This window comes from Solenopsis invicta, chromosome 13 (assembly GCF_016802725.1).
Source record: "Solenopsis invicta isolate M01_SB chromosome 13, UNIL_Sinv_3.0, whole genome shotgun sequence".
Taxonomy (NCBI): Eukaryota; Metazoa; Arthropoda; class Insecta; order Hymenoptera; family Formicidae; genus Solenopsis; species Solenopsis invicta.
Window position 1 is genome coordinate 13,646,641 of NC_052676.1, and position 113,569 is coordinate 13,760,209.

A 113,569-nucleotide genomic window follows, 5' to 3' on the forward strand; every position below is an offset into this window, starting at 1 on the left:
GAAAGTCTGCGAAAAGATAGATCAACCGGAAGACGGCAATTTTCCAAAGAAAGTTTCGTCGTTGCACACTTTCTCTCCCGCGCTGGCTCTCTCAACATTATTATTCGTTTTATTATAAAGAAACGTCAAATTTGGGTCGCACACTTTTTACTTTCTATTTATATAAAATTAACAATGAAATTATAACAATAGATAAAGAAACAAATTATTAAAAAAAATATATGTTATATATGAATTTTCGGTTTTGTCATTTCAGGACACATCACGAAATCCATACAACGTCGTATAATTATGTCTATTAAGCTAGCACAGTCATTGTTTTTAATGAAACGACTGGAGCAACAAAATCGACAATAGATTCATTAATTAATATAAATAGCACTATAAAAATACATATTTGAATTTTGTTTTATTCTTTATAACTGACTTTAATTTTAAACTCACACAGCCATTTTTTTAGTGAATCGCTTGAAACAAAAAAATAACAATTAATTTTTAAATTAAAGGGAATAATTAAAGGGCAAAGACGCAAGCAGGATTTTAGAGCTATCAAATATTTATTTTAATGAATTAATATCGATATAATCTTCCCAATGATGAGATTGCAAGTTATATTAATAGTGTCATATTAAGTACAATTTAAGTTACAATGTTTATTTCAAGATAGAGTCGCATTTCTTGCCTTTGTCTATTTTGTTTTCAAGTCGCATAATCTAGGCCGGTCAGATTTTTTTGTCGAGAACGATGAAAATCCATATAGTTTAATTATTCTCTTTGATTTTTAATTTTGTAATCACAAATCTTTTGTATTGAATTAATTTTTAAATCACATTTAATTGTGCTGAAATGGCTATGTCAACTTGATAGACCATAAAATATCGTGATAACGTCCACATAACGTGATATGATAAGGTGTACTATGTAATCTTAAATTTTACCATTCTTATAACAATCAGTGTTGCATCAGGTTATTATAAATATTTATAAAAAAATATAATAACAAATTAGTGTATTGTAAATTAATTTTTTAGTATTTAAAAAAATTTTTAAGACTCTTGTCATTGTCAAATCTGACAATAATATTTCAAAATTAATTTGAAATATTATTTCTAGATATTACTTCAGTTTATGATTATATTTTGAGTCCGACAATTATGTCATTTATAGAATTAAAAAATATATTAAGTACAAAGATTCACTTCAATCGAAAAATGATATTTCTTATTTCTTATCTTATTCATAAATCGATCTAATGCCTGACTTATTATAAATCAATCCCTTAAAAAAATACTATAAATCTTTATATTTTATTCCCCTGAAAGTTGCCCTAAATTTTTTACCTTTCCCTCGTGATAATAGAGGAAATACGAGGGTCGTGAGATAACAGGTGTGGGATGGTGAAATACCATAATATCTCGTATAATTCGCGTTGAATTCTAAGTGCAACCATTAAAATGACTTCATTACAATCTATTTAGACATTGTAGAATATACGGGTACTGGTCATTAGTGTTCATTGCGCTTTTATAAAAGCTAAATTTCAGTTTTGCAGTTAGCAGCGATTTTTACAAGTGTATATATTCTCTATGTAATTTTGAAAAGTATATGTTAGATATTAATTTTTTAACTTTAATCTAGCTTGAAGGCTTTGAATGTGACTTTCAAATAATGTAATTGAGTTTAATATGTTCCGTAATATATGTGTGAATTCGGTACAAAAAGTTACATATCATACGTTGCATAATGCTTACTAGCAGCAAATTATGTTAAAAAGTTATTTTTTAATCCAAAAAAATTATTAAAAAAAAAATTATATTTTTTTATATAAAACATATTTTATCAAATTTTCATAAAAACTTGTTTATGGCATTTATTAGTGTGTAAATCTAAGAAGGATCATTAATTTGTGATTTCTTTTTATAATTAAAAGTACCTTTTATTATTACATAAGTTACGTAAGTATCTTTTATTATTACATAAATTACATATTCCACGACTCCTCTGCTATCTTACAAACGCAACTTTTTTCCTTTTTCAATAAATTTTAGATTACGTTTATTCTGTATCTGATGATCTATAGGGTGATTGGTAGAATGCTATGGCTAACAAACTAGTGTTGATAAGAATTGTGTTGCATAAATATACAATTGAATTATTTTAAAGAAATAAAATGGTATTCTACCACCGCCTTCCTTGCTCTAATAAAATTCAAATTTAGGAGCAAATCTAGCAATTTTAATAGCAATAAAAAAATAACAATAAAATAATTTACACAAGAAATATCAACACGAAGATCCAGCCATGACCAAATAAGGCTATTCTTGTGTTTTCACGTATCAATATTTATATACTTCCCTAGTACTACTATTCCAAAATTCCACGACACAAGATATTCCAAGACACAAGATAATCAACTGAGATACTGACAATAAAATAGTTGTTTTTAAGTTCATTAAATTGTGTCACTTCAGAAAAGTCATAGATTCTATTATATCAGAATACTATAATAATAAAATTTTAAAGCACAAGATGCTATACATATTGCTTTCAACATACTTTTATTTATTAATTTTGTCATTTTAGTTAGAATAGGTATCTCAAAAGTTAAAATCCAATCATGCTTGTGATTGTTCAAAATGAAGAAGCGCTTCTAAGAATTTGTTCCCGCTTTATCTTTGAATATTCTTGAAACTGGTTCCATGGTATCTACGTATAGAACACACGTTACAGAAAAGGACGGTAAAGGACAAGAGGAGGACAGTCCGATACCGGTACCGGTACCAAAGATCATCTAATTTATTCCGATGTCGGTTCGCGCGAGTCGCGGTGATGCCAGCTATAGGATGTATACACAGAAAGATCTTGCACAACCTCCACGTCATCCTTGTAACTTCATTTTCGTCCCATCCTCTTTTGTCTCTCCATTAAATACATAACTTCACTCGATTCTTATTTGCCCGCTTAATATTATTCTCTTTTTCAATATACAATATACTTTTTCAATATAGAAAACTGAAGTTATATCTACGAATATTACCAAAGTATATTAAATTATATTAATAAAATTAAATTAATAAAATAAATAAATTTACTAAATTTACTAAATCATTATATTATTAATTAACCATTAAGTTTAAAATGTGACGACTCTTATATCTGCTGAAAAATTATCTGCCTGCCGCATCACTGTAAAAATTTAAAAATTTCTAATTTTAAAAAGAAATATATATTTTACACGCATGTATTGGTAAGAATCTAACAATTCCGTGTATGTACGACGTAAGTATACGGTCAGGTTTTCATACCTCTTACTTATCAAAACCGAGTTAACTTCTTTATTTGTCTTATTAAATAGTTATCTAAAATAGTTCAATCATCAAATTATTGGAGGAAGAAATTAAAATGGAAATCAAAAAACAAATTAATCAAAGATTATCCTATCTCTTGATATCGGATTTTTTTTTACAAACTTTTTTTCTAAACGTTTTGTTTCATTTATTGCAAACCGACTAAAATGAAGTAAAATCACTGCACGAGTTTTAAGTCGGTAACGTTTTAACTAATTGTAATTCAACAAACAAAATGTCAGAAACCAGAATTATTGTCATCGCCGACTCATTTTTCTTGCGGTCTGACCGCAGAAAGGAGATCGGAATACAAGAGGAATCATCCGTTTAATTTCTTTTCGTGGGAAGTCAATCTCACATTGTAGAAACTCTATTTAAACAGCAAATATTAAATTTTATTACAGTCGTAGATCCGCATTAAATTTTACAAGAACATTATCTCAAAATATAAATACTTCTTGATAAATATCTCAGTGTGTAATTTAGGTCCTTTTTTGTATATATGACAAACCAAAAAAATTAGATTATAACTATAAGATACCCAATATGGCCTACCTAAGTATTGTAATTTTTTCTAATTTTTTGCTGAGCCAAAATAAAAAATTGATGGCCAAATTCAAAATAGAAAACATTTCTAAACATTAAATTAATTTAAAATATAGGACGATTTGAAATATTTACGTGAATGTAGTAAAGATTTTTAGGAAAAGTTATACCATTTAGATCGTATTAGATACATATTATATAATATGTACTCAATATGAGTACTAATTATGTTGTTTCCCCCTTTTTTATAAAAAGTATTAGAAAATGGATAATAAAGTAATCTAATGTTACATTTATAAATTTATTAATATATTGACATATTTATTGACACATTAATATATAAAAATAAACAAAGAACCATTTTTATCAATAATTCATTGAGTAAACAATTGATTTATCTTAACTTTTCCCTGTTAAAACCATGACTTACAAATCGGAGTTTACTAAGTGAATTAAAATTTATGATCTGAAGTAATAAAAATACTGCAAAAATAATCGATGTGTGTATATTCATTATTGATCTAGACCACATTAGTTCTACAAGGAATCTTCTTTCTCTGGTTATAAGCGTTAAAATAGAAATTAAATACAGTATTGTAAAGTATAAATATAAACCTACAATAATATGCGGAGATTAATAACCATCATTTCATATAATAATTATAGAGAATAGCAACTTTTCTACGAATATTAAATCATGAAAAACATAATCAAGAAAATTTTACTTTTGACCTCCTGTCAACAACAGAATATACAAACTAAGCAGTCAACTGTTGCAAACAAGTCACATTGACAGTCTGTATGAAATATTATTTGTTCAATGAACCATGTAACTATTTTAAAACAGTCTTAGAAATAGTTAACACACTTAAGTCTGCTCGAGTACCACACGATTGTCACGTCACTAATTAGCTGTTCGAAGAAACAAATTGCTCTGTGAGTGGCTCAGTCAACTTGCCACAGGATGTACACAATTTTGCTGAGCATAGCTTTACTTTTCTCTACCCTATCTCGCCCCTTCTCATTTAATATAAATATCATTAATTTTCTAAACAATGTTTACAAAAATAGAAAATAATATTATCTTATAGCTCATTAAATTTTATCTCAGAAACACGCATTTACAAGTGAACTATAATTTAATGCTTATGTCACAAGTGAAAAAATGAGATAAAGTCATAAGAAAATCAAAGAAAAAAAATATATATATACAATGTAAATAAATCATAGTCTAACTCAATAACGCAGTTGCCTACTTCGTTGGCTCGTGGGTTTCAATGACCAAGGAGACACATCTAAGACGTATGTCCGATTGTGATTTCTGTATTTGATTCGCGCGATACACTGGATACACAAGTACTCCGTCTTACCCCACCTTCCCATATTTGAAATGTTACATATAAAAGACCAGTGTAACGGTCTCATTCTACAGAATGATACTGAACTCCTCGACCCAGATTACTATGTTTTACATGACATTTGCTATGTCATGAGAGCCGGAAGTTGATCATACGGCAAAACCGAAAATGAAAAGGTAATAGTCTCTCATGAAACTTTAAAATAACGAAACTTATATATTGTGCAACAATGTACACAGATTTTCTTGTAAGTTATAAAATAGTAAATATAAAATAAATGCTTTTTTTAAACATTACAATAATATTTTCAATTATGAATCAGCTTTTATATATATATATATATATATATATATATATATATATAATTCTTTAATGATAATTCAATGATAAACATAATTTTATACTTTTGGAAATAAACACATTTTGTTTTAGATTGTGTCATAAACGTAATAATCGTGAAATATCCGTAAAAAATTAATTATTGCCTATATTAACATGTATTTTGTTCATATATCCAGAAGTTAATTTCTTTTATTAAAGAAAATTTATGTAATCACAGAAAACGATTAACATACAAATATTTGAATCCATCTAAATCCAGTCCTATTCTTGTACATGGATAGAAAATTCAATTTAATTCCTTTTTATCCTATTCATATACATGGATCAAGAATTTGAATTCAAATAAATTAAAGAGGACTACAAATTTTTAATCCATTTTAATTCATTTTCGTTTGCTGGGCTAGTAAACGCGCGCGCGCGCGCGGAAATAGATTTCAATGGATTAAAAATTTGTAATCCATTTTAATTCATTTAAATACATTTTGGATTAAAGAATAGCAATTATGTTATTTCAATCCTATAGATTGAAGTCCTCATAGATTAAAATGGATTACGTGATCTGCAAAAACTTCTTTCGGGTTAAAAGAATAGGAATCACTTCGTTTTAATCTTGTTATGGATTAAACTGGATTGAATGATCCACATAACTTTTTTTCAATTAAAAGTAGTCCCGTGGTTTCAATCCCATTTCATTAAAATAGATTAAAATAAATTCAAAGAATTCTTAAATTTTAATTAAATTGAAATAAATTTATTTAAAAAATCAAAAATTTGGATTTGCAATGACCACACGAATTCAATTTCTATCCGTTTTAATCCATTTCCATTTGCTGGGATTTTATGGATTCCTTCTGGATATCCATATACATATAGGTGTAAATTAAGTAAATGAATAAATAACAAAAATAATATAGTTTCGAAAAGTAAATGTCAAGATAAATGAATAAAAAGTGTTAACATATTATGAATGTTAATTTTACTGAATAAATATGCTTTCCTAATTTGTTATCAAATTATGTTAAAGTATCATATTTTTCGTGTTAATCCTTTACATAATATTTGTGTCGTTTTCTAACATATCTTGTGTTAAATTAACATAAAAATTTAGGTAGACCGTTTGAGACATGTGAAATGTGTTTTAATACAAAATGTTTTGTTCGTTTGTTAAATGTGTAGTTTTTATTTATGTCTCTATTAATTATTTTTAGCTTTTGTTTAAGAAATTCATTTGAAAGCAAAATAATTTTATAATATTAGTAACCTTCTTCTATTTAGCAATTACTATTTAGAAAATTGATAAAAGAATTCCCTATTTACCTTACGAATGAAAAATTTGAGATTAAGAGAGAGAGAGAGAGAGAGAGAGAGAGAGAGAGTGTCAGAATTATTCATCGATATCCGTTGTTCCGGAAGGAATGCCTCCGCTTATGTACACGTCGCGTTGCTGCACTCATCTTCACCGCATACAAGGCGTGGTACGGGATTCAACCGGATTCGACATACTTCCAACCGAGCAGACTGGCGCGGGCCAAGTTTCGAGTGATTAATGCGAGCCCGATTAGCGGCTGTGTCCACTTTGCCATGCTCTCTCGCACGATTGCGTGAAAGGCCCGAACACGTCAAGTATTCCAACCCGGAAATGCGCCTTGGAGAGCGCGCATTCGAGAGCGCGCGTTCACCAAACACGATTATTCGACCGCGTTCCTTCTTCATCTCGGATAAACGAACCTCCCGTAAGGTAAAAGTACCAATGACTGGCCCATTACCTGATCATTGACGGGAACTTTAGTTTTCATTGAGCTATATACATGAAGAAAAATACTTTTACTGATTTATATTATTTATAGTTATTCAACTCCCATATTAAAAATGTCACTAAAATTTTTGTTTAAAATATCAAAAAAATTATTTGAATATTAGACGAGAAGAGGGTATTATGGCTATTGTCGACAATATGGTTACCCCTATTATCTCCGTTATTAGGTGACGTATTCTAACAACTGCTTATGGGGTTATTAGTTTAATAGTCCGTCGTTTTTTAGTGATGCTAATACAACAATACATACAATAATAACTGACAATTGTTATAAAACATTTTTACTTTTGAACACTTCTAAACTTTTTCAATGTATACTTTTAATCTTTAATTACACATACTTCCTCATAATTCTTAAACTTGAGTGTATTATCACACAAATGTACGTACACTTGAGTGTTTTTTGGTTATTTATCTTTTTATTCGGTTATACACATTTCGAGTTATACAAAGTTAAAACGCGATAACACATGGAATTTCATTAATATGATTTTTTAAGCGAAATTTTTATATCGAAATATTTCTTCGATAAATCGATTGTTATTATAAAGAGCAGTGTCTAGAAACATTACAGTCATCATTTTACGCTTGTTGTTTAACGTTAAACAAGGATAAAATAATATTTCTAATGAAATTTTTAATGATATTTCTAAAGCTTCTGAACGCAGGAAAATTCTAAACAATGGAAAATTTAAAATATATAATTTTTTAACAAAATACTGTGTTTTTTTCAAACTAAACTAGTTTTTTAAAATTATTTTTATATATAGCCATATTACAACCACTTTTCTTCCACCAATTATGCAATGCATCAGATTTTTATAAATCACGTCCTAAATAATAAATATTTCATTACTTTGAGCTTAAAATCTATCAAACAATACTTTAACGAATGTAATCGTTCAGGTTGTAATAGAAATATTAATTATAAACAAAATTATTATAATAAAATGAAAATGAGTGCCATATTACCCTTTTCTCTTCTATTGTAGTTAAATGCACTTTACAGATTATTTTTTAAAATATGGCTAAGGAAAGTGTACTGGTTAAGATGATAATAATTATAATAATTAAATAACAAATATAAAACAAACTCGTTACATGCAAAGCAATAAATAATGAAATAAACAGCACAATTAACTAAAGAGCACAAGATGTTTATTTGTATAAATTATTTTATTATCAATTTAAATTAAAGTAAACATGTTTCGGCTTTACTTTTAGCTCTTTCCAATCTAGAGTAGACAACAATTAAAAGATTATGTCAGAAATCATACGTTAACTGATTGCGAATTTAAATTATATCTAGGGCTTTTTAAGGACGCTTTCTATTTAGTGACATAAATCAACATAGTCTCTTTGTTTTTGTTACTTATTAAATACCAAAAAAAGATAGAATAATATTTGAGCTGACTTGTGTTATTAAATGGAAAGCACTCTAAATTAAGTTGATGGGGTGGTTTTTTTTCTCTGTGTCAAAAAACAAACCTTTTTATTCATAATATTAAATTTTTCTGTATAAATAAAGTAGCTACAAAACCTTAAGAATATTTATAGTAAATAGAAAAAACAAATAAAATAATTGCACTTTTGAATTATATTTTAAACAAAAATTTACGTCGCTAAGAATCGGTACATGATAATCTTGCCAATAACTAATCGGCCAACCAGTTATCATGCAAATTGTCATCTAAAGTACTTATTCGTTTGTCTGATTACCTAGCTGCGATACATGCTCGAGTTTTTGTACTTCTTTTCTACATAAAACTTATAAATAAGTATATTATAAACACTACTTATAGTGATATTGTAGATTACATATTTTTTCAGTTTTATGCGTTCTTTCGTTCATTTACATTGACATGTAGTATAAATAACCGTAGAGTTTTTAATTACATTTGATCTTATTTTTTACATTACTTGTAGCAATATTTTATTAAATTAAATATTTTTTTAGTACTATAAATTTTTTGTTCATTTTTATTGATACATGTATCTGTATAATATACACATATCAGGGTTTATCGATGTCGACCTAACCTAATAAAACTCGGTTTTAGATTAGACCCTTTTAAATTTGTTTATCTATTTAAAAAATTCACCTACAAAAACTCATTCAAAAAATCCAATTAAAGTTTAATAATAATATGAATAAAACATTTAATATACATTATTATAATTAAATATAATTTAATATTATAAATAAAATAAATAGTATAATGGTGGTGTTTCTAAACGTAACATTGACAAAACATTCGAAATAAAAAAAAGTTAAAATTTTTGTGCAAAGATCGAAGATCGAGTTTTTTAAAGAAATTTTCAAACATTTCAATTTTTTCAAAACTGAAAAATTTCCAATATAATTTTGGTTCTATAAATAATAAATAATAAAGTAAATAAACAAAAACTACAATTTTCGTCAAATACATTTTTATATAAAATTATTAAAAATTATTTGAGATTTTTCCTTTAATTATTTATTAAATTAGAATGTACAGAAAATTCATAATTTCTCAAATACGCAATTTTCTTTAAAAAATTTACAAAAAATCAACTATGAGTAATAAATGTTTGAGACTTTATATACGACAAAATCATTTTTGATTTGTAGAGAATTTTAAAAAATGTTCAATTTTTAATTAATTTTTGTTTCAATTTTTATCTTTTTCAAATATTAATTAAAAGCAAATTTTAATTAATTATTTTTTAAAGCAAATTTATAAATCAAATCTACTAAAGGAAAAAAGGCTAATATAGCACCCATTTTTATTTTATTGAATAACTTTGTTTATAATTAATATTTTCTAATGAAACTTGAACAATTACATTCGTCAAAGTGTTGTTTGATAAGTTCTGGACTCAAAGTCTAGAAATGAAATATTTATTATTTAGGACGTGATTTATAAAAATATCTAATGCACTGCATAATCGGTAGAAGAAAAAAAGTGATTGTAATATGGCTATAAATAAAAATAATTTTAAAAAATTAGTTTAGTTTAAAAGAAATATAGTACCTTATTACAAAATTATATATTTTTAATTTTCCATTATTTGATTTAGAATTTTCCTGCGTTCAGAAGCTTTAAAAATACCATTAGAAATTTCATTAAAAATATTTTATCCCTGTTTAACATTAAACAACAAGCATAAAATGATGTCTCTAATGTTTCTAAACATCGCTCTTTAGAATAACAATCGATTTATCGAAAAAATATTTCGATATAAAACTTTCGCTTAAAAAACCATATTAACAAAATTCCATGTTATTTGTTTAACTTTGTATAATTTGAAATGTAAACGGCCGAATAAAAAATTAAATGACAAAAAAACACTCGAGTGTACGTACCGTCGTGTGATAATACACTCAAGTTTAAGAATAATGAGGAAGTGTATGTAATTAAAGGTTAACAATGTACCTTGAAAAAGTTTAGAAGTGTTCAAAAGTAAAAATACCTTATAACAATTGTCAGTCATTATGTATTGGCATATTAACATCACTAAAAAACGGCGGGATACTAAACGAATAACTCCATTAGCAATTGTTAGAATACGTCATCTAATAACAGAAATAATAGGGGTAGTCGTATTGTTGACAGTAACCATAACACCCTCTTCTCCTCTATACATAATGAACATTTTAAAACCTCATACACACACATGATAGAATCATTTTTTGTAAAAAAATAATTTCAATAAAAAGTGATCAAATCCGAAGATTCGATTTAGTATGAAATGCCCCTTATATAGATATGTATATACACATCTATTATATTAATGAATAAATTAAATGAATAAATAACTAAATTAAATGTAAATTCAATTAAAATTATTTCATAACAGAATTATCAATTAAATAGCAAATTTTGTTAATCATTGGTAGAATATAAGAAATAAAAACGCAAAGAACAAAAAAAAATCTGAAAAATTCCAATAAAAGCCGAAAACCCTCACTGGGTTAAAATATATTTTTTTTAAATCCGGGTTTTTCAAACCCTGATATATATAATCAAATTTTAAGTTATTTGTTACCTTTTCTTTAATTTCTTATTTATACAAGAGAAAAAAAAATAAAGAAAGCAAAAAGAAGTAGAAGATAGAAATAAGCGTAAATTAAAGGCAAAGAAAAGAAAAAACGGATGCTAAAAAGGTTATAGCTAAAAAAAAACTACCGAAACACATTTCCAAAAATAGTCTTAAAGGTCATAAGACGTGTTTTAGATGTTTTAAAAACGTCTTATAATTCAATTTTTATAGACGTTGTCTAGATGGACAAAAAGGTTAAGTCCTAAAATAACCTAATATTAAGGAGAAGTGTATCAACACATTTAAAAAATTCTTTACAGTTTTCAGGATAAGAAGAGGATACTAAAAATACTTGTAAGCATCAAAATTATTAAATTGATTAGTAATTTAATTTTCATATTATATTTCTGAATTTTTCTTAAAAAGCTCTGTTTTATGTCCAGCAAATATACAGCATGCAATTTAGAAAATCTTGTAAATATTTGTAAATTTACCTAGAAAATTATTGAGCATAAAGATTTGCTTTCGACCGGTATAGCCTTTCTCGTTATTTAATCCTCAGGTGACACATTATATTAAATTCGATATTTTGCCACATGGGTGTACCTCACGGACCATTTTCAATTGCGTATGTCTCGGTATCTGATGCATAAAATTTAAGCAATTTTTTTTAATCGATACGCCAAAAGGTTAAAAAAAAGAATGAATAGGTGCGAGAATAGAGCAATCGAATATATTTGAAATATTCAGGAGAGATGGAAACGTACTCGCCAAAAAAATTTTTTTTTAATTCGTAGTTTCGAAAGAAAAACTATTAAAGAGATTTTTTCAACAGATTTTGAAATTTTTAAAAAAAACATATTTTAAGAAAAAGCAAAGTAAAGTTAGGTGATTTTTTAGCGTAAAACAAGATAAGTTGATTGAATGAATCATTAGTTTTCGATTATAAAACTTGAAAAAACGTAAAATATATACAATATAATATATTTTATTATTATTTATTACATGGAACATTTGCAACAAATTTTTGCTGTATAATGCTTGCACATCGGTTTGTCACATTTTAAACATTTATACATTGTTTTTCGATCAAGAGTAGACGGACATAATAAACATCTTTTTGGCTTGGCCATTTTATTGTCTGCCAACAAATTGCAAGGATCTTGATCTTCAGGAATGTCTGTGTAGTCTATAAAACTTTCGATTTGTGTACGCAATACCGTTCGCAACGTTGAAAAAATGAGACAATGCGTCAGAAATGGCTTGATGAGAGCTATAGTTAGCTCTCGTATGTAATCTTAACATTTTTCTGGGTTATCTTTTAATAAATTATAAATTATAAATGAATTAACGCTAGCTTGGTCTAACATTCCATAAAAATATCACATAGGCCATCTACGCATTTTTCTAGCTGTGGTAAAATCATGACATTTTTTATTAAAACGCAGAAACGAACCAGTCTCTGCGTTGATCAAAGTATAAAAAGAAAGAAAGTGAAATATTATAGAAAATGTTGTTAATTAACTTATTTTCACTTGTTAAAGATATAAATTTAATTTTTTTTTTACAATACATACGTTTCTGACACACTGGGTGTAGTGTACCCGTAACTTGAAAAAACAACCCAGCAAACACAGAAAATAATAGTTATATAATTTGTGTGTGTCACGTTATATAACAAATTTTTACATTCTAGCAATATTACAGTTATGTAAAATTAAATTCTTGATATTACAACATCATAACTTATAACAGTCATATAACTGCCATTTATTAGGTTTATATAACAAACATTTTATTTTAATAATAAAACTGTTATAAAACTAAATTATTAATATGACTCCTGTATAACAAATATGATACAACTGTTATGTAACTGTTATTTTTCTTATGAGTGGGGAAATTACAACTAACATGGACATTATATGTAACGCGCATGTTATATTGCGTGTTACTTCCGATTTTATTCTATTAACATTGCTGTTATGCAACTGTGTTTGCTGGGAGGACTCTATAAAATTTTCATTCAATTCTCGAAGATTGCTATCATGGGGAATCAGTAGAAGAGATATTGATAGAAATATTCCCCCGACTCCTGTCCCTTCGACCCTTACGGTTTATAAATGTCAAGCATTTTCGTAAATAGCTCGGGTGTATCAGACCCAGTGTGTCAGTTGAGGGTTAAATATGTTAAAAAATTTGATTTAATTTGTAATGTTATTTTCTCATTTTTGCAAATAAGTACTGTAAAACGCGATTTTAACGCCACATAAGAATCATGAGCAAATAAAAAATTAAATAACTTTTAAACCAATAAGAGAATTATACTCAAATTTTGCACAGATAAACATAATAATAAAATAAAATAATTGGTAAAATGTTTTATCTTTGATAAACCTTTGAAGTATGACACATGCATCCTTAATTGTAATTAAATTTTTTATAATTATAAATTCTAAACTAGCAAATTTGGAAATTTGAAGTCTACGTAAAAATAGCTGGAGAATAGAACATTCGTTATCAAATTTCTTCCTAAACTTTGCTAAGAGCTCTTTCTATCGGCATTCCAACTATTGTATCTTTATATCTTTGAAAAACTTGATATCAAATTGGCCAGGGAATTGCAATTCAAGAGACTGATTCAATACCATTTTGAAAAACACTTTAAATTCAAATTTATATTTAAATTGGAAATTTGGCAAGGCACAAGCTCAAGATAAAGCTATGCGGTAGCGCCGTCTCGACAATGCCAATGTCGTAGTCATAAAATATTGACTCAACATTTTTATACATATACTTTTATACATATACATACTTGACGTCGCGACGCTACCGCATCGCTTGATATGTCATTGTGACTTCAAATAATCTTTAAACATCAATTCCCTTATTATTTACCGTACACAATTAATTTATATAAGAATTCCATGCGCGATGATTTCCATAAGGAAAATTAAAAGTCTGCTCCTTGTCGCTCGGTTTATCAGCGATATCGGGCAGCCAATTAGCGGCCGAATGAACCGACTCGATGTAAACCGGACAGCTAATCACGAGGATAATTATAGTCACGTTGAACGTCAGCCTGATTACAGCGTGTAACATCACGCCACGAGATGGGCGATAACGCGATAGCTCGCGCGTGTGTCGAAATTTGGCATCGTATCCGGAATAGAGAGTGAAATATAGATCCGCTTTTGTGTACACACATAAATACTTCTCAAGTTAGCTACCTTTCCGAACTTTTTATAGTGTAACATATGAAATATCAGAATGCAACTAACTCTAAATAGATAGGCATTTATGTTCCCATGTGTACAATAGAGAAAGAGTCAATCAGTAACGAGCTATTAAAAGCAAACAGAACTACAGCACTTCTATATTATTCTGTTTTTTTTTCGCGATTACCTTACAATAATAACTAAATTAATTTCATATAGCAAAGAAACTTATAACAACATTGCATATTGTAGTGCAATGTTGCAAAGACATTGCAAAGACTTTTTTGCAATATTACTTTAGTGATGTTGCAGCAACATTTCAAAAATAGTATAAGAAATAATGTCTTATGCTTAGCAATAAAATATTATAATTAGATATTATATATATTTTCTTAGAGAAAATAAAGGACAAACATTTTAGGATTTTATCCCTAAGTTACTTATCCTAAGTAATCTTTAAGTCGGAGTAAGTAAAATCTTACTGATTTGCTATAACTATAATCGTCAGTGACTGTTCACTGTCTTTTAATAATTTTAATAAAGAGAAGAGTACTTCCAATGATGGGAATTAGTATATGTTAGCACATTAAGACAATATATAAACTGACTAATTTGTCAGTTATTTATGTGAACAATTCGTTCGATTAATTCGACGTTAGACATTGGAACGCTAATTAGAAAAGAATTTCCAGTAATATTGTTAAAATCAGGATTGTATAGTATACAATTAAAAAATTGAAAAAGTTAAATAATAAAGTTAAAAATTTAATAACTTCTAACTTACAATTAGATAAAATGAGTTAATTTTTAATTTCAACTGTAGTTATTTTTAAAACATACACAATTTAACTCTTTTATATAATAACTTATTAACTTCTTTTCTTAAATTAAAAATTTACCTTTACTTTTATGTAAAAGAAAAAAATTAGAAAATAAAAAATGCATTTCCATATAGAGGAGAAAAGGACATTATAGTTACTATGGACATTATAACTATCCCCCATTATCTCTGTTATTAGGTGACAAATTCTAATAATTGTTTATGGAATTATTCAATTAATAGCCCGCCATTTTTTAGTGGCGCTAATGTGCTAATACACACCTAACAATTGTAATAAGGCAATTTTACTTTTAAGCATTTCTAAATTTTTTCAAACATTTTAGCACTAAAATTACATATACTTCCTCATTGTTTTTAAACTTGGGCGTATTATCATCTGAATGTATATACATATACTCAAGTGTTTTTTTATTTAACTTTTTATTCAGCTGTACATACTTCGAGTTATGCAAAATTAAACAATAACATGGGATTTTGTTAATATGGTTTTTTTTAAATTTTTATATCAAAATATTTCTTCAATAAATCGATTGTTATTCTAAAGGACGGTGTTCAGAAGCATTAGAGATCTCATTTTATGTTTGTTGTTTAATGTTAAACAGAGATAAAATAATATTTCTAATGTATCTCTAAGTCGCTGAACGCAAAAAAATTCTAAACGATAAAAAATTAAAAATTATATTTTTGTAACAAAATACTATGTTTTTTTAAACTAAACAAATTTTAAAAAAATTTTTGCGCTAGCCATACCACCACTTTTTTTCCACTGATTATGTAATACGTCACATTTTTATAAACCACGTCCTAAGTAATATTTTATTACTTTGAGTCTAGAATCAATTAAATGACACTTTGACGAATATAATCATTCAAGTTTCAACACAAAATATTGATTATAAATAAAGTTATTCAATAAAATGAAATGCGTGCTGTACTCTGTTCTCTACAAATAAAATATTGAATTTTTTATAATCTGTATTGTAATTGTTTTATTACACAAGAGTAATCTAATTTTTAAAAATTAAAATATTCTAATATATATATATATATATATATATATATATATATATATATATATATATATGTATACATATGGTACTTTTCAAAATTAACTTTTAATTTATTTAACACAACTTTCAACGTAACTAAATTAATTTTTTGAGCTTTTAACTTTAATTTAGTTTAAAAAAAAACATTAACATACTCAACCCCTCTATCAATGCCTGAATACCTTTTTCAACTTTATTGTTGATGAAACCCATCAAAATAAAAAGTCGCAATCTTTGGCAACCTGCTTGTGAGTGTATATCGGTTACATTTAAAAATAGCTTAGGAAGGAACACTCAAAGTTAAAAAAACCATTACTTAAATTTTTATTACGAAGTGTATAAAACCGTACAGCTGGTACTCAGATACCGATGCATTGACAAAACGATAAAAATTTATGCAAGGGAGTGGAGGATTAAAATAAAGAATAAGAAATTGAGTTGAATAAAATAAAAACTAAATATAGAGGAGAAGAGGGTAATATGGCACCCATTTTCATTTTATTGAATCATTTTGTTTATAATTAATATTTTCTATTGAAACTTGAACGATTACATTCGTCAAAATGTTGTTTGACAGATTCTAGGCTCAAAATAATGAGATATTTATTATTTAGGACGTGATTTATAAAAATCTAATGCTCTGCATAATCGGTGGCAGAAAAAAAGTGGTTGTAATATGGCTATCTATAAGAATAATTTAAAAAAGTTAGTTTAGTTTAAAAGAAACACAGTATCTTGTTACAAAATTATGTATTTTTAATTTTCCATTGTTTAGAATTTTTCTAATATAGAATTTTCTTGCGTTCAGTAATTTTAAAAATACCATTAGAAATTTAGTTAGAAATGTCATTTTATCCCTGTTTAACATTAAACAACAAGCATAAAATAATGTTTTTAATGTTTCTAAACACCGCTCTCTAGAATGACGATCGATTTATTGAAGAAATATTTCAATATAAAAATTTTGCTTAAAAAGCCATATTAATAAAATTCCATGTTATTGTTTTAACTTTGTATAACTCAAAATGTGTATAGCTGAATAAAAAGGTAAATAATAAAAAAAACACTCAAGTGTATGTATATTCGTGTGATAATACACTCAAGTTTAAGAATAATGAGAAAGTATGAGTAATTAAAGGTTAAAGGTGAACCTTGAAAAAGTTTAGAAGTGCTCAAAAGTAAAAATGCCTTATAACAATTGTCACTTATTATGTATTGTCATATTAATATCACTAAAAAACGGCAGGCTACTAAATGAATAACTCCATAAGCAATTGTTAGAATACGTCATCTAATAACGGAGATAATAGGGGTAACCATATTGTCGACAGTAGCCATAATACCCTCTTCTCCTCTATTAAAAAAAAACAACTACTCGAAATAAAGGACTAACTTTTGTAACGAAAGACATATGACGTATCTTCACCCGCCAGCAGTACGTACCACCGTCACCAGATGGACGTGACGTTCTGCTTCTCATAATTAAAAAATCACACAAATATAAACAGCGCAGTATTATGAATTTTTTATCCATATTCTAACAAAATAATTTCTTGAAGGGGGCAAGTTTCCAAGAGTGAGTTTAAATATAAAAGCAAATAAAATATATTTTTGCAGTAAAATTTTTAGTTTTTTGTATAAAAATTAATTTAGGGACACATAATACACTTGTTAAAAGTTATGTACCAAAATGTGTTAAGATAATGTAAAATATCAAAAATATCGAAACGTATATATTGGCTCTGTAATCAGAACGCGTTTATGAAGATGTAGCGTGCTTTTTTGTCATTCTATTATTCTTTGGACTTAAACAAAGATAGAATAACAAAAGTGCATTAACATTTTTACAAGCACATTCTGAATTATAATTATAATTATAATATTTGCATTATGTTATATGGTAGTACTATATTATATTGTATTATGTTACATTGTATTATATGTCTACAATATTACATTGTAATATTTCTATGTTATTAGTACTATATCATGTATGAATGTGTAACGTACTATGTAGTAAAAAAGGAGAACATTCAAATAATAAGCGTAGTCTAACAAGTAGAGTAGCAGGGCATTCTCACGGAAACTCGCATTTCTGATCCGGCATTTGTAGTTTTCGAAAATATGGCGCGACTTCGAATTCAAAGCGGATGTGGGAATGTAGTTATGTGTTGATAAGCTATAAAGGAAGTATCTCTAATACCGATAATGTTCATAAACGATATTAAATGTAAAATATCGAACGATCAAAAGGTTGAAAGTACTTGGTGTATGCAATTCTAAAAACATTGAACAACGAAAAAAGTTTTTTTCTATCAAAAGAGTTTTCTTTGAAGAAAAAAATAATCTCGAACATGATCAAGTCTGAATATACCCAAGCAGAACAAGTCAAAATGACATCAAAGTGATTCACAATTGTGTCAAAATGACATCAAAATGAATCGTAATTGATTGAAAAATGACTTTTAATGATTATTTTGCAATCACTTTGACATCATTTTGACGTCGCGATGACTCCGTTCTGCTTGGGTACGAACGCGTCTCGTGATTCAATGATCTAAAATGATCTCGACATGTTGCCCAGAAGCGTACGTGCGAATCTCGCGATGATTCCCAATTGATAGATCAGATCCGGCAGGTTTACCTTTCCAGCGACCGTCATCTCGTCCGTGGATCGCGGAGCGTAGATCCTTCTCACGTAACGAGAATTGCACTCTCGAACGGGAGCAGCGGTGGCGGAACAGCTTTTCAATAGCCGGTCGAGCGAAGGCGACACATTGCACGCGGATCACCACGCACTAACGCACTGACCGCTAAATCACGTATCACCGAATCCCTGGAAATATCCCGCGCCGTACATGTATCTCTCTCTCTCTCTCTCTTTCCGATCGCGTTGCGCTAATCGACGAAGCGCAACTACGCGAACGCGGGCGCGGCGAGTCACGAGATACATCCGATCGCACTAGCGACCGACGGGTGAATGGAGTGGCGCGCGCGACCAACTCCCACCATTGCTGCGACTGCTGCCCTGCTGCTGCCTGCTGCCGCCGCGCTACTGCCGTAGTGCGCTGTGCATCGTGCATCGAGATGGCGCTGCCGCTCTCCTTAGTCTCCCTTCCCCATGCGTGACCCGCAAAATAGGACTTCGGTCAGTCATGATGATTGTCACAATGGCCACGTGATTTTCACCTGTCAGGGCTGTGTATGGAAGAAAGGTAATTTTTGTAGGTTTTTGTATTAAAAAAAAAAATTGGTCGAAAAGAGAATTCGAGCAAATGAAAATGAATTAAAACGGATAGAAATTAATTCACTTTGACGTTTTCGAATTTCCACTTCAGATTTTTCTAATCCATTTAAATCCAGAAATAATATAATGAATTCAACATGAATATATAGCGATTATTTCGTATTTCAAATCATTTGAATAAAAAAAAATAATATAATAGGGATATGAAATCTATCCGAATTCAAAACAGTGAATAGCGTGTATTTCGTATTTGTGTCCGTTAAAGTAAAAAAATATTCGGAGATTCTAAAACCTGTTCTACAATAGCACAAGACCGTAAGGTTGTAAGGCGTGGTTTTAAGTTTTAAGAGCTCATAAGCGAATGAAAAATTTTCATTTCTTACTTTACAACCTTACGTCTTGTGCTTACTGCTATTTTAGAACAGGCTTAAAGCGCAAACTCGGATAAATTAAAATAAATCGCAATTTTCAATTTAAATTTATTAGCTTCGTTTATTGGGGATACAATAAAGTTCAAATAAACGAAGTCTGAAAAAATTGAGGTGTAATATTTCAGATCAAATTCCTATAAATGCCCACCAAACACAACGTTACATGTAACGTAAATGTTAGTTGTAATTTCCCACTCAACAATGTAACTGTTATATAACGAGTGTGTTATATAACAGTTACATTGTTGAGTAGAAAATTACAACTAACATTTACGTTACATATAATGTGGTGTTTGCTGGGTGCTTTCTCTTTCTTAAAGCAATATTTATAATAGAATCTTAATTCAAAACCGTCTTAAATAATGTCTAAGATCTCAGCAAACAAAAATAAATTAAAATGGATAGAAATAAATTCATTTCAAAATTTTCGAATTCAGATTTTTCGAATCCATTTGAATCCAAAAATAATATGAATAGAATCCGAACATTCTGAATGAATAGAATTCAACATGATAAATAGCTTATTATTTTATCTTTCAATTTATTTGAAATCAAAAATAATATAATAGAGATATGAATCCATCCAAATTCAAAATAATAAATAGTTTATTTCGTATTTTAATTCATTTCAATTCATTAGAATCCAAAAATAATATAACAAAAACCTGAATCCATCCAAATTCAAAATAATGATAAACACATTTCGTATTTCAATCCGTTTGAGTCTATTTGAATCCAAAAATACTGTGGGACTCTATAAAGTGCGAACTCCAATAAATTAAAATAAATTACAATTTTCAATTCATTTGAATTTATTTGTTGGGACGTTCAATCGTTTGTTGGGACAATTCTCAGAATAAGTATATATAAAACGTGCGTTGAGTATGCTGCGACTTTGTTATATAGTTAGATTTTTTATTATTAAAAATAAATTTTTTAAACTCCTCGATTATGGATTTGAATTTCTTCGCAATAAATTCCTAGCAAATGAAAATAAATTGAATTGAAAATTACATTTTATTATTTTAATTACCTTAGTTTGCGCTTTAGAGTTACAGAGTACTTTTGAATTTAAATGGTTTAAATGGATTAAAATACGAAATACACTATTCATCATATTGAATTCAGATGTAATTCATACCTATATTATTTTTGGATTTAAGTGGATTCAAAAAATTTGAAGCACGTATTTAAAAATGACGAAATAAATTCATTTTTCATTTTAATTTATTTTTGTTTGTTCGGTTTATTTGATTCTCCTATTATATTACAATATCAGAGTGCAAGAGTAATTTAAAATTATTAAATTATTTGTTAAACTTTTGTTTCCATTTGTCATTCCATTATTTCTCTATTCTGCTTAAATTGCGACAGTACACACGTGTAACTTCATATGAGAAGGCATTTGTGTGTCATCTTGTATATTTTTTTATTCGATATAAAGTCCATATATTTATAATATTAATATTATTGCTTTATCCATATATGTCAACAAATAAAATATCGATATTAATTATAAAACATTGTGTAAAGTTTTCATTCCTATAATATGAAATATAATATAAAAATTTAATATGATAATTTTCTAATTTTTTATGCAAAATACTTAAAATTTTAATGAATAAACTTTAAAATTATATAAAAATATTTAAAAAAGATGAGATAAAACTTTTTGCTGTTGCGTAAAGTCACAATCATTTTTGTCCGAACTTTGAACAAATTTTTTCTTATTTCTCTTGGCTATCTTTATATTTTTTCAAAGTTTATTTATTAAATTTTCATCTAACAAATGCATTACATCGTAATATTAATTAATGTAATCTTACATTATAATATTTCTTAGATTGGATATTTCAACGTTGCCGCAAGCTTATAGAAACTTTTCGCAGTTTCCATGCAGTATTAAAATGTAAAATATTTTTATGCAATGTTTTTGCAAGCTTTCGGCGCTGTATGGAAAGCTTTACACTATATATTTATTTATTCATTTATTTGTCAAAACTTAAAATATAATAGTGTAATTCTCAATAAACGATCTATCGATAGCTAAACTTTTAAAAAATATAACAAGTTTATAGAGGAGAAGAGGATAATATAGCACTTATTTTCATTTTATTGAATAACTTTGTTTATAATTAATATTTTCTATTGAAAGTTGAACGATTACATTCGTCAGAGTGTTGTTTGACAGATTCTAAGCTCAAAGTAATAAAATATTTATTATTTAGGATGTGATTTATAAAAATCTAATGCACTGCATAATCGGTGGAAAAAAAGTGGTTGTAATATGGCTATCTATAAAAATAATGTTTAAAAATTATTTTGGTTTAAAAGAAACACAGTACCTTGTTACAAAATTATATATTTTTAACTGTTCATTGTTTAGAATTTTTCTGATTTAAAATTTTCCTGCGTTTCAGAAGCTTTAGAAATACCATTACAAATTTCATTAAAAATATCATTTTATCTCTGTTTAACATTAAATAACAAGCATAAAATGATGTCTCTAATGTTTCAAAACACCGCTCTTTAGAACGACAATTGATTTATCGAAGAAATGTTTCGATATAAAAATTTCGCTTAAAAAACCATATTAACAAAATTTCATACTATTGTTTTAACTTTGTATAACTCAAAATGTAAACGTCCGAATAAAAAGTTAAATAACAAAAAAACACTCGAGTGTATATACCTTCGTATAATAATTCACTCAAGTTAAAGAATAATGAAGAAGTGTATGTAATTAAAGGTTAAAAGTGTACTTTGAAAAAATTTAGAAGTGCTTAAAAGTAAAAATGCCTTATAACAATTGTCAGTTATTATTATGTATTGGCATGTTAGCATCACTAAAAAACGGTAGGCTATTAAACGAATAACTCCATAAGCAATTGTTAGAATACATTACCTAATAACGGAAATAATAGGGGTAGCCATATTGTCGACAGTAGCCATAATACCTTCTTCTCCTCTATATTAAGATTTTTTTCTTTACAAATTAAAATAAATTTTTTTTCTTTTTTAAGTATGTATATTTATTCCTTTCAAAACATACTATTATCCTTTTCCCAATTTTTAGCCTTCCTTTAATAAAATTTGTTTAATTCCATTTTTTATTATTAAAAATAAACTCTTTAAATTACTCGAATTATGGATTTAAATTTCTTCATAATAAACTTATTTGTCTCTCTCATCATTGTATATTTTGCAATGTCAGTGTGTAGAAATAATTTAAAATTAATGATTATTTGTTGAACGGTACTTTGCTTCCATTCGTCATTCTTATTTCTCAATCCTGCTTGAATTGCGATAGTTCATTAGAATTCAAGACTTCTCGCATACTTTCTATATTTATTCCGCCATTTTCCCAGCTCTCCCCCCTTTCACGATCTCTTCGAAATATCGCTCGTTACGATTTTTACAAAGTACAAACAATTGCAATTTACGAATATCGATCTAGATACAATATATATTCTAATTTAAAAAAAAAGTTTCTTTAGGATGAACAGAACCTTCGCAACAACAAATGTATGTGTGATATATGTCAATCAGTTGGATCAGTCGCACACTTGGCTCGAACGCTCCCGCGTAGGAAGAGGTAGCTCTCGGGTCTTTGACCGTTTACCGTGAAGCGTTAGGCAGGTGGAAATCCTGCAACCCGGACAACGTACACGCACGCAGGCACGTGTGTAGGTATACGTGCGTCGCAGTCGCTGCTCGTCTCCTAGTATAGCGTACGCGGGTTCGTCAGTCGATATGTACGTTCATTTGCTTCGTATTCAACACGATGGTGTAGGTAGATAAAGAGGCTGAGAGGACACAACACATTACCCGGATACCCGGATCCGAATATCGGTCTGGGATTGGTTCCCGACGAACTTCAGTGCTGTAGCATTACGAGTTTCATAGTGGTGACGATTGATTTTGCAATGTCCGATCAAAAGTTAAAAACACTTATGATTTTCATTTGATAATGAAAAAGTCATTGCAAGTTTTAAAATCAAACTTCAAATTATTCAGATTGTTGAAGCCTGAAATCGAATATTTCGAATGATTGGATCTATAATCTGACTTCAGAGTAGATGAATTTATTTCCTGCTTGGAATGAGCATTATTTTCCCATAACTTTTCCTTAATAGTCGAACTATGGTATAAATTAATGTGTAAATCACCCTACAGCACAGAATATTGCACAATATCTCTGCAATATTGCTACATGATACACACAATATATAATTAATACTTTATAAAAAGGAAAGTCAAGAACAAATTGAAAAAAAATAGTTTAAATAAATTATAAATTCGAGGCATTAGGTGATGCTGTAAGTTCGAAGAATATAATACCAACCTTTCAATAAAATTTTTTTATTGAAACCTTTTTACAATTTTTTTTTAAATTATGACATATTATTGTCTATTTAATTTTACTAACTAAACTTATTAAAGAACAGTTAGTTTACATAATCATTGCATATGTGTAACTTAATTAATATATGATCATTGTTTGTGTATACTTAAAACAATAGAAAAATATATTAATTTTACAATAAATTATGTATGTGCATATATGTGTACATACATTATGTGTATTCAGATCATTAAAGAGATACTAAAGTCGCGTGAATTATCAACATTTACATCATCTGAATATCTTAAAATTGGCTTTACAGAATTACAAAAACTTTTTCCAGAATTTAAATGCGTGTAACAAATACATTGGTAATGGTATACAAGAAAATTGAATAAAGTTAAAAAATTGTTAAAAAAACAAACAAAAAAGATATTCTGATGAACCTTTACTGTAGGTATATTTCGCTCAGCAAAGATGAACTATGTAAACAGAGCAGTTATTTTGTGATACAGTAGGTGACAGATTTTTTATTAAATAGTGTTAAAATCGAAGAACAAAGACAGATGATGTATTCATGTTTGCGTTAAAACAAGACTACTCGCCTGGCCTTAGCACTATTCCCCTTATCCTTCGCCCTGCATGCCGCTCGACTTTCGCTCAAAAAAAGAATCTGTAGTACTGACGTCAAGGACGTTCAGCCTTAGGTTTAGTATTCCCTTAAGAGTTTATTACAGAAGTATCACATATTCAAATTAATATAGGATAACTCCGGTATTTATATGCAAAGATTTATGTCGCAGAAGAAAATTCCGGTATTTACGCCGTACGAGTATTTATGTCGCAGAAATAAAAGAAAAGAATGGGTGAAGGTAAGTAAAGACAACTGCTCTATTATATGTCTTTATTAATGTTATATTAGTATTGTATTGTGATTTTAATATTTTATGTTAATATTAATTAAAAATTCGTGATTGGAATAAATTTGTCAATAAGTAGCAAAACGATATATTACACAACTATGTAAAATAATTGCTTTTTTACAGAAAATGTATTGGAAATAGACATTAGTTATTTTGTAACATAAGTGTGAGGACAATTAAAAGGTGTAGTGTAATAAAATACAAGTGCGTAGCTTGTATTCTTTGTTCACCTTAATTGTCTCACACTAATGAATAGCTATATATCCTATCTTTTTTTTATATACAGTACAAAAATGCAAAAATTTTTAAAAGTTCATTTTCTCAAACATAAAAAGAATATATCATATTCTTAATTTTTTAAAGTTATAGATAGTACAAAGTTTTAAGTATATAATTTACTTACTTAAGCATAATAAATACTTGATAAAAAAATTAAGTTTTAATTAAGATAGATGCGACATGTATGTATACCGGACTTATCCTATCATATAATTTATCATAATAAATTGATAAAAAACATATGACAACAGATATGTATTTGCAATAGCGTTTTTACATTTCCACAGCCTAATTATTACGCACAATATCCCAGGATGATTCAATTTTTTCTCATCTTTAAACATTTTGTTTTTGTTTAAAAACTATTGTAATTTCAACGTTTTTGAATTTTCATCTCTAAACTTCAGAAATCTGCTGTTAACAGATGGTGCGGTAAATAGGGACATTCTATGTATTACCTATTATCCCCTTATTTTACAAATGCTCCAAATAAATGTAGAAATCGATTACATATTATTTAACATAATTCTTTTTAATAAAAAGACACATGTACTTTCCACCGTGATTCATAATGATAGAACCCAACCACCGAATGCTGTTTCAAGTGAATGTAGCACTCAATTATATATTACTTACCATAATTTTTTTTAAATAAAAAGTCATGTACTTTGCACGAGATTCATGATGGTGGAACCCAACCACCGAATGCTGCTTCAAGTTCTTTAGCCACCGCAAAACATAGATGATCATTATAAGGAGCTGCTACCACCTTCAATTATAAAAAATATAAATTTTAAAAAATCACAAAATTTGTAATGACGATACAATTGTTAAAGATGATTAAGAACAAAATAGATACTTTCTTAAAGAGATGCTGACGACGTTAATTTTATCGACTAAATTAATTTATGTGCAATATTAATGTAGCAGTTTAAAACAACATATCTCTACAAACATATCTGCTACATCGATAATGTATTCATGGAGACAGATATGCCTTAACACACGAAGTTTCGCGAATAATATAATAAAATTCTGAATATAAATATTAAAAATATATATAAAAAAATATAAAGTTGAAATACGAATTTTTTTAAATCCAATACTAGTGTGTGTGTGTGCGTGCGTGCGTGCGTGCGTGTGTGCGCGCGCGCGCGCGCGTATGTGTGTATGTGTGTGTGTGCGCGCGCGCGCGCGCGTGTGTGCATCTCAATAATCTCACCTGAATACCAACTGGTAAACCCTTGTCGTCCAACCCTAGTGGCACTTGGCAAGTTGGAAATCGCAAAATATTGAATAAACACCAATAGCCAAAGTTGAAAGGTCTCAAAAATGCAGAATAATGATAGATAGCGGGAAATGGTGCCGAAGGATAAAATAATATTCCGTTGTCACCCAATTTCTCCTATGGAATGATTTCCATGATAAACATATAACAATATGTACATATATATGTATATAGCTATTTCTCGTGAAGCAGATCCAGTCACCTCTTAGAAATTTTTAAAATTTTGCACATTGATAATACTACAGGAGATACAATTTGGTGCCACAAGATTTTCTTTAATTGCAAAATTAATCAAGATATAAACAAATGAAAATTTGACTATTTTGTTTATCTCAATTAATTTTGCAATTAAGAAAATTCTTTGACATAAAATTATATCTCCCAGAGCTTTATCGATGTGCAAAATTTTAAAAAAATTTTGAGGAATAACTGAACCATTTCACGCGAATAGCCTATATCTATATATAAATTAAAGAATGGAAAAATTGAAGAATTGAATTCCTTGATCAGTTCTTGTTGAATTCATATACATATATACATATTCAAACAAAAATTAGTCAGGGAATATATTCTTCAATTTAAAAAAAATTTTTTTTCGACGTCTTATATATTTTTATCTAATTTAATAAATTAGAAGTATAAGGTTAATGAAAGTTCCGCACGGTTATTATTGCATAAGCAGATTTATCAGTCAAAGACAAAAAATTTTTTATTAAAACGTTCAAACGTTTCGACTCAACTTTGGAGTCATCATCAGCGTGAGACAATGTTCATTATTTGAAATTTGTCTTACGCTGATGATGACTCCAAAGTTGAGTCAAAACGTTTGAATACTTTAATAAAAAACTTTTTGTCTATGACTGATAAATTTGCTTTACGTAATAATAACGGTGCGGTACTCTCATAACCCTTATACTTACTCCTAGTTTGTTAAATTTCGAGAGTTTTTCACTTAAAGATAATTCTTTTATCTAATTTCTTTTTTACAATAATTACCGCCAAGAATTGTTTCGCTTTTGCAGTGGCATTTTTTGCCCATTCGGCGTTCTCCCGCGGCAACAAATCCTCATCTATTAATTTCATGATAGCAGCAAATGTTAACTGTGAGTTTCCAGTAAGTAGATTATAAATTTCTCCACTTGCGCTGGCGACATACTGCAAAGTGAATTGAATCGAGTTTTTGAACTGCGAAGGTCAGAGCATGTAACTCAAATGTTGTGAAAATATATGAATTTTGTAAAAATTTGTTATTAATTTACATGAATTCTATTATTCTGAAACATGCACTATACATAACATTTTGAATTAAAATTTAACCTTCCACCAGCAATGTAAGTCTTTAAAGGAACAACCAATTTTTGATTGTAAAAATTTTATTAATCGGTAAATAATAAGTAAAATACAATCTGGCTCTGCAATGGTTAAAACTTCATTACAGCTTTCACAAGTATACAAGAATTTTTTCAAATTTTTATACAGTCCGGAATAATATAAAAAGAAACCCTGATTATTGACGGAAAATTGTGAAAACAAAGTATTAATCTTTACCTTTCGATCCGTGATATTTAGCTTGAAATTAACATCCTCGCAACTCATACAATATCTCCACAGTTTGAAACTATATTCGGAACCTGGTATTTTAATCTGTAATATATAAACACAATTATTTTTTGTATAAACTTTGAATTTGCTAAAAATTTAAGAACAATTTTCAAATTAAATATTAAAATAAACCAACCTTTCAAAAATATGAAGAGAAAGAAGAGATAAAAAAAAATTGAACATTTTTCCAACTTTGTAAAACTTTATAAACTTAAAAAAACATTTAAAAATTTGTGTTAAATTTAATACAATTGCATGTCCTACAGTTCTACTACAATCTTACAAACCTACATGGTTTACTCAAATGTTTGTATTAACACAAGATGAATGACCTCTGAGTGGCTTGCTACTTTATTTTTACTTTTATATTTTTTATTTTGTAAATATGTTTTTGAGAACCAAATATTATATTGTAACTTGTTTCAATTTGATATTAAAATAAAATTTTTTGAACATTGTACAGATGCTTTAGATATTATTAAATTTTGGCCGATAATGGCCAAATTAAGTAAACCGAAACGTCCCAGTAATTAAGTAAATAATCAATTAAATATATTTAAAGAATATCTGTTGATGTTCGTTAATTGACTTTTAGCAATTTGTTGCATTTTTTGCTTTTTCTATTCGAACCGAATTTTGATATAGTTTTTTTTACATGAATGTGTTGAAAAATAACACAAATATTATGTAAAAAAAGTGACAAAAAATACACTTTAATGCAAATTTGGTAACAAATTGTGTACAAAATATTTCTTCAATAAAATTAACTTCCATGATATATTGGCATATGCATTTTATTGTAGATTTTCCAAATTATTAAACATTATTCAAAATTATTAAATATTATTTATATAATTTGTTCATTTACTCATAAATTGTGTTATTTTAATACTACAAAATGTTAAATATCGAATTTAATATCCAAACAAAAATTTAATTGAACCACTTGGGATTTTGTTAAATTTAACACAAATTTTCCAACCGTATATTTTATTTTATTACAAACCAATTAGAAAAAATTCATATTTTTTAATAAAATGCTTTCTACTGTTTAGACACACATTCCTACCTTTGTTGCAGAACCTGTCAATTCTTTGAAATGTTGTACCACCTTTGTTAATGTAGCTCGCATAGTCCTGTTCACTTTGCTTGTTCTCAAATCGCCAGAACTCTCTTGATAGAACACTTTCAAATTCTTTAGATTGACCGGTTCATCTAGCCTTAATTTAGTCACGTTAGGACCAATTAATACTTTCACAAAGGGTATCAGATCTTCAGCCTTCCTACAAATCGGTCCAACTGCTGCTATAGTATCTGGATAATCTTTCTCCCGCAATCCGATTCCAGACATTGGAGTCAACCCTAATAACATGAATAGTCACATTATTATTATTATTATTATTATTATTATTATTATTATTATTATTATTAATTACTAGTAATTTCAAAATTGCATCCACAAGTTACATGATAAAAATATAAATACAAAATAAAATTTGACATTTCTTATTTTAATTACTATATTTCATTACAATTATCTTTTTTAAAAGTTATATTACACACATTTTTAAGTGTGTTAATATTTACATCTTAAATAAATTTTATATACATATGGTATACAGGGTGGGGGAAAAAGTACCGGAACAGTGAAATATCTCGCAAACTAAGCATCTTAGAAAAAAAGTGTTTCAGATAAAAGTTGTAGGGTTTCAAAAGATCTATTTACATGATCTTAACAGTTTGATTTTGAATGGCGTCGCCAAGGTCAGATCAAAATTAACTTTTTTAAATAGAACACCCTATTTTTGATTCAGAATCTAATAGCTGATGTCAAGAGCTTTCAAAACACTATAAATGAGTTTGTTTTCATTAAATACTTTCAGAGTTACGAGGCTTGAAAGTTACTAAACGTGATTTTGATCTGATCTTGGCGACGCCATCCAAAGTCAAACTGATAAGGTCATTAAATAGATCTTTTGAAACCCTACAACTTTTATCTAAAACATTTTTTTCTAAAATGTTTTATTTTCAAGATATTTCGCTGTTCCGATACTTTTTCCCCATCCTGTGCGTGCGTGCGTGCGTGCGTGCGTGCGTGCGTGCGTGCGTGCGTGCGTGCGTGCGTGCGTGCGTGCGTGCGTGCGTGCGTGCGTGCGTGCGTGCGTGCGTGCGTGCGTGCGTGCGTGCGTGCGTGCGTGCGTGCGTGCGTGCGTGCGTGCGTGCGTGCGTGCGTGCGTGCGTGCGTGCGTGCGTGCGTGCGTGCGTGCGTGCGTGCGTGCGTGCGTGCGTGCGTGCGTGCGTGCGTGCGTGCGTGCGTGCGTGCGTGCGTGCGTGCGTGCGTGCGTGCGTGCGTGCGTGCGTGCGTGCGTGCGTGCGTGCGTGCGTGCGTGCGTGCGTGCGTGCGTGCGTGCGTGCGTGCGTGCGTGCGTGCGTGCGTGCGTGCGTGCGTGCGTGCGTGCGTGCGTGCGTGCGTGCGTGCGTGCGTGCGTGCGTGCGTGCGTGCGTGCGTGCGTGCGTGCGTGCGTGCGTGCGTGCGTGCGTGCGTGCGTGCGTGCGTGCGTGCGTGCGTGCGTGCGTGCGTGCGTGCGTGCGTGCGTGCGTGCGTGCGTGCGTGCGTGCGTGCGTGCGTGCGTGCGTGCGTGCGTGCGTGCGTGCGTGCGTGCGTGCGTGCGTGCGTGCGTGCGTGCGTGCGTGCGTGCGTGCGTGCGTGCGTGCGTGCGTGCGTGCGTGCGTGCGTGCGTGCGTGCGTGCGTGCGTGCGTGCGTGCGTGCGTGCGTGCGTGCGTGCGTGCGTGCGTGCGTGCGTGCGTGCGTGCGTGCGTGCGTGCGTGCGTGCGTGCGTGCGTGCGTGCGTGCGTGCGTGCGTGCGTGCGTGCGTGCATGTGCATATATATGTATATGAAGATTGCGTTTATAATATTCTATTTTTATTAAACATTATATTTTTTTAGTTTATGTTAATTGTTATAATATTAAAATTTAAAAATAATAGTAAAAATTTCTACTTTTCATAAAAATATTTTCTATATGGATAAGACATATACATATAAAATAATTTATGTAAAATTTCATTGTAATTTTGTCCTTAATTGTTTTGTTAATAATTATTTTGTAAATAATTATTTACAGAACAACTAATCTTTGCATTGCAATGAAACTTTACATTCAAATCAGCTCGAGTGTCTAAAATTTTAGATTTTTTCATTATTAATATATTTTATTATTAAGGTGATGTGGGGTAAAGTGATATTTCTACGTAGTAGTGAGTTTAGAGCAAAACAAAAAATTGTCATCTGTTGTTTATCATGACAGCTCATGTTTCAATTAGCGATTGGAGTTTGTGTACAAACATTTTGTTCTGTACGAGACCGATCTTAAAAGTTATTTTCATAAAATTTTTCTTGTGTTCATAATACTCGTGGTTTAAACAAGTTTTTTAAGTGTTCAACAAAGGAAAGTTATGTGCAATTATCGTTTTTCTATTATTTTTCTAAATAAAAAAAAAAACTTAATCTAGTTTCGGTAATGAATGATTACGTGCAAATTAATGTTGTGGGGTAAAGTGAGTTTTTCATGTTTTCTTAAAGAATTAGTGCAAATCAAGTGATTTTATTAATTATTTCAAATGTTATTACTCATGCACGGAGAAAATTTAATATTAAATATTACTATAATGTGACAGTAACTACAAAATATCAAAGAATTATAAGTTTAAATGCTATTATAGAGAGAGGGAAAGATTTTATTGCTCTATTTTCAATTATTTATTATTTAAAAGTGTTGATTAAACATAAAAGTCGATTTAAGTTAGTTTTTATGACTGTTTTGACTGAATTTCTTTGGTATCACACTTTACCCCATCATTTTTCAAAAACCCAAAATTTTTCGTTTTTGAAAAAAATAGTTAAAAATACAACTTAAAATCAAAACTTTGAAAATCCGCAATTATAGAAAATTAATTTTTTTCGTCCTCTAGTAAAAATAATCATTAATATTTCAAAAATTCAATTTTTTGACACTTCTATGGAGGCAAACAAAAAATCCGTCCCATTTTACCTCACATCATTCTAATATATTAATATAATTCATTGGAACACATTTCTACTTATTAAAATAATTTTTGATCCAGCTAGAAAATATCCGCCAAATTTTTTGTATTATTTTCGAATGCAATATTGAATAATCCGTAATTTTTTAATAATCTTTTCATTATTTTGAAAATAGTTGTAATACATCTTTAAAATGGGTATAACATAATATATCAATTTGAAATTACAAATATCTTTAATAAGATTAACCTTCACTAGGCTTATGACCAAACAATCCATTGAAGAACGCGGGCATCCTTATAGAACCTCCTATATCACTACTGATAGAGAACGGAGAACCACTTGCTGCTACTATGGCTCCTTCCCCGCCACTGCTGCCACCGACCGTTCTAGTGGTATTATAAGGATTATTTGTCTGTCCGTATAGATTATTCCTTGACTCGGTCCATAAGTTGAGCTCAGGAACATTGGTTGTAGCAATTAAAATCCCACCAGCCTCTTTAAGGTAACGAACTGCAGTGGCATCCTCCTCCGCACGATGATTACGACGACAGGGCAAGCCCATGGAATGGATTAAACCTAATGAGATCTTAATTAATTAATATTAATTCCATTATTATTTAAAACAATAAAATTGTTTTCTTTCCTATTGTATTGTGTTGATAGGAAAACATAAATCCTAATTTTATTTTATTTTCAGAATTAGTCTTTTTTTTTAAATGAAACAATACAAATTTTCTTAAATTTCTAAATCAAATCCTTTTGGTATTCTACATATAAAAAGTTTTATATTAAATTTAAAATTTTATCAAAACAGTTTACTTGAATTTTTTTGTTAATTTAACAAAAAATAAATAGATTTTGCATGTAAAAAGTATAAATCTATCTAATTTAAATTTGATCTTTATTGATCTTTCTCATATAGAGAATTGCGGTTAATATGTACATATCGCAATTCTCTGTATGAGAAAGATCAATAAAGAGCAAGTTTAAATTAGATGAAAATATTATGAGAATAATTAGATGTCAAATTTATAAAACTATTAATGTTAGAATAACATTGATCGAGATGAACGTTCTTGTTCTATTTTGGACTTATTTGTTTTTCTTTAGCATCTTATGCTAATTGTACTTAACAAATATGAGTTACATCTAATAATGAAAATAAAAACAAAAATAAAGACAGATTGATTTTCAAGCCTTTTGAATGAATGGATTTGTAACTGACTGCGATAGCTTATAATAAGATCAACGACAGCCCCATAACAATAATTATATAAACGTTTTGACTATAATCAAAAAGCTCTTGTCCACTCGAACATTTGTAAAATTATTCAATATGTTTGCTTTTATTTTAATTATTAGATGGAACTTATATTTGTTCATCATGATTGTCATAAGGTGCCAAAAAAGAACAAGTAAGAAGTGTCTATCAATATTATCTCACACTAGTAGTTGTATAAATTGGAGATCTAATTATAATCATAATATTTACTTAATCTAAACTATTCTTTAATTCTTTTGTTATTTAACTTGACTTTTCTTATACATTTTTTTTTTTATGTAATTGTGAATATATTAGAATGTAATACAAAATGAATATAAAATGAATTATATAAAAAATGAAAGTTGTCACATTTTTTAGTCAATAGTGTATCAGTATAAGACAGTAAAAAGTAAATAATTAACGACTATGATAGTCAAATTTCTTTTCTTGTAACTTAAAATTTATATTACGTCATAATTGACCAATAAAAAACAAAATATGTTTTATCTTTTGTGAGAAAACTGATCAGAATCAGAATAGATTGACGCAATGATTTAATGTGACTTATTCTGAATGCAAGTTTCTAATATTTGTGACTTATAATTCTAACTGTGATATGATTGCCGACTAACAGCTTATTGTAGAAGAGCCATAAGACTTTGATATCAAATTCTGAATATTATTCTATATTAAACATATAATAGTGGAATATCTATTTAAAAAATAAATAAATAAATAAAATAATACATTTTGCTATATTATTGTTAATGAATGAGTCAAATTCAAATATTAAATGTAAATAAATTTTAATATTAAATTTAATAAAATGAAATTATTTATACACATTCATCCCTTGAGTTACGCGCTGTTTTTTATATGCGATTTTCATAAATTATTTTCATATGCGATCAGTTTTACATATTTTTTTATGCGTCAGAAAATATATATCTTTCTAAAATATTTATTGAAACTATTCTACATCAGTGAGAGTCAAAATTTTTTATTTTATTGTGCTTATTATATCTATTAATTGCTTTGAAGTATAATACGGCTGCAACAAAAAAATTTTATTATATTTTTCTTTCATTATTATAGTTTTTGTGCAAATATGTGAAATACATATTTTTACAATATATATGAGTTTTGTTTCATGTTTTTTTATATTGGCAAACTATTTATAACAATTTTCATTGTAAGAAAACTGTAAAACAAATTGTAAAAAAACATCACATGAAACGGACACTTTGCGTAAATTGAGGGATATATGATATTTATTAAACTCCTGAAACTCTTAAAATTCAATAGTTGAACTTCACATATCTTTTTCAAAAGTGAAGTCTTGAGCCAGGATTGAGTAGTAACTAGTTAAAAAGTTAAAGAATAAAGTTAAAAAATTAATAACTTTTAAACAATTGAGTAAACGACTCTCGAGATTTGACAAATAATAGATAAAGGCAAATGAGAGTGTAGCGCGGTTAGTATTACACAAAAACAAATATATTTAATAACCGTATTAACGTTTTCTACATTTGAATCGTACATTTCGACTCTATTTTGGAGTCACCTTCAGCGTAACAAAATCAATTAACGCCTTCTACTTTCGGTTTGGTCATTGTCGTTCAAACGTGCAGATGAATCAGTAGCGGTTAGCAGTGAAATGAAATTGTGAAATAAAAGCGAAATAAAATTTTCTCCACTGCGTGCATTGCCAAAAGAGATGGTTTGATCTCCCTACAATACGATGCTCCACGTGAGATAAACTAATTCTAATATATTGAACAATTGTCGACGATGATCAAACCGAAAGCAGAAGGCGTTAATTGATTTTGTCACGCTGAAGATGACTCCAAAGTAGAGTCGAAACGTATGAATCGAATGTAGAAAACGTTAATACGCTTATTAAATAAATTTGTTTTTGCGCAATACTAACCGCTGTACTGTAATTTGTCTTTATCTATTGTTTAATAATTTTTAACTTGATTAATTTTAAGTAATTTAAATTTTTCACGTTGACTAGTTATTTTTGAAACACAAACTTCAATTTATTAATTTTTTTCCTAAGTTAAAAATTTATCCACATGAAAATAAAAATTATTTAAAAAATACATTCCCACACAAAAAACAATATTTCTTTGTTATTTCATATTAACTTAATTTACAAATAAAATATTAAACTTGTTTGATGAAATTTATTATAATTGTTTTGAGTAATTTAAGGCCCTGCAAACAATAGAGAAATATTAGATAATTAGATATTAGGAATAGGAATTAAAATTTTAGGATTAGCTTTTTTAATAAATACTAAATGCAAAGCATAATAGATACGAATAAAACGTAAAACATAGATTGTGCGAAATTTATCTGTGTTTATTAAAGTGTTTATTAAAGAAACTAATTTTAAAATTTTAATTCCTATTCCTAATATCTAATATTCCTCTACTGTACGTAGGGGTTAACTTATAAAAACTTACAAATTTCTAATTTAATATGAATAATGCTTTAACTTAATTTAATATTAATGTAACTTTTAACTTGTTAGTTTTTTGCTCGTGTAACTTTTGTAACTAATATAACTAAATTAAATTTATAAGCCATTAATTTTAACTTAATTTAGTTAAAAAAATATATTAACTTAATAAAATATATTATATTATTAAAATATATTAACTTCGACCCTATCTTAAAATAAGAATACTGAATATTTCCATGATAATCATATACCTTTAACTCGATTGCTTTCTTTCGTGGTGAAAGGTACTCCCAAGAATGGCTGCAATATCTTTATTTTTTCCAAATCCGTACATTTTTCTATCATAGCATCTACTGCCTTTGCTTCTTCAATTGCATCTGAATATCTAGTTTCCACGACTGCATTTATCAAACCATTTACCTCCTTGCATCTCTCAATATAAGTCCTCACAATTTCCTCTGATGTAACCTTCTTCGTCCTGGAACAAAGTATAAATATAAAAGAAAGATGTATGTATTCTTTTTATATTCAATATTTAAATTTAATTCTGGACAAATTTCTGTATTCATACAAATTCATATATCTGACATTTCTTGTTTTAGAGAACCTGTCATTACAATGGCATAAATACAAATACAAAGGCACAAAATAAATTTTTGTCAATTAATGTTTATGAAAAAAAAAAAGTAAATTATGAAAGAAAACGTGTTTGATTTGCTGAGTGTTGTATACAATTAAATATTGTTCATGACATGGTAGACAAACTTGATGGAAAAATATTAATATTTGCATAGAATTTCAATATTTTATTGAATTTTATATTTAGTTTAGAACATTTTCATCAGTTATTTCATCCAAAAACTTTATTAAAAAATTCATTAATTTCAACAAAGTATTATTAATTTATTATTATTGAATATTTTGATAATTTTTCTTTATAACTTCATCAAAATATCATAACAATTACAATAAAATGTTAATATAAAGTATCTATGCTTTTTTATTAAAATTTCATTAAAAATTCATTAAAACTTTTCAATAAAATTTCCTTACCTTTTTATTAAAATTAATAATTTTTGTTCAAAGTTTATTACATTTTCATTGAATCCTCATTAAAATATCATTTTTTATTAAATGCAGAAATCTTTTTAACAAAATATAATTAAAATTCAATGTATATTCATTAAAATTTCATCAAATTTTATTTGAAACATCAAATTAAAATTTCATAAAAATTTTATAAAAATTTTTTTATTATTAAGTTCAGTACTTTGTCCATAATTTAAGTAAAGAAGTAATATGTAATAATTTACCTAATCTTCTCTGCTAAAGAAACTGCACTTTCTAACAGTAATTTATTCTTTACTGGTGGCACCTTCTTCACTTTTTTATCGTAATACATGCCAAAGGCAAAGTCTATGATCATGTCAAAAAGGAAATGTAGTTGTACAATTATACATCGTAAAATATTCCAGCATAATTGTTTCACACACTGCAATGTATCCTGACATTGTGGAGAATCCTATAAATAAAGCAGTTTATTAAAGAGACATAAAAAAACTTACATGTATCAAGGCTTTTAGGGCACATTCTTCAGAATTGAACCCAGACAACATATATGTCTAAAAGACATTCAAAAGGTATCTTAAGATGTTAAATGTTTCAATTACAAAAAGACGTAATAATGTTGTCTAGGAAGAATTTTTTTCTCTCTCTCTCTCTCTCTCTCTCTGTGTGTGTGTGTGTGTGTGTGTGTGTGTGTGTGTGTGTATGTGTGTGTGTGTGTGTGTACGTATATATATGTATATATGTATGTATGTATACTTATATAACATTGTGAAATAGCACTATAAAATTTTTATAAATTCTTAGTAAAAAAATTATGTAGGTTAGAAGTGAACCAGATTGTGTCTAACATTAAAAAATTAAGAAAAAATATTTCAAAGTTATACTGATAAGGGGAGCCATTAAAAAACAAGTCAATGATTTTAATAAAATTTTATAGATGTGTGTAGTACTCGTTCACATCTTTACTGTAATAAGCAATTTGTTGTGGATATTAAGTATTCTTGAGAAAATGATGATTAAATATTTTCAGCACCTATAATACCAATATAGAACGATTGTCCAATCAGTGGCATAGCGTTTGGTGTTAAAAAAATCATCATACAATGGTTTCTGAGTTAAACGGTTTTACTTTTTTTTTTGTCTAGACCTTATAAAAAGGCTAAAAGATGTAACAGTACTAATAGGTGCTTATATTTAATCATCATTTTCTCGAGAATGTCTAATATCTGCAGCAAACTTCTTTACTACAGTAAAAATATGAATGAATACTACACACTAATAGAATTTTATTAAAATCGGCAACTTGTTTCTCTAGGGCTCCCCTTGTGAGTAATTCAAAAAAAATTCAGTTTTACAAAAAAAAAAATAATTTCACAATTCTGATTAAATAAGTAAAAAAATGCAGATTACTTTTTGTAAAATTGGTCTTTAAAAATTACGAAAATTATGAAATAATCTATACATCAGAAATAATAAAAGCTATAATTAGAGAAAACGAAGGAAATGCAAGTCAAACGCGGTAGTTGGTGCGTCAATAATAATAGTACATGTATTTCGCTTTTAAAGCTATAATTATTATAATATTACAGGAAATAAGAATTTACCTTGTTTTTCACGGAAGTGCACATGGTTCTACAGACTGAGAGAAGAATGAGAAATACTAATTGACGATATCAACTCTCTTAAAATTGCATAGAAAAGTGGTTAAATACGTTTAACACTTTGGAAGTGCATAATCGTGTAATTCAAATTTTTTAAAAACATTTATATATATGTATTCCTTCGGAACTCGGTACTACACTTCTTTCTTTTAATTCGCTCGTTTTCAATTAAAAGAACCAACATAAATGATGACACTTTTCATACGTTATGTCAAAACTAAATTAAAACTGGTTTAATGCGAGCTAATAATAATAATAATCATTACAAAGTTTACTTCACAGAACAATTACGAAATCGCTGAGTAAGGATGCTTTCACGAGACACGAGTCAACACAAGCGTTGCTCTATCTTTGTTACTCATTGATTGAATAACAAAAAATTTTAAACCAGTTCGATTAGTATTTATTTAAAACACACCACTTCAATTAATCCAATTTTGATGATATTAGGCTCATTTGTCGCGTTTTTATACAAAATGAAAGAATCTAACAGCAAAAAGTATCGCTTTATTCCACGAATAAAGATATTACTCATTAAAGTTGATAATTATACAGGTTAGAAAATCTGTCATATCGACGAAATACAACGACCATGAAGTAGAATAAGGAGACCGAACTTCATGCTTAGAGACTAGCAAAAGGGGACTCGAATCACAGTAGAGCTATATAAAGAGAGAAGCGACATTGATGTCCGAAGCTCTGATTGGTAATCTGATTGATACTTGATTGGCTAAGCGAGCAGCCATATTGTGAACACAGCTGTTGCAGAATGATACGAATGGTGTTTGATGACGTTAGAGCGGTCCCAATATGGCGGTGGAGGACTCAATTGGATACTGAAGGTTGTGGTGGGGATTCGATGTCGCTTCTCTCTTTATATAGGACTCTAAATCACAGTCAGTCATGGTGGAAGGATAACATGGTGTGTGCAGTTCGCGCGTGTCTCTCTCTAAAAATTTGCCCTCTTCGTCTATCGGTGGGTTATAGTTAATAAGACAGCCAACTGTGAAAAGCAAAATTATTTAGCGTCAGCCTGTTGGTATGCTGAGTCATCTATCCTTGTTTCATGCACTTATTCAAGTATCTGCTTCTCTTCCTATCGGGAACAGTTATGCACGTGAAGTGTTACACTAATTTTTGACCGAAGATTCGGTTCATTCGGTTAGTTTCCTCCATTTCCTTTTCATCGTAAGAACACGTGTGAAAGAAATAGGAAACAGCGTAAGAGTGTGCAAGAAATTGACAAGCTTTTAATATGTTGTAATACAGATAAAAATGTGGGACACGTATTTTTATATGTATAACAACGGGCCCATATGATTGTCAAGAGGATAAAACACACTCTTGAAATAAATTGATTTTTTAATTTCTGAATTAAAAAATCTTAATACCTAAGTAATACCATCGAAATGGTAAAAAATATAAAAAAAAGTTTTAAATAAAAGTTTTATATATTTCTATGTATTTTATAACACTTTGTTTAGATTTTTTTTAATGTTATTTTTCTCGAAATTTTCCTTCTCTTCTAAATTTCTAAAAAATTTAAAATTTACTTTATATCAAAACTTATAGCATATTTAACAACAAATTCAAACATGTATGGTGAAGTTATAGTTCGAAGACACATTTTTCAGAAATAAACTAAAAATATCTATATTGCTATACACGCGCCCCATCCATATCTGCTTTATGGCGTCTATTGTTAATATATATTTATTTTTTTAATAACTACAAAATTTTTCGTATTATTATATTTTTATATGTTTTTTAGGTTTAATTTTATTGTTTTTTATTTTTTATTTATTTATTTATTTACTTATTTAATTTTTACCTATTTACTTTTTATTGCTAAAAATCTATACAATAATGAGGACGCTCAGAATTTAACTGAACAAAAATAACTGTATTTGCTTGTCTTATTATTAAGTTTTTCCAATTTAATATTTAATTTTGATATAACAACAAACTTGTTCAATTGTAAAATATTAAAAAATATCACTTACATGCAAATCACACCTTCCTTCTGACGTATGTAAATCGAGCCATGAAAATATACATACAAGGATAGAAAGAGAAACTAACATGTGTGAAACAAAGAAGGTAGATCCAGCATACCAACAGGCTGACACTAAATAATTTTACTTTTCACAGTTGGCTGTCTTATTAACTATACCCTTGCAGAGCAAAAGTGGGCGTGGTTTAGCCGAACTGCACACACCATGCTATCCCTTCCACCATGCAGTCAGTGCTTTCCAGCTACGACACAAATCGACACTGTGTAACACAGTGTCCATTAGTGTAAGAGAGAAAATTTTAGTTGTTTCACTCACACTAATGGACACTGTGTTACACAGTGTCGACTTGTGTCGTAGCTGGAAAGCACCCTATAAGTACACCCAAGAACTTTGGGTGTTTACGATAACTAATCGGATCTCGGATTGGATTGAACAATGGTACTCAACGTAGGTATAGAAAATTTCCCTAGGCTATCGGATTGACCATCCGTTTGTTTTCTGTTCCTGAACTCTCTAAATAAGTGTACACTTAAAATGAAATAGATAGATGTTTCAAAGTTAGCGAAAGCAAGAAGGAACGTTCCAGTGCAGTCTAGTGCAGGAAAACAAGCCTCATGATGCAAAAAACAAGGTGAAACAACGCGCATCGTCGGCGGCTCGATGCGCGGTAAGAGGCGTGGCTCAATGTGATGCGCCAATGAAATTTGGGTCCAAATATATCCGCGCAATTTAAATACGAAACAATCATATGTAGTCACACGTACTTAAAATGTAGAAGTTGTTAAAAAAAAAATATATAAAAATGTAAAAATACTTGAAATTTATTATCTTTAACACAAATCACTGTTGCAATAAACACTGTTGTTATAAACATGAAATATAACAATTTAGCCATACACATAAGCTCATTCTTATAACTTTCCAAATTTCTTCTAATCCAAGTTTAAAAAATTTGAAATCACAATTTTCATTAATGTACAAAGTCTCAACCTTACCTTCACGTTCTTCTTTTTTTAAGTAGCTTTGAATTTCTTCGATTCATCAATTATCTCAGATTCACGTATAAATACAAGTATACATACGTCCCAGTACCGCAGCCGTAGCCATATTGAATCTCAAAATTTGGACCCAGTTCTGATTGGTCTAGAGTATGGTCTACTGCGCATCTGGTTACTTGTTTCACCTTTCTTCTTACATCATGGGATTGACGATTGCTGTCTCAAATGTAATCCGATTGATGACGAAAGCGTGGAGACCGAGAAGCATGCTTGAAAAGTAAGTCTCTTTATTTTTTTAAATAATAACACAAAAAATCAAAGATAAAGTTAAAAAGGATGATTTGAATTAAGATTTATCGTAATTTTGTTTGTCTAAACACTGGATTTCGTTTAAATTTCTGTTTGTAAAAATTAATTAATCTATTCTAAAGTTTGTGGTTATATCGGAAACAAATCAAAATTAATAAAACAATTATTAATTATTAGATACATATTAAAGCATATAATATTTCAAGCATATCATATAGAATTCCTGTTTATTATAAACTTAGTAAAAATAACTTTGAAATTATTTAACTACATTATACATTAATCAATATTAATTTATATGTTAAAAATCAATAATGTCTCTGAAAATGTTTTTTTTATTCTTTTCCAGATCGTAAATAAACTTCAACTCCAAGAATAAATAAAAATTACTGGAAAATGGACATGAAAAGGGCATTATTGAACAATATCAATTTGTGCTAACTTAAAATTTATAAAATCTGCTATTCTTTGTTAGTTGTTCATTAGAGAGTAATAATATAAGAACGAAATGTACATAAATAAAATTAAAATAATTGTATGCATATATGATGCGTATATTCCATTTTTATATTATTACTCTCTAATAAACAACTAATAAAGAAAAGCAGATTTTACAAATTTTAAGTTAGCACAAATTGATATTGTTCAATAATGCCCTCTTCATATAAATCCATTTTCCAGTAATTTTTATTTATTCATGGAATTGAAGTTTATTTACGATCTGGAAAAGAATAAAAAGAACATTTTTAGAAACATTATTGATTTTTAACATATACTACTGTGTCCAAAAAGTAAGGTGACATTGCATTTTAAATCTCCCGCGCGCACGGATTTGGAGGAATAAAATTTTTTTTAGGTTGGTAGGACTGTCTTTGACATCCAAGAGAAGTAACACGTCAAAATATCCATTAGTGTTTGAGATACGCATTGTTTTGTGAGCTGCTAAAAGTGAATTTCTCGTTTTTTGCCATGTCTACATTTGTTGAGCAAAGAATTTGCATTAAATTTTGTTTGCGGAATCAAATTTCTGCTGCAGAATCGTTGCGGATGCTGCAGAATGCCTTTGGCGATAAGGTTATGTCGAAAAAAAATGTATACAAGTGGTACAAAGACTTCCATGAAGGTCGAGAACGTGTTGAAGACGAGGAGCGTTCTGGGCGACCATCAACCGCAACCGACGAAGCTCACGTCCAAAAAAATAAAGATTTGGTGTTGGAAAACCGTCGTTTAACCATTAGAGACATTTCTGATGAGATTGGCATATCAAAAGGCTCGGTCAATTCCATTTTGAAGGATGTGTTGGCTCTCAAACGCGTCAAATCTCGACTGGTACCAAAATCATTGAATTTTTTGGAAAAAAGGCGCCGCGTTGAAGTGTGTGAAGCAATGCTTTCCGACTACATTGACAAGACAAAACGCATTATCACTGGAGATGAGACTTGGATCTACGCTTACGATCCCGAAACAACCGACCAATCGAGTGAATATCGTGCCAAAGGTGAGCCGAGACCGAAAAAACCACGTCAAAGTCGCTCAAAAATTAAGGTTATGCTGACTGTTTTTTTCGATTATCGTGGTGTTGTGCATTACGAGTTCCTTCCGCCGGGCCAAACAGTCAATAAGGAATATTATTTGAACGTTATGCGTCGTTTGCGTAACGCTATCCGACAGAAGAGGCCGGAATTGTGGCGAAACAACACTTGGTTTTTGCACCACGATGCACCGTCACACACTGCGCTGATTATTCGTGATTTTTTAACCAAAAACTCGACTAATATCGTTCCATAACCACCGTATTCACCTGATTTGGCTCCATGCGACTTCTGGCTATTCAGCAAACTCAAGCGGCCGCTCCGGGGACACCGTTTCGAGTCGATAGAAGAGATTCAAGCCGCTGCGAAGAAGGAGCTAAAGGCCATTCCTGAAATCGATTATTACAACTGTTTCGAAGATTGGAAAATCCGTTGGAATAAGTGTATTATATCAGGAGGGGATTACTTTGAAGGGGACGAAATTGATTTGCAAGAATAAATAAAGAATTTTCGAAATAAATGCAATGTCACCTTACTTTTTGGACACAGTAGTAAATTAATATTGATTAATGTGTAATGTAGTTGAATGATAAAGTTATTTTTACTAAGTTTATAATAAACAGAAATTCTATATGATATGCTTAAAATATGATATGCTTTAATTTGTACCTAACAATTAATAATTGTTTTATTAATTTTGATTTGTTTCCGATATAACCACAAACTTTAGAATAAATTAATTAATTTTTACAAATAGAAATTTAAACGAAATTTAGTGTTTAGACAAAAAATATTACAATAAATTTAAATTCAAATCATTCTTTTTAACTTTATCTTTGATTTTTTGTGTGATTATTTAAAAAAATAAAGAGACTTTTCAAGCATGCTTCTCGGTCTCCACGCTTTCGTCATCAATCGGATTACATTTGAGAGAGCAATCGTCAATCCGATTAGCCTAGGGAAATTTTCTATACCTACGTTGAGTATCATTGTTCAATCCAATCCGAGATCCGATTAATTATCGTAAACACCCGCTATAAGATCGTCTTAAGTATCACCTTAAGATGCCATCAACCAATCAGAGAGCCGTATTAGCGTCTTAAGACGTTGTCTAAAGATAAGGTCCATTTTTTCGTGGTTCTTAGCAATACTATGCGTTAGTTAGATAAAGATGGACAATAGCCGTCCTTATCTAACGCATAGCACTGCTGAGAACCACGAAAAAATGGACCTTACCGACGTGAAAATGGACCTTACCGACGTGAAAATGGACCTTGGAGCGTCTCGTCTAAAATCGAAGCGTGACCGCTTTCAGGTTTCTCTCTGTCCAAAGTTCGATCTCTTTATCCTACTTCCTGGGTGTTACATAGAGTTAAAAAGTAAGGTTATATACACAAAACGTACAGCTAGGATCCCTGGCCAGGGACCGTCCACAGCCTGAAGGCCTGAAATCTAACATTTGGCAGTTAGACTTTACTTAGTCTGGAATCCTGTGGAATCCAAGGCCACGAAAAGAAGAAGAAAAAGGTTATATACAATTAATTTATAAAGAAAATCTGCTTGGAAACGAGAGAGATACGTGAAATAATAATAACATAAATACAGATCGTTTAACACTGGAATACTTTCTTTGTATCATTTATTCTTTCAAAGCATGAATGCGTGCGCGCATATGTGTATATAATTTGACGATAACTTATTAGTTAAATAAAACAAAAATTTCCACGAGAAAAAGCGTTGTTTGTGCAGAGCACTCTTAGCAAATTTTTTCATCAGTCGAGAAACGCTCTGTTTCTATGCCGCACGACAAGAAGATCACCCGGCGTAGCCGATCTCGGGACCGTGAGCGGGAACGTGAACGCGATCGGGAGCGACGTGACCGTCGGCGTTCCAGGAGTCGCTCCAAGGATCGTAAGAAGGATCGAAAGCGATCTAGGTCAAGGGAACGATCGCGAGAGCGCGATAGATCATATGAGCGGGACAGATCGCGGGAACGGGATCGCGAGCGCTCGAGGGAGCGTCGCGATGTCAAGGACAGATCTAAGGATGAGAAAAAGCGTAAGAACAGTCCTACGCTCACCGAGGACGATTTGAAGAAGGACTTGAAGGGTGACACTAAAAAGGAGGAAGAAGACGCGGAAGATAGGGCCAAATTGGTTAAGAAAGAGCCATTGAGTTTGGAAGAGCTGTTGGCTAAGAAGAAGGCAGAGGAGGAAGCTCGAGCCAAGCCCAAGTTTCTCACCAAAGAGGAACGAGCGGCTTTGGCGTTGGCGAAGCGCCAACAAGAAGTAGAGGCGATTAGAAAGCAACAGGAAGAGGAGCGCAAGCTTTCTCATGGCGATAATACTGGCAAGGAGAGGGAATGGGATGATAGAGACAGGTATCTAAGATAATTAACTGCTAAAGAAAATTGCTAAAGTAGATCTGAAATTAATTTAGCCAAGTATTTGAGATAAATTTAAATCTTGAAAATTTGGGCTCTATGCACAATAAAGGAATAATATTAAATATTAGCAATAGGGATTAAGAAGTATTATATTTTAAACTAATAAATAATTTTATGATACAATGATTCTTGTATTTTTAATATCAATGTAATATAGAACCTGTTTTTATAAATTGTTGGTTAGAAAATTTTGAAAAAATGTATCTTATTAGTAGAAGGAGAGATGGACAACGTTTGCGTGATGAGGATATCAAGGATAAAGATAAAGAAAAGGAAGTGGAGGCTATCAAGGAGCGTTACTTGGGTCTGATAAAAAAAAAGCGGCGAGTTAGAAGGTTGAATGATAGAAAATTTGTCTTTGATTGGGACACTTCAGAAGATACCTCAGTGGATTATAACAATATTTACAAGGAGAGACATCAAGTGCAATTTTTTGGTAGAGGCAACCTTGCGGGTATTGATATTAAAGCGCAAAAACGGGATCAGAGCAAATTTTATGGTGAATTGTTAGAGAAGAGACGTACAGAGGCTGAGAAGGAGCAAGAGAAGTGAGTAGTGTAGATAAAATTGATTTTTTTATTTATTTTTTTTACTGTGGATTTTTATAAAGTTACAATTGATTAGATCCAGTATAGATCACACAAATCTGTGAGATTTTTTTGTTTGAAAATTATGTGGTTTCCTATGTAATTTTTGTGGTTAATTATTAGACTTGTTAACTATAAATTATTTTTGTAACATTAAAGAATGAGATTGAAGAAAGTGAAACGAAAGGAAGAGAAACAAAAATGGGACGATCGACACTGGTCTGAAAAAGCCTTGAACGAGATGACTGAACGTGACTGGCGTATCTTCAGGGAGGACTACAACATCACGATAAAAGGTGGTCGCATTCCTGACCCCATTCGTTCCTGGAAGGAGTCTGGTTTTCCAAAAGAAATTCTGGACATTATTGATAAAGTTGGCTATAAGGATCTCACGCCTATTCAACGACAGGCTATTCCTATCGGTCTACAGAATCGCGATATCATCGGCGTTGCTGAAACTGGCTCAGGAAAAACTTTAGCCTTTCTAATTCCTTTGTTACTATGGATTACTAGCTTGCCAAAAATTGAGAGGCTCGAGGAGGCGGATCAAGGACCCTACAGTATTATCTTGGCACCTACTCGGTATGATTTTTTAAAAATCCTTTTAATGTTTTGTTTTCATTGGACATACATTATTGCTCAAAAATTTCAACACGCTTAAGATTTTTTTGTATTTTACGTCAATTTTCTCGTCGAAAAAAATTTTATACAAGTTTTTAAAAATGCATTTTAAAGAGAAAAAATAGCGCTTTGAATCTTTTATTTTATATTTACGATATTTTGTACTTAAATTACATAAGAATAAAAATTGGTATTTTAAATATTTTCTCTTTGCTTTGAAAAGTTATAATTTAAAATATTGAATAAAAATTAATAACAAGTTATTTTTAAGCCTTTCTAAATTTAAAATACTTTTTTTTTAAACTAGTGCGATAATTTTTATATACCAATAATATTAATAATATTGAATTATATTAATAATATTGAACTTTTATAAAAAATCATTTTGTATAAAATGTTTTTAACCTTGAAATTAAACAGTAATTGGAAAATGGAGAAAAAAAAATTTATTATACTTTTTATGAAATACAAGAAAATTTTCAATGTGTTGCAACTTGAACGGTATACATATACATATGTAGATATTATTTATTTTTTTTAAATATAAATATATTTAATTATTTAATATTAATGAATTGATTAGTTGCCTAAATTTTATGAGGAATGTGATATGTAAATATTTATATTGTGTTTACATTATAGTGAGTTAGCGCAACAAATTGAAGAAGAAACCAATAAATTTGGCCAGCCGTTGGGTATCCGAACTGTTGTGGTGGTGGGTGGTCTATCGAGAGAAGAGCAAGGTTTCAGATTGCGAATGGGTTGTGAGGTAGTTTTTGATACATATTATTATTATTGTTGTTATCAACTTCAACAATGTCTGTCAAAAATTGTGAAATTGATTAGATTTGAAATTTTAGAACTGTATTAAACTATTAAACATATTTTTTTTGTTAGATTGTTATTGCTACACCTGGTCGATTAATAGACGTTTTAGAAAATCGATATCTTGTTTTAAATCAATGTACTTACATTGTATTGGACGAGGCCGACAGGATGATAGATATGGGTTTTGAGCCAGGTATGTAAAAAATTTATAACAAATTGCCAATATTTTATAATTAAAAAATTGGAATTTGATTCATTAACATTCATCTTTCTTAAGAAAAAAGTAAATAATAAGTGTGGAATGATGAAAGCATCACTGCTAAGTTTTGCAAATGTTGGGCGCTATTGTTACAGATAATAAGAAAAGATTTTTTTGTAAATAAGAAAAATAATATTAATTATATGTAAAAGATATTTTAAATATTTTATAAAATAGAGTATACATGCGATTTATGATTAAACTTTTTATTGTTGGATTCAAAATTTTTGAATAGTTTGAATCATAGGTCAGTTTACATCGAGTATTTGATACTTGTGTTAACTAGTAATTTTTTATTAAATTATTTTAATTTCTGCAATGAATTTAAGGAATAGTATATTAAGCTGATAAATATGAATCAAAATAATTCATTAAATATATGTATCATATATGTATTTATACGCATCATCGAAATTAAGATAATTTAATAGAAAGTTATTTGTAAGTTCAGTGTAAACTACAATATAAACTGAGTCATAGAGATTCAAATCCGAATCAAATCTTATTTTGATTCAGTTTGATTCAAATTTCAAATAGTTTGCACATTTCTAAAAATTATTTTATAAATATTGTGTTAATTGAATAGATTTTACATTACTTATCTTTTTATAAAAGAAATAAGTATTTGTTATGCATTGTATAATATATGTATATATATATATATATATATATATATATATATGTATGTATGTATGTATGTATGTATGTATGTATATATTTATATTCATAAGTATAAATTGATATTAAAAAAAGGATATTTTTTTAGATGTTCAGAAAATTTTGGAGTATATGCCTGTAACAAATTTGAAGCCGGATAATGAAGATGCAGAAAATGAAGAGAAACTTTTGGCCAACTACAATACAAAAAAGAAATACAGACAAGTATGAAGAGTTTTTAAATTTATTTCATTTATTTAATAGTTTTTTCTCTAAATATTTTTAAATAATTGAAAGTTTTTTTTCTCAAAAATCAAACAAGTTTAAACAGTTGAATTTTCAGGAAACAAAAAATTTATTTTTAAATTGTTCAGAAAAAGCAGTTTTGCTATTGTTTATAAAATCTTTTAATGATTGGTTTGTGCATTTAGATCCGGTAGGAATCAAGGGCAAGAACCAATCGTATCAAAGAATTTTACCACAGTTGCAAAGCTGCTTTTTCTGTTAAATGCAGTCAATAATAAGTTAAATACGAATTGACAAAAATGTCAAACATAAGATTAACAGGCTTATGTTAGTCACAACGATTCTTAGTGCTGAATAATTTTAATTTTTATAATCTTTGACTTATTCAAACTGCGTGCCACATATTCATCGGACTTGAAATAATACATGATGCCGGAATACGTAATATTACTTTATATGCTTTAGAAGTATTTGTATAATCCCCCTTTCCCCGAAAAAATTGTTAATATTTAATTTTATTGCAAAAAATAACTCAGCAAGAATTTGAACCTAAGTCTTACATTCCGTGCAGGCGTCTTACCAATTCGATTACCTCGAGAACCTCAATAGTAAGCCAGAGATTGCAAAAAGTAAAAATTATTATTCAATACTAAGGACGCTATAACTGACTTAGGTCTGCTAACCCTATGTTTAAACTGTATAAACATGTTAATTGTATAAATATATTTAATTTTTCTCTGAACATATAACAAGTATAAGAACGAAATTTTGATTAATATTTTAAGGACTCTTAAAAATAAATAAATAAATAAAAAATCTTTGAACTTGTTTGATTTTTGCAGAAATTTTATATTTAATATTTATAATATTTATATTTCTTGTTTATTTCTACCAGAAACAAATTTGTTCACGATGATACTGCTAGAAAATGATTTGGCATCATAATCTAGTTTTTTTAAAATCGATTTATTTGATTTTTGTGGGAAACCTTTCAATTGTATCACACGAATAAAAAAATAATTCACAATCAAGTAACTCAATACTTTGAATTTGGCGTCCAAGATAGTTGTCTTTCTTTTAAAAAGGCTATTTTATTTTTTAAGAATTGATGAGCGAATGAGATTTATATGATTAATTTATTTATTATTAATGATTATTTTTCTGTTTCTAGACGGTGATGTTCACCGCTACAATGCCACCTGCTGTTGAACGGCTTGCTAGGACTTACCTCAGGAGGCCAGCAGTAGTGTATATAGGTAGCGTCGGTAAGCCGACAGAACGTACTGAGCAGATAGTTCATATAATGGGCGAAGCTGACAAGCGAAAGAAACTTATGGAGATACTCAGCAGAGGTGTCGAGCCGCCAGTCATTATATTCGTTAATCAAAAGAAGGGTGCGGATGTCTTGGCAAGAGGCTTGGAAAAATTAGGAGTACGTAATTTTGATTTGAAAGTAATAAATGCATTCATTTGTCAATTTTGTAATTGTGCGATAAATTTTATTTTAATTTGTAGAAACATTCAATTTTTTAAACTTGAAATCATTCAGGATTAAAAGTGTAGAAACTGCAAAACAAAATCTTCTAAAGATCTAACATAATTTTTTTACTTTGTTTTGTTCTAGTACAATGCTTGTACTTTACATGGTGGCAAAGGCCAGGAACAGCGTGAGTACGCTCTGGCATCTCTTAAGAGCGGAAGCAAAGATATCTTGGTGGCCACTGACGTTGCAGGACGAGGTATCGACATCAAGGACGTATCGATGGTTATTAACTATGACATGGCTAAAACCATTGAAGGTGAGTTATCTTGAGCTGTTTTATCTTTCATATAATAATTAACTTCTTGTGGACTGGCGACTAGATTTGAAATCAACTTTCTTTTATTTTGTAAATTGCTTGGTTTTTATAAACCACGGAATAATTTAATGTTTTATCCACAAATCTGCGGATCAAAAATAATCTAATATAGTGGGTTTCTAAAGTAACAGTTGAATTTAGCGACCTCAAAAACTATTAAGATACAAGATTTTTCAGTTACTTTATTAGAAACTTCTGTGGCAGAGAGGGAGAAGAGGAGATTGAATTTCTCATTTAAGGCTTTTGGTGCCTCAGTTAAGAACTCCGCGTTGACGGTAGCGACATTCCGTCGCGAATAAAATTAGAACTAATAGGCATGAAACGTGACAGAATGACGATGAAATGTTGTCGTGCATGTCATTTTGTTATGTGTTTTATTGTGAAAATATGACTTGTCTCGTTTTTATCAAATTCTTAAAAATGGATTCTAAGTAAAGTTTCTTTGAATTTTATACATAAAAGCACATTTTTCACTGCTTTCAATAGCTATCCATGTATTTTCCTGTTTGAATAGGTTTTACTTTATATACTTTTTACGACTATTTACTGACTGTTGGGCGGAAAAAGGATAGTCTTTACCTATTTTTACAAGTGCTTTAAAAACATCTGATTAGTCTGTTTTATCCAAATTGCCTTTATTTACAAATAGCACGTCAGACAAAATTATGTGTTATTTCACACTTATGACATCACAACTTCAATATGGCCGCGGCTAGTAGACAGGAGCTTTAGCGCCTAAGCAGAATGGTTGACTTATAATTTTAAGATAAGTTTTACTATTTAAATCTTTGTCTTTAATAACGCACAATAACTGTCTTGTGTCTTAAGTCTTAAGTTACGAACCAAATCTCTTTTTAGTTTAAGACTTGAGACATCAGATAATTCTTGTGCGTTATTAAAGACAAAGATTTAAGTCGTAAAGCTTGTCTTAAATTTATAAATCAACTATTCTGTTTAGGCCCTCAATCGTCGATTTCTAACAAGAATGAATAAATATTATATTTTTAAATCACTTTATTTTACATCACTTGCAAAGATTTGATAATCCTCAATAAAAACGAAATCTTTCTTAACTAACAATTAGCAATAGTTTTATTTATTTGGATTTTCTATTGTTTACAGATTACACACATAGGATTGGTCGAACGGGTCGCGCTGGCAAAGCTGGCCTCGCTATTTCTTTTTGCACGAAGGATGATAGTCATTTGTTTTATGATCTTAAGCAAACAATACTTGCCAGCCCAATATCTACTTGCCCGCCAGAGTTGCTTAATCATCCAGATGCCCAACATAAGCCTGGAACGGTGGTTACAAAAAAACGACGAGAAGAGAAGATCTTTGCCTAATCTTCTTTCGTGACAAATTTTGTGCGATTGAATTCTAAATAGTGCACCAAAGATCCGAAATTGCCAGGGATATGAAATTTTCTATGCATTTATGTCGATTATGGAACAGTAGGGATAGTGTCTAATTGGAGTAATTCGAGATCACAGAATTTATTTGGTTCTAATGAGACGAATATTTAAGGACTTAATTACTTATTAATAAATCAGTAATAAATTGAAGTCCCAAAAACGAAAAAGAGATCAAGTTCGATTTAATGATGTAAATAATTATTTACAATATGTATACAATAAAGTTATTTGAATTACAGTATGGTTAGTAACGTGAAAGTTTTTTAATTATAGATATGGTGGAGGTGGAATTTTATAGTTACTATCATCGATCTTACACTCTTCTTCCAAATTATCTGGTATCAACGGTTTCAAGATTTCAACAAATTTTTCAAGAGGACATGCAACAGTGCATCCAGGTATTGTCATTGGATATGGTTCGTGAGCTGTTGTATTCCTTAGAAATATCTGTAACAAGGATATTTTTTAGAATATGTTACATTTTTCAGAACAGAGAGATTATAGAGATGCTTATAGGCATCATAATTATAAAATTGATAGCAATTGTATTAACAGACAGCAAAAATTATTAAATTGCTAACAAAATTATTAAATTAATAGCAATTTAATTGGTGATATTATATTTCTACTTCTACAGTCGTTCCATAATTGATCGGTTCTTAGGCAGAAAAATACATGAGAATTCAATCGACATAAAAATATCAGATTTATATGATGCTACAAGAAATATTATGTTAACAACTATCATTTTTACAATAATGTAATGTAATGAATGAAACAATATATGAATAAGATGAACAAAATCTTGAGTGATGCAAATGCTTATACCACAGTTGACAAAATGTTAAGAATTTGGAAATTAAATTAACTACTATTTTAACTTGACATCGGTACTGCAGATTTTTCTTCGACGGAAAATCGAGCGGCTTGTGGTCGCACTCGAGACAAAGAGTAAAGGCAATAACGAGAAGACCAAGCGAGCAGACAAGTGCTCTTGATCGAACGCACTCATGAATACATTACACAGGTTTACAAAATTAGGGGAGTCTTTGAACTTTGAATGACATTTCTATAGGATTTTGATGCGCTAAAAACGACTACGTTGTCCGTTTTTCGTCATCACCCTTCATTTTTCAAATAATTGTAAAAACAACTTTTCGTACTTGACTTTTTTAAGAATTTTTTCTAGCTAAAGAAAAAGTGATAGCTACGTCAGCTTTACGGCATTTTACGCAGAAATGTTCCCACGATACAGAAAATATTTTTTTTGCAACTTTAAATGTTTTGTGCACACCATAAACAAAATACTTTAAAAAAATTGTAAAAATTGATAAATTTTGAAATATAAAACCAAGTAATTTGAAAGAAAAAAATCTTAAAAAATATGTGATTATTTAGGCTTATAGCTATATGTTTCTAGTTTAAATCTTTTTTTGAAAAATTAATTTCCTACCATTTGTTAAAAAGTTATTGAATTTAAAGCATAAATGCATTCTTTGCGCGGCGTCTCTTACGGTCTACGAAATTTAGGGGAGATCTTGTATTTGAACTTTGAAGGAAGAATGTTTCTATAGGAAACATCTATTTCGATGCGCTGAAAACGATTACGTTTTTGTTTTTTTTTCATCACCCTCCATTTTTTTAAATAATTACAAAAACAAACACTGCGCGCGTGATGCATTTAAGATTAAAATTTAATAATTTTTTAACAAATGGTCGGAAACTAATTTTTTAAAAAAAGATTTAAACTAGAAAGCAGGGTTGGCACGTAATGCGTTACTTGTAACGTCATTACCATTACAATTACTTTTTTTGGTAACAAATGAGTAACGACGTTACATTTCATAATTTATAACGGTAACGAGTTACATTTTATCGGTAATTGTAACAATTTGAATAGTTACTTTTATCATATACTTTGTATAGATGGAGTGCATTAATTTGCTAGATGATAGCAAACGATTTTTATGATCAAATTTAATATTGAGATGCTAAATAATTATCCAAAAGTTAAATCACTTTTTATTGAATACAATACTGTATTCCCAAGTGGTGCAAGAAAGGCTATTCAGGGTGAGAGATACTGTATTAACACTGCAAAGAGGTCATCTTGATGATTCTATAGAACATCAACTTCTTTTAAAAATAATTAACATATCTTTTTGGTGAAGTTCGATGCAAAAATGCAATCAAAGCTAAACTATCTGTGATTATATTGGATGTAAATATGTTTGACATTAGTACATATAATAAAAAGATATTGACTTAAAATTATGCTTGTATTATTTGTGTGATTTTATATATTTTCCTCAAATTACATTTTCATAAGTTGCGAAAAATACTAATTTTGTAGACCTGTGTTATCTGTTCTTCTCTTTTTTATTATCATTTGTATAAATTATTCGTTTAAGAAACTCTCAATGTTTGAAAAATAATTAGGACTTAATATTCTTGGGTTTTTTTCTTTGAATTTTGACTTTGAATAACTTGAAGTATTTAGAAATTTCAGTTGAATTATTTGTCGAAAATTATTACTTGCCTGAACGTTCCATTTGCCCTTGTGCTTGTGCAGCTCTATTATAACCATGATATTATAATAGGGAATTTGATCGTACCAAATATGCATCGTGTTCAGCAGGGAAACGACAGTGATATCATGACCGAGATACATAAACATTTTTCTCTTCTTGGGCAGAAGAGTGCCCTTTTTTTTCGCTTGCATATTGTCGATAAATTTTTTCAACATAATACCACCTTGCAATCTGCGTAATTCATCGTTGTATGTGTAAAGCTGTTCACCAAGTAAATATAAAGGTTTTAGTTTATCGGGATAATAGTCCTTCGTCCATGCTGGTAAAGCTAAATTCATGCTTTCCTGTAATTTGGATAGTTGAAAATTGAGCTTTTTAGATTTATTTTTCTAGAAGAGCTGAATATAAATAGTGTTAGTTATTTTACAGAGTTACATTAATGTTTGATATCATTATTTTAAAAAATGTCTGATAAACTACCTTGGCTATTAACAAGTCATAAAATGAGGCGACATTGTCGACAGTCGTAAATGGCATGCCTGTGAAGTTTGAGAGTTCTGCGAACAATTGTTTATTGTCTTGATGTATTTTTCGGATTTCCGGCATGTCATTCACTGAAGAACGTAGTTGAGCATATCTCGGGCACATATACCACAATAACATAAGCTAGAAAATTTACGCACTGTTTGTGATAATAGTTCCGGCAGTATAGACTTTCGTAATCTATTATTTCAACTATAATTATGATATCACAGAATAACTGTTATATGATTTACACACGTATATATTTAAACTAAAAGTACACTCGACAGCAAAATTAAAGGATCACCTATTCTGACTCCGAAAAATAGGCATAATTCAAGAGAGTGTAACTTTGTCAAAAATGATTGTAAAAAAATGTTTAAAACATTTTAAAGCTTGAAATCATTAGTCCCATTTAAATCCGCGTAACTTTGTAAACAATCTGTAAATTGTTTACAAAGATTTTAATGACTTATTAATCTCAAAAGAGATTTCAAGCTTTAAAATGGTTTTCTTAACATTTTTTTACGATTATTTTTGACAAAGTTACACTCTTGAATTATGCCTATTTTTCGGCGTCAGAATAGGTGATCCCTTAATTTTGCTGTCGAGTGTATTAAGGAACTGGAGTTGTCTTCAACAATTTTTTTTATGATAAACTAAATAAATGTACAAAAGTGAAATTTTGAGAGAGAGAAAGAGATATGTATATACAAATAAAAATGTATTTTTCATTATATTCCATACAGCACAAAACTTGCAACAATATTGTTGCAACGTTGCAGCAATGTTGCCACAATATTTTTGTAGCCTTCTGTGCTGTATGGGATATGTACATATATATATATATATATATATATATATATATATATATATATATAATCTAAATTTTATTTGAATATTATAAATTGAACAAATAAGCATAATTTATTAACATTTAACGACATAAACACATTGTTAAATATTTATTAAACATTATAATTACGATGTTATTAAAATTACAGTAGTTTTCTTTTCATTCGTTGTCTTATTATTAGGACCTTAAGAGGATGCTAAAGTAACAGAAGAACTTCCTCGACGTCGGTCCTACAGATCACTGCATATTATTTTTTGAGCAGGCTATTGCTGTTTGTCCATCGCATAGATCTGTTTTTGTTTTTTGATTATTTCGCTATCTGCGAAAAGTCCTATCAACTACTGTTGAGGACCATATTGCTCTGTTTATGACAGTTCAGCCTTGCTGAACGAAATACGCATGTGGTAAAAGCACATTAGGATATCTTTTTTGTTAGGTGTTTAATCGTAATTTCACGCAGTCAGTGTTATTCGTACATGTTTTCTGAAGTGCGCTCTATTATCATTTTGTACATACGAGCTACACAACTTCTCTATTAAAGTAAAGTTAACCTCAAGATACAAATGAATTTTTAATGATTGATAAACTTTTGTTCAATTTTCTTGTAAAATTGACTGCAGCGCACTTTCTTTTTACGCGTATTTTAATTCTAAAAAAAATTTTTGTGATTTTGTAACGCCAATTCGAAGATATTTAGTGCACTGTAAATGTCGATAATTCATGGTACTTTAGCATCCTCTTAACTTAGTTTTTGCCCGCAAATGTTAGATGACGATGTAAACAGTTCTAGTACTCATTACTAACGCATCTGGGACTTTTTTCTTAACAAATTGAACAAGGATACCTACTACGGTGATTTCAGGGGGGAAAAGGGTTAATATTTAATAATACGTGATATTGCTTAATCTCGTTCAATTTAGAATTGTGTTATGACAAAATTAATTCGGCGCACAATTCATTGAACTTGAGGAAAGTATATAAAATCACATAGACAATACAAGCACGAAGACCTAGCTGCGATCGTAGTAGGCATTCTTGTTCAATTTGTGCTGATACAGCAACGGTCAAAATAGCTCTCTCTATTACTTTTTTCTTAATTTTGACATTTCTCGATAACATTCAGTCAGCATATTTGCGTAAAATTATTGTGCAATTATTTGCGTAAACAATAATTTTTTTTTTGCTTTGTGAAAAATGGAACGCGATAAAAAATATTTTTTTGACATGTGCTTTTGCACTACTTTGATTTGAAAAAAAGTGTAGCAGAAGTTCAGCGATTACTTGAAGAAGGTTATGGTGATCAAACTTTATCGCATGCAACATATACAGAGTGGTATAGATGATTCAAAAGTACTGATTTTGATGTCAATAACAAACCACGTTCAGGACAAACCACATCCGAAAAAATTTGAAGACGATGAATTGCTAGCATTATTGCATGAAAACTTAGCTCGAACGTTAGAAAAACTTGGAAACGAGCTAGGGTTACTGAAGCAGCTGTTTCCAAATGTTTACACGCCATGGGAAAGATCCAAAAGGAAGGAAAATAGGCACCACATAAATTGTCTAAAAGTGTCATTCACAACCGTTTTAATATCACGGTTTCCTTACCAGGCAAAAAAAAGAAGAGTTTTCTTTGGCGTATTGTGATTGGCGATGAAAAGTGGATCTACTACAACAATCCCAAACGCAAGAAATCATGGGTAGACTCAGAACAACCATCAACATCGTAGCCAAAACGGAACATCCACGTTCATAATTGTTAATGCTTTGCATTTGGTGGGATCAGCAAGGAGTGCTATATTGCGAGCTACCGAAACCGAACGAAACTGTTGCTGCCGATCTACAAACGTCAATTAAACAAATTAAACAATGAGCTGTTGCGAAAAAAATTAGCAATAGCGAGTAACAGGCGCAAAGTTATTCTCCTTTACGATAACGCTCGGCCACACACTGGAAAAAATCATCAAAGAAACACTGACGCAGCTCGAATGGGAAACTCTTCCTCACTTAGCGTACTCACCAGACATAGCGCTTTCTGATTACTACTTGTTCAAATCGATGCAGCACGAGTGGTACACGCTTCCGAAATGTTGAAGAAGTGCGAGAATGAGTGGACGAATGGATTATTTCGAAACTGACATCGTTTTATCGAGGTATCACCCAGTTGCCAGAAAAATGGAAAAAAGTTGTAAAAAAGTGATCGAAAATATTTTCATTGAAATTTGTACAAATTTTTTTCAATAAATGCTTTTCTTCAGCCTTTTTTGGACGGAAACTAAGTTAAGGTTCTAATAGATTCAAATTTTACCTTATTTGGAAATTTAACAGCACAAAGTTTTTTTACATTAAAAAGTTTATTTTAATTATTTTTTATACTGTTAACTTTTACTCTTTAATTCTTTATGATTAAAACGGTTTCAAATGTATTCTGTCTATGAGAGGAACCTGAGAGCGGTCACGCTTCGAGTTTTAGGTGAAACTGAGCGTTTCACCTAAACTTGAAGCGTGATCGCTCTTAGGTTCCTCTCTGTATCCAATCTCTAGTGTGTGACATCTTTCATTTTTAACTTTTATCTATACTTCAACGAGTGGTTTGGACAAAAATGTGCCTGTACTTTGGCTACATTTTCATCCAAACCACTCGTTGAAGGGCGTTCAGATTGTTCCATGTTTTCAACGGTCTCTTGTCCGTTCTTGAACTCACTGAACCACCGGAAAACCTGAGCCCTTGACAGGACATTTTTAGATTTGCATCTTTAGAAAGCAAAATTTAATCACGTATCGCTGCTCCAGCAAATGTTTCATTTTTCTGCCATGACAAAAATTTAAAAACAGCTTTTGCGCCACGCGTGATCCTTACTACGTCAGAGGTCGTACGCGGCTGCCGCCTGGTGCGTTGCTTATAGCGTTTTTCACTGGGAAAACTATTGCGCACTGAGTGTGCACTTGCCGCTGGCAATTAGACGTTTCGGTTCGTGCGATGACGGTACCAACGAAAACGCCCAACTACCTGCAGCGAATGCACACTCAGTGCGCACTAGTTTTTCCAGTGAAAAATGCTATTAGTTTAGAACCCCCATCACAAATCCCACTTGCAGGAAACGCGCTGCTGGCGACTGGAGCGTCGCGCGACGGCCAGTCTTATTATTTTACAAACCATGTAAGTATTGTAATACCCACTCAATAAATACATTTTTAAAACAAATTATAAAGATAACAGAAGTTTTTGACTTTGTACATTTTAGTATTTGTTAATAAAAATATATTTTTCTACTGTTTACATGTTGTACAAATATTTATTAAAACTTTTACTTTTGTACATTTAGTTTATCACATAAAATTATTAAAGTGTAATTTTCGAAAAATCTAATCCTCTAATCCCTTTAAGAAGTATTGGTTTGTCTAGTTAAATGTTTATCGTGCTTTACCGTGTCTTGTTCAAATTCCTGATAGGACAGTGTGACTGGCTGCCAAGGCAGATCAACTTTGAACGTTTGTCTATCATTAGGATACCACAGAGCAGCGGCCTCCAACATGCCTGACATTTTTGTACGATCACGACTGGTAGATTGCAAATAGAATATGTCAGGGTGATACATCGAACCTAGAAAGCTATTGTAACGCTTTCGTAGGAACAATCCTTGATTGTATTGATTCTTTCTTCCTGCCTAATTTAATTAATTACAATTAACTTTGATTTGTAAGACAAATTTGTCTAAAAAGTCCTCCTAGTCAGAAATAGTTCCTCGAAACAATGTCGTTTCGATGTCGAAAATGCGAGTCGAAAATTTTTAAAATTTTTATTAATTTTGATGAATTTTTGACTCCAATTTTGAGTAATTTTTTATTTCATTCGACATCGAAACGATATCGTTTCGAGGAGCTATTTTGATATTTTCCGAGAACATACCGTCAAACACGAAAAAATAATTATTTTTTTCTTTTTAAAGAATTATATTTGACTAGATAAAATAATTGAAAAATCGAGATCGTTTTGATATTGGTTTGAGTTAGGATTATTGTTAAAGGTATTTTTTTTTATTTTTGTATATTTAAGATAATAACACTTTTGATTAAATTTATTTTTTCAAAAATTGCTTTATTTTGTAACGAACCGCCTTCCGACCCCCCCCCCCCCGCCTAACCGTCCGAACCGTCCGGCCGAACATCCGCCGGACGGCAGTTAAACGGCGCATAACGCCTAAGAAATATTATAATACCGGAGCGAACGAGCGATCGCTCCCGCGCTCTCGTCTTTGCGCGCACGCGCTCTCGTTCCCGCGCCGTCCGCAGCCACGCTATGCGCTCGTGGTCCGAAACGAGAGACCCGAGATCGAGTGGCGGGGATGCTGCCGCCGGACCGCTCCGCCGTAACACACCGCGCAGCCCCCTCGCCTCGATTCTCGGGTATATAAGGCAACGTTCGCCGGAGGCAGGGACCTGATCCGCTTGGGCCCCGTCAAGCCACTTGACACGAAGGCGATTTTCCATCCGACCCGCCTCCCGAGTCCGACGCCACCTCACGTACGGGGGTACGGTGCTCCGTGCCTCCACCAAGCGCACTTGGCGTGAGGGGGTGTTCTCTGGCGAACATTCGCGGTATTAATCGCCTCGCGACGGGCCGTGCGACGAACCGACAACAATATACGGATCCGTGTACGCGCCGCACTCACCGCACCTCGCGCCACGTCTCACCCGAGCGTCACGGCCACAATAACAAGGCTGCCGAGATTCGAGGAAAAACACGCGACTAAGTTCCACGAACCGCGTCTCACGCGACAGGTGAACCCGATGTAAATAGATTCCCGTGTTTGTAGATAGTTTCCCGTACCGCATATACCGAGCCGATAACTACATCTTTGAGTCCGACTTTTTAAGTTCTGAATGTCTGTATCGCATCCGTCCGCGCGCTTAGCCGATTTAAGTTCTGAGTGTCTGTATCGCGTCCGTCCGCGCGCTTAGCCGATTTAAGTTCTGAGTGTCTGTATCGCGTCCGTCCGCGCGCTTAGATCCGAATCTCTGTATCGTGTCCGTCCGCGCATTTAGCTGGTTTTCGAAACCCGCGTCTGACCACCGCCCGAGCGCAGCTCCGGATTTTCCCGAGCCTCGTACCGGTAGCCGTACTGCGTACCGGCAACCACCGATGTAAATACACCGAAGTTCTGTGGAATAAACACATTGACATTTACCACCTTAAAAAACGTCTAATTCCTCCAAGCGACCTTTCGCGCCCGTTCCTGTACTGTCGACCGTCCGTGCGCGAAGTACGGTCGTTACAATTTTTATCGCTTCATTAAAAATCGATTATTTGATTAAGATTATCTAATCATACATATGCTTTGGTTAATTTGATCAAACACAGAAGGTATTTCATGCTGCAACAATTCCGTTTCAAAATAAACATCGGAAAAAAAATATATAGTTTATAAACGTATGTAATAACTTTGATATACAAAAAAGATAAAACTAGAAAAATTAATTTGAGAAGAAAGACATCATTAACTCTATTGCTGATAAAAATTTTTCTGAAATATACTTTTTATACGAATTACAGAACATTTTTCAAAAATATTAAGTAATTAAGTTTTTTCTTTAAATTTTTCAGGTATGCATAAATTCTGAAATATTCTAATATTCTATTAAAAAAACTAAGAAATTTTTTAAAAATTGTAAAATATTACAGAAATTTAAAAAATTCTGGAAATGACTAAAAAAAACTAAAAATTTTGAAAATTATATTTAAAAATCTGAGACAAATTTATATACTATACTCCGACGAAAACTTTTCTTAGAATTTTTCTGATTTTCTGTATAACATATTTTTTAGAATAATTCTCAGAGATTTTTTAATGTAAACTTTAGAATATATAAAAATATACATATATATGAAAAATTCGGAGAAAAAATATGGATTTCTCAATATTTCTAAAGTTTCAATTTATATCAAAATTCTGAAAAAAAATTTCAGATAACTAATAAAATTATTGTTCAAATCAATGTCGAATGACGTCGATTCTATAAATCATTACATGCGAAAATCATTCTACTTTTTTTTTCATGTAATAAATAATAAAAATGAACAACGAAAAAGTAGAAATGCAATTAGTTATTATAATTTTTTTTTTTTTGCATCATCGCATCGTCGAATCGATATCGATTCGATCTTTAAACAAATTTTTCCAGAATATAAGATTATTTATTACATATACCTTCCAAAAATATTTAAAAAATGTATGAAATTTCCATTATACTCTTTACATATGCAACTTTTGGTTACTCGAAAATGTTATAATTTCGACGTAGATTTCGAATCGATCTTAACGATATCGAAACGACATTGTTTCGAGGAACTATTTCTGACTGGGCTAGCACAAAACATTCCAGCAATGTTATGTGTAGCAACACGGTAATGATGTTTCTGCAATATTGCTGAAACATTGTTGCATGTTGTTACATTGTATCCATATAGCATCGATTATTACAAGTTTTCAGAAAGTATTCAACTGTATTCAACCTTTCACATTTCATGTATAACAATTCTGAAAAGATTTTGGACAATATAAAAAATATAGCAGCAGAAATATTTTTAAAATCTTATGATATAAAATGTTGCAATAGAAAGATTTCTAAAATCTATCACGAAGAATAAATTTGAAAACATCCAAGTTATCATGACATCATAATTCTTAAAAGCTACTTTGCAATCAAGCAAGTTATTTCACGATGTAAACTAGGAAAAAAATTCAACTTAAGAGTGACTGCTAAAGTTGAACTTCCTTGACGTCAGTACTGCAGATTATTTTTTGAGCGGGAGTCGTGTAGCACGCGGTCGCGCGCAGAGCAAAGAGCAAGGAAAAGCATAAATACGCTAGGTTATTGCTCTTTGTCCAACTCATAAATCTGTCTTTGTTCTTCGATTATAAAGCCATCTGCAAAAAGACCTATTAACTACTGTTACACAATCACTGCTCTGTTTGCCATCGTTTACGTGCGCTAAGCGAAATTTATACACGTACATATGTATGTATGTACATACATATATGTACATACATATATAACTGTTCAGTAACAAAACTTTTTTGTTAGGCTTTTGATTGGAATGGCACACAGTCAGTGTTGTTCGTTAAAGTTTACTGCACTGTAGAAAGTTCTTATGTCATACATATGAGCTACAGAACATCAGTAAATGACAAAAGTTAACCTCGAGTAACAAATCTACGAGCCAAAAATAAATTTTTAACTTTTTTTTATTTTCTTGTAAAATCTCTATTATAGTACTTTTTTGTTGCGTATATTTTTATTCTGCAAAAGAATTTTGTGATCTGTCGTGTCAATTTCCACAATAACTGCTTTATTCATTGTGTTGTATTCATAAATTTTTAAGCACGCAAATCTTTTATATTAGACTTCTAAGCCCAATTTGGGAAATTCTACGTTGTTTTTGCGTATAATTTGCACCTCACAGTAATCTCATTTTATAGAAAAAAGACTGTCAAATATTTGTATGAAGCAAATATGGCACCCGTTGACAACTCTAGATACCATGAACTAAGATTAGATAAAAGAAATATAAATTTAACATTGTCATAAAGTCGATTACTATCATGGACATAAGAATATATATTCCTATGTTCATGATTACTATGGGGCACATTAATGCCTATACTTTAATTGAGAAGAACCCAATAAACAAAAATGGATTAAAAAATTGTAATTTATTTGAATTTATTTAAATATATTTTGGATTAAAATACAGGTATTAAGTCATTTCAATTCTATGTCATTGATTAAAATGGGTTAGATGACTCGTAAGAACTCCTTTTAGATTGAGAAAATAAAAATCACTTTATTTCAATCTTGTTTTGTGGATTAAAATGGATTACATCCCTTGCAGAAAAATACTACTGAGCACTACTGCACTACAGGAGTGTAATAATGTTGCAATGTCACAGTGCAGTAATATAGTGGTAGTGCCTCAAAATACTACTACGCACTAATAGTGCTCAGTAATATTTTTCTACAAGGGATGGGCCGTACAACTTTTTTGAATTTGCCTATTGACAAAAAGTTTCAGTTTTTTACGACCCTTTATGTTAAAGGTATAAGAGAAAAATTTATAAACATTTTTAAAAAGGTATTTTAAATGTCGAAAGAACGATGCGGGGGGGGGGAGCATCGTTATACATTTTTAGTTATTTTTTGATAATATTTCAGAAAGATTACAGAATTTTTCATTAATTTTTCTATAAAGTTTTAAGTGTAAGAATCATACTTCGACATTTACTATTCTAAGGTTGCTTCAGAAATATTGCTCATATGTATATTTTGTAACGTATATTTATGTTGGAGATTAATATCGTTGCACGCAATTTATATGGACTTCTTATCACTTAATATGTATATCGCATATAGATTGCAATTGTTATTTGCTTTATTCATGTTGTTTAGCTTTCTCTTATGGCTTCGTATCGCCTGACATATATTTATATTGTATTCTACTGTTATTCTCTGAATTATATACTTTATATTAACACGCATCTCAAACCTTGTGTCTTCTGGTCTAAATCACTGCGATAGACGTAAAACCTTCTAACAGGTTATGGGCCCAGAAACACTTATATTGTAAGAATTAAAATTATTGTGTTATATATTGAGAGCGTAAAGAAATATATTGTGCAAAATGGCTACTACGAATAGTCTGCATATTGAAAAATTAACGGAGGATAACTACGAGTCCTGGAAGTTACAAATGAAGAGTGTATTAATCTGTAATGAGCTATGGGCGTACGTAAACGGAGCTGAAATAAAGACAGAACAAAATGCAATTCAATGGACAGCTAAGGACGAGAAAGCACTGGCATTGATTGTGCTGAATATTTCCCGTGGACAACTGAGCTTAGTGAAGAAAGCAGAGACGTCGAAAACAGCGTGGGATGGACTCAAGCGTGTCTTCGAATCGAAAGGACCTGTCAGAAAGGCGACATTGTATAAGCAATTATACCGATTGAAGAAGGATTCTAGCACAACAATGAACCAGCACGTAAGTGACTTTATTAACAAAGCCGAGCAACTCGCGGAAATAGGCATCAAAATTCCGGAAGATCTATTGTCGATAATGTTATTAGGTTCATTATCAGATGAATTCGAAAATTTTAGTATTGCTATTGAATCTAGAGATGAGATACCTAATATTGATAGTTTAAAAGTAAAACTTCTTGAAGAAGAAGCTCGACAAAACGATAAGGACGGAAAAAGTGACCGCGAGAAAAACAATTCAAGTAATGAGGCTTTAGTTGTTAAAACAACACAGAAATTTAGTAAAAATAAGCACATTGACGCGAAAGAAAAGCATCACAAACCTTTTTCACAAAAATTTAACGATAGCTGTTATAATTGTGGAAAATTAGGACACAGGAGTTCGGAATGTCGATTCAAACTGAAGCGTAACGCGAAACAAAGTAATGTAAGTGATGCATTAACTGCGATTGCTTGTGCAGCAGAGGAGCAAAAATCTGAATCTTGGTGCCTCGATAGCGGCGCGACGAGGCATATGTGCAATAACAAACAAAGTTTTTTAAACTTAAATAAAAGTCAACAGCAAAAAGTAAATACAGCCGCGGAAGAATTTGTTGTATCTACTGGCTCAGGCGACGTACATTTAAATGTAAAATTAAATAGAAATTTAACACGAGAAATTAAATTACAAAATACATTGTATGTACCTCAATTGCGAAATAACCTTATGTCAGTGTCAAGTATTACAGAAAATGGTTATAAGGTAATATTCTACAACGATCGTGCGATAGTCAAACGCAGAGATGGTTCAACGGTACTGACAGCAACGAAACATGGTCAGTTATATATAGTGGATGTAGCAGACAATCATGCAATGGTAATGAAGGAAGCCAATGATAGCAGTCTGAAACGATAGCATCAGAGACTTGGAAATGTGAATGTCAATGATTTGCAAAAGATGAAGAAAATGGAATTAATAAATGGTATGAATCTCGAGTCGCAGGTAACCCAATTTCATTGCGAGGTATGTGATAGATGTAAAATACGTACAATACCATTCAAACAATCTGATCATCGAGAGAATCAAGTTTTAGGTCTTGTACATTCTGATATATGTGGCCCTATGAGCACAAATTCGCTAGGTGGAGCGAAATATTTTGTCACTTTTATTGATGATTGCACTCGTTATACAGAAATTGTAATACTACGAAAACGTTCTGATGTACTAGAAGCATTTAAGAAGTCCAAATGGAAAGTCGAAAAACAAACCGGATATCACATCAAGAAACTTCGTACAGACAATGGAAAAGAATACCTTTCAAATGAATTCAAGAAATATTTAGAAGAAGAAGGTATTGTACATCAGCTCAGCGTAGAATATACACCTCAACAGAACGGAGTAGCTGAACGAGCGAATAGAACTTTGGTGGAAATGGCGCGATGTCTTATGTTGCAAGCAAACTTACCACAGATTTTATGGGCAGAGGCAATTAATACAGCTACGTACATACGTAATAGATGTCCAACAAAAGTACTGAATAAAACGCCGGTTGAATTATGGTCTAATCGGAAGCCTTACATTGGATTTTTCAGAATCATCGGAAGTAAAGCTGTTGTACTTAACAAAGGAGAAAGACGAGGAAAATTTTATCCAAAAGGAGACAATTATATTCTAGTAGGCTACTCTGACGAATCGAAAGCTTACCGATTATGGCGACCTGGAACAAGAACTGTTATTAAAGCTCGAGATGTTAAATTCTTTGAAGACATCAATTCCTATAAAAATTTCATACCAAATTTAATGTTTACTCCAATCTTTACAACGGGAAATTCACAACAGCTAGTAGAAAATACAATAGAAGAAGATCAGCAAAAAGATCAGCAAATAAGAAGAATGGATCAGGCTGAAGAAGAGGAAAAAGAACAAAACTCTCTACAGTTGGAAGATTCAAGAGAAACGAATGAAGAAGAAAATTCAGAAGAGGATCATGAAGATCATGAATATTCAAAGAATGATGAAGAATGTCGAAGAGGACGTGGACGTCCAAAAATCATCAGAACAGGTCAACCTGGAAGACCGAGGAAAATTTATCAAAAAGATAAAGCTCAAACTACTGATCTATGTTCTGTCTCACAAATGATGGAGAGAGACGATCGAGAAGCATGACTAGCTGCAATGAAAGAATACAATGCATTAAAAGAAAATAAAACTTGGATTTTGGTTCCAAGACCCGATAATAAGAAGGTATTATCTAATCGATGGGTCTTCAAAATAAAACGTAAGCAAGATGGCCGAATTGAAAAATATAAAGCACGATTAGTAGCTCGAGGACACACACAAGAGCAGGGAATTGACTTCGAAGAAGTCTTTGCTCCTGTCGTCAGATACGAAATAATTAAAAGTTTACTTGCTGTCGCAGTAAATGAAGAAATGTATGTGCATCAAATGGATGTAATCTCAGCTTACATACAAGGTGATTTGTCTGATGAAATTTATATGGAACAGCCTGAGATGTTTATTCAACTAGGTCAAGAAGATAAAGTTTGTAGATTACAAAGACCTTTATATGGTTTAAAGCAATCAGGCCGTGAATGGTATCGAACATTTAATAATTTCATTGTAAACAATGGTGGAAAACGTACACAAGCGGATCCGTGCGTCTATGTATTTAACGAAGACGAAGATCGAGTCATTCTTGTTTTGTATGTAGATGATTTAATACTAGCATCAACAAAGATTACAAGACTTGAAAATATAAAAACTAAGTTGCAGTCATTCAAAATGACTGATCTTGGACCTATTGGTAGCATTCTTGGAATTTGTGTAAGAAGAAAAGGTCAAACAGGTGATATGCATCTTTCTCAAGAAAAATATGTGAATGAATTGTTAGAAAAATTTTATATGAAAGATGCAACAACGGTCTCAACACCAATAGAATCAAATGTTAAAATTTCTAAAGAAATGTGTCCTTTGTCAGAAGAAGAAAAACTCAGAATGCAGAATAAACCATACAGAGAATTTATTGGAGGGCTAATTTATTTGGCGAATGCAACACGTCCAGATATCGCATTTGCTGCTGGTTTATTAAGTCGTTTTTGTGAAGATCCCGGTGAGATGCATTGGCAATTAGCAAAGAGAGTGCTGAAATATCTAAAAGGCACTTCTGAGTATGGTATAACTTATACAAAAAACAACGAGAATTTAATAGCATATAGTGACTCCGATTGGGCAGGAGACGTAGACGATAGAAGATCCTGTACTGGTAATTTGCTAATCTTGGCAGGAGGTCCGGTGAGTTGGAAATCAACGAAGCAGACATCAGTTGCTTTATCAACTATGGAAGCGGAATATGTCGCTTTAGCGGAAGTTTCTAAAGAAGTAATGTATATAAAAAGATTATTACTTCATATGGGTTTTTATAAATATGTTCAAGTTCCCATAACAATATTTTGTGATAATCAGAGCGCTATAGAATTGTCTAAAAATGCAGTATCTCACAAACGAAGCAAACATATTGATATAAAATTTCATTTTACTCGGGAATTAGTAGATCAAAAAGAAATAAAAATTATGTATTTGAGGATTGATAATATGCTTGCAGATGTATTAACTAAATCGTTGCCAAAGACTAAACATAAGCGATGTATTGAAATGTTAAAGTTAAGTTAAAATCATAGTTAAAGAATATTTCTTTTGTATTATTAAATGTAATTACGCATGCATCGATAGGAGGAGTGTTGGAGATTAATATCGTTGCACGCAATTTATATGGACTTCTTATCACTTAATATGTATATCGCATATAGATTGCAATTGTTATTTGCTTTATTCATGTTGTTTAGCTTTCTCTTATGGCTTCGTATCGCCTGACATATATTTATATTGTATTCTACTGTTATTCTCTGAATTATATACTTTATATTAACACGCATCTCAAACCTTGTGTCTTCTGGTCTAAATCACTGCGATAGACGTAAAACCTTCTAACAATTTATATTTTAATGTATATTTTAACATAATGTATATTTATATTTTAATTCTCCCCCAAAATTTGGACTAATCTCTCACATTATTATAAGTGAGAGGAAAAAAAGAAACTTTTGGATCTTTAGGAATAATTTACGCAATAATCTCTATTGGTTTTTTAGGATTTATTGTATGAGCCCATCACATATTTACTATTGGGTTAGATGTTGATACGCGAGTATATTTTATCTCTGCAACCATAATTATTGCTATTCCCATTGGAATCAAAATCTTTAGATGAATTTCCACTCTCCACGGAATAAAAATTAACTATAACCCCACACTCTGATGATCGATAGGTTTCATTTTCTTATTCACTATAGGAGGATTAACAGGAATTATACTTTCTAACTCATCTATTGATATCATCCTTCATGACACATACTATGTCATAGCCCATTTTTATTATGTTCTATCAATAGGAGCTGTATTTGCAATTATTGCCAGATTTATTTACTGATTCCCCCCAATTTTACTCTCTAAATAATTTCTATTTAAATATTCAATTCTTATTTATATTCATTGGAGTAAATTTAACATTTTTCCCCCAACACTTCTTAGGACTCAGAGATATGCCTCGAACCCTAATTCTGACTACCCAGACACATTCCTTAGATGAAATATTATCTCGTCAATCGGATCTCTAATCTCTATTTTAAGACTCACAATTATAATATTTATTATCTGAGAGGCACTTTCTTCTAAACGAAAAATTATTAATATATTTTTTTTAAATTCTTCTTTAGAATGACAAAACTATTACCCCCTACCATAGATATAATGAAATTCCATCAATTTATTTAATATGGCAGATTAGTGCAATGGAAATTCCTTATATAAAAAAATTATTCTTTTATTAAAAATTAATACCTGATTAATCACTCTTCAAAATTTTAATTCCCCCATCTATGACATAATAATTTTTTTTCATGATTTCACTATAATTATTTTTTTTTTTTCATTACAATTTTAATTCTTTTCATTATAATCTTAATTAATAATAAATTTATCAACCGATATCTTCTCCACGGTCACTCTATTGAATTACTTTGAACAATCCTACCTATATTTATATACTTTTATGAAATGTTTCTCTCTCTAGTTGAAATATTTCTGAGACCTCTGAAAATTTTTCGGTGCTATATGGATATTCTGTGCTGCATAGGAGGAAGTAGAATATTTACGTCTGTTAGCTGACCCCAACCATATGGGTCCATACTATCATTGATGTCAGGATCGTTTGGATAAGTTTTTAAAGGTGCCCTATCTCCGTGTCTTATTACCTATAAACAAGATCTCACGTATCACACAGCATTATTTTTGTTTCTTAAAGCAAGTCAATGATAATGATATCGATATGAAAGATTTTATATAATTACACATGAAAACTCATGTGAAATAAAAGTTTATGCGATGTATACGAAAACTTATGAAATTACTTACAAAAATTTATAAAATTTTTTGGCAGAAATCTTTCTTTATACAAGATGGTATCTTATTATATATTATATAGGGTGATTATTAATTATGATGAATGTGTCCACTTTTTATAGAAGCACGCATTTGTAATTTCTAATATAATAATATGTTAGAAATATGTATTCATCGATAAATCATGCTTGTTTTGTAGTCAATGAGAATGTCTTACTATTCACACTGCGGTTGATAATCGTTTATTCAACATTCACATACAAACTTCGTTCGCGCACATTACTTATTATCGTCCGGGAATTATTATCGATCTCTATACTTAGGAGTGTTGACCGCGCACGACAACGCCTGTGAGTGCGACAGCATTCTGAGTCGTGTGCGTCTTATTTCGCGACCACGCCTGGAGGATGTAATACCCTGAGTCGCGAGGTGTTCAGATCGGTGCGTAGGTCGCGGTGGCTCGATCGAAAAGCTTGACTCTTAACGTTTTTTGAGAACTGTATTGAGCGTCGAGAATTGTGCTGAGAATAGTGAGGTGCCACAGTATCTCACCCAATTTATATCTCTCGAAATCGGCAAGTCCTTCGCTCATTGGCAGTAATCGGCTGCTGGGGATACAGATCGCGACGAATAGGCTTCGAGCGGCTAAAACAAACGGGTGCCGCGAGTCCTGTCTGTTAAACGACGTCGCCGATACCGCTTCCGCCGACTCGGCCCAATCTCTTCCGCGATCGCGAAACTCGGCGGTATTCTAGCAAACAATAACGACAAAGAATGCCGATCTCAAAAAGGTCGCCGATCCACCGTCCACGAGCCGATCGAACACACGTGTTTGTTATTAATATGTATGTATGTGGTCGTGCACGACGCTCTCGCATGGTGTGCGTGCGTGTGTGTGTGTGTGTGTGTGTGTGTGTGTGTGTGTGTGTGTGTGTGTGCGCGTGTGCGTGCATGTATGCGCGTGTGCGCGTGCGCGTGCGTGTGTGTGTGGACCGTGTACGGAACAATGCTCCTATGGTAAAAAGTGGGGACATTCATTAATAATCATCCTGTATATCAGATATATTGAAAAAGATGCCATTTTTTAAGCGCTATGTACAGGCATCCATAAATTTTTAAAAGATAGGTTGTTTAATGTTAGAAACTTCTATATAATAAAATCTCCAAAGGTCCAAATTTTCTTGTTGTATGTATATCTGATATATATTGATATGTTTTCTTTATTTTCTGAAAATATACGATCGTTGCCCGTGCGCGCGTTTGGCGCAATATTTTGTTCTTTTTGTTTGATCGCGTATTTCACTCCTGCTCTCTGGCAAGAGAAAAAATACGTGACAGTATAAAGTCTACCGTTGAGTTTAATGAAGTATTATTTATATACCACTGAAATTAACTGTAAAGAGTTTTTAATTTTGTGATGCCTTGGGTAGATGTCCTCTTTTACATCTGTCGTAATATTGGAAGACAAAAGTACTCCTAGAATTTAAAAAATAAAATTATTATATTTTGTATATTACAAAGAGCTATCTATATTTTTATAGAGTTTTTGCAAAATATTCTATATAAAAATACATAAAACATTCCATGGAATGTCGTAAAGTATACTATAGAATGTATAGAATGTTTATATTTCTGCCATTCAAACGTACTTTAAACATATTAAATAGTAGAACACATATTGGGTGTACAACTTAATTCGGTCTGTTTTTTTGCTTGTAAAATGCATTTATTTGAATGATAAAATGAATTAATATCTTATTCAAAGTATTGTCCATCGCTAGCCACTACTTTTTCCCATCTTTCTGGCAATTTATGGATTTCGTCGCGGATGAAACGTTTATCTTTTAAAGCCAAGAATGAATTGAGCCAATTTTTGATACCCTGTTCTGAAGTAAAGCGTTTTCCAATCAAAGCGTTCTGTATCGATCGAAATAAATGGTAGTTGGAAGGGGCAAGGTGTGGGCTATAAGGCATGAGCCAGAACTTCCCATCCGCTATTTTTCAAATAGTTTTTAACCGGAACAGCAACATGAGACCAAGCGTTGTCATGGTGAAAGATTATGGACTCGTGTCTGATCGCATATTCTAGACGTTTTTTGGCTATAGCTCGCTTTAAACGGATCAATTGTTGCCGGTAGAAGTCTTCCGTAATGATTTGACCAAGTTTTAGCAGCTCATAGTGGATCATACCCTTCTGATCCCACCAAATACAGAGTATTACCTTGGCACCATGGATATTCGGCTTCGGCATTGATGTTCCTGATTGGCCGGGTTTTACGATTTTTTACGTTTGGGTTGTAGTGAATCCATTTCTCGTCCCCGGTAATGATTTGATGCAGAAAAGACTTCTTTTTGTATCGTTCAAGCAACATTTCGGACATGCAAAATCGTCGCTCGATATCTCTCGATTTCAATTCGTATGAGATCCAATTTCCTTGATTTAAAAGGTTGTTCCGTCGAAATTAAAATCACGATTCACTCGCCGAGCGAACGCGACAGATCAAGTCTTGATTGGCTACCATCGGTCAACAAGACACGACCCTCAAAAGGGTACGATTGGCCCACGCTAGGGTCACGGATCCGTATACAAGGTGTCAGAAAAAAAGGGTCACATATTTTGATAGCAAGTAGTATTGATCAAAACAAAAAAAAGGTTTAATTAACATGAGTCCTAAAACTAATATCTTCAAAGATACAAGCTAATTTGTTATTCGAGCTCTTTGTCATTTTCTTATTAGTTGTGTCATCTTTAGAATGTCTCCTGATATTTACCTTTGCAATAGATACTACAAGTCAAACGACGTTGCGTAGGCTTTGACGAATGTGAGCAGCCCTAGTAAACAAAAGAGTGTTTACTACTGTTGCTATACGAGAGTTCGTCAGTACGAGATTAATCGTCTCAGTCAGCATTAAAATTTTTTGTTTTTTGTAAAAAAAGGAGTTTTTATTTTGTTATCATATGTACATACATTTAGTTTCTTTATTTCAGTTTTTTTTATAGAAGATTAATGATTACATTTTATATTAAAATAAAAATTATTTTTTTTATCTCTTTTTGTTTATTTTTTATTTTTTAAGGCATCTAGAAAAAAGATATCCCCATTGTACCCCACTCTTTTCTACTTCTTTGTTCATTACATTCTAAAGATGACCCGACTAATGAGAAAATGACAAAGAGCTCAAATAGTAAAATAGCTTGTATCTTTGAAGATATTAGTTTCAGGATCCATGTTAATTAGACCTTTTCTTTTTGTTTTGATCAATACTACTTGCTATCAAAATATGTGACCCTTTTTTCTGACACCCTGTATATATGGCCTAGTTTACACCGAGCACTTGATACGCGTAACTTTCTATTAATTTATCTTACTTTCGACAATGCGTGTATACATAATACATATATTTAATTATCTCGATTCATATTGTACCAATTTAATATACTATTTTTTAAATTTATTTCCGAAATTAAAATAATTTAATAGAAAATTATTAGTTAGTACGCGTATCGCGTAGTGCTCGGTGTAAACTAGGACTATATATATAAGCCGAGAAAAGCCGTAAGACTCAGATCGTTCTTGCGTTCACGAGTTTCCTTATTTTCACGAGTTTTATTGCGTTCGGATCAGTACTGATTTGAGAGCTGAGTCTCCAATGCGCCGATCTACGAGCGATAACCGTTAGCAATATTAGAAGCCGAGTCTTCGTTTATAATACGTTGGCATAAGGAGAGACCGAGTTCTCTCCGTATCTGTACAAGCGAATCCTGTGAGCAATAAATATCTACGCAACAGATGTATCCCGCGGCTTTGAGTCGTTTCAAAATAGCTTGTTGAGTAACTTCCAATATTTTTGCGAGCTCTTCTTGCGTTTGACACAAATTTTGATCGAGTAATGTTTCTAATTCTTCCTTTTCAAACTTTTTTGGTTGACCCAAACGCTCTTTGTCTTCAACATTAAAGTCACCACTTTTAAATCGTCGAAACCATTCTCTGCAAGATTTATCCGATGGTGCAGATTCACCATACACTTCCACAAGTATTCGATGCGCTTCAGCTGCACTTTTCTTCCAATTGAAACAGAAAATCAAAACATTTCCGCAAATGGTGCTTATTTGGAGCAAAACTCGACATTTTCAACGCAGTAAAAATTAAACTTGTTGTGCAAAACTCAAAGGCTTGTAAACAATATTTAGTTGACAGATGTTGACACTTTACAATACAGTAAAAATCAATTGTCGCCGTCAACCATTTATCGCACCTAGAACCATCTTTTGAAAACGGACCGAACTAAGTTGTACACCCAATACTTAGAAATGGATTCGTGCAGTTATTGTCGAATCAACAGTTTTGATTTTTTTAATTTATTTCAATTCAATTAAAATTTCTTTTAATCCATTTTAATTCATGAAACGAAAATGAAATGAAGTGATTCCTATTCTTTCAATCCAAAAGAAGTTTTTGCGGACCATGCAATTTATTTTAATCTATGACATAAGATTGAAATGGCATAACTGCTATTCTTATTTAATTCAAAATGTTCAAATGAATTAAAACGGATTAAAAGTTTTCTATCCATTTAAATATATTTCCGTTTACTGACCCGAAATTGACCCAGCAAACAAAAATGGATTAAAATGGATCAAAATTAATTTGCATGGTCATTGCTGAATCCAAATTCTTGATTTTTTTGAATCCATTTCAATTCAATTAAAGGAGTGTATCGAAAAATGAGTAAAAATGGAATGATGAATTAATGATTTTTTAGATTCTCCTCGAGACAATTCTAATGCTGCCATCCAGTCACTTTGATCACTTTTTATCTTTCCTTTTATCTATCTTTTCTTATATAAATCATAAAAAAATCATTATTTCAGTAAACAAAAATAGATTCAAAATATTATTTAAATGGATAAAAATGGACTCAAAAAATCAAAAATTTGGATTCGACAATGATCACACAAATCTGTTTTTATCCAATCAAAGTTTAAGAATTCCTCAAATCCATTTTAATCCATAAAGTGAGATCGAAATTACTTAATTTCTATTTTTTTTAATCCAAAACGTTATGCGGGCCTTATGATTCATATTAATCCATGAAACGGGATTAAAATAAAATGATTTTTATTTTTGTAATCTAAAAGGAGTTTTCACGGATTATCCAATTTATTTTAATCCATGATATAAAATTAAAATGACTCAATTGCTGTTTTATAATTCAAAATGTATTCGAATGTATTAAAATAGATTACAAATTTTTAATCCATTTTCGTTTACTAGTTTCGTTCAGCAACTATCTCACGATTCTGTCTATTCAGTAATGTTTTTATTATTCGACCATATACCAAATAATTTTAAAAATAAAAATAGAAAGAAATTAGGGAAATATAGTGACTGTTACCATCTAATGTAAGCCGCAGATGTATTTCATGCTTGAATAAATATATATTTATATAGCTAATAAAATTAACTTATATTAAACATAGTTTGTTATATAATGCATTTATTTAGTACAGTTTTAAATAAAATAATAGTAATTTTAATTTTTAAAAAATTTAAATTTATTATATCAAGTAAAATTTCAAATTGCAAGGTTTTAATAAATTTTTTTTGGAGCAAAATAATTGCCATTAATTAAAATATATTTTTTCATCTGGAAATAAAAGTTCAAATTTTTTTAACAATAAATACTTTTTAACAGTAAAGCCTGGTTTATGCAGGTCGTAACCGTAAGAAGTTGGCCAATTACAGTCGATTGTTTTATAAATCGAGTGTGATTTTTCAATTTCTTATGGTTACGGCCTGTATAAATCAGGTTTAATGCTTTAAGAATAATAATAATTTTTAAAAAATAGAAACAATAGTATTTAAACTAAATATCCATTAATTTTTATTTTTTTATTTAATAATTAATCAATGTAATTAAAATTAAGAAACGGCAAATTTATAATGCAAACAAACGAATTTCTGTGCATTGTAGGAGATCAATCTATTAAAGTCCATATAAACAATTTCTTCTTATTTGTAGAAACCATAGTGTACGTTTTTCACAAAAGTAATGAAAATATTAACTTGAATAAAAACATCTTTTACATTGCGCCGTCCAAGCGCACAAACCTGTCATATGCAAATGTACACGGAAATGCGGGGGGCGCAATCAGAAAATTTAAGCTATGCGCCCGTCATGTGCTTTTATCCGTGCCGAATATATACACCTTCGGCTTATGACTTTGCCGAATATTCGGTATTCGGTTAAGTGCCGAATATATTATTTGTTGCATTTTTAATTTTAATTTATCTGAGTTTATGCTTTAAAGTCCCGGAGTATTTTTGGATTAAAGTGAACTCAAATGAATTAAAATGCCAAATTTAAGTTATTTATTATTTTAAATTCAGATGTATTATTTTTGGATTTAAATGAATGATATGAAATAAACTATTCATTATATTGAATTCGGATGTATTCACATCTGATTATTTTTAAATTTGAATAGATTCGAAAAATCTGAAGCGGAAATTTGAAAATGACGAAATGAATTCATTTCTATCCATTTCAATTCATTTTAATTTGTTGGATAGCAATTTGTCACTTTAACAGAAATAATACGAGCTCATAATACCTATACGACTCATAAAGTATTACCATATTCTTCTTTAATTTTATGAATTCTATAATTTTGGAATGGCTATTTAACATATCTTTTTTAATTAAAATCCTTCTACATAAAGTAGTATAAAATATTTTGATTCTTTTGTTATAATATGTTTAGTGATAATAGATAATGAACTATGTTTAATAATGATATAGATAAATTAGTCATGACAGAATTTATTGCTCGTTCCACAATGTCGGAATTTTACTGAAGTTATAAATACTTCTTTTATAATTCCTAAAGATAAGTCCAAATGGAATTAAATTTCGAGCGGAACCTTGAAGCGGAACCAAGCATCTCTTTGATGTGGCGAGAAAATACTGCCTATCTTAAACAATGCTCGCAAAAAAGCTTGCAATTCGAGGCTTAACTCGAGATTTAGTTTGATAAATTTTACCATCTTTACTATTATGAAATCACTCAGTAAGCATTATGTTATCAGAAAGAACTCTTTAAGAGCTCATATTTGAGTGTAAGATATTAGAAAATAATCTTCAAGATAATATAATGATATTATTAGGTTCGTTAATGCGCAATTTTGGAAGAAAAAAAAGTTATTTAAATGACATCTTTTGAGGTTCAATGAACTCGTAAATTTTAACATTTTAGAGAGATAAAGAAAATTAAGGAAGGAATTGTTTTTTTTGGCATTGACGTACTGAATGCTCGTTAGTAAAATCATTGTTTTTTACAATAATACTGTATAATGTAAAACTAATGAAAAATAAACATTAAAAAACATAAAAAAAAAAATTTTCTGCTGATTTGAATTAAAAGTCACATTTTTGCAGGGGCCCTGCCCGAAATAAAATTTCAGTCCGGTTACGGTTACGATCAGAGATTACATCCAATTTTTTGTTTCGATTTTGATCTTGTTACTGATAATGGTTACGGTCACCGTTTGGATTTCGATTACGGTTACGGATGTATAATACAATTATTTATTGTAAAATTTAATAACATATAAAAATGATAATGTATAAAAATAATACATGTATAAATATCATATTATAAAAAATTCCTGTTTATTGTAAACAACACTTGTTTAATATAAAAATGTTTAAAAAACATGAAGGTTTCAGGTCATTCAAAATCTCTTTTTTGTTTTACCTCAACATTCTCAGTAACTTGTAGCGTTAATGGTCGTTTTTTCACTGTTATTACCCTTGTAGAAAAATACTATTAAGCACTACTAGTGCGCAGTAGTATTTTGAAGTACTACGGCACTACTGCACCACTACACTACTGCATTGAACACTATTGCACTTTTCTTACGAAAAAATTTACGGGCTAGGAATTGTAATCCATGTGATTATTGTAATCCCGCACGAAAATACTACATTCGATGGACCACATGCGGTTATTGTAATACGAATATTACGGAGGCCAACTTATTACAGTAATAGGGTCAACTTACTACATTATACTACAATAAGCTCTTGTTATTAACCTCACCATATTGGAATTTAGGATGCAGCGCTGATACAAGTCTAATTTCGCATTCTCACTCAGTGACCACTGTTAAAATTATTAAAAAGCTCTGTTCGGTCTAATAAGATTGAATGTGTTTTTGAACTTGCATTTTTTAGTAGGGGGAGACCGGGGATAAAAGTTCGGATTTTAAGAAAATATCAAAAATGGCTAGTAAAATAATTTGTTGTTCCTTTGACTGATTTATCATCAAATTTATTGTATTTTAGGATTATAAGGTTAATTGTAGCATATTATCATTGATTTTTGTACAAAGTTATTTATAAGTGTCAAAGTCAGAGAGGAACGTTTTACCCCTTCATGGGGTTAGTTGTTACTGCACTGGGGTAATTTGTTACCAAAAGATATAAAGTCATTATAAAGAAAAAAAAACATTTTTTAATAAATTAAAACACGTGAATTATATTTATAATTAATATTTAATGAGGTAACGAGACAATCAGGTACATTAAAGCTAAACAACTGATATTTATATTTAATTATAATTATAATTAACAGTCATAGAGTTTATAATAATTATAAACCACATTTAAAACTATATTTTATCTCATTTTTTTGTATTTATGTAATACAAACATTTGTATTTATGAGATCAGTACTTTGAAATGATCTTTACGATCCTTCTAAATAATAAATTTAAAAATCTAATCTAAATAATAATAAAATAAAAAAATGATCAGCTTTTTAGGAAAACAATATTAAGATAATCTTTGTGATTTTTTTACGTACCTAATTTAAATAATAATAAAATAAAAAAGTAATCAATCTTTTAGAAGAACAATAAAAAGTTAAATATTAAAAGCTTAAAAAAGAAAGCAGAAATAAGAACATTTTATTAAAATAAAAAATTTTGTAACTATGAAAATATGGCGCTACTGGATAAGAAAAGCAAGGAAAAGAATTTGAAGAACGAATGCAATAAATGTAACACTTGTAAAATATGCGTTATAAAAACCATTAGAAGTAAGTTACAAATTAAGTTTCTTTAACATTTAAGTAACATTGTAAGTTATTATAATTTTCTAAGTTACTATTATACTTTACAACATTTGATTATTAGATAGATATTTAAATATCTAACAGTGTCAAGTTTTTGTAGTTTAAAAATTTTTTATTTTAATAAAATTTTCTCATTTCTGCTTCCACTTTAATTCTTTGAGATTAAATGTTGTATATTCCATTAAAACTTTTTCTGTCTTTTGTTATATGTCCGCATCCTATAACAAAATGAGAATCGATATAGATAAGTGCACATATGCGACAGGGCAAATTTTTCCAGGTTAACAACGTACCCCAAATCACGGTAACAACTAGCCCCATTCGACACATGTAACATCTTGATACAATTTTTTGCCTACATGTTAAAATGGACGAATAAACACTAGTGTATCATATTTCTGAATGTATATCCATCTACATAAACACAATAAATAATAGGAACTACCTTAAATAAGAAATAGGCCTCGAAATAGACCAAAAAATTACGATGGACAAATATTTACTTACTTGATTTACGAGCATGTCTTTACACAGACCGCGGCGTAAATTGAGTTAAACGCTACTTGCGATATTAAGATAGTTGCCGCATTTGCGTGATCGGTTGTTGTTTCGTGATGTACTTAGAAAATATCGCTATCTTTTTTTATTTTGAAATTATAATCACCGTAAACAACGTACCCCAGGAACATTTTACCCCGGCCTCCCCTAAAACATAATACCTTTTAAATCAGTCGTATAGTACAATGATTGAGCTCTATAGCGTTTAATTGAATTGTTTTTTAATTTTCCAATTGAATTGTGAATCTAAATTTTTCAGTAAAACATAATACAACTAATACAATACAGTACAACCGATTTGAAAATAATTATGTTTTCGATGTTGTCTTGTTAGCTGGGTTGATTAGTTTGTATATCATTATGATAACAAATCTTATGTAAACTTGCATGATGAATAATAAGATACTTGCTAGGATTATATTAAAATGTGGTCATATAAAGTCTTATTATTTCACATGTGAATGTATTGTTAAAAAAAAATGTGTTTGAGTGATAAGAATCGCAATTATTTATACATAACTTTTTTCTATATGTATAAAAAACAACTTATTACAAAACAAAATAATAAGAGCTACAGAAAATCTTAACACTACTTATTGTTAGCATTATTGAAAACTACTGCACTTCTTTGCACTACAGTAGCAATAGTGTAGTAGTGTTGTAGTGCAGTAGTGTAGTGGTGCAGTAGTGCCTCAAAATACTACTGCGCACTAGTAGTGCTCAGTAGTATTTTTCTACAAGGGTAATGGTAGTTTTTCTCTATAAAATAACATATTAATTTTAATCAAATTATCATAACAAAAGCAAAGAAATAAAAAAGTAACTCTCTGTAGACACCTTGTAATATCGCTATTGATTGAGAACCTAGAAGTAAATATCTACAGTCTTGAAAGTTCAATTAAAATTGTCAAACTTTTTCAGTGCTCTAAAAGAGGAAAAATTGAAATATAATTTTAGCTTTAAAAATTTAGATTTAACATTACAAAGATCTTATTCTTTTGTATTTATTTTATGTTTCCAAATTAAAGGAAAAATTAATCTTTAAAATCAAATGCATACCTGTGGAGCAGGTATTGATTTAAAAATATTAAAAAAAGAGATGAAATATAGATGCCGTGTATCTTTTTCTCTTATTCTTATTTTGTAGAGAGAGAAGTCTATACAACATGTGCTTTTTCTTCTTTTTTTACCTGATCTTTAATATGATCTTTAACAGCATTTTTAAAAATCTGACCAAAAAAACCAGAAAAATATTTTCGGTCAGGTTACGGTTACGGTCTATTAGCTTGTACAATATTTCGGTTTCTATTTCGGTCAGACTAAAATAATGGTTATGATTCAGTTATCGGTTTTGGTTTCAGTCCGGTCAAAGTCTCTTTATTTTTGTAATGATGTGATTATTACAGGGCCCAAAATTTCAAATATGTATGAATACGTTGTTTTACATAATAAAATTTATTTTTGTTTTTATTTTATATAAGTTTAAGTACTTTACGCCAGAGATTATAGATGTACTATATCTTTAGTTAATTGTATAGAGGCTGAGATATATTTTTTTAATTTAAAAAAATTTTAATTTTGTAAAATTTCTGAAAATTATTAAAATAAGAAGAAAAGTATATAATATATCAACTAGTTGTCCGATTGTTCTTGTTTGCATGCTTTAATTACAAAATTTTCACATAGTGGTAATTTTATGAATAGCTATAGTTTAATTATAGTAATGATTATCGCAAAAGACATTGATATAACATTGTTCTCTTGGCTTAAAATTATTGGACATAATTTTAAATAGTATTATTGTGTATAGTTCAACAATTAAAAGCTAATAATGATTCATATAACTATAAAAGTAGTGGACTGTAGTGATCGTTAAATACAAATAATCTGCCCTTAAAAAAAAAGTTGATAAACTTGTTTCAATAAACAGATTACTAATCAGTAACTGATGATATTTTATCAGTTAACTGACGAAATATAATCAGTTACTAATCAGTAATCAGTTTATTGAAACAAGTTTATCAACTTTTTTTCAAGGGTGATTAATGGAATCAATAATCAAAAATTATTTGTTATGAAAGTAATGATCACTACAGTGCACTATTTTTAATCAATAAGAAGTTATTGGAGAATAATTATTGCAAATAATTAGTGAAATCAATAATTACTCAATGAAAAACTATTGAAGAATGGTTATTGTAAACAATCTGTTTAATAAAATCAATAATTACTCATTTAAAAACTATTGAAGAATAATTATTGCGAACAATTTGATTATTGGATGTAAAAATCATCACTATTAGAGAGTAAATAATCATGAAAATCTATTATTTAGTAATTATTAGCTTCTAATAATTCATTTCCATAAGGGAGGATTCTGCAAAATGTCATATGAAATTTTAGAACAGAAACGAAATTCTAAAATCTTGTGATATAAAATGTAATTGAAAAGTGTCTAAAATTTATCACATGCAGTAAACTTTAGCCCTTTTGCTACGACAGGTGACTGTTGCTCTCCATAAAAATGCGTTTATTAATTAAGCAATCATAAATATTGCTGACACTATTTGCAATAGCAAACCCAATAAGAAGTGACTTATTGAACCGACATCAAAATAATGTCAGTTTGATGATTTCGACATCAAATTGATGTCAATTCGACATCTGTTTACTATTAATCACTATTCTGTCATATATTTTGTCGACACAGACGATTATTCCGTATTGATGGAAATATGTTAACAAAATTACCAATACAGCACAGCATTGCAATAATATTGTAAAATATTGCTGCAATGTTTCAACAACATTTAAACAATATTAAAATGTCCACTTCAAAAATATTGATACGTAATACGGCAGAAACGTTGCAGCAATATTTTGCAATGTTTTTGCAATACTGTTCTGTATGAATAGCAAAACCAAATGTTTTTCTTTTGAAATTTTTTTGCTATCATAATCTGTTGCCAACATTTGCTAGAAAATGTTATAGGGGATAATGTTTAATACCTTAAATAATTAATTAATTTTGAAATACTCAATTTTTTTCTCTCTCGTGAACAATTTCATATTTTTTACTTGTGTCACTTGGGATACGAAATGTAATTGCATATTATAAATTACACATTTTTAGAGAGCAATGAAGCAACTAATCAATCGATTAATTCAAAAACTCGCTTGTATTAGCGTGAATGTTTCGCGTGAATTTTGGTTGTGCGTGAACTTAGAGCGAAATAAGAAGAGACAGAAAAAGAAAAAATTTACTTGCCTAATGTCAGCGTTAGTAACGTAAAAAGAAGCCTCACTGAAGAAATCATGTTGAATTAATTCCAGAAAGACTGAATGGTTTATAAATAAATGTGTAGGAGAAATTATAAAGCACATGTGGATGTGTGCACTGTATACTGAGAAGAATCCGCTACACTGCGAAGATAAAGTCAAGCATCCCCTCTTTATAGAGAAGCGACGTGCTTCTTTCAAGTTCGTATTCAGAGTCGTTTCTAAAATCTCGAATTTCAGATATCTTTGTCTCGCCTAAGGTAAATGTCCTAATTAATAACCATGTCTTTTTAAAGTAACAATCGATTTATCGAAGAAACAATTCGATATAAAAATGTATAAGTTAACAAAATTCTATAATGTTTAATTTGTATAGCTTGAAATGTGTATGACTGAATAAAAAGTTAAATATAAAAAAAAAACACTCGTGTGTACATACATTTCTGTGATAATACGCTCAAGTTTAAAAACAATGAGAACGTATGTGTAATTAAGTGCTAAAATGTACCTTGAAAAAGTTTAGAAGTGTTCAAAAGTAAAAATGCCTTATAATAATTGTTAGTTATTGTATATTGGTATATTAGCGCCACTAAAAAAACGATAGGTTACTAATTGAATAATTCCATAAACAATTGTTAGAATTTATCACCTAATAACGGAGATAATGGGGGTAGCCATAATATCCACAGTAACCATAACACCCTCTTCTCATTTATTTATAAAAGATTTTATTGATACTTAAAAATATAAATGTCTTTAAATATCGATAAAATCTTTTATGAACTCTTTTAAAAATCAAGTTTTATTAAATACGCACTATGAACGTTTTCAGAATATTTATAGAATGCAGGTTTTGAAAATTCATGAAGTATGAAGTTAATTTTGCAAAAACTACAAGAAAATTATTGAATATTTTATAAATATTGCAAAAATATTCATAAAGATTTTTAATATATTTTTCAGAATATTCATACAATGTTTCAAGAATATTCTTCATATATTGTTTCAAAAGCTTGTGTCAGTTATAAGTCGAAAGCTCGATGTAAAAAGAACTTTTAAAATTCAATTTTGCAACCAATTGGTATAAACAAATTATTAAAAATTTACTCTAAAAGAGAACTGATTGCACCAATCGATTTTACGGGAAAAAATACTAAAGAAACGTTGCAAAAATTAATTTTGCATCTAATTTGTTTATAACAATTAAGAAAGCGTTATATGTTTCTTGAGTCATTTTTTCCGTAGAATCGATTGGCGTAATTAGTTTTCCTTTAGTCAATTTTTAGTAATTCGTTTATAACAATTAGTTGCAAAATTGATTTTTGCGTGCTTCTTAAGTTAATAATGTTTTTTCATGCTCTGGTACTATTTCCAATCATTGTTTTTTGATTATATTAATCTAGCCATGGGCAGGAACAGGTTTTAATTATTTATATGGTTTATTTTAAAAATATTTAAGGCTAAATAATCAAAGTGCTAGGAGTGTTCGCGCGATACTTAATACGTAAGTTTCTTGCTGTTCAAATCAGTTTTACTTCAAATATAACTTTTTATTAACGATATTGCAAGTGTACGATTAGCTTAGTGTTAGCGTATTATCCCGAAATCTTAGGTTCGAATCCCGCCGGCGCCAATGCGTTTTTAAAAATGATAAAATAATGCATAATTATAATTAGTAAAATAGAATATATGCGTATTAGATTAACCTATAATAAAAATTTTTTTTGTGTACGCATTTACAGGCAGAAACGGACAGGATGCGTATGTATCCAATTGCAGACAAAAACGGACACGATACGTATGTATTCAATTGCAGTCAGAAATGTGAAATTTCAATGTATTATTAACACTAACAAGGAAAAGGACGGAAGCATTCCCCTCCGATTTTGACGAGCCTTTAATATATTGTAGTACAGATCAAAATAAAGTATTTATTCGTGCCCGTTCTCACTTTTAGGAAGTAAAAAACCTTTGAAGAAAATTGATTTTTTCTTTTAAAACGAATATTGTCAAAACTATAAAAAATAGAAAAAATGTTTTGAATGAAAGTTGATCGAATAGCTTGAAGAGTATTGTATAACAGTAATAAAAAATGTTTAATATTTTTAAAAATTAAAATTAAAAAAATTTTTTCTTTAATCAAGAAGAGTAATTTAAAACAATGTTTAAAAAAATTGTTTGAATATTTTTTTAAATTACTGTTATAAAATACTCCTCAAGTCATTCAATTTTTAATTATTGAGAATCCTCACGACATATTGTTTATATACTATTGTGTATATTTGTATATGCAATGATCTCTTAGCTGTGTTACAAACTTTTCTACAAAGATTGTGATATATTAATTTTTTAAAAATGAAATATTACATTTTTAAAATAACAGATATTAATATGAATACTTATTTACAAAAATACATTGAAGCATTTTATTGTCATTTTCAATGACACTTCTAATACAGAAAGTAAAAAATATATGATACCAAATTGCTCTCTTTGTCTTTGATCATATTTTGCAGTTTTTATTTAATTGAATTTAATTTTGCCATTCAAAAATTATTCATGAAGTTTTATCTTAATTTTAGAATAATCTTTAAAAGTTAATAACAAATTTTTATTTTTTATTTTTTATGGTGTACAACCAATTTTATGAAAAACATTTTGCGAGATTGCACTTACGATTATGTTATACAAATTATATTAATAAAAAATTCAGCAATTTTATTATTGAAATTAATCTCAATTTCAATTCTTTTCACTTTTCAGGAGAAGTAGATTGAACAATCATATTAAACACATTTACAAGTTTAAGTCAATTTTTATGGAAAGCAATTTGTAAAATCGAAAATCTTAAAATGCTAAATAAATAGTAAGAAACCAATTGTCTTCAAATTCGATCACTCTGTAGATCAATATAGCCTATGATATTCTTATATTTAGTAAAGCTTTTCTTATATTTACTAATGTACACCACGTACAAATTATCAAGCTCCTTTAAACCTAAATGTTATTTCACTATCCTTATTGACTTATCGGACTGTTATTTAGCGTTGAGGAAAATTATATGCATTATCATATTGTAATGCTTAATATGTATAATAATAATATTAGAAATATATTACATATTTTATAAAATAGAGTTTTAAATAATTTCTTAATTACAAGCAAAGTAAAAGAATTTTGAAAAAAAAAACTACATTTATAAAAAAGGATAGATTTTAAAGAATATTTTGGATTTAAAAAAATTACAATATACATTAAAGCAACATGTCATTATTCTCTAAGTCGTGCCAATCTTTGTGTTAATTCATCCTGTTCCTGGCTCACCGCTGTCGAAGTACCAATACTGCCCAGCTGACCCGATGGAAGTTCCATGTTCAATTCCAATCTGTAAAAAAATAATATCATTTAATTGTAAAAATAATCAGTAATTAAATAATATTTTTATTTAAATATAGCTCAAAGTAACAACAGTCTTTTACTTGTCAATTACTTTGAATATATGAAATAATTTTTGTTTACATTATACACATAAGATAAAAATTTAAGTTTTTAAGAAGGCTCTTCAGCTTGAAAAGTGAAAAAGAGAGTCAGATGACTTGCGCGCGCGCGCGCGCGCGCGCGCGTGTGTGTGTGTGTGTGTGTGTGTGTGTGTGTGTACACATATACATATAGCTTTTAAATCTCTGTCGGACGCACGTGATTATAAAATCATGATAAACATATTTTCAAATATCTAAGGTTTAATTCGTCCTAAATATGTTTACTATGAATCTGTAAGATTACATGCGCTCGACGAAGAGTCAACATAATATAAAAAGCTTTAAGCATTATCATCTAACGTAAAGTTATGTGTACCATCGCGTCATAATGAATGGCATTTTAAAAAGTTCAATATCAACCTTATAAAAACACAAAACGGCGGAAAAATATTACAATTTAAAATAATTACATTAGAGGGCTAAAAGAAGATTAAAACTTTACATATACTTAATAGATATAAGATACACAAACTTAAATTTTAGTAAGTTAAGATATAAATGGATGTGTGAGTTAAGGATCAGATGTAAATAAAGTCCCTTCTTGGCTAAATTTTGTAAAGCTAAAGTAATAATTTATTTATTTATATAATTCTCCATTCCATAAGACTTAAAACAATTTTAAAGTTATATTTTTTAAAAATTATACAATCAAAGAATTTCAAAAATTTGAGAATTAATCATAAACTTGTTTCCAAAATTTGATCAAATTCTTAAATGAATATATAAAAAAACTATTAAAATAACAAATAGAAGCCAGAGTTGATCAAAAAAGTTCAGTAAGTAAAAAAAACCAGGTAATTAAATTGTGATTTTCAATGTCCTGAATTTTTAGTGGAGTAAATTAGCAAAAACTATAAAAATGACTAATATATAACACTAAAATATTTTTATATAACTATATGCAAAAAATATTTTTGCTTTAATTAATGAAGCAAAAATGTCTTCAGTAGTAAATCATATTAATAATACTATAATTTAAAGAAAAATCAATCAATAGTAACAAATTGATAATAATGATAATAATCTTATAATAATAAAGCTTTTAGGTCTAATTAATTTGAAAAACCTATTCTTAAATAAAAACTTTGGGCATAATATTATTACATTTTATATTATTTTTTAATTTAATGAAAAAATAAAATTAAAAATTTTTACTTATATAAATCTGTTTCATATTTACTGTACATCTTATATAACAAAAAATTAATTTATTTACATTAATTTCTAATTTATTACAAATTTCATTTTAAATAAAACTTAAATTGGAAGTTTTTTTTCTATTGACTACATTCTCTCATTGTTTATTTATTTCATTGTTTTTAATAAAAAAGAGATCAGTTTTTTTTTTAAATATCAATTTTTACTGGCATGATTTCCTAAAGATGTGATATTTTATCAACTTTAATAAAATCGAATTCTTACCCAGCTTCATCTGCAACTTGCTGCATTAGAGCATCTACATCGTTCTGAGGTACATTGGTAGTTGTAGTTTGTGACATAGCATTCTCCATATACGAGCTTTGCACATCCAGATCCTCAAATTGACTCTCAAATCTGTCCATAAGTCCAGAGATCTTCTCCAGATTCATCGATTTCATAGCAGCATCCATGGCTTTCACAACACCAGCCATGGAATGAGTGACTTTACGAGTTGTCAATGCAGTCTGTACCCTGCTAGCCACTGCATCTACTCTGGCACTCATTCTGAGATAATTTAAGGCCTGATTCTTCTGTCGAATCGCATTCTCTGCATGAATGCGAGCGCCTTCCATGTTACCTTTTTGTATCGCTTTCTTGACCTTTGACTTCTCTATTTTTTCCTCTTTCTCGCATTTTTTTGAGTTTCTCTCTAACTCCTTCACCGCAAATTTCAAATTGAATAAATTCTCTACATTTTGCTATTAAGAAAAACATAGTTTTTTGTATGAAGATTTGCAGTTCTTTGTTTATGAATTTGGACAAATTATAATTCAGTATTCATGATCTGATATTTTATATTCACAATTGCTTTGAAACCCTGTAAACAGCCATCAGACTATGACTAGACAGAGTTTTAAAAGAGTTTGTATGTCTAAATGATTCAAAACAAGACTTAAGTTTGCAAATTTTTTGTGAAAAACAGAGGTAAAAATTATGTATATTTTATTGTAAAAATCATATTATTCATACGTAAACAACTTTTAAATGAATAAGAGGACCTAAATAAATTTTTGCACAAATATTTACTCAAATTTTAGTAAAAAAAAATTTTATTTGTAATGCTACTGTTTTATCAAATTTACAAATAGATACAATAAATGAATTGTATTCAAATTTTTCAGATATTTCAATATAATAAACAGATTAATAAAATTTTTAGTAATGTCTCAAAATATCACATATATCTTTAAGACAATCTTGAATCTAACATCAGATTATGAATAGCATCTGATTCATGCAAAGGTATCACTGAATGCTTTCCAGCAATGGAACACAGTCATACCCTGCATAACATAGAATTACAGTGTCAACTTGTAGATGAAGTACTATTAAAAAAACTTTTTTAATTTACTCTTATTTCAACATATTTCATTTAATTTCAAAATTTTATTACATCAATTCTGTTAAAAAAGTAATATTGGTATCCATAGAGACCCAGGTAGAATACAGAATCATAAAATTATCATTTTCGTTACTTTGAAAAATAATATCATAAATATATCTTATAAGAGATTTATTTGCATCGCTTGAAATCCTCAAAAATGTTTGTACTTGAAACAAGGTAAATATATATTTAAACATAGGAGAAAAAGAGACAACAAAAATACTAAGTACAAAAAGTACAATACAAACAGATCTAAAGTCATAACATCACATTAAATGCTTTCCATTTAGTGACACAAGATGACACAAGCATTTTATCTTTGTTACTCATTGAATACTAAAAAAAGATAGAAAGCTGTTTACATCAACTTGTGCTATTAAGTGGAAAGCATCCATTATGATTTTATATTCTACATGGATAAACAAAATGACATAGCCAAATAGAGCATTTTAATGGTGTAGACTTATGTTGAAAAGCACTGAATTGAACCCTGTCATCTGTGTACATTGTTGGAATATATTCTTCAATTATTACAAATGTAATAAAAGAACATTCCACAAAATAAAATTTTTAGATTTAGCATCTTTTGATACGTCAACATGTGTCACTTCCAATTTAATTTTATAAGAAAACACACTTTTAACACAAGATGTTAGTGTATAATTAAAAATTAAAAGGATACTTTCCATCTGAGAGATGGACATGAGTGACTGTTCAGCTCCCGTGGTGATTAGAAAGGAATTCTAACCTTGACAAGGTGAGGATAATCTACTCAATTTTAATGCAGTTCTGCCTTTTTAATTCAATTTGTCGATAACGAGAAACATGAAAATTTAGGTAAATTTGTCACAAGCAAACCACGTGATGATTGATATTTACAATGATACGTTATTCGTTACATAGATTTTTATATAGAGAGCAAAAAACACTATCTCCGTCTGAGTTTGATTGACTTCATCACTTCTTCTGTCTTAAAGCCCATTTTACATGAAATGCGTAACATAAAACCTAGGCAGCGGTCAATTAAACATTAGAATGCTTCAAAGCATTTGATTAACCAATCAGAACAAAGAAATTTATAAATTGACCAATCAAAATATGCTTTGTAGCATTAAAGCTGGTTTATAATAGCCGTAATTGTAAAAAATTGGCCAATCATAATCCATTTAGAGTTTTTTTCACCAATCTAACCAATCGGCTAATCCATTGGAATTGACCAATCACATTTGTTATTTCACAGAATAGGCGATGTGATTGGTCAATTCCAATCAATTAACCTCTCGGTTAGCTCTAAGGGTGCAGTCCCATGGAGCGTATCAGGCGTATCGCGGATTGCGCGTATCGAAAATCTGACCAATCGCGAACGTTCCGCTGCTTTCGGACGTGAACGTTTTGTTCCTACGGTCCTATGAAGCGGAATTTGCGTAAGCGTATTAAGCGGATGCTCAATCACGAAACGAATTTTGTTATTTCTCTCATCCAAACAGTCTTGTGATTGGTGAACCGCTGATCCGCTTACGCGAATTCCGCTTCATGGGACCGTAAGAACAAAAGCAGACGGAAGAATAGTAGAATATTCACAGTATATATAAAGTGAATTTTATTTAATTTATTAATTTATTTAGTATAAGTAAATAAAACATTTGACTTTTAACAGGTGCAGAATGAAATCGAAAACAATATTGCTTTCAATTGCTTTATTAATAAAACGTTTAAAACGAATAAATTACGATGTTTTTACCAGGCATGAAATACATCGTAAAATTATTAATCTTTATGCGCTTTATTATTAAGCATTAAAAAACGAGAGAAAAATTGCGAATAAAGGAAAACGGAAATATTGGGTCAGACCAATATTTGTAATTTGCAATTTGTAATTTGCAATTCATAATACAATATTTATATCCGTATTTATATTAAACTGAAATAATCAGTGTAGACTAATCAAAAATATGCTTCGTCGAATTCTAAACTAACCTTAAAATATTATAATTAATAAGTATTACAAAAATAATATTTTAAAATGCTATATGCTACTCACAGGACTTATATTTTCTTTGTTCATAATTGTTTTAATTGTATCAATTACAAGAAACTGCTATTTTTCTTTATGTTAACCTCAATCCGCTCTGATCCGCTCGATTGAATACGCTAAAGAATAACTTCGGCGGAACGGTAGCGAACCAAGAACAGCGGAAGCAGCGGAACGTTCGCGATTGGTCAGATTTTCGATACGCGCAATCCGCGATACGCCTGATACGCTCCATGGGACTGCACCCTGATAGCGTTTTTCACTGGGAAAACTAGTGCGTACTGAGTGTGCAATCGCTGCAAGTAATTGGGCGTTTCCGTTGGTATCGTCATCGTGCGAACCGAAACGTCCAATTGCCAGCAATGAATGCACATTCAGTGCGCACTAGATTTCCCAATGAAAAACGCTTTAACACAGATTAGTAAACGAAGCCCTTATAGAAGAATAATCAATTATGATTGCTGAATTTTTTACGGTAACGGTTATTACAAACCAACCCTTATAAGGTGGTTTATGCAGACAATAACCGCTAACTTATACCGAAACCGGTAAGAAATTAGCCAATCATAATCGATTTGTAGAAGAATAATCGACTACAATTGGTCAATTTTTTACCAGTTCCAGCGTAAGTTAGCGGTTATTGCATAAACCAACCTTATTGCCTATTTCCACCAACACAGATTAACTTTGATCTCAGTTTAACTTACTGTTTATCTTTCTTCACTTCTAAGAATTGGAAAAAAATAAGGAGTAATTTAAACTGAGATTAAAGTTAATCTATATTGATGAAAATGGGCATAAAAGTTGGTTTATAATAGCCGTTACCGTAAGAAATTCATTAATCATAATCAATTATTCCTTTATACATCAACTATGATTGGTCAATTTCTTACGGTAACGGCTAATATAAACCAACTTTAATAGCGTTCTCCATTGGAATACACGGAGTGCGCACTAGAAACTCGCCGAGTTCAAGCGACACTTACTACGTTTACACGGCCCAACTTACGCCGAAGTTATAACATCGATGTTATGATACTAACTAATCACAATCTTTCCATTCTTCTGAGGAGTATTCGTGATTAGCCAGTTTTACAACATCGATGTTATAACTTCGGCGTAAGTCGGGCCGTGTAAATGTAGTAACTGTCCGAGTGCATTGAAAGTGCGAGTTTCTTGCACATTCAATGAAACACTCGCGACTTGATGGGAACGCATAGTAGTATGCAATTTTAAAATTTCTGGAAACGTAGTTTGCAGTGAGTGCTTATAAAAGTGAATCGTTTTCAAGATACACTAGCTGCCATACACTGCCTTATTAGAATATGTATATTTTGTTTTTTTTGCACTTGCATTCGTAACAAAATTATACCACTTATAAGATTGTCAGGTGTTGCAATTAATGGTGTGCAATTTTAAAAATATAAGACATTGTAATTTAAAAAAGGGATTATTTAACTGTGATAATTATTTAATTATCTAATACGAAACAGGTTAAAATGTAAAAAAAGTTGCAAATTTTCAGTTCTTACGTGGTCAAAGAATAAATGTGTAAGCCAAAAAAAGTTGAAATAAAATATTTTATTGTATATACGTTTCATTGAAATAATTATTCCATTAAATTTCTTTTTTCTTCTAATTTTTTCAACAGAGCTTTTTGTTCTCCTCTATCTCCATTATAAGTCTCATTTACATTTTGTTCCTCCGTATTTAACCATCTGGCGCAGCCATATTGCACTAAACTGACACCGTCTCGCGGAGCTCGTGCCGAAATCTCGCACTATAATGCAAAAACTCGACACTAGACTTCCCAATGAAACAACGCGTACCGTCTTAGCGTGTACTGAAACACCCAATGAAACACGTTACCCGCGGCGAGTGAGCACTCAGTGCGCACTAGTTCTCCCAATGAAAAACGCTATAAGTTAGCGGTTATTGCCTGCATAAATCAATTGACCGTACAGTCGTGTTCATTATAGTTGCGACACTTTTTTTGATAGTTTTTGAAATGTAACTTTGCTCATAGAGCGGCGAACGTAATTGGCTGGATCCACAAGTAAGAACCAATCATGTCCTCAGCTCTCGTTATAGTTGCGCGTTCAGAAACGCATCTAAGAAAAAGTGTCGCAACTATAATGAACACGACTGTACAGTCGTGAGCTAAAAGGTTGCAACACATTTTCTTCGATGGTTTTTGGAATGTAGACTTGCTCATTGATCGGCGAACGTAATTGGTTGGATCGACAAGTAAGAACCAATTATGTTCGCCGTTTGATGAGCAAGTCTATTTTTCAAAAACAATCGAAGAAAATTTGTTGCAACCTTTCATACATACATACATGATCGTGCAGTTCACGTAAAACTTTTCACTTTTCACGTTTCCGCCCTAGGGGAAATGTTACATGAGGCTTGTTTTCTATTCCTGCACGAGACTGTACTGGAAGTACACCCAGCGACTTTGATTCTGTCCATGGGGAAATTTTCCAAACTGAGAAGTCGCTATCTTTCTACATACTTACAATTTATGATTAACGTAACAACCAATAAGCTCTAGTTGTTACACTAATCATGAACTGCGAGTATGTAGAAAAATAGCGACTTCTCAATTTGGAAAATTTTTCCATGGACAGAATCAAAATCGCTGGGTGTACAGCATACTACATTTAATGCATACTTTCATTAAATGTAATTTAAAGAAAAGAATTATAATAAAAAAATTTATCCCACGTAAAAAACAATGTTTTTTTATTATTTCATACAAACTTCTTTTACAAATAAAAACATTAGGTTAATTTATTTAATGATCCATATTATAATTGTTTTGAGTAATTTAACTTTAAAAACTTACGCACTAAACTTGCGCGTCAATTTCTTAGATTGTATATATTTCCAGCGTCCCAGAAAAAATGTATAATATAAAAAATATATATATATAATTATACGTTATATTAAAAAAAAAAAAAAAAAAATTACTTGAATTAAGTTTTATTATGTTTTTTTTCCTTTATCAATTTTATTATATATTATTTATTCATTGTATTATAATAAATTACATTTATAATAATTTATATTAATTATTTTATTTGCATTTATTATAAAATTTTCTGAGTAGGTTTTCATAAATAAAAATAGTTAAAAATTAAGTTAAAAGTTAATTTAAAAAATATTATTTATTTTAAATTAGAAATTCATAAGTTTTTAAAATTAAATTACTCAAAACAATTATAATATGGATCATTAAACAAATTAACCTAATGTTTTTATTTGTAAAAAAAGTTTGTATGAAATAATAAAAAAACATTGTTTTTTACGTGAGATAAATTTTTTTATTATAATTCTTTTCTTTAAATTACATTTAATGAAAGTATGCATTATTCAAACAACGACGGTTGTTTACGAAGTAACATACGATTAAGAGGAATAACAATTAGCAATATAAATAAAATTGAAAGAGCGAAACTGCAATTTTTCCAACCGTGAGTCAATTGACATCGATGTATTGTCAACATGACACAGCTTTGATCAGCAAAATAAACATCATTGCGAGTGTCATGCGAAAATTCAAGTATGACGAATAAAGTTACTTCATTTATAGCATTAGAATTATAATAAATTTCTGTATATTACACTGAGTTTTTCAACAGTTAAAGCAACCAAATGTAATACTAAAGTGTCTTTCATTTTTGCATAGTTAATCAAACACCATCGTCAATATTCGATCCTTCTGTCTCGTTCCAAGGCATCTCTATCAGTTCTAGACTTCCATCCTTTTTCAAAGTTATTCATTTTCTACTTTCGCACTTCATTTCCATTTTCTGCTCAGGATCCAAGTCCAATCTTATTATCTTCCTCAAGTTTTCAATATCAGCCGTGTCAATCGGCTGCAGAACATACATTTGTTCTTGGGACAACGTGGAAACACCTTTCGTAAGAAAAAATTCCTTTTTAAGACAGATTTACAGTAATGTATTAACTAATCAGTAAATAATACCTACTCGCTGGTAATGTAGCGGAAGCATATAGATGATTATAATTTGATAAATTCAACAGTAATAGTGGGGTTGATTGAGTAATAGGGAAAACTGACTGAACCGGCTCCAAAAGTGTTACCTCCATCGCTTTATCATCCTTGATAACAATGTCAGAATTATCTCTAACGTATCAACAGTGTCGTCTATAATTATATAAATTGTAACAGATAGCAAGAATGCATCTGAACAATTTCTCTTGGATTTAGCGCTACTCAATCTGTTTCATTCTCCTTGTTCTCCAAGTCATTCACTTTGTTGTAACTATGTCTTTCACTTTCCTGCTAGCTCTCGAAGATGTGTTCGTCAGCTGCCCTTTCCTCGTTATGATCTTTCATACGATGCATCATAAAGGAATCATGATGCGTGGTGTATTTACACTTGTTGCACTGCAGCCAGATATATTAATATGTAGATATTAATATGTGAAGTAATTATGAATATACAAGTTGTTATACCCATAAAATTCTATTGATTACACTATAACAGTAGAAGAATCCTATGAATTTGTATTGTGCTCATTGATAAGCATTCTATTACATTTTTTTATTGCATTATACATATTTGTAAAGACGCATTATTTATAACCTTACATTAGGGTGTTTATTATTATGATTAAACACATTTTATTCAACTCTATATGTGAAGCAATAAAAATTTTATATAACTGTATACAAATTAATGAAGCAAGATCACGTTACGCTATATCACATTAATCGTTACGTATTGTAATTTTTAGAATATTAAAAGATTTTATTTTATACTGATGTATTTTAACCTAATCTTATATTGTTAACAATCTATTCAGCTTTATTTTATTATAATAAACTGAAATATAAACTTATTTTGATTATAGTGATTTAATAGGTTAGGGTTTATTAAATCAGAAAAAATTTATAACGCTACTACCTCTAAAAGTCAGATCAGGTTATAAAATTAAAAATACTACGAATATTATAAAAACAACGTTACTTCTTTATTTTATCATTCTTCTTACATAACCTAAAAGATAATAATATGTGACATAATTATGGATATACAAATTGTTATATCATAGAATTCTATCGATTATACTATAATGCTATCGGTATTTAGGATCTTTTTAATGATAGAGAAAGGCGAAAAGATCTAACAATAAGTTTTATTCCTCAGGAAAACAATTAAACGATATTTCTCATATAAAGAATACATTTACAGTTGTCACATTTACATTGGAATAAAGAATTCTACAAATTACATTTATTTTTTCAGTTTTGTACGTGTTGATTCGCATAAGTCAACATTGTTTCATTTCCATAAAGATGTATGTAAAAAAATGAAATATAAAAAATATAACGTGTAATCATAATAAAAAATTTTTTTATGACAATGTACATATATTTACATTCTTTTTTTACATATTTTTTTCGGTATGTATATCATTATATGTATATCGGGTGAACATCTATGCATTTAAAGAAGAGGTAATTTTTGTACAAATTGTTGAAATCACATGTAGCTCGTAGGCAGACAACGAATACCAGGTGATCATATAATTTGAATGTTCGTTCCTTAAAGTTACTTTTGTCTGTCCTCCGACCGGACCTTGAGGTGCGCCAGATCCGGCTAATAATTCTATGCACACAGGTAATGCTTCTGCTTTGCCATTGCATCTAAATCTCTGAAACAAACACATATATGCTTGAATTTTTGTGTAATAGAACACATTTGTTACAATTCTTACAGTTCTTTAATTTTAGCATACATAAATAAACAAAGTTGAGTAATAACCAATTAGTTAAAAAGTTAGAAATTTAATTAAAAAGTTAAATAACAAAGTAGTAGAGAGATATTTTGACCGTTGCTGTATCAATACAAATTGAAACAAGAATGCCTTCTACAGTCGCAGCTAGGTCTTCGTGCTTGTATTGTTTGTGTGATTTTATATACTTTCCTCAAATTCAATGAACTGCATGCCAAATTATTTGTATTGATACAGTAACGATCAAAATATGTCTCTACTACTTTATAGTCACACTGCCTTGGAAAGGGTTCTAACTCATAATCGATTATTGCGAGAAATATCATCATGAGATGTTATTTTTCGCAATAATTTCTTTAGTTTTTTCAGAAGGGAAAAGGATTAATATTTAATAATACGTGATATTACTTAATGTTCAATTTAGAATTGTGTTATGACTGAAAATTAATTCGGCACGCAGTTCATTAAATTTGAGGAAAGTATATAAAATCACACAAACAATACAAGCACAAAGACCTAGCTGCGACCGTAGAAGGCATTCTTGTTTCAATTTGTATTAAATATTGAAGTTTAAAAGTTAATTTTTAACCTCAATTAGTTATTTTTAAAACACATAAACTTTAACTTAATAAGCATTGAAACATATATAAACTTATTTTTTCCCAAATTAGGAATTTACTTGTGTAAAGAAAAAAATCGATATTAAAATTATTTTTACATCATTTTCACATAAATTTAATTTACAAACAATTAAACAATATTCAATTTATTTAGTACTATTGTAATTGTTATGTTATTTAGAGTAATTCAATTTTTTTAAATTACAACGTTCTGATTTAATAATACTTTTAAATATTAATTTTTAATTTAATGTTAACACAACTTTTAACTAAATTATTTTTTGTTTATGTAACTTTCAATGTAATTAAATTTTATAAACCATTAACTTTGGTTTACATAAAAATAAATAAGCAAAGTTATAATAAGCAAAGTTATAATAAGCAAAATAAATATATTAACATATCCAATCTTGCAAATAAGTAAATTATGCATTATTACCTGAAATGCCATACACCTTTCCCAGGAGCATTGTCAGGTACAAATGGAGGTCGCTTTTTTGTTGCTCTGATAATGCCAATAATTTCTATGGGATCTGTAATCTTCTTTTCCATTTTAAACGTTGAACGATCACTTCTAGGAATCCATCCACGATTCACCATGACAGTAATGCTAACATCAAGAAATAATCCTAAATTAATTCTTTAATAAATCAAAAAATATAAAAATATTACAATCTTTATTCTTTCAAAATTTCTTTTCACAATTAGCTGTTAGTAAAAACATTTGTGTAATTACTCACGATCCTCCAATCTGAAAGGCGTAATTACGTAATATCCTGAGCCTGCTTTAGGAGAAAATATTCCACCTCCTTTTTCATTAATGGCTTCGCCATTGAGAATAAGGCTTTTAGGTCCTATCAAAAATTCCTTTTCATATAAAAATTTGCCCTTCACTTTTGTACGATAATACTCTTTATCTTTCAGTTCATTTAAGCTAAAAACAAGTGTTTTTTTTATTAAACATTTGTAAATAAATAATGCTTACAATACAATTCTTCAATATAATAATCTTACTCAGTTGACAGCTCAATTGGTTCAATGACGATGACGACACCATTAGTATTTTTATAAACATCGAAGAACTCAGCATCCAGAGCGGGTTTCTTCACAGCGTTCTCCGCGTTAGTCGAAACATTGTCTATTTTCAGATCCTCTTTCGCCCGCGTCTCCCACGACCTACAACATCCCATACCTCTACTTTGACCAGTTCAGTTCGTCATTTTTAATACCCATCCCTCAAACGAAACGTAAGGACGATACATACTTTAAAGGCTACTTGTGTATGAGAAAATCAAAAAGTGTATCACAAAAACGATTGCCGATTGTGATGCAATCGGCGGCTTCAAAAAATATTCAGAAACGGAAAACACGTCCGCACTTGTAATTCCACTGTATATTCACCATCTGAATTTAAAGTTTAAAAAGATAACCTCTGTGACCCCAGCTGTCGGACTAACAGATATAATAATTTTGAAAAAGATAGTACAATCACACCGGATTCTCATGCAGTTGTACAGGTATGCCACCCACAGATTTTACTGGGGATAAAACTAGCGCATGCGCATCGAGTCACCTAGAAAGTTACTAGGGCTAAAGTTACTATAGAAATCCCATTTATTAATAAATGAATTATTACATTATTTATCGATATAATTAGAATAATACTTATATATTTGGAACTAGCAAACGACTAGCAAACGATTCGACACTGAATTATTCAGGAAATCACGAGGTAAAGGCTAAAACAGCTTTTTACTTGTCCAAATTTGTCCAAATTTTAATTTCGATTTTTTGTTTAAACTAATTAATATGCAAACAAAACAAAAAAACATGCAAACACTAGCAAACGACTAGCAAACGAATGGCACCTTCAAAATTGTTATATCTGTTAGTCCGACAGCTGGCAGCGCGGAGGTGGTTAAGGTGGTGCGATCGCCAAAATTAAAAGGTCGCCAACTCTCGTTTGGCAATCGCGACATCTTCCTGCCTCCTCAGAAATAGCGCCATTCTTTGCAACTGCCGACGGAGCGTTCGCAACTCATTGCAGAACAACCTTCAAGCTACACGCAGGTGCGCGCCCATGCGCGAAATGTCTCCGCTGCGATCGCGGTGTCGTATAGACGCCCGCCGCCATTTGCAATCGCTCGCCTAGGGCCAGCGCACGGCAGGCACGGCACACGCGGTTGCCGTTCCACGCCGTACGCCGTCCGCCCCTCTCGAGCTAAAAAAATCTGTTCACACAATCTCGTGATGCTGTACTCTGAGCGTACCGTCCGTTGACCATCTGTTGCCGTGCTGTCAAACGCTGCGTGTAAGTGAATGGTGTCGCGGTAATAACGGAACACGCGCGTACACGTGTGTGCGTAAATACGTGCGTGCCTACATGCGTACAATCGTCCGCACTTGCCTACCTACCTGCCTGCCTACCTGCCTGTCTGCCTGCCTGCCTGCCTGCTTGCTGCCTACTTGCGCGGTGAGTGCGTGCACTACGTGTGACTACGTGTGTGTGCGTGTACGTGTACCGTCTATCGCGTGCGCTGCGCCGAGCGGCCGAATCATTACCCCTCCCTTCTATCCCATTTTCTCTTCTCCCTCTCTTTCGCGCTTTCTCCGTCCGTTCTTCCACATTTCTCTCACTCTCACACACATCCCTAACCTAACCTAACCTTTTGCGGCTCGAGCGCTCGACAGTGCTCGCCAGATTAGATCGCGGCGCACGCGACGAATTATCCGTAACCGTCGCCAAATGAGATTCCATATCGGCCATTTGGAATAACTTACCGGCGTTGTTTCACCGACGATCAGCGTGCCTAGAAGAAACCGTTTCGCATCTTTTCCTCCCTCTTCTATCCGCCTCCGCACCATTTAACTCTGTGCGGCCATGGCCTCCTCTAATCGTGGCATCCAGATCGGCTCCGGCTGGTTCCAGACCAAAATTAATCTCAGGCCACAACATCGGGGCGTTCACCTCGTCACTGAGGAGATCCTCAGGCAGGTGCCTGAGCTCTGTCAGTTTTCCATTGGTCTCTGCCATATCCAGAGTGAGTGTCATTAACCTATTACTAACAGCTTGATTTACATTTGGCTTCATATGTCAACAGATTAGTATCTAGTTTTATTTCCATTGCCAATATGTGCTATACTTAGGAGCATGTACATTTATTATAAAAAAGAGCAATTGAGCAATTTCTTTACAAAATAATAAACATTAAATTCATTTTTTCCCATAGTTCTCCATACCTCAGCTAGTTTAGCGTTAAACGAAAGTTGGGATCCAGATGTGAGAGACGATATGGAAATGATGCTTAACAAAATAGTTCCTGAAGGCTTGGAGTACAGGCATAGCTGTGAAGGACCTGATGACATGGTAAGTTTGATGTTTTCAAAGATATTTTTTTTAAATAAATTTATTTTGGAAAAATAATATACTTTCAGTGTCATTCTCTTTATCATACAGTGAATAATCTCTATTTAAAACACCTTGTTTATAATAATTTGTTAAATAATCATATATGTTAAAATAAATTATCTTTTTATCTTAAATATGTTTTAATAATGTTGCATACTTTGATACGTTTTACCAGGTCATACAAATTGATTTACATAAAAATTTTTGCAGAATATTTTTTTATGAAGCAAAAGAAATATACAAAGAAGTAAGAAGATCAGAAAGAAGCATATGACAAGAATTCTATTGTTATACTTAAAATGGGACAAACCATTTAGTGACTTCAATAAATAATTTATTATTCAACAAAATTATAACTAAAATGTTGAAAAACTTGTGCTGTAATTATGATATTCATAATTAGAATATAGAATTGTCTGCAGCCTGTTATAGAGCAATTTTTTAGAAAAAAAGTAAAATAAAAATTTGTTTTGATATTTTACTTAATCTGTACTATAAGTATAATTGAGGGGAATAGATAATTTTATTTATATAACATTCTTTTATTTATATAACTCTAAAATGAAATATGTTACATAGAATGACAATTTGATTCATAACTAATCATAATTAATATACATGAATCAAGAAAGTAATGCAATACTTTAGTATTAAAATTTATTTGAAGTATGCATTACTGCAAAGTTTTAAAATAATGGTGCTTAATAAATCTGCAAGGGTACACATTAGGAATTCATTTTCGTTTTATGGGTTATTAAGAAAGCTCCTTTCTGATCTTTTTGTTTGGAAGATAAGTTATATCTTCCAATAAAAGCAAGTATGCTTAAGTTCTTTAAAGGTTAATTAATTTTGCATCTTTCATTAAACTTTAGAGGATGCATCTTACAACTTTTCTTCAAGTAAGATTCATTATAGTTTTTTGTATTCTTTTCATTGTATTCAAAACATGACATTCTTTCTGATTATTATTCCATCTTCTATTCCTCTACATTCTCTAATGCCAATATTAAAAATTAATAAATTGTTTAAAGATTTGTTAGAAGAGAGCGAGTTTTTGAATTCATTTAATTCAAATTTGATGTCAGAAATTCAAAATTCAAAATCTAATATAATGCCTTGACAATTGGAAAAATAAATTTTCATACAAGTTTTTGATGTTAATGAATTTAAATAAACTTTTATACACACACACACGCACACACATGCATACATGTATATATGTATATATACACACATACATTAAATTTTTAATATTCTAAAAAAGAAATAAATACTTATATTTATGCTATTTTATTTTAGTACAGAATGTATTGTGGAGTTAGTTCACAAATTAAGACTATTTGAAATACTAATAAAGAAATAAAATTTAATGTAATTAGTCCAATTCGCAACTAATAATAAAAAATACATATGTATAAGCTTTAAAAATGTGTGTGACAAATCGAAAACGACAAGTCAAATAAGGTGTGTACACAACATACAGTAAAGCGGAAAAGCGCGAATGCTTATTACTTTGATTGTGAGAAAAATATTTATTAAAATAAAAAATACATTTCTTTGCACGTATTTTTTTAAGTAAAAGAAACATTTGTTAGATTTAAGAAAACATTTATACATTGAAAGAAATATTTTTGTGAGTATATAACATTATTTTTATTAATATAAATTTTTTAAAATTATAACAATGACACTGAAGACTTGGTGAAATTCCAAATCAAATAAAAATTAAATTAGAGAAAAAATAAACAAGTCGCTGTATATAAATGTGAATTTATCAATTACTACGTTTATACGTCTCAATTTACACCTCAGTTATAACATCGGTGTTCGATGTTATGTTACTGACTACTGAATTATAAATATTCCTCTGAAAAAATGAAAAAATTGTTATTGGTTAATTTTATAAGATTGATGTTATAACTTTGGCATAAATCGAACCGTGTAAACAATTCTAATTATTACACAACATAAATAACTACGTTCATACGGTCTGATTTATAACTGAATACTTATAATTGGTTAATTTTATAACGTTGATGTTATAACGCCGTAGTTATAACATCAACCTTATAAAATTAATCAATTATAAGTATTCTCTAAAGAATGGAATGACTATAATTGATCAGTTTTATAACTATGGATGTTACTAAACCCGATTATTGGTGAAATGTAAACGTAGCAACCGTTTTGACTTAACATGAAGTCAACTTTAATGCAAAAGTGGATATGTTGAATGGAATATCATAGAATGTCTGAGCTATTTATGTTATGTAATAATTAGAATTGATAAATTTGCATTTACATCCAGTGCGACTATAATAATTGTTTTGCTCTAATTTAATTCTCGTTGATTATGAATTTTTTAATTTAAAAAAGAATTCTTTGATTTAAAATGTAATGTAAAAAAAGTAAACAATTTTTAGAAGCAAAAATGTATTTTTTTAAATATAGAAATTATAGTTATTGAATGATTGCAAAAGTTTATACCAGATTTTCATAAGTGATCGGAAACAATTTGCCACATGGCAGCGCTCAAGTTTGTTTTACGATAGAAAGACTGCAAAGAGAGTGGAGCAAATTCACTGGAAGTTTGCCATTTTTAGGACAATTTTTGACAATAAGCAAGGTATTCATACCGTTTTTTATTGGGCAGCAATGGGACACATTCAAAGCATTTTGTACTAAAATCGAGAGCGTTTATTAGAGCTCGTGCCGAATTTCTGCATTTAATGCGCACTGAGTGCACACTAGTTCGGCTACTAAAACACGTTATCAGAAATGTACATATACAAATAGCGGAAATGATCCGAAAAATTAAAAATGACAGAACCAAACAGCACACTATTCGCTCCACTCTCCTTGTAGGCTGCGGTTTACTTGACGCTATTAATGCTTCGAAGCGTTTAATTAATCAATCGAAAGAAAGAATTTTACAAATTGATTCAACCAAAGAATACTTTGAAGCATTTATAGCATCAAGTGAATCGTAGCCATAGTCTCTCTATTTTATAGCATTGCTTACAGGATAAAAAGAAAAAAAGTTGTTTTCCACTAAGGTACACACATCGTGATACTGCGACTATACTTGAGCCGGAAATTCATAGGTCGTTAAAGAAGAAGGTATACACAATATCGTCAATGCCAGAAGGCAGTTCAAAGTGGAGTTGATCATCTAGCAGCGCGACTCTTCTGTAACTCCTTATCGATAGTATCAGTATCGTTATATTGTCATTGCGCAGATATTATATATGATAAAAAAAGCTGCGCAACGACTATTGTAACGATACCGATACTATCATTAAGAATTACAGAATCTTGAGTAATTATTTACTATAGGGGAACTAGCTCCGATCATCTTGACCTTGACATATGTTGTGACCTTCAGATTTTAACCGGCGCTCATAATTTGTTAAAAAGTTATTAACAAAACTTTAACAATATAATGTTTCTTTTAACGTTTATTTTAACTAAGCAGGAGGGGGTGTACTATTTTATATGGGTTTGCAACTTTCTACGAAGCAAAGTACTCCATCCTCCTTTCTTCTGTAAATGTATCATTTGTGATTTTAATGATAAATGAATGTATTAAATTGTTGCTTTACGTAGAAAGTGAATGCTTGGGCGGGGGAGGGGCAAAGCTCCAATAGATTCTTCGAGTAAACCTTATTTTGCTATAAAATACATATTTACATTATCAATTTTATTTACGCATTTATCGGGTACCTTACTTCTGAACAAATAAGTTTGATTTTTTGAGCCATATTGAAGCCTAAACATACGATAATTTTAGTTTTTTTTAATGCAAAACTAAAAATATTGTTTTGTAACGCTTTGCATTCATTTAAAAAATTTTTATTTTAACAATAGATAACGCTCGGAATGGCAATAAAGCATATATTATGCAAAAGAGTATGCTTCAAGCTTTTCAATATTATAAAAGAAGTGGCTCAATTATCTTAAATAAAGGTCGTACATTTTTTTGTAGAACTGACTGTATATTGCTGCCAGAATGAAGTAACTGTTGTTGACACTGTAAAGTTGGTTGGTAAATTGTTGCCATTACGATACGATAACTTAGGATAGCAACTTACTAGTAACATTCAAATCATCATCGTCAAAATTTGTGCCATTATGTTACTATAATATCAATAGAACCATACTGTCGATAATACGAAATAACTTTGATTTTAAACAGCTGGCAATACATGTATATATTGTTGCCTACGTGTTGCTTTAATTAAAAATCGTTGAAAAAAAATATACATACAGCATCATAAGCAACGATAGATTTGTGGGATTTTACTGAAACACATTTTATTATTTGATAGCAGAAAGATCAGTGACCATCAGCATATCAGATAATACTAAATATCTTTAATGTTTCACAGCCGGCGCATGTGAAGGCCTGTTTTCTGGGCTCATCGCTGAGCATCCCAATTACCGACGGAAAACTGGCGCTGGGCACGTGGCAAGGCATTTGGTTAGGCGAACACCGTGACCACGCTGGCAGCCGTAAATTGGTAGTAACATTGACTGGTGTCTTGAGAGACTCGGCACGTAGCCCTCTCAGCCCGGTCAGCCCTATCGCGTCTACCAGCAGCTAGGACCACTCGCACCCCCGAAGGCGTGGCAAGCGTCAGCCGCGCGCGTCCACCTCGAGCGACTCAAGCTAGCAGCCGCTTTAAGCCCTAGTCAACTTCTAAGAGTACAATCTATTGAGGAGGAGTGAGCCGGATACCTCGCGGACTTACCCATCGCTCGGGGATAACCACCGTCAGTAACGATCAACCGCGTCTTCGACGTTTTGCGTCGATCGTCGAGTGGGACAGACCGGGGATCGTGCATCGTTCAAGACTTCTGTGCGCGCGTGTATGTGCTTCAGGGTTTTATTTATGTCTCCGACCTTGTTCCGCATGGATATTCTTTTTCAGTCGACGACATATTTAAATGACAAGTCACACAAGTCATTGGGGTTGTTGCAAGTTTCCTAGATAAAAAAATCCATGAGATGATAGGGTTTTCAAGTATTACTCTTACAATTTGGCAAGTTTTTTTAAAATAGATATAAATAAGTCGTTAAAAATTTTATATTTTTGACGTTTGAAGATGATAAGAAATTAAGATCTTCAAACTCTGTTTTGAGGATCAAAAAATTCGAAATCTTGGAAGTAATTTTTGCAACAACTCAGAATGCTTTTCTCGTTTTTTCATTGCTAATATTTTTTTTAGCTCGTGTTGATCACGTTGGACATTCATGACATACAATAATAATAATAATAATAAAAACAAATGGATATAAGAGAAAGAGAGAAATGAAGAAAAAACTGCCACGGCAGATGCGCATTGCATCTCACATAAACAAAACGAATTAAACGCGAGTATCCAGCACTTCCGCCTCGCTCTTAAAGAGAAAAGAAAGCGAAAAGCGGGAAATACGTTCTAAGGAAAGCTATTGGAAAAAAAGATGGAGAAAAAGAGAAAGATAAGGGAAAGAACGAATCTATGCATTCCGGTAACGCGTCCAATACTTCGAATTTACGTAGCTTTATTTAGGAGACCCTTTTGTATAAACAAAGTTAACGAATACGAGCAGCCGTGCAGGGACTCACAGTATCCTTTTTTACACTCTGCTATCTTTGAGCTGTCCGAAGATGACTGACAGAATTGAGAGAAATGAAAGAAAAAGAGAATAAACAAGAGTGAGAGTGTAAGGTACGCGTTGTGAACGTTCCGACTCGTCGCTTTAAAAGAATGATTAGGAGCTGAATCAATCGCTCGTGAACAATGATGTTTTCATCGCATTAGGGGGTGTGTATATGTACATAAAGAGAAGGGGCGATGATTCTCAACCTATGCGCGTTTTCGCTAGAGTTATAAGATATGTTATATCATGGGCACATAGCGCGATTACGTCCTACGTGAGTATAGCGCGTGTACAGAGTGTAGAAAAAATTTGAGCTAAAAACACCGAATGAGTAGGTTGCGAAAAACTGAGTAATGAAAGTACAAGCGGTTGTTCTTTCGAAGAACAGTTTTTTAAATACAACAATTTAGAGTTGGATTGATCATGGACTGTAATTAAAAAGTTATCTCTATCGAAGATTTATGCGTACGATAATGTTAATAATCGCTAAAAATTATATATTGATACTATTATATATCTGATTCATGGATGAATAATTTTAAATGCAGCTCATGATTTAACAGAATTTTAAACCTTTAAAACATTAAAAAATGATTACTTAGTATTATAAGATTGTACTTTTTATTGCTTTATGTTTCGCAAACTTTTCTGCTAGTGTCTTTATGCTTGAATTTTACAACACTCTGTATAAATTAAAGCAACGTTACTAAATACCCAAAGAATCGATTGCATCAACATCAATCACTTTTTCTTTCATTATTTGTGTGTCAGCAACTATATTGCTCTGTTGAGTCACAAAGGCTCAATGTTTTTATTATTTTCTGACGTTGATACTTTTGCAAATTGGAAAATTTGATTTTTTTTATAAGATGCAATGTTTACTAACATTAAAGAAATTCTTCAATGAAGAATCAGCGTAATTACTCTCTTGATTATCAAAAAGACCACTTGTCCTGGGGGTCACCAGTTCGTAAGGCTTCATTTTTTAAGGATCCAGCACTGTGGTGAATTGTAAACGTTGGATCGTCGCAAAGATAGTGCGGTTTCAGAAGAGTCTTCTTTCAACTTTTGGTCTTTGACCTTTTGGAAATGTGAATAGTTCTAGTCATTTTCAGTCCTTGACGCTTGATGGATCTTCGGACAAGTATATATGATTCTCTTGTGTTCTCTTTTTTGCACTAAAAGTCATCGAAAAGAATAAGCCGAAGGGGTCTTCGCGACGAACCGACAGAGCTACTTACACTTACACAGATGTTATTAACTGATGCTTACTCTGAGCTTGCTGCAGCATATCGAACGGGCTGGCAGACAAGCAGAACAGACGTCGTTGTTTAGTCGTTAATCCTCAACGTACATAGGCGTGCAGTACATAGGCGTGCAAGAAGAAAATAACAAAAAAAAAACGCGTCGTCGTCCATTACGTGAAATGGACCTATGCTTTAATGTAAAGTACGTCTCTATCTATACAGTTCACATAGCTTAAAAAAAGCATTATCGGAGCTCAAAATATAATGTAATGTAATGTGATGTAATGGTACACTGTCGAGGTTATCGTACGTGTTGCCCCTTCGAACATACGCAAAACGAGGGCATGGGGGAGACGAGGAGAAGACTTATATGCATAAAAGAAAGAAAAAAAAAGCGCGTTATCTTCGGTCCTCTCTGCGATTCCTAGCGTGACCTTATGAATGCGAATTTAGGTTCAATAGCCAGCCAGTTCGTGGTTTAAGGCAAGGCGATTAGCGATTTTAATCTGTACACATGCATATTGTAAATAACGGTTTGCTAAACTCAAAATGAGAACGCGTTCTCAAGATTTTAGGAGGTACGATATATATTTAGCGTGATCTGTAAGGAGCCACGGACTTCTGGTTTGCCAATCTGCCTTTATTAAGTCTTTTAAGTTGCATGAATCTTTTTAGTTCCTGCTATTGTATCTCAGACGATTTTTTATAGAAAATTCTAGTCTGAGATTTTTGCAGTTATTTCTTAAATTCTTAGAATTTAGTGTTGTGTAGACTAAATGTTTTTGATTCTCTTCAAATTTTAGATTTTCATAAATTGTTTAGTAGGAACAGTATTTTTTTTCTCTTCATTAAAAAAGTTTGTGGAATTTTTTAAATTTTGTTTCTTGAGATTTTTTATTTTTTAGTTCAAATAAACAAAAAACTTGGATCCTCGAAGATCGGGCTCCTTTCGACGCGTTGTGAAAGCTATAAGAATCATGATTACTTGTTGTATTTGCCAAAAATGGATTTATCAATGAAAGAGAGAAAAACTTCATTTCTAAGCGTAGGCTTCCGCTTGCGCGCAGCGAACGCGGATCTAATTATTGCAACGCATGCAGGCTCCGTCAGTCCCTCTTTGCACTCTTGCGTAAGTAAAAATATTTTCTACCGTTTAGAAATAAAGAAACTGTTACGACACAAATGTGATGCATGAGATATTGATACATATATACATACATATATATATATATATATACACACACATATATACACATATATACACACACAGGCTGTAATTAAACAAAGGGACCTGAAATATATGATAAGATAGAGGACATGAATCCAAGTCGTAAAGTTCTAAGTCATTCTTTAATTTGAATCTTCTGTTATGTTAAAGTTAGCGAATCAGCACCTGTCTATAGAAGGAAAGCAGGAATGGACAATAGACAAGCGGAGCGGAGCTGACAAACTACGCGGCGGGAGAACGACGATGAGCAACAAAACAGCTGTAATCAAACACACACACACACACACACTCTCTCTCTCTCTCCCCTCCCTCCCTCTCTCCCTCTTTCTCTCTCTATCTTGTGTAAAAAAATCTTAAAGATTCTAAACTGTACACAACTAAAATAAACATTTTGGTGTTTTTGTAATAATTTATCAATTCAATGTGAATTAATTATTTTCTTATAATTATAATAAACGTTCGAAGTGTGCTCCTTCTATTTCGATACACGTTTTTGCTCTTTTCTGTACATTTTGTGTAGCTATTCGAACTTGAGCATTATCAATTCTCTCAATAGTGCGGAATACTAATTCCATCATCTCGTCAGCTGTCTCGATGCTGGTGTGCATAAATATTTTTTATTTTATTGCTCCCCAAAGAAAAAAATTACACGGATTGTATTTCGAAGATTGAGCAGGCCACGGAGTTATTGAACCTTTTCCGAATCATTGAGGAAGTGTTTCATCGAGATAACAGCGAACTATGCCTTTAAATAAGAACTTATTGAAGTTGATATTAGAAGTAGTTTAATGGATAATTACACTTGAATGTAAAGTTGGTCTCAAACAAACCATATGTTATTAGGTTTAAATAAATATGTTATTAAGATTATTCAGGCAAATTATTTACTTTACACAAATAAATATTACTTTAAAGAAGTGAATAATATTTTAAAGAAATAATATTTTCTACAAACAAGTAATATTTATTTATGTAAAGTAAATAATTTGCTTGAATGGTCTTAACAACATATTTACTTGAACCACGAAAAATTTTTTCACAGTGTACATATATAGAAGAACTTGCCTTCATACAATGATTTTTTGTTAATTAGATTAATTAGAATTAATATTAAAAAGTAAGAGGAGCACTTCGAACATTTATTGTAATTATAAGGAAATAAATAATTAAGTCATATTGAATTGATAAATTTATTACAAAAACACCAAAACGTTTATTTTAGTTGTACATCTTAAGATCTTTAAGATTTTTTTAAACAAGGTGGAGAGAGAGAGAGAGAAAATGAGTGTTTGATTACAGCTGTTTTGCTGCTCATCGTTGTTCTCCCGCTACGTAGTTTGTCAGTTCCGCTCCGCCTGTCTATTGTTCGTTCCTACTTTCCTTTTATAGACGGGCCTTGATTCGCTAAGTTTAACATTGTATAACGTGGAACAGAAGGCTTAGATCAAAAAATGACTCAGTATTTTTCGACTTGGATTCATGTCCTCTATTTCATAATATACTCTAGATTCTTTTGTTTAGTTATACTATATATACATATATATATATATATATATATACACACACTATATATATATATATATATATATATATATATATATATATATATATATATTACCAATCACTGTTCTCCGTATAAAATATTATATTTATATCAAAAAGTGAATATTTTTGCAGATGTTTTATCAAATTTAATCCAGATTATATGCCATAAAATATGGAATATCTTCCAAGATATTTACTTTCAGATGGTCTCTCATCTTAAATGAGGATATCTACTTTGAAATATTTAAAACAATGATTTTGAGATTTTTTAAAAATAAAAAAGCTAATTTTTTTAAAACTTTGGGGCTATTTTTGTAAACATTTTAAAAAAATATAAAAATTGTTATTACAAAATAATGATTTTTAGATGTAATTATTGATAACCAGCTGTTATGCCTTGTTACCAGAGATGGTTTTTGTATACATTTTAGCGGTCTCAATTTTTGCGTGAAACAAAAACATTTTTAATTTTCATGAACTTATTACAAAAATTGTTTTGTAATAAAAATTTTTGTATGTTTTCTTAAAATGTTCACGAAAGTAATCTGAAAGTTTTTAAAAAGATAAGTTTTTATCATTTTAAAAAATCTCAAGAAAATCACCTTTTTAATGTATTTTTAAAATGATACCCTTCCTCTTAATATAAGATTATTTGAAAGTAAACATTTCAGAAGATATTTTATGGAACAATCTGGATAAAATATAATAAAATATCTGTTAAAATATTTACTTTTTGATGATCTTGCATTAATACTTTTATATGTGCAGAATAACACCTTTTTCTCCTCAAGTTCCTACAATTTTTTGTATTTTTTAAAATATTTTTTATTGCTCTCGTACATATGGCAAACGCTCAATTCATAATGGTATTTTTAATTACATAAATGTGGCATAAAAGTTGACTTCAAAACTTTTTATTTACAACCTATATTTGTATGGTTTTTGTTTATTATAATTTTTATTAAAGACTGAAAATGTTAACATATAATGGCGAGAGTAAATATATTTTGTCGACGCAACTCTAAGGCAAAGTTTTAAAATTTTGTGTGCAATAAATATTTTCATTATTTATTTAATGAGTAAGAGAGTTAACTTGTGTTTATGCGAAACAAAGATTTTAATTTATAGACTTTTTTTAGATCTCGAATCTCAAATTTGTTTTTGTCTCGCGTATGGTAACATATACTACACAAGACAAAAATATATTTAAGATCTAAGAAACATCTATGAATTCGAATCAAAAAATCATTTTTCATATAATATATTTCAAGAGGACGTTTGTTATACCAGAGAGGAACGTGAGAGCGGCCACGCCGGCCTTTTTCGTATAACGCTAAAACGGCTAAAATTCCAGGCTAGAGTCCCTAGAAGTAGAGAGTCTGGACATCTCGGGGTTCCACGTGATTGGATGCACGTGATCGTGCACCTAAAATGGCAGCACCAATACGGATCCCTGTTTAATCCTCTTTAGCCAATGCGATAACAGCATACAATACGTTCAAGTGCACTTAATGATAAACATACACACACATAAAGCTCACGTACAGTCGTGAGCTAAAAGGTTGCAACACATTTTCTTCGATGGTTTTTGTAATGTAAACTTGTTCATCGAACGGCGAACGCAATTGAGTCTTACCTATGGATCCAACC

At 30.6% G+C, this 113,569-nt stretch overlaps 8 protein-coding genes across 15 annotated transcripts in view; 2 read left to right on the forward strand and 6 right to left on the reverse strand.

Moving 5' to 3' along the window:
* LOC105202626 (probable ribonuclease ZC3H12D) overlaps nt 1–19,595 on the reverse strand; it is a 43,395-nt gene extending 23,800 nt beyond the window's left edge. Inside the window, exon 1 of the mRNA XM_011171210.3 lies at nt 19,185–19,595. Within this exon, the coding sequence (XP_011169512.2) occupies nt 19,185–19,202 (18 nt within the window). The 5' untranslated portion in view covers nt 19,203–19,595. The remainder of the gene's footprint in view (nt 1–19,184) is intronic.
* A 5,003-nt stretch (nt 19,596–24,598) lies between these two features.
* LOC105202631 (fatty-acid amide hydrolase 2) lies at nt 24,599–39,786 on the reverse strand. The gene is made up of 9 exons (XM_039456381.1): nt 39,113–39,786; nt 37,754–37,962; nt 36,692–36,918; nt 32,953–33,282; nt 29,725–30,017; nt 28,602–28,697; nt 28,050–28,208; nt 26,988–27,170; nt 24,599–26,534 (listed from the first exon to the last, which is right to left on the reverse strand). Exons 1-9 carry the CDS (start codon nt 39,134–39,136, stop codon nt 26,445–26,447), a joined length of 1,611 nt encoding a protein of 536 aa, XP_039312315.1. The 5' UTR covers nt 39,137–39,786; the 3' UTR covers nt 24,599–26,444.
* Nucleotides 39,787–45,326: 5,540 nt separating this feature from the next.
* LOC105202630 (probable ATP-dependent RNA helicase DDX23) lies at nt 45,327–53,744 on the forward strand. Of its 4 annotated transcripts, XR_003269374.1 has the most exons (11): nt 45,820–46,403; nt 46,682–47,017; nt 47,216–47,638; nt 48,320–48,446; nt 48,575–48,698; nt 49,531–49,646; nt 50,839–51,099; nt 51,292–51,466; nt 52,649–53,131; nt 53,215–53,339; nt 53,430–53,744. XR_003269374.1 is itself a non-coding variant. In XM_026140221.2 (9 exons), exons 1-9 carry the CDS (start codon nt 45,820–45,822, stop codon nt 52,870–52,872), a joined length of 2,370 nt encoding a protein of 789 aa, XP_025996006.1. In that variant the 5' UTR covers nt 45,327–45,819; the 3' UTR covers nt 52,873–53,179. The 4 variants fall into 4 exon arrangements, 2 of the variants coding, with proteins under 2 accessions (XP_025996006.1, XP_025996007.1); XR_003269373.1 differs by having other exon boundaries at nt 53,215–53,744; XM_026140221.2 differs by lacking the exons at nt 53,215–53,339; nt 53,430–53,744 and having other exon boundaries at nt 45,327–46,403; nt 52,649–53,179.
* Nucleotides 53,112–72,240, reverse strand: LOC105202629 (prostatic acid phosphatase). Of its 3 annotated transcripts, XM_026140224.2 has the most exons (6): nt 71,339–72,240; nt 71,080–71,178; nt 60,282–60,521; nt 55,953–56,138; nt 55,481–55,816; nt 53,112–53,388 (listed from the first exon to the last, which is right to left on the reverse strand). In XM_026140224.2, the coding sequence occupies exons 2-6, from the start codon at nt 71,110–71,112 to the stop codon at nt 53,209–53,211; spliced, it is 975 nt and encodes a 324-aa protein (XP_025996009.1). In that variant the 5' UTR covers nt 71,113–71,178; nt 71,339–72,240; the 3' UTR covers nt 53,112–53,208. The 3 variants fall into 3 exon arrangements, with proteins under 3 accessions (XP_025996009.1, XP_025996008.1, XP_039312469.1); XM_026140223.2 differs by lacking the exon at nt 71,339–72,240 and having other exon boundaries at nt 71,080–71,261; XM_039456535.1 differs by lacking the exons at nt 60,282–60,521; nt 71,080–71,178; nt 71,339–72,240 and adding an exon at nt 58,462–59,266.
* Nucleotides 72,241–86,558: 14,318 nt separating this feature from the next.
* Nucleotides 86,559–91,398, reverse strand: LOC105202628 (charged multivesicular body protein 1b). Its single transcript, XM_026140230.2, has 3 exons — nt 91,108–91,398; nt 89,264–89,729; nt 86,559–87,687 (listed from the first exon to the last, which is right to left on the reverse strand). Exons 1-3 carry the CDS (start codon nt 91,127–91,129, stop codon nt 87,573–87,575), a joined length of 603 nt encoding a protein of 200 aa, XP_025996015.1. The 5' UTR covers nt 91,130–91,398; the 3' UTR covers nt 86,559–87,572.
* Nucleotides 91,399–95,767: 4,369 nt separating this feature from the next.
* Nucleotides 95,768–97,414, reverse strand: LOC105207229. 2 transcript variants are annotated; one of them, XM_039456383.1, is made up of 4 exons: nt 97,395–97,414; nt 96,706–96,874; nt 96,453–96,585; nt 95,768–96,379 (listed from the first exon to the last, which is right to left on the reverse strand). In XM_039456383.1, the coding sequence occupies exons 2-4, from the start codon at nt 96,733–96,735 to the stop codon at nt 96,240–96,242; spliced, it is 303 nt and encodes a 100-aa protein (XP_039312317.1). In that variant the 5' UTR covers nt 96,736–96,874; nt 97,395–97,414; the 3' UTR covers nt 95,768–96,239. The 2 variants fall into 2 exon arrangements, with proteins under 2 accessions (XP_039312317.1, XP_025996017.1); XM_026140232.2 differs by lacking the exon at nt 97,395–97,414 and adding an exon at nt 96,944–97,208.
* A 194-nt stretch (nt 97,415–97,608) lies between these two features.
* LOC105202623 (surfeit locus protein 1) lies at nt 97,609–100,944 on the reverse strand. The gene is given in 7 exon segments (XM_039456384.1): nt 97,609–97,989; nt 97,991–98,123; nt 98,126–98,145; nt 99,286–99,456; nt 99,583–99,780; nt 99,861–100,419; nt 100,715–100,944. Coding segments are annotated over 6 exon segments (750 nt in total). The 5' UTR covers nt 100,037–100,419; nt 100,715–100,944; the 3' UTR covers nt 97,609–97,937.
* Nucleotides 100,945–100,970: 26 nt separating this feature from the next.
* On the forward strand, nt 100,971–109,264 carry LOC105202624 (UPF0047 protein YjbQ). Of its 2 annotated transcripts, XR_851105.3 has the most exons (4): nt 100,971–101,887; nt 102,077–102,213; nt 106,644–107,124; nt 107,485–109,264. XR_851105.3 is itself a non-coding variant. In XM_011171209.3 (3 exons), the coding sequence occupies exons 1-3, from the start codon at nt 101,728–101,730 to the stop codon at nt 106,857–106,859; spliced, it is 513 nt and encodes a 170-aa protein (XP_011169511.1). In that variant the 5' UTR covers nt 100,971–101,727; the 3' UTR covers nt 106,860–109,264. The 2 variants fall into 2 exon arrangements, 1 of the variants encoding a protein (XP_011169511.1); XM_011171209.3 differs by having other exon boundaries at nt 106,644–109,264.
* Nucleotides 109,265–113,569: the final 4,305 nt, after the last annotated feature.

What these genes read in the sequence shown, in the direction of transcription:
- LOC105202631 (XM_039456381.1), bottom strand. Translation starts at nt 39,136, where the DNA reads ATGTGCACTTCCGTGAAAAACAAG. An exon ending in TGGTCATAAGCCTAGTGAAG is followed by an intron (nt 30,018 to 32,952) that starts GTTAATCTTATT and finishes TCATGTTATTAG; the next exon opens with GGTTGACTCCAATGTCTGGA. An exon ending in AAGCGAAACAATTCTTGGCG is followed by an intron (nt 27,171 to 28,049) that starts GTAATTATTGTA and finishes ATCATTCCATAG; the next exon opens with GAGAAATTGGGTGACAACGG.
- LOC105207229 (XM_039456383.1), bottom strand. Translation starts at nt 96,735, where the DNA reads ATGACTTGGAGAACAAGGAGAATGAAACAG. An exon ending in GAACAAGGAGAATGAAACAG is followed by an intron (nt 96,586 to 96,705) that starts ATTGAGTAGCGC and finishes ATTGTTATCAAG; the next exon opens with GATGATAAAGCGATGGAGGT. An exon ending in TTCCGCTACATTACCAGCGA is followed by an intron (nt 96,380 to 96,452) that starts GTAGGTATTATT and finishes TTCTTACGAAAG; the next exon opens with GTGTTTCCACGTTGTCCCAA.
- LOC105202624 (XM_011171209.3), top strand. Translation starts at nt 101,728, where the DNA reads ATGGCCTCCTCTAATCGTGGCATCCAGATCGGCTCCGGCTGGTTCCAG. An exon ending in TGGTCTCTGCCATATCCAGA is followed by an intron (nt 101,888 to 102,076) that starts GTGAGTGTCATT and finishes TTTTTCCCATAG; the next exon opens with TTCTCCATACCTCAGCTAGT. An exon ending in GTGAAGGACCTGATGACATG is followed by an intron (nt 102,214 to 106,643) that starts GTAAGTTTGATG and finishes AATGTTTCACAG; the next exon opens with CCGGCGCATGTGAAGGCCTG.
- LOC105202628 (XM_026140230.2), bottom strand. Translation starts at nt 91,129, where the DNA reads ATGTCCATCTCTCAGATGGAAA. An exon ending in GTCCATCTCTCAGATGGAAA is followed by an intron (nt 89,730 to 91,107) that starts GTATCCTTTTAA and finishes AGCAAAATGTAG; the next exon opens with AGAATTTATTCAATTTGAAA. An exon ending in CAAGTTGCAGATGAAGCTGG is followed by an intron (nt 87,688 to 89,263) that starts GTAAGAATTCGA and finishes ATTTTTTTACAG; the next exon opens with ATTGGAATTGAACATGGAAC.
- LOC105202630 (XM_026140221.2), top strand. Translation starts at nt 45,820, where the DNA reads ATGCCGCACGACAAGAAGATCACCCGGCGTAGCCGATCTCGGGACCGT. An exon ending in ATTATCTTGGCACCTACTCG is followed by an intron (nt 47,639 to 48,319) that starts GTATGATTTTTT and finishes TTTACATTATAG; the next exon opens with TGAGTTAGCGCAACAAATTG. An exon ending in AGATATGGGTTTTGAGCCAG is followed by an intron (nt 48,699 to 49,530) that starts GTATGTAAAAAA and finishes ATATTTTTTTAG; the next exon opens with ATGTTCAGAAAATTTTGGAG.
- LOC105202629 (XM_026140224.2), bottom strand. Translation starts at nt 71,112, where the DNA reads ATGGACCCATATGGTTGGGGTCAGCTAACAGAC. An exon ending in GTTGGGGTCAGCTAACAGAC is followed by an intron (nt 60,522 to 71,079) that starts GTAAATATTCTA and finishes TAATTAAATTAG; the next exon opens with GCAGGAAGAAAGAATCAATA. An exon ending in AGGAATTTGAACAAGACACG is followed by an intron (nt 56,139 to 60,281) that starts GTAAAGCACGAT and finishes TAAATTTTCTAG; the next exon opens with CTTATGTTATTGTGGTATAT.